General features: G+C 41.3%; 1 long non-coding RNA gene across 1 annotated transcript; it reads right to left on the reverse strand.

Moving 5' to 3' along the window:
* Window positions 1-14,138: 14,138 nt before the first annotated feature.
* Window positions 14,139-107,723, reverse strand: LOC121465556. Its single transcript, XR_005976667.1, has 3 exons — window positions 107,636-107,723; window positions 17,309-17,430; window positions 14,139-14,264 (listed from the first exon to the last, which is right to left on the reverse strand). It is a non-coding gene; the product is annotated as an uncharacterized LOC121465556 (long non-coding RNA).
* Between the last annotated feature and the right edge of the window lie 36,456 nt (window positions 107,724-144,179).

Here is a 144,179-nt window from a genome sequence, read left to right on the forward strand (position 1 = left end):
GTCTAACTACTTGGTTGGCAGCTGTCACTCAAGCTCTAAGGAGACAGGAAGCACTGTGACAGAGAGCAGTCTCTGAGCACTGATGTGATGAGTCTGTCTCAGGAAAGCACCCAGATCCCTCCCTTTCTTGTTTGACATTTTTCATTGACTGTCACCATGACCATAATCACCAATATTTATTTGTGCTACTGTATTTCTGCTCGTCAATGTATAGGATGGAATTTATATTTCATTTATTTATGTGCAGTTGTCTACTATTCCTAGCAATAAAAAATTTATACAATGAAAACTTGGGAAAACAAAACTGAGGAAACGAGGGAAAACGGCAACAGGGGGGGAATATGAGATGAGTTCTGAGAAGGGGGCTGACCAACCTTGGACTGAGAAGGAGGTTACACTTGAAGAAGAAAAGGTTTGGGGAAGGCTCAACTCGGCAGGCAAAGGAGTGGAGTCGAGTCCTTCCCTATTCTAGCTGGGCAGTTCAGTCAACTCACACTTGGGGTTTGCAAGAACATCTTGCAGTGGTCAAAATACAACATTTCCAAATCACAGAACGTGTCTTAAGGACTGAATGGATTTGCAATTAAAAATTAAAGCAAGGGGCTGGAGAGATGTTTTGGGATTAAGAGCATATATTGCTCCTGCCAAAGACACATTAGGCTCCCAGCATTCATGCTGGGCAGCTCAGGGTCTGACACCCTCTTTTGGCCCCTGGTATTATATGTATGCGTGTGTGCATACTAACGCAGAGACACGCATAATTTAAAAATAAAGCTTTGAAAAATTTTCCCAAGGAAACACAAGCACTTGCTGCGTGGTGTGTTTGGTTTCTAGTCAATTAAAATTACTGTCTTTTATACATGAAGTGAAATTGAAGTTGCCATGAGTCCTATAAAAACAATGTCTTTAATGACTGGTTCCTGCCCATGTTTTTGTTTGCCTTATGATTTGAAAATGAATGCTGTTTTCCTTTCTCCTTTTCGCATTTAGCATGGAACCCCCTTTCCATCCCTTGGCTTGGTTTGCAGCACCAAAGGGCTCATTACTACAATGGTAGAAAGCAATAAGCAAAGGGAGTTTGTGAGACAAGCCGTGCCCAAGCACAACCTCATCTGACCATCATGACCACAGTGAATTGCTGGGTGGTACCGGAAAGCTCATTGGCACCTTTGCACAGGGCAATGGAATCTAGTAATTTGGGTGGATTGAAAGTGGGCAAGGAAATGCCATTAAACTGCCATCAAGGCATGTGTATGCGTGTGGTTTTTTTGTGTTGTGAGGAACTGAGATATAGGAGGTAGGAAACGAGAAAAGAACAAGGAGAAAAAGAATAAGGAGGGGAAATAAAAACAACCCTAGCCTGAGCTGACATCATGTTTATGACTCTGGAAGCCTTTCTCCTGCCACACATCACAATATCGTCAGCAGCTCTCTTGCAGAAGTCCACTGAGCTGGACGACTGAATCCAGTTATCTTTATTAACCCTATTTCGTTGTCAAAAGACTCCAAGTCTAGATAGTGAAATTCAAATTTTGCAACATATTCACTTCGCAAACAACCAAAGGAACAGAATAACGGGCAAAAGAGGACACCTATGAGGGTTCCTAGAAGAGAGGTGTGAGAGGAAAAGGCAATGGGTCTTTTCATCCTGTGATTTTTGTTGCGGATACGTGCCCATATGGCTTTTGAGTCAGAGCTTGGGGTTAGTTAGAGCAAGCGGTTGACCAGTTTCATTACATTGAACAGCTCCATGGTGAAGAGGTTGCTGACAGTGTGCCCCACTCCATCTTAGCCCTCTCCTGGCTGTAAAACCAGGGTAGGTAAAGCACTTCATAGCCAGGTCTTGGGGCAACTGGACTTTTAGCTACCTCTCCTACTTCATTCTCTACCTCCAAAAGCTGAAGTTTGGTGTCCAGTACACTAACAATTATGGAGTAGGGTATCCCAGAAAAGTCTTAATGCCATGTGTAGTGTGGGATTGGGAATATTTTATTTAGGAAAGACTATTTACAAAGCATAGTGATTGGTTTCTCTCTAGCTTTTGCTGACAAACTACTCACAGTTACCAAACTCCTTTATGACTCAGACACAGACACTCAAGAACCAGGCAGGTGGAGTGTCAACCATTCTATCTGTAGACTCTGGCTCTCCTCACAAGGGGCACAGATACCTCTTCTCTGTAAGGAATCTATTGTCATGGTGCATGAAGCTCAACCCCACGGTCATCCTTCCGTCTGTCTCCTATCCCTCTGATAAGGCAAAGAGAGGGCACCGTTCCCTCCCTCTCTGGCCTCAGCTATGAAAGCATCAGCTAGCTCCTTGGCATTCTTCTTGCTTCTGTGTCCACTGCTGCACTTCTGCATTCCAGGACAGTGACTCCACTGCATCTGCAATAACACTCGGCTCTTCTCTCAATTACTTCTCTTGTATTGGAAAAAAGGGAAAAAGCTTAACTTAATCCGGGTTTAGTCTACAAAAAAAATATTTTAGGTCTGCAAATAAATGATTTAGATGTGTGTTGGGAGAGATTCTACTCTCTGGTTACAAGGTAAGGAGAGTGCCATATGGCTGAGAATGTGCACAGCCATGGGAGGAAGAAAATACTCTCAAAAGATGGGGCCACAGAAGAGGAGACTGTGGGGGTTAGTTATTAGGCCTCGAGCCCGGACTCTGTAGGAATGCGGGAGAGTCTCAAGTGAATGTGTATTGTTGATGTGAGCATGGCCATGCCAAAGACCCTAATGCCTCAGTCCTCTGGAAATGGCAAAGTCTCCCCCAGGTTAGGTTCAGAAAAACAACAAACTATTCCCTCCTGATCTTCATGTGAATGTGGATAGTGTGTGCAGATGTACAAGTAGTTTTCTGCCCCCAACTATTAACAGGCTGAAGACTGGTCCCCCACAGAGACCGCTTCTAAGTTAGCTAAACCTAGGTACTTGTTTCAACAGTATACTGTAAACCCACATTCTTCTTCAATGTATGGAACAACCCCATCTCTTTGTTAATCTGTACATATAAACATATGTTTCAAGGGTGCTGTGGCTTCTCCGTCAGAAAGCCTAATCCACCGAATCCCAGCTTTTCTGTGTGTTGATGTGCTTGACTTTTCTTCATGCCTCACTATCCCGGTTAGGTGGCAACGATGCAGGATGTGGCAGAGTTGATATCTATTATGCTATGGTATTAAGTAGGATTCCCAGATAAAGGACGCCCTTCATGTGTTATCCTGCAAGCCATGGTCCCGAGATGCAGTGGGATAGTCTATTCTAACGAATCCATTCATATTTGTAAATGGTGAATGGCTATCCCTTTCTCTCTCTTTTCATGATGCTCTTCTGCTTCTTGTCATAGCCATTCCTCTTAGACTGACCCTATTGCCTCATGGGTTACCGGAAGAGTCGTAAGTCAATGTTAGTGATGGCATTACCAAACAAGCAGCGTTGATTGTGGATTTCTTTCTTCAGCTCACCTTAAGCCCAGATTCTCAGTGGGGACTGCTTTCAGAGCAACCATTGCCATTTCTCATTTTCTGACCTTCCTTAGTATCGCAACTTCTTTAAAAAATATTTCTACTAGAAATATATTCATTATGTATAATAATGGGTTTTATCAAGACATGTTCCCCCAGCAACCATTAATTGATGGGACATTTTGAATCCCTCCTTTTCTATAGAAGGATGCTGATAGGTTCAGTGTGGCACCAGTCTTCTGTGAGTGAACATTAGTCGTGAGTTCAAGACTGTAACACCCATGCCGTGTCTTACAGACAGCATTCCACACCATTCTACGCTATCCTCTGGCTCTTAGTACTCGCTCTGCCTCTCATCTTCTGCGATGCCCTCTGACTTTTGGAGAGGGTGATATTACCTTCCCTGTATGGCTGAGCACTCAACAGTCACCTAGGCCCAGCACTTTAGCAGTGATGGACCTCTGCAACATAACTCCCCACTACACGCTGCTCAGGCAAAAGTCGGCAGCAAGCATCCCAGGCTCTTTTGTGGCAAGTGTTTGGCTCAGTTAGGAGTATTTTAAGTTTACATTTTACATTTTCAAGTGTATAGAAGTCTCTCATAAAAAAAATGCCCTCATTTCAGTCTATTTGCAATCTGTCGTTATTCTCATTTTAAAATGAGAAAAATATTCTGTCCCAGTGAGGAATCTCTGCAGTGAGGATGATTATATTAGTTTGCCTGGTTAGACCGTAGGATTCTTTCTCAAAAATGTTCTACCTTGAGGCACTACTGTTATGGTCGGCCCATTCAAATGTGTAATGGTGAATGCAGAATGCCTCTTAGAGCTGGCAGCTTCTAACATCATGGTGAGCTGTGCACTGGGTTTTCAGTGACAAACCTATAGGACCTACAGGTCCAGGAATAGTAGTGATACCTTAGACATCAACCATTTTTAACTCTTTCCACCTGGAGAATTGAAAACCCCAGCTTTAGCATTTTATCTTCCAACACATTGGATTGGCCTGGAGGGCCTTTTCATTCACTTGTGAGTTTATTTTAAAGTCATATCATAGTTATTTAATTATTGTTTATTTATTTCTGTGTGCATGCCTATGGAGGTAAGAGGGCAACCTGTGGGAGTCAGTTTTCTCTCTCTACAGTGTGGCTGCCGGAGATCAACCTCAGGTCATCAGGCTTGGCAGCAGGTGACTTTACTTGCTTAATCATGCTGCCTGTCCCTGGTGAACCTTGGAAAAATTTGGGCTGCCTCAGTCCCAACTAGGAACAATGAACTGCACATGAGACTTGGGAACAGAATTTCCCAGCCAGAAGTGACAACAACTAGTAAAAAAAAAATGTCAACAATGCCACAGAGATAATGTTGTGGGATATTAGAGGTTATCAAAGGAGATATATCAAATATCGAGTTGGGAAAAGTGTTGTCAATGGCATATTGGGGAAAATATCGATGGCTCCTCTTCTATATTTTGACACTTAGTATGTAACTTATCTTGACCTAATGTGCTATTGGATTATTTAAAAAGTGTTCTGTATTATTGAGTGTATATGGTCTGTCCTGTGGCCCTAACATTTGCCACTTTGAAACTGTTCTTAGAGCTGCTCCTACTTCTTGTTATACGGTTTTTATGAGTCCACATATATGTACTTAGGGGAGTTATAAAGAGGATCATACACACTTATTGGATAAAGGGATTATATGTGAAAATAAAATGTTTAACCACTATAGTCATGTTTTCTAAAAAATCGCACCTTTGTTATTTTATTCTCTTCAGATTATGCAAGAGAAGTCCTCTATTCTTTTTTCAGAGAAAGACATGGAGTTGTAGTTAAGGCAGCAAGCACAGGGGCACGCAGTGAGCCACTCCAGATCCCAAATTAGCGGCAGAAATTTCTAATTGTTCATTTAATGTTCTGTGAAAAAAATCAAGCATGGTAACAAAAGAGTCTTCCCATTTTTCCAATCCACAAGAGTATTTTTAGATGTTATTACACTATTTCACGGTTATTTATTGTAGCGGGTGCTTATTTTCCTCCGAAATGCCCTAAATCATGCCCCTAATCTCTTTGCTATAATTTTTCCATGGAAAGAAAAGAGTATTTGAGTTGATGCACTTTCAGTATGTTGGGTGTTACATCTCCTGTTTCAGGTGCCTGGGGATGTGGCAGCCAGGCCAGGGATTTGTTCTTTCCTGGGGCAGATTATGGCAGTTTAGAATCACCAAATTCCTTGCTGACAACTCCAAGAAACTCAAATTCTTTCCTTTAGTTTTTCTTTTCCTGTGCAAATAATATCTACTTGGTTTTCGGATCCTATTCTAAGTGGTCATTTCTCAAGTTTCCCCCAAGCTAGAACCCTCTTCAAATTCCAATCTTAACTCTGATTCTCCAATCTCTCAGCCGTTTTCCCTAACTGACCCTCATTCTCTCTGGAAAGAGGTCATGTTTATGGAAATGAAGGAAAAGGCCTAACTGGATGTTAGCCCACAGCAACAGCCATTGGTAGTAGCAAGCCATTGGTGATGGCACCTGGCATCACAGGGGAAAGATGGTGACCCCTTCCTATGCTGGGAGTGAGTAAAGAAAGGAAGGCAAGAATGTGAGTCCTGGGTCTCCTCATTGCATAGGACAAGGAAAACCTAGGTATAGGGGAAGAGTTAAGTTCTGGGCCATTCCTCAGACTCACAGTCTGGTCTTATGTATACGAAACCAAAGCAAGGAAACAAAAACCAATGTAGAATATCATTTCTAGCAGAGGTAGGGAAATGACCATAGGATCTGCTATCCTCAGACTAGTATAGCAAGTAACCATCAGAAATAGAAAACAGTTGTAAGTATAGGCTTTGAGTGCTACTAATCCTAGCCACGATTAACTCCAGGGATCTTCACCAGCCTCATGTTGGCCAATCAGAGATCCTGCCTGGTCAATAGAAACAAGTCACTAGCCAAGTGGTTGCTTATATAAGTCATTTAGAATTCTACATGATAGAAAGAAGTTGGAAACAGTTCAAACAAAGGCATTGTCGTGAAATTAAACACAAATTATTTCATGTGAATCAAAGGTGGTTAAACAGCAAGCGTGAATAGTGTAAGGATGGATACATGGAGACAGAAGCTAAGTCAGAAGAACGCACGTAGAGAGCTGTAAAGTTTCCTGGGAGACGCTTCCGGGTCTCACGTGATGGATCTGGATGAGCCTTCTGAAAGCGGAAGGCTGTCAGGCAGACAGTTTCCCTTTCAAATACTAGGAATCCATAGTTATCAGGAAACGAAGCTAGACTAGATGCAGGAGTAGCCGAGGCAAGGTACGAAAGTGCAGGAAAGAGAAGCCTCTCTAGTGCTCTAGATGCCATTTGATGGAGGACTGTCACCCTTGTCTATGGCATGCCTGCCTCTCAAAGGACGAGAGTGTGTCTTATTCATCTTTATGTCCTATGCAGAATGCAGGTTCTGTAGCTGAGTGTAAGGAAGGGTAAAGAGCCATCTGTGAAGGTGCCCACTAGCCGCACTTATCCTCTCGTCTTCCTTCCCCAATCAGAGAGTGCAGATGGTACATGAGCGTCTCCTCCCTAGTATTGAACCAAATGATGCTCGCCTTTGGTTTTTGGGGAAAAAAAAAGACTGCAGCGAACAGTTAAACTGACTTAAATTTAGCAGCACTGGGCAAGAATAGCAATGTTCTAATCCTGTCTCCTCCTACGGAATGTGAGTTGTGGTCAGGCTAATATGTTTTCACCTCCTGTGATTTAGATCAAATTTCACAGGCTAGACAGGGCGTAGGGAGCCAGGCAGCAACAGCAGCCACTCTCCCTGGTAAACAGTGTCACACCTTCCTTGGCTGGTTCAGGGCACCATGTGTGCCCTGGCGTTAGGACACAGCACCAGGGCCTCGTTGGTTCCCCTGCCTTGTTTCTCTGCCCAGTGTTCATGTGGAGTTTGGCAAGGCAACACTGCAGGTGTGACAGCTACACACATGAGTGCCTCCAGGAGGCTGCTCCCGAAAAACACGCCCAGGAGTGGGTTTGACTCAGAGTTTTTAGACTTCACTTTCAATAAAAAAACAAGGTCACTGGCTCTGAAGTGTCCACTGGAGGAAGCTGAACTGGACTAGGAGGGTATTGGGACTTTGGGTAGTTCTATCTCTGCAGAGTAGACCGGAGATTTTAGACGAACAACATGCCTATATGCAGAAAGGAGAAGAAAGAGCTGGTTTCCTTTAGGGGGCACTGTGGAGACAGTGCTGAACTAGATGCTCAGTTTCCCACATAAGCTCAACATTTTTGCATAGAAACGGTAGCTCTGTTTCACACACATATCATGGAATCAAAATCCAATCAGGAGTAAAGGGACTTTTTTTTTTAAGCTTCAGAGGAATAAACTATTTTTTTTTACTCCTTCCTAGGGCTTTCCTACAGTTTCTACTGCTATTTTCTATTTGCACAGGAATACTATCCATTTAAAGCTATGACTAGACAATCAACCACTTTCTAGAAACAGGAATCAGGACATATAACATGAATAATAAAAACCCAGAGTCAGATATTGGGGTTCAACCAGTCAGATATTCTGGTCCCAAAAACCAGAAAAGCATAGCAGCCAAGCCACGAGAGCAGTCTTATCTCTATCAAGGCTGGGCGATCACAGACTAAGCAGCCAGAGTCTCCCTCTCTTCCCATTTTATATTCCCTCTAGTGCTGGGATTAAAGGTGTGAGCCACCATCACCTGGATTTGTTTCTGCATTGATCTTGTGTAGTCTAGGGTGGCCTTGAACTCACAGAGATCCATCTGCCTCTGTCTCGCAAATCCTGGTATTAAAGGCGTGTGACACCACTGCCTGACCTCTTGTGGCTTAGCTTTGCCATTCTGATATTCAGGCAAGTTTTATTTATTAAAAATAAATAAACTTTTACTATAAGGGCAGATACATAATGTCCTAGTTGGGGTATCTATTGTGATAAGTGATTAAAAACATGATTAAAAGCAGCTCGGGGGAAAAAAGATTTATTTCATCTCATACCCTAGTCTATCCTGAGGGAAAGTCAGTGCAAGAAGCTGGGACAGGAAGGAATGAGGAGGCAGAAACTGAAGCAGAAGCCATCAAATAATGTTGCTTACTGGCTTGTCCTCCATGGCTTGCTCAGTTTGCTTTCTTATACACCCTAGGACCACCCGCTCCAAGGTGGCATCATCAGCGGTGGACTAGATATGTTCTCATCAATCATCAATCAAGAAAACATTGTACGACACAATCTGATGAGGGCATTTTATCAGTCAAGTTCCCTCTTCGCGGATGACTCAAGTGGGCCAGTAATAACAGCAAAACCAAAAATACCTGATCAAGGCGCCTAGCAAAGAGGATTCCAAGAAAAGACGAGGATACGCGTGAGAAATTTAAGGAGGAAACAAATTGAACAGACACCTGTCAATTTTGGGACTATAAGCCACATCGAACAAGGGCATGCAATCAATTGAGAGTTCTCTTCATTTCGTGTGGGAGCATCTTATTCCATGCTGGGTACAATGGCCATTGTTTAACTATGTAAAGATGTGTCGCATTTGTTTGTGTTGCAGAATAATTGTTTAGCTATGTAAACAATTGTTTAAATATTATAAATAGTATGTAAAGGTGTGCTGCATTTGTTTAACTATGCAAAGATGTGTTGCTGTTTTACCTTGTCTACCTAAGGCAGCTGATTAGTCTTATAAAAAGCTGAATGGCCAATAGCTAGACAGAGAAGGGATAGTCAGGGCTGGGAGGCAGAGAGAAAAGGGGAGCCAGCAAGCAGGCAGCGGGCCCCTTGGAGGCCAGCCAGACACACGGAAGCAGGAAAGCAAGATGGGCGGTATATAGGTGAGGTAAATGGGCCTCAGGGCAGCACGAAGATGAATGGAAATGGGTTCATTTACATTTTTTTAAGCTATCCAGAAACAAGTCTAAGCCAGGCATTCATAACTGGTAAGAAGTCTCCTTGTCATGATTTGGGGGCTGGAGGTCGAGGAAAACCTGCTACAACTTCCCTTTAAACCTCTGGAGTTAGATCCTTTCATCTTCCTAGCTTCTGTTTTAGGAATGTTTTATTTGTCTTTGCCCTAGATCTATGCTGTAGTTGGATAAGAAGGGATGGAGAAGGAGGATAAAACTGAGGGCATATGAAGACATTCATGAAAGTCTTGAAACAACTATTGTCACTACAATTTTCATTAAGTTGTTTATATTTTAAAGGAGATATGTTCACAAAGATTTTGTGCATGGTTTCTTGGAGTACACTCTTTTTTTGGTTTTGCTTTTATGGCAGTGTTTCTCTGTAGCTTTGGAGTCTATCCTGGAACTAGCTCTTGTAGACCAGCCTGGCTTCAAACTCACAGAGATCTGCCTGCCTCTGTCTCCCCAGTGCTGGAATTAAAGGTCTGTGCCACCACCACTTGGCTGGATTATACCCTTACTAGCTTGGAATGTAGGTTTACCTGTAAGTACAGACATGTTCTGGAGACTGTGGATCAAGTGATGTCACTCATAGTTCTCTGAGAACAGGTGGTAGCTGCTGACAAGAAAGACAGCGTCAATCCGTTTTCTCTCTCTATAGACTGATGGTCAGCAGGTGCACACAGAAAAGCTGGCCTGTGCACAGTGGACAGTCACGGGGAGGACAAATCTGAGAGGCTGGTTCTAGTCATCAGTGTTGGCCCTGATCTTCAGCAGGAAAAGAGTGGGAAATCAGAGGCTGCAGCCTACATTCAAGCTCACAAGCAACATTTCCAGTTTCATGGCTCGAATAAAGGACTTGAGTCTTCTCTCTCGTCGTTGACAAAGGATCTCTCTCTCTCTCTCTCTCTCTCTCTCTCTCTCTCTCATTATCTCTCTCCCCCCTCTCACACACACACCAGTAGCTGGAGCTGCACCACCATCTCCTGCCTCACCTCACAGAGAGTGGCACTCAGGTGACCAGTATGGCTTCACACACAGAGCTGCGTTACGGAAGAGACGTCCTGAGCTGAGGAACGTGGGGTATCTTTTACCATGGACAGTAAACCTGTTTCCTATTTACTGGAGTAAGACAGTAGGTAGTTAGGATATAGTCCTCGTTGAGAATTCTGTCATTGTCTCCTCTTGAAAAAATGTTCAGAAACCTGGCAGAACCTGGTAGAACAACATGTCCTTCACTGCTCCCAGCTGTCTTCAGGCTGTGCAGTCAGAAAAGCATGAAATTGCTGCTGGTGTTTGCTAAGATCCCCTGCCTTCATCTTCTTTTAATCTCCCTCCTTTCTTATGAGTTCCCATAGATCTAACTGTAAGTCAGCTGCTAAGTAATACCATGGTCATTTCACCTGCCACAATCTTCTCACATCAACACCTTGACAAGATGTATGTCTGTTTAGTGTAACTTCTACAAAAACCATAAAGCTGTTAAGAGAGAATCAAAGGCAATACTAAATAGGGGCATGCTAGACAGCAGGAGAGAGGACAAGAGGGTAAGTGAGGATAGCAGAAGCTACTGGGCCTCACCTCAGCCGCAGTGTGCAGGGACTTGCTTTAAAGACATAGTAGTGTGCACACTCAGAGCTACAACCCATCTGTGAGAGAAGAAGAAGCCCTCTGCTCATGGTGACTGCAGTATGGGCTCTCCTGGTCCATCCCAAAGTCCAAGGGCTCAGCAGTGTCTGACACGTAGGAAATGTACTGTAACTACACCGTTGACCAGGGAAGTAATCCTCTAAGGGAAGTCCCCACAGAGAGGGTGGATAGCTCACGTATGTCAGTCACAATCTTGGTTGTCAAGAAGGCTGGGTCTGGGATCTCCGAAAAGACAAACTGCTGGAAGCAGCTGTGGCAGATTTTTAGCTCGGGTGACTTGAAATGGGAGAACCCACCACAAATATGGATAACACCTTCCAGTGGCTGCCCAGATAAAAGGGGGTTCAAGAAAAAAACCTCGCTTTTCACCTGCTTGCCTTCAGATCTCAAGCCAAGCTCATCTGCCTGCTGCTGCTGCTATTGCCCTCCTCTAAGGACATCAGAATCTAGCTTCCTCAATACAGACCGAAGAAATGTGACTCCCCAGGAATCACCAGGCGTTCAGTACCAGAATGGGACTGTTGAGGTACCTGACCTTCTACCCTGAGAAGCTACCAGGTTCTCAGTCTCTCTCCTATGAAGACCAGCCATTCTTGACTACTGAGACCCAGACTCAGACTGTATCATGTAAACCCATCTAATAAATCTCCCCTTAATCTATATTTATTGCTTCTCTAGAGAATTCTGAATAAATCTACTCAAGCAATTCACAAACTATTGTGACCATTGATTTTCAATCACCATTTCTTTGAACCATCATGGAAAGGAAAAATTCAGTCTAAACGTGATTTCCTTATAGAGAAGTTTTTCACTTTCCAATGGGCTTCCCAACCAACAGCCAGGAGTCTTTTTTTCTCCTTGGTGCATAGATCGTGTGCTTGTTGCCCTTGGGGGAGGAGAGGAGATGAAGGAGTTGGGAGGGTGGTTTGTCCTCTCTCTAGACACAGCTGTTTCCTCCATTACTGGCTGTTGGCAGTCTCTGCACATCACTCTTCAGGGGAAGCACTAGCAGCTGGAATGTGCAGTCCATACTTAGTCTAAGAAAATAAACTTCATTCAAGGACAGATGTGCTGTGACTCTGGTCCCTCACTGCCCAGGCGACATCTCCATGGGCTGTGTTTGCCTCTGTGTTTAAAGCTGTGGGAGAATGTACCCATCCTTGTGAATATCTTTGGCATTTTTCTTCCTCTTCTCTGCAGGAGTAGATCTAACCAGTTGACGAAATCTACCTGAGAGTTCAGCTATATTGAATGGAGTTGTTTAGACAACACACGTAAAATTATGACAATTCATATAAAAACGATATTGTGGATAGCGGTTCAAACAAGTAAGACTAGAATAAACCAAACAGACCACATGGTACTGAATTCAAACTGAAGGGTTTTGTATGAGTTTATAATTTCATATACACATTTTTTTCTAACGATGTCTTTTAAGTGAGGAGCAAAAAGCATGATTCTACCTAATACCCATATTTTCATTTTGGAATATCATCATTCTTCCCTACAAGAAAACAGTGATCCTTAGAGAAGCGCTTCTTTCTAGCCTTGTGGCATGGAAACTACGTTGTGAGCTCAAAGACTGTGTGTGTCCAAGAGAAGGACTCAGACTCTCAGATGGAAAAGATGGGGCCATTGTAAGCATCTGTGAGAGATTCTACCACTCTTAAATGGAGAGAGAGAGAGAGAGAGAGAGAGAGAGAGAGAGAGAGAGAGAGAGAGAGAGGGCAGAAAGGGGAGAGAGAGGATAGAGGAGGGAAGAGAAAGTGAGTAGATGTGAGTAGATGGGGTGAGGGAAAACAGAGAGGAGAGAAGGGGGAGAAAGAAGAGGGGAAAGGGAGAGCAGAGAGGGGGAGAGGGAGACAGAAATAGGAGAGGAGAGAGAGGTGAGAGAGATGAGTATATTGTGCCTATAGTCAGCAACTTTTGGGTTTTTTTAAATTGTTTTTAAAATATCTATCATTATGTCCCTTAAACTAGTTAGAATATTTGAATGTATTCACCACAAGAAATCACATGCACACACAAAATATGCAATATGATCCATATGCTGATTACCATGAGCTGATTACAACTCAGTGCACACCCGAGTCAAAACATAACAATGTACCCCATTAACATGGGCAAGAATTCTGTGCACACTGTAAATATGAATATAGATAAAGAGAAAAAGTTAATGGTTGGGAAGTCTAGCAAAATAGTACAAGGGAATTTGGGTCATTGTTTTTGCAGTATTTCCATAAGGCTGAAGAGATTTTGCAATAAATGATCAAACGCACTTACAGACAGTGGGAATAGAAAGGGGCGGGGAGAAACAAGACTGGCAGAACCTCCACCCCTGAAGTGGGGTGGAGATGCCTGAGAGCTTAGTATATGTTCACTACTGTTATAGATTCGTGGATTATGTTCACAATACAAAGTGAAGATAGGAGAGTGAGGCTGTGTAATTTGTGTATCGAATTTCCTGTATCCAACCTCACGGTGCCATCAAATCTAAGCCTTTTGTGCGAGATCCATGGAAGGGTCTCTCACAGAACATGGCAGGGACTGCGGGTCTTACTCATGGCCGGCCACGCCATCACCCCAGCAGAAGATAATCTTTTATGGTTTCGTTCTTCCCACAGACAAGCAGCTTTCATTTGCTTCCTACGGCAAGAGGAGCAACTCTGAGCTTCAGTTATAAGCTTTCAAGGTTCTCTGCTTTTTAATTAGGTCCTGACCACTTTCTGAAACCTCATTTTTCAAATTCCTGACTTGAATATTGCTTATTAGACACTGTTTTCCTTGTCCTGGTCAGCCCAACAGCTCTTGGGTATTCCCCCTTCCATATTTAGCAGGTCTGAAGATATACCCACTGCCTTCTTTCCCAAACCTTTCCTTCCTTCCTTCCTTCCTTCCTTCCTTCCTTCCTTCCTTTCTAACTTTCTTTCTCTCTCTCTCTCTCTCTCTCTCTCTCTCTCTCTCTCTCTTTCTGTCTCTCTTTTTTTTCTTTTTCAATGTTTAGTCTCTTTTTGATGACTGATTAGGTTGAAGGTCTGGGTTTTTTTCCACGTGATGGACCGTGGGTCTTCCTCCTCAGGACTGCCTGGTTCTCCAAAGAATTCCATCCTGTGAAGGTGTGTGTGTGGATGGTGGGGGAAGCAGGCAGGTTGCAGGCTGGTTTATTTCTTCATCACAGGATCTTTTCAGGATCTAACCAACATCCTTCTCTATAGTGAGTCTGCAGGGAAATTTCACATCATCAGAACAACCCATCTTCGCTTATTCCCTTCATCCTTATTGTATATATGCCTAGTCCGACATATTCTGTCATTGATTAGAACCACCCCTGTTATTATCAAATTTCCAAAGAATAACTCCTACTCCACCTTTATCTTAAATTCTTTGATAACAACAATCTGAAAGATTCTTAGGTTTATTAATAACAATCATCTATTACAGCGATTTTCATATTTTTCATAGTGGATGTTTACACAAATAAATCTTTATAATTGTACAAATATTTGCCAACTTATGTACATAAACAAGATAATTTATTCTAGTCACATTGCTCTAATGTATAACCTGAAGAATTTGAAAATAATTGGGTAAAAGGTTAAAAAAAGTTTTCCTAATTAAGAACTCACTCCTTTATCTCCTTACACATTTTTGGCATGTCTAATGCTGTCCAGATGTCTGAACACCCATAATCCTTCAGGATGGCAATTGTTTGTTCTTCTGTGCTAATTCCAAGCATCTTTATAGTTCAAAAAAATATTGGGTGCCCTTCTAATGCCATAGAAACTGTAGCTTAGCCTCTGCCTTCCAAACTATGGAGCATTTTGCAAGTAAGGTTACCCAGACTATCCACTTCAGTCCCTTTGCCCTTCTAAACCATCGCCATGACATGGTCATCTGTAAACAGCTTCTTAGAAGTCTTGTGAATTCTGACAATCATTAGTTTGGGATCCTTGAGTAACAGTTATCCTTGCACTAGAAAACTAGCCTTTCTTGGTCCATACAGCCTGTGATACTATGGCATCTTGAAATACCACTCAGGTAATAGCCAACACCTGTTAGCATCTCCTAGACCATAGGGGTTTCAACTTTGAAGTTCTTCATCTGATCAGCTTCTGAAACAAACCATGGAAGAAAATATTCTGGGCATCCCAACCATGCCCACTTGCCAGACAGAACAAGTTAGAACTCTGAAGACAATGAGCCAAGACTGGGGTTTGGTATGGCAGTCATTGGCAAATTAAAAAGAAAGAAAGGAAGCAAGGAAGGAAGGAAGGAAGGAAGGAAGGAAGGCAGGAAGGAAGAGAGGAAGAGAGAGAGAGACATTAGAAAGATTCTATCATAAAAACAATCTTTTCTAAGGTTCCAAAGAGAAAAACAATTATGACACTCCCAACATATTTCTGTGGTTGGAAAGGAGAAAGGAGAAAAACGGCTTTTAGAAATGATCAAAATACATTGTGTAGCCAGACATATTACCAGTGCCTTTAAATAGAAAGAGGGATGCGCCAACCTGGGTACAGGGCTAGCATTTCGTCTCAAAACCGGTTTCAGTTCCGTGGTCACAACATCACTCCAGAAAAAGATCTGGTCTGACATTAAATAAATATTGCACATTTCATGGTTTCAGATCCGGGCCCCGAGAAACATAGGATTAAGCCATGTCAGAAGTCCTGTGAGGTGGGATCTGGGTGCACACCAGGCCATAGCTCACGGTGCCTGCCTTTGAAAGATGTCATTTAGGACCGAGCCTCCTAAGGTTTTTCTGCTCCACTCCATCCTCTCTATTTGCCCTGAATAACCTTTATATGACTTTGTGTGAACGGGCGTATAAAATAGGTATACAAATCAAACAATGACAAGCAATAAATCATAAATAAATATATTCTGAAACATTTTGTATTATACACATAATTAGACATTTATTAAAGATTAAAGAAAATTGTCAGTAGGTTTGTTTATTATTTTTGTAAAGAATTAAATCTTGATTGAGATACTAGGGCATAGAACATCTTCAACACTTTTCATAGTTAATTGATATCATTGATATTATAGGCAATGCTGCAAACACTGCACAAATATGCAGTACAAAATAGCATATAATAACATATATATGTTTAGGACCACTAATGGAAAGTTGCTTGCTCCTGGTCAGAGGAATAGACTGTGTCTTTCACCTTTGACAGAGGGTGGAGATCTGAGATCCTAAGCCACCCAACATGCTACATACTATCATCTCCTCCTTCTAAGGGTTAAACTGTTGTGTTAGGAGCAGCGGGGCTGCATCCCGCCACCCAGCTAGCTTTACCTGAAATAATTACACAGAAACTGTATTCTTTTAAACACTGCCTGGCCCATTAGTTCCAGCCTCTTATTGGCTAGCTCTTACATATTGATCTAACCCATCTCTAATAATCTGTGTAGCCCACGAGGTAGCTTACCAGGGAAGATCTTAACCTGCGTCTATCTGGAGTAGGAGAATCATGGCAGCTCCTGACTCAGCTTTCTTTCTCCCAGCATTCTGTTCTGTTTACTCCACCCACCTAAGGGTTGGCCTATCAAATGGGCCTAGGCAGTTTCTTTATTAATTAACCAATGAAAGCAACATATCAGAAAGAAATAACTCCCACATCATTAAACCCAGCTGGGCCCACCAAGTGCTGACAGGGAGTCCATCTCCTGATTTACCCAAAGATGTGCTAAGGAGAGGGGAGCGCTAATGCACTGTGGATGAGAGGATGGCTTCTCCTGCCCGGAAGTCCCGCCCTCCATGCAGCCCTTTGCCGGGCTTCCATTGTGGAATATTGCAGAGCATACCTGCCTTCCAGAGTTTTAATTGGAGAAGCACAATCTTTTCTATTTCTTTCTTTTGGATATCGGCCAAATGCCTAAGCATGCTTTCCCTGGCTATCAGGGATCTCTTCCTTTTTCTCTGAAGGTCCTCTCCCTACCACCAAACAGCGGCTTACTGGCTTGCCTGTTCTCTTGAAGGCAGGACTTTCTCTCTCCCTCCGGCAGATGACAGGTTTTACAGCTCACCTGCCCTGTTGTTGTTTTTTTCTCAAAAACTAATAAAGGTATTCTTAAGTTTCCTCCTCAATTTGTTTTGAAATTTATTTATCAATAAGATGGTGACCACCAAAGGAGAACTCTGAATTTCCCAGGTAACACACTTTCCATTAGATACTGTCTCAAACAAACAGCCAAGCAAATGGACAAACAAGAAGACAGTCATTTTCTTTGCACGACCACGTTTGGTTTCCTTACCTGTCTGGAGGAAAATGGCTTCTATAAACTGCCCTCCATCTCTCCTTTTTCTCTCAGAGCTGGAAAGCCCTTGGATGATGTGCAGCAGCATCTTCTCAGACTGCCACAAGCCAGGCCAGGAGCTAAGGAAGAAAATGCTTTCTTCAGACTGAGTTTTCCCAAGGACCCAGAAATGATGGGGAGTCTGATAACTTACACCCAGGTAGTAAAAGTTCTCCTTTTACTTATGCCGTTCAATGGTCAGAAAGGGCAATTGTGCCAACACAGCTGCTACTGGGTATCTACCAGCTGTGGGCTGTTTCTGTCTTCTGCTTTTGTATCCTTAGCTGCAGGGCACAGATACAACCAGCCCCATCCTTTATCCTGATTTAATACTGCCCTGATCAGCCTGTTGTGTTCCTTATTCAGAGTTCAAAGATGCTGCTAAAATCTGCTTATTTCCATAAACTACAAGGCATATTCCAGGCTAAGTGAGGAGAACAGATAGCCATAAACACTGCTCATTATAAAAAGTCTATGTTTTCTGTGGTTAATGATGAATTGCAAGACCTGACTCTTCCGTGGGGGCTTAGGAAATTCCTTCACTCTTATTCTTAGTCATGAAAACACCCTAGGCTAGTCTGGAAGTGTGTTGCTTTTGTCTGACACTCTTCTGTATTAGGGTAAAAACCAGTACTGCTACTCTAAGGTCCAGTTTGCTTTTGCTTTTAGTTCATAGAAATGACTGCAGGGTCTCTTGAGAAAACTGCCGAGATCTTGGAAATCACAGGGAAGGCTGTTTTCCCAGGATATCAAAACTGAAAATGATAACTCAGTTTATTACGTGTGGCATTCCCAGCTGTAGATTAGGATGATAACAAGCAATACTACCCAGTGGAAATCAGTCAAGGTTTGGATTGCCGGTTGAGTGCTACCCGTGTTCTATGCACTAACAATCGGCCTTCATTGTTTTCTTTAGTTAAATTATTCTGTAATATTAAGAGACAAGGAATATAAATTGGTAACGTTTCCCAATTTCTCTCTGAAAGTACTCTGTGGAGGGTAAGGAAATTGGGGGTGTGTAGGTATGTGGTTGGGTATGGGAGGGTGGGTGGTATGTGTTGTGTATGTATGTGGTGTGTGGTATATTATGTGTGGGTGATGTGGTGTGTGTGTGTCTATGTGTGTACCTATGGAAGCAAGTGATTGGTATTAGGTATCTTTATCATAGGAAGATCATCCACTATCAGAGTTCTCACTATAAGAACATGGAAACCTCAGATCCAGCTAGTTAAACAGGAAGCTCCAAGGATGCCCCTGTCTCATCCTCCCCAGTTCTAGGGTTACAGATGTGCACTGACATGTCTAGCTTTTGATGTGGGTGCTAGGGATTCATGTTCAGGTTCTCATGTTTGAACAGTAAGTACTTTCCCACTGAGCCACCTCCCCAGCTCGGATACTCTAACTCTTGCATGTGACAACATACAGATAGAGATTTGCCCGCCATATTTTTCCTCTGTTCCTTGACAACACAGAGTTAACAGACTGCAGAGCTGGGAAGCCCAAGCAGACTAGTTTCTTCTTTCAAGTCTAAGGTTCTCTCCACATAAGAAGCTGACCACCACTGGTATCCAGACTTCAAACATACCAAAAGAGTGATGCATATGTAAATGTACGAAACACTTCCCAAACCTCTGCTACCTCTTTTGTCTCCTAATCCCAAAATGTTTGGTTGGTTGAATTGCCAAATTCCAGCTACACAGTGGCAGGATGTAAGCTGTTTATACTGTCTCAGATCCAAGTCTAAGGCACTAATCTCCTATATATCACTGAGGTTAGTGACGGGTGGGGAGGCTGTTAGGAAACCGAGGTCCTGGTTTGATGTTGCTATTTTCATGTAATAAAAATGGTTTCATTTCTAGCTCCCTGAGATCATAGGCATTGGGATCAGTCAGCAGGGAATGAAAGAGGAGAGGAGGAGCAAAATCTACAGGCTAGAACGTTCTGTCTGAGTTCAGTACATTGTATGGGAGCTGAGAATCATTTCTAGCTATAGAGGGAGTGTCTGTTTGTCTGTATGTATGTGTGGTTTTTTCCCTAGAGCTATCCTGGCTCACACACTCAAAGTCTTAGTGTTGCCTATCCCTTCCCAAACCAATGGACAAGCATTTGAATGACAGCCACCATCTTTCCATAGTTCTCACATCCACGATGGAACTCGAATCAGAGAGAGTTAGTTAAGAGTCTTAGACCACTTATTAAGCATCCTTAAAATTCAATTGCTTCTATTCTAGAAGGGCGAAAGGAAGAAGTTGCCTAAGTGTGGTGAGCCTTCCTAAGAAGCAGAGGAATTCTGGCAGTCTTAGGACCAGCCTTGGAACAAAGGAGGCATTCAGAGGCTACCCCCCCCCCACTCTCCACTTTTCTTTCTGTCCCAGAGTGTTTTGCATAGTAATCAAAACCTTACACAGCAGGAGCAAAGTTCTGATGGTGGGCTCCAGACAAAACTTGTGTTACTTAGTGTGGGAAGGCCTCAATACTCCTAGAGTCATTGCACAGGGGAAACCGGGCAAGACTAAGTGTTAGCACATAGCCAGAAAGTCTGCCCTAACCTCACCAGTGGGTTGGTGTAGGCTGTCCTGAGACCATGGCAGGCACTGAGAAGATGGAGAGGAACCAATCTCTCCTCAGATCCCAGTGAGGAAAGGATCCCATAAGCCCCAGTGCCAAACAGTGAAGAAGAATTGACTCTTTGATGTCCTGCCCCATCTACTTGCATGTCTAGAGAGTCCTTCAAAGGATGCAGGACCTTTTCCTTCCAGGCAGAGCTGGTGTCAAGGCCTGCTTGCTTCTCTCTGCCTTTCACTTTGAGAAGCAGAGGAAACAAGGAAGCTTATCTCTTTCCGTTACCCTTCACTGTAGTAACTAACTCTATTGGTAGACTTGCGAAGTCCGTTTGCAGTCTGGAGTGATTCCTGAGTGGTGAGCATCCGAATGCACCATGGGCGTGGTTTTCTAACATGTGACACTAAGACTCTTTCCTTAGAGGTAGCCTCAGGCTAAGACTACAATCCAAGGAAGGTCTAGAAACATTTTCAAAATGTATATTAATGGGCTTTTCATAGCAATGACTTTGTAGATTGACTTTAACCAGTATGGTCACAAACTCTTATGTTCTTCATAGTGACTTCCAAAACATAGAATACTCACACACTCACACATGAACGCATGCGCGCGCGCGCGCGCGCACACACACACACACACACACACACACACACACCACACATATCCATGAGACTAGTGAGAATTACCTTCAGGAAGAAAAGTGACTCTCAAATCAAAGTCAGCCATTTACATGGATATTTGTTAGATATCATTAAATTGATTTGTTTTTTTAAATTTTTTATATATTTTGCTATGACGCCCTTTCTGACCTGGGATTTGCAATGTAGCCCAGGATGACCTTGATATCAAAGTCATCCTCCTGTCTCAGCCTCTTTAGTACTGAGATTACAGGCCTGTGCCACCAGACATAGCTCTCTAGGTATTTACTAACAAACACGAAGAAAAAGTTTATCGTTGTTGTGGGGACTTGCCCCCTGACTACCCTAGATGTATCCAAAGGGAAGCTCCGGCCCTTGAGCCAGGCAGCTGCTGTCTTAGTCTGTTTATAGTACTATTTCATAACACTTATAGTCATTTATAAAAGAATAGCAATGGTTTTTCTCACAAGTCTGGAGGCTTGGATTGGAAGACCACAGTCAGAACTGGTATTGGGAGGATTCTCTCTGCATTATTACAAAGCTGGACCCAGAGCAGCAAGCATGGGAGAGAGTTTCCATTCCTATCAGCCATTTAATAATGGCATGGACCAATGAGGAGGGTGTAACCCTCAGGAAATACACTGAGGCCCCTGCTTCCCAATGGTTCTGCACTGATGGTTAAGTTTTTAGCTGCATGAATTCTGGGTGATGCATCAAATCCAGAGTGTTCCACACCTGACTTCCCAACTTCATCTAACGTGCAAAATACATTATTCTGACCCCCCCTCCAAATCTCATATGATGCTGGCACAAACTTTAAAAACACAAGTCCAAAGTCTCATCTGAATATTGCCCTAGTAAGACTCCCATAACAATTTATTCTGATGAGAATTTCCCCCTAGCTAAGACCCTGGGAATGAAGAACAAGACATCAACTTCCAGGCTGCAGGGGAGGCAAGTCATCAACGGTCTTAGCTGGATGTGGACCTGTGTGCTCCACGACTGACGGATCAGGCAAGATGTCACTGATGTGACAGAAGTATGAGTGTTGGGGGTGGGGCTAAATAACCATTTTCTGATCAGATCCAAGCTCCACATCACAGGAGAAAATCCCTGTCACTCTCAACTGGGTCAAAAGCCCATAACTAGAAAGGGTAGAAAGGGGGATAGTCCCTGGTGGGGAAGCTACTGATGATGTTTTGCTGAATGGTTGTGATGTGCCTGCCAAAATGCCTACTGAATATTCATGTTGATGTCCACAGATTAGCAGTTGCTGTTATCTGTGACCAGAGACCTTTTTTTGCAATAGGTGGGAATTACTAAAGAGACCTAGAAGTCCTTAAAGTGCCAAGAATAAGCAACTGTTGAATGTGACTTCTGTGTCACCCTCTCTAAGACAAGAAAGATTCAAGGAGTAACAGATCTCAAGCAAGTCCAAAACCCTTCAGAACAAGCGATGTCTAAACTTCTGATTTGGGATTGTCCCTGCTGTTCTTTCCAGTCACACTGGAACAGGGGCTGGTCCTCTACGACCTCAGGCAATCTCGCGCCACAGCTCTGGACTCAATCCATGAAGTACCTCTCATGTTTTGGAGTCTTTTGCCTGTATCTTTCTCAAGTTGACTTGTAATGCTGGTGACCCTCTACTTTCAGGGTCTCAGTGGTAGCTCACTACCATGGCTCTCAGTTAAGTTCTAGGAAGGACTTAGTTCAAGTACAACCTTTGAAATCTCAGTGAAGTCAGCCATGCCTCCATAACCTGTATCTCAAAGTTTCACTGCCCTCTGCCTTGTGGGAGGGCAACCAGAGTTATACTTGGCCTCCTGGAGCCAGAGCTGGAGGAATGACAATCATTACAGCGAGACTGGGGGAGCAAAATCTCCAGGATGCCCTGGGCCAAGAGCCTTGAGGTCCCACAGGCTCTCTTGTCCTCCCTTCTAAAGTTTGTATTTCCTGGAGGTGCTGGGCACTCTGGTCTATTAGAGTAGGGTCAACCTGACCGACTTCTGACATGCCCTCGGGGGTCTCACTTCTTTTGTCTTGATGAAGAGCACCTGTTCTCTTTCTGCTTAGATTAACCCAACAGTGGCTTGGCCATGGTCTCAATTTTCTCTACTGAACATACCTTTTAAATCTTTACAGAGCCAGGCTGGGAGATTTTCCAGCTATCTATGCTTTCCTTCCTCTGACTTTAAGCTGCATAGATCACTTCTCTCTTTTCTCCTCTAATGCATATGATTAAGAGAAACCATGCACCCACCCATAATTTGCTTAGAAATTTCTTCAGCTAGAAATGAGCAGTCCGTTTAATTTTGGTGCAAAGCTCTTGTCCATGGGCATGATTCAAATTCCTTGGTATTTTCTAACAAATATCTTTTCCCTCCAGTTTCTAATACCTTGATCCTTAAAGAAGGATTCTATTTGTGAGGGGTATTAAAGAAATGAGGCCATAAATTTCTAGTCCTAGGAGAGAAGACATGATGCTGAGCAGAAATCTGCACTGAGCTCCTGAACTTGACCTCACACAAAAGAGATAAAAATATAAGCCAGAGAACGCTACCTCATAGCCTCTGGAATCTTTCAAGGAGGAGTTGATTGAAAATGATTCCTTTGCACTTTGCTTCTCTTAAAGCAGGATGGTGCTCAACCTAGAAGGTCCCAGATGGCAGCACAGGTGAGATCATATTCTGATCACTATGGCTGGACAGATCCTTCATATTATGGGGTGAGCAAAGGACTCTAATCTTACAGTCTGGCCTAATTTGGGGGTTATTGAGACCAAATTGTGCCTGCTATATAAATAGCTTCATGTGGTGTAAAACAGTGGTTTCTCAGGCTGTGTTTGTTCTGGTTGACTCCCTTTCACCAACAGGATTTGGCCTCATTTAGCAGAAGCAGGATGACAGTGTACTTTGATATGCATGTAAACAATACCTGTCCAACACCATTCATGAGGTTCAAGTTGATAGATGACTTATTTCTAAAAGTACAAATGGTGTTTCAATTTATCAAAGCAAAACGTTCATATTTTATAAAGATATGTCTCTCCAGGAAACTCCTCTGTCAAAGATACCACTCCTGTGCTCGGACAGACATTGGCTGGGTAAAGAAAGGTAGCTGTGAACTGTTTTCTTTGGCAATTTTCAAATGAATTCCAGAGAAGAGACGAGGAAGAGAGCATGTGAGGTGTTACAGTATCTGTTTCCTGCTGTTTGGTACTAGTTAGCACCATATCAGTTCCTGAAGGGACACCAGACGGATTGCTTCCAACTACCTTTTCAAGCCAAGCTCTGTTCTATGAGGAAGAACGAATAAAGGTAGTCACTGGGATGTTGCCATCTCCCCATAGAAAAAGTCAGGGGGGTTGTGTCCCCAGTGTGTATGTCATTCAATATATGGCCTGCGGAAGAGGATCTAATGAATACAGCCAAATTCTATGCAGAAACTGATGAGAAATTCCCAATCCCTAATCATCTTTTTTTTTTGTTTGTTTGGTTTTTTTGTTTTTGTTTTTTTGTTTTTCGAGACAGGGTTTCTCTGTGGCTTTGGAGCCTGTCCTGGAACTAGCTCTGTAGACCAGGCTGGTCTCGAACTCACAGAGATCTGCCTACCTCTGCCTCCCGAGTGCTGGTTTGGCAAACTCTTTACAGTAACATTATTAATGAAACCTAATTCAAACAAGAAGTTTTCTAGAAATTATTTCTACAGTATGATTACTAGGGTGACTTGTTCTAAATAAATATAAAAATATGGAAAATAAGGCAAATTAAAATTATTCAAAGAGAAAAAAGTTGGTGGAAAAAGCCAGATTCACAGTCAAGAAAAGCAGGCCAACAATCTAGAGACTTGAACATCGTGACCTAAGTGCCTAATTCTGAGCAAGTAAATTTCTTGGCCTGTCCTGTATGAAATGCTCTCATTGGCAGAAGTGAGTACAAAGCCAGGGACAACTTCACTGGACTAGAGGGCTAAATAATTGCCTCCCATATTCCTGAAGAGAACAATGTCATCTCCCTGGACTCCTGTGACCGCACCTTGTTAGGACTCCAGCTGTCTCAAGTGTAAAACGTTGAGTGTTAACTAGATAGTTCGCCAGGCTCCATTAAGCTCCTTCTCAGACTCTATAATCCTGGGAAGACTACTTAAAATCTTTATGTCTCAGTTCCTTCTGCTGTAAAAAGGTAGTAACCATGACCTCTTTCATAACATTATTGTAAAGATGAGTTTGCTTTTATGCGTGGAATAATGTGGCATGGTAACTGACCAATAGACCATTTTTATATTACCATTAGGTTTGTTCATTTTAGTATTTAACATTTCATATTACAACTGAACTTGGTCTTACCTTGTCACTGCTAAGTGTGGTCCTAACAACCACTGTCAAAAACTATTCATTCTTCCTCTTATGACATTTTAAAGAGTTTCCTCAGTATTTCAGGACAGAGACAGAATATGTGGTGGCACATTGGATGTTGAAGAGTTCAGTCCATGTCTCCTGTTTTTATGTCAAATGGCTTTTGGCCAAGTCCTTCCATGAGAGAAAGCTCAGAACTGGGAAAAGAGTGGGGTTCTGTTTACACCACATCCAAACAAGCGGATCCTACAACCAGCCTCATCAAACAACTGGTCAGTTCTGTGAAACAATGGTCCAGTTAGAGGACCATCCTTGGTGCAGCTGAGCTGCCTCCAGCGCCAACACAAACAACAGTCCAAGTCAGTCTGTGCACCCAACTCAGAGAGCTGAGAGTGGAGCCGTAACTCATGGGCGGTTTATGAATGATTCCGATAGTGACTGTTTCCATCCCGTAATTAAACCACTTGAGATCTGAATCTCAGATTGGTGAACACTTTCCAGATGCAAAGGGCACATGGGGGGCTTTCAAATGAAATGTCACCCTGCCGCCTGCTCTTTCCCACAGCCCACCCAGAGAGATGGTTTCTGTTTTCTTTAGATCCTCAGAGAAGGCATGAGAGCTAAACCCTTCTCTGACAGCATTTCTAGAGATGCCTTTCTTTCAGTTACTGCAGGAGAGAATAGGAGAACTGTAGACAAGTCATCCTGGATCAGGGTCTTGTACAGGGTCAGGGCAAGCACAACTTTGGGTCAGCATGCTATGTTTCACTCTTGAAGGATGCTCTACTATAGAGTGTCAATGAATAGCAGGTCTGATTGCCAACCGAACAACAGGAACTGTGATGGAACTCTGGTGAACCAAGAAGCAATACCTAGAGACTCTGGTCTAAGCCTCCACGATTTGGATTTGGGTTGGTGGGCATTGTCAGACAAGACTCTGGGAAAAAGCATGTGTGTGCAAGCTGTTAAACACGGTAAGCAGATTGTCTTTGCAACCTTGCTCCATTGTCTCTGCAGCAAATAGTTCCTGAAGCAGGCAGCTAAGTATGGCTTCACAGAGAGGCGAAGAAGGAGCCTGAACGTTGGATTGATATCAGATAATCATTTGCATTTCTCATGGCTAGTGACATTTAACCAGAGGCGTTGAATGAACTTGGATTTGGTTCTGGTTAGATGACATTCTTTAGCAGGCTTATACCAATTTATACTCTTACCAGAATTATACAAAAACCTATCATTTCACATCCTCACCAAGATTAAGGACTGCCGGATGGTTATACTTTAGTATATCTTTTAATCACAAAACAGTATCTCATTATCATGTTGTTTTATGTTTCCTCGGCAATGAGAGAGAATTTTGCATCTTTCCATTTGACACTTGGCCATGAGGAGTTTTTCTTCTGTCCTGTCATTGGAACATTTTTTTATTGTTTGCTTGAGTTTTATGGTTGTATTGATCCTAAATGTTATAGACGATACTGTGTTGATGGTCATGTTCGTAAGTAATTCAAGTATCATTTCCCAATCTGGGTTCCATAATTATCTCATTACCTAGTGTATTTGTTTTACAGAGTATTAAATATAGGATAAATAAGCAATATTTTTATGTTTTAGTTATTAAATATATGATAAACAATACATTTTATATTTATCCTTTTAGTTTATTCTTAAATTTTTAGAATATTTCCCTATACTCTACATAAATACTTTAAGATTTTTCAACTCTTATTTATAGCTTAAAACTGCCTGGAATTTATTTTTCTGTTCAGCAAAAGATAAAGTGTTTCAGTCAAGCATTGGCATAATACTGTTTAAAATTACTGAATCACTGGATTATAACAAAAAATAATTATTTACATTCCACGCATCTCTGGTTTTACTAAAGTTTAATCAATCCTGGCTATTATCAGATGGGTTCAGTTCCAAACTGTGTATTTGGCTCAAGTTGTCTTCACAGATTGGCCACAAAGTTGGGACGCTGGTTATTCAGAATAGACGGCAAAGCAAAAAGTAAAAGAAAAAAAAAACTCAACCTTGTAAGAACATTTCAAGTCACTCATCACGTGACATGTGGTGACATTCTAATGATCAAACTCAACATCAGTTAGTGGGGAGTTCCTCTGCATCTGGGAGAGGAACAGGCAGGTTCTGTTGTAACAGGTACATGCAGCAATGCAGCATGGTTGAAGAGCTGAGAGAAATAACAAAGTGCTCCATAGGCCACTTCTAGGATTACTGAAGATTCTCTAAACGGGTAAGGACGCACAAAGTAGGAACATGTTCTCTGTATCTAGCATTCAGTGTGACTAGAAAATGAAATTTAAAAGGCAGATCCAACTCTCTGATGAAGGAAAAGACCAATTACAACACACTATTGGAAAGACAATCATTGTAAAGACCGTATTAAGATTGTTGGCTATTAAATACATTGTGAAAAAAACGCCTTCCTGGAGATCTTACAATGCGCAGAGACAGCCGGTCGGCCTCCACTGCTTTCCTCAGGTTCACACCATTGACTTGGCAATTGTTTCCAATCCTTCACGTGCTTTTGTGGCCCTCAAAATCCTTCATCAATTCTATTCTCCCCCTTTAAAATATGTCTTATATTAGCTTCCCTCATGGAGCACTCATAAGATGAGAGGGCTGGCTACCAGGAGAGATAGAATATTCCTGTTACTATAATTTTAGAAGGCAATTTGGGCATGGCTTTTGTTTTATCTTCTGATTAAACTTCAGTCTAGAAAAAGAGAGCAAGTTAGTCTGAAGACATCCTTATCCCCGCATGCAGGATCTTCAGGTAGCGCTACCCCCCCTTGGCCCTGCTGTTGCAGTGCATGGAGGTCCCTCTGAAGACATCTGCACTGTGTGGATTATGACATCACTCTCCACTGAACAGTAGAACCTTGCTTTAGTGTTTGTATGATTGTGACCTGCCTGTATCGTCCGTGCCAGGCTCAATGCTGTAACACAAACTGGTCCAGTATTTTCCCTGCAGTTTTCCGTGAGTTCAGGATGGCTTTAGCACTTGACTTGCAGTGTTCCCCTGGCCTGTATAGGACTATTTCAGCCTCTGTCCTATGTATGGGACAACTTCCTACTATCATGGCTTGCTGTCAGAGCCGAACATGTCTGTGGCTCCAGCCTTGCTCATAGATTTGCTTTCTTTTTCCTGAATCATCTACCCTGTTTTGTTTGCTATTCTATACCCTAGTGACTATGCCTGAAATACAGAAAAATGCATTGTTACAATTCAAATTTACTGCAAAAAAATGGTCATAAATTCATAGCATTTTAAAAGTATAATAGTCTATAATTACTTAATATTCATTTTTCTTTATTAAAGGTCACACATCACCACAGTTGTCTGAGTACTGTCAAGGGGAAATTTTCCTAAAGCTGTGAAAGGGCAGCAAACAAATGGGATAAATAGAATAGCAAGTCATTGGCAATTAGAGTGAACTGATAAGTCAGTATTTGCATTTTTTCTCTAGGTCACTGAGTTCTGCTCATAGGTGCACACATTCTGGGAGACCTGATGATCTTTGGGGCTTGCCAGTTGGAACAGTAACACAATCTAATGTTTACTGTTCCTTCTTGACCGCATGCCTTTGAGAGAACTGGAACCCTTCCCACTGGATATCACACCTCTTCATCATACACACACACACGGATGGAACAGGTGAACTTGTTCCACGTCTTTTCTAAGAATTTGCTTGGGATGTTTCATATCCCCCAGTAAAGCGTTTATCAAGGTAACGACGCTGTCAGACAAGGCCCTTCTTGGAACATCTCTCTTTTCCCTTTGCTAAGAAAGGTGAGATGTCTTTCCTTCAAATCACTTTAGATAAGAGTGCAAACAATAGGGAAAATAACGCCCTGAGTTTTGTGTGTATCTCAGCCTTTGGCTGTCCAGACTCCTCACTCCACAGATGCCATCCTCTCACTCATTCCTGTCCTTTCACTTTCCTTTTGTTCCAGACTCGGGCCACTTCCTTGTTTACTGACTGCAGAGGATCGTGATTTTCATTCCCATGACCTATTGCAAAATCCGTGTCAGCCGTCTGCCCACTCATCCTCTTGCTCTTGTTGTCACATATTACCTCAATATAAACTACAACTTTAAATAATGTCCAAAAGCAAAGTGCTCTATGCAAGTGACTAAAATAAGCCGCTACCAGAGAGAAAAGCAGTTGATTGCAGCAATGCTTCTAAACATGATGCTGTGGGAGCAGACGGAATCATCAACTGAACATGATTGCATTACTGCCTATGTTACAGCCTTGATTAGCAAAGCTTGAGAGACTCTGTTGTCTCTCTTGTTCCCATTCTGGTAAAATCACAATCTCAGTTCCATCACTGATACCCTCTGCTGTGTCAAGCAGCATTCTTAACCTCTTACTTCTTTTTAGGACTTATTGTAGGCATGCATTCACTAACAAAGTGCTCAACAATGCAGTTAGTTGTCTGTATTTTTATCTATCTTTGTGTGTGTGTGTGTGTGTGTGTGTGTGTGTGTGTGTGTGTGTGTATCTATGTCTTTAAGACTTGGGAGGGCGAGCAAGTTATACGTTTCACATTCCCCTTTGCCAAGGAAATAAGAATGGTTAATGTAGCTTTCTGAAAGTTGTGTAAGGAGTAGCAGGAATGCAGCTTTGTGCTTTTTGTGCTAGTGTGTGCTTTTTGGTGGTAGAGATGCAATTGAGTAACTTGTTCCATAAGTAGCCCCTCGTTCACACTCTTGTTATAACCCCAATAAACCTGTTGGCTCGCCAAGATTTATCTGGGTGGAATCTGTTTCTTGGTCTGTCATCTGCACCCTATATGTGGTGAACAGATATTTGTTCATCACTCTCCAGACAGAGAGAAGATGAGAGGTTGCACGAATCCTATGATGGGCAATGAGACCTATAACTGAGACTAGTATGTCTGACGGTAGAGCGTACCCAGGGCCATTCTCACACAGCTACCTTTCCCCATGTAGTGTAAGGTGGTGTGCCTTCTCCATGTGGAGATGGTGATGAGACATACAATTAAGGCTGAGATTTCTGAGAATGGTGGAGCCTTGTGGGAAATCGCAGAGAAGGCATCCTTCAGCACATGACAGGAAATAGGGTAATGTGCCTACTTGATGAATGGTTCCACTTCCTGGGTATGGACATGTTCCCCAAAGGGCTGATGGCAAGTGAACTTATCACAACCTCTGAAAGTAGCATTCATAGGAAAAGCAGACTTTGGTATCAAACTGTAGCCTTACCCTGAGAGCTAAGACTTGCAATTGAAGCTGAGTTGAATTCTTAACAAAAAATTGGCTGCACACAGTATGGGAAAAGACATGCGTATTCTATTAATCTTTGATTTTACGAGGAAAATGGAAAAGGGGAGAATGAAATGGAAGAGTTGGCTTTCCATTTCCTAGAGCTGGCAGGATGCTAGGGAAAGACGGTGAAAGTCGGAACCCAGCTAGAGAGCCTTTGCTGGGATCCAAAGCATGAGACCCCATGGGAAACTTTGCACAATGAAGAGGGAGAGAATGAGGTAAACGTGATAAAAGATAGCCCTGGGTCTTTAATACAGAGGAAGGAAAAAATCCATGATTGAGCATGCCGGCAAAGACCTTCATAGCGCAATATAGGAAATTATGATGACCAAGGAGCCCTCTGCATCACAAGTACTTCAGCGTGGAAAGAATTTTAAATGAGGAACAAAGTAGCTTCCTTCAGCCTTGCTCATGAGCTTGTGTGACACCAGGACAGGAGGGAACCAGCTAAGTGCCAACTGTCTTCCAGCAGCCCATGTGGTGGCCCCTGGCACTGTGATACCGGCCAGAAGAGAAGTTTCCTCGCTGCTCAGTCTCTGCCCAGTCCTCCATGTCCCACAGCCAAAACACACAGTGTCTTCAGAGAGCAGAAATTGCCATGCGGTTCCGGCATGTGGTCGACAGTGGCTTCTACAGCTTTTATGGCTTGTGGGGCTTCCTGGGAAACAACTCACAGGGAAGTAGCCCACCCCAGGTCCTGACATTTTCACTCAATAGTCTATGGTTTCTTCCCTTCACTTGCAGGGTACCTTTGTTCCGGCGCCTAAACTATATTTTCCGTGCTTCAGCTGCTTGTCTAAATCTGATAAAATTAAAATAATAAAAAAAAACACTTATTTTGTTTATTGTTTTATTTATTTATTTATTTTTTGATTTTTCGGGACAGGGTTTCTCTGTAGCTTTTGGTTCCTGTCCTGGCACTAGCTCTTTCTAGACCAGGCTGGCCTCAAACTCACAGAGATCCGCCTGCCTCTGCCTCCCGAGTGCTGGGATTAAAGGCGTACGCCACCACCGCCCGGCTTGTTTATTGTTTTAAAACTTGAAAATGCTGTCATTTAAATTTAAATATTTAAATGCAAATTTTCCAGAACATCTCTTCCAGTATTTGGGGGCTTCTGAATCATAATTAGGAGTTACAGTATCTAAACCTAGATTTCATTTAAAAGGAAGCTCTTTGTGTGCCAAATATGAAGAATACTAAAAGGGAACAACTCTATAACATGGGCTTAGGAACGCTGACCCTAAGCAGCATGGGCCACTAAAGAACACACTGTCAACAAGAGGAGCCGTCCAGAGACAATCGCAATAACCCTTACCCTAAGCCCCGACTTTATCTAGGTATATATCTTAAACTTATTGTTAAATGGCACTTTGTGCTGTAAATACCATTTTAGCTGTACTCAGTTCTTTTCAGAATATTGATTGAAATGAAGTGCTCAGGGACTTTGTCATGTAATGCAAGCACGTACCCCACACATGAGGCATCCATCCTGTAGTGTTTTCTTTCATTGCTTGAGAGTTTGATACATGCATGTAGTGTGTTTGGGTCAGATCAATCCCCATCCCCTCTTCCCAAAGTCTTCCCCATTCTTCCCACAACTTTTCTCCTTCAACTTCATGTGTTCTCTGTTTGAAATCACTTAGTTCACTGTGTTCTAGTATGTGCCTGGGTGTAAGGCCATCTACTAGATGGAGTGTGGGTGGCCTGTCAGGGGCCACATCCCTGAAGAAAACTATCTTTCCCTCCTCCAAAAGGCGTCAGTTGCCAAGCGCTATCAATTGCCACTAGCTCATTGGTTAAGGATGGGAAGCATCTATTTGCATACGAATGTACCTGTCACAGATAAAAACCCAACAGTGGATGTTACTGGACATTTGTTTCAACATCAGCACGCACATCTTACTTGTAAGGAACCAACGGCCTCAGGCCTTTTTTTTACCCCTCAGCCCTCATGGGCCCTGATCAGACAGGACCCACCTTTACACTTCAACTTCCCTTTGGAATTGTCTGTCTGGATGTAGTCACTGCCTAGAGTGAGATGTTGGTCCCTCTGTTCCCAACCATCACTGATACTACACAACAGATCTTGCTTCAGTGGAAAAGAACAGTCACATCTAGTTGTGTCATGGCTCCTTGAGAGTTGTCCCTCTGGTACAGAAATCCTCCGTGGTGACCAGGGTAACAGGGAGTTTTACATCATGGTGTTCTCCTAGTGCATTTTTGGTTAATGATAGCCTAAAAGCAACTCTCTTCCCTGTGTGGGAGACATCTTATGTAGCATGCATGTATGCTGGGCTTCTGAGGCTGCCACACTGAACATCTCCAAACCCTGCTGCACATAGTAGGAGCACTTCTAATGGTGGGTCCGGGTGTGAGGAAAAGGGAATATGCTTGTCAAACCATGAGGCCAAGTTCTACACTATGCTGTAAAGTATGCCACGTCTGTTCATACAGGAAAATCTCTGCCTTTGCAAAGCCATGTGATTATACTCCTTTGGAACTGACATGAGTCCCTCTGGATAGCTTATTTGGTTGCATGTTTGTTCAGCAGTGGTTTCTGATTGGATTTATGGCAAACATAAATTGGATTTGTGACATCAGTGCAATTTTTTCCTTAAGAAAAGAGGATAGGAGCATAAGCAACACTATTGATGGCGATGATTCTTTGCTAGATAAAATCCCTTTGGATTAAAATGTTAAGACACACTTTGTAAGAATACCATTGAGTCAACGCTACCCTTGAGGTCCTGCAGACATGAAGCATAACATGTAGTTCATGTTTGCTTACACACTTGGGTCACCTGAACTCTTAACCCATGTGTTAAAGAGAAGATGCAGAGAAAGAGTGGCTCTGTTCCTGTCATCGTTTAAGGTGAATCCTCTTTGCTGGATTTCCTGTTGGACTTTTAGTAAGTAGATACAAACTGACCAGGAAAACTATTCTGCCTTGATATTTAGCCCAAATTGCAGGACATCTGTTCATTTTCTTCCCTTGTTATGATATAACTGTTGTGTTCTATCACCCTATTTCTTTTAAAGTGTCTCAGCCCAAATCCCAATATGTGGTTACAGGACATAAGCAACTTGAAAGTCTTCATTTTATGCTTGCTTAGACTTATCGATCTGCCTGTATGGTAAGACATGTCTGTTTAAGGCTTGACAGTCCATCTTTGAAGGCTTGACAATCCATCTTTGGAGGAATCCAGCACTGTATACATTCAACTCATTTTTTTACCATTGAAAACTAACTTCTGAGTTGTGACTTAATCAGTGGGAGACAGGGAGCTGTAACAACAGGGAAGCAAGTCACGAAGTGATTATCTTTTAATGGTCAATCTGGGTACAAGTCCCAGAAGAAATCACTTAAGAATATGAAAATGTAAGATATATCAAGGATTGATAGGAGCCACCAAGAGCCAGGGAAAGGCAAAGCAATGAAATCCCCACCCCCTCCCACCCAAGCTTGAAAACTGAATCTCAGAGCTTGAAATTTTGGACTTTTAACCTCTAGGATTTTTTTTTTAAATGATCTCTAATGTTTTGAGTTTGTAACAGTTTGAGCCCTAGACAGACAGCATCATGCAGCTGGAGTCAGCCTTCTCTGTATTTGTGGACATTGTTCTCATCCAACATCTTAAAAATTGCACAGCTAGCGCTTCACTACATTGCATCCACCACACTACCAGTTTCACCCCACTGTCTACACCTCTCTCCTGCCGCCCTTTAACTTTCCATCCGCCATGCCCTTTCTATCACCCCCAGATAGCATGTGATGTCATGATTTTCTTTTTAATAACCATGACATCATTCCAGGCAAACTCATCTCTGTACATTTACTTTTAACTTTGCTTTTAGACATAAACAACTTATGTCTAGCCCCTCTGTATATATGGGACAGTTGTGTAGCTTGATCTGCTTGTGGAACTTCTAACAGTGGGAGCAGGGACTAACTTTTAACTCTTTTACTGTCTTTTGAGACCATATGTCTCATACCGAATCGCCTTGCCCGGCCTTAATACAGGGGAGGTACTTAGTCTTTCTGCAAATTGATCTGCCATATTTTGTTGAAGTCCATGGAAGGCCTGCTCTTTTCTGAACAGGAATGGAGGAAGAGTAGATTGAAGGGGGAGATGGTTGCTATGGGTGAGGGAATGGAAGGAAAGGAGGGAGGAGAACCTGCAGTCAAGATGTAAAATAGATAAATTTAAGATAAAAGATATCAAAAAGTGAATGCTCAAAACAGACCTGTTTTCTGAACCCCCTTCCTCTATTTTCTTGTCTTCCCCCACTTCCTCTAGTTCTTATCATTCATCATCTATTCATTTTCACCCACCCTTTTTTGATCAAATTACAAAAACCAGAAAAAAAGTCATCCAAGGAGCCATGAAGCCAACATTTACCAAGCTCCATTTACCAATTTAATTTTCAATTAATGATTTTGTCAGCATTTTCTCAACAATATCCCATTTAATTGGGATGGAAATCGAGAAGGGAGGAGACTTGAGTTGAGCTTAGGAAACATAGGGGTATGACATCTAACTAAAATAAACTGAGTGAGAAATTCGGCATTAAAATCCCCTAAGCTAATGTGTTTAACCAGCAACTGACAGGCCATTTCTTCACCTGATTCTGATGGCTTTAAAGAAGTGACCAACCAGTATGGCCCTACTAAAGTCTCTCAGTCCATCAAAGAAAGCATTGTCCCCAAAATGGTTCTGGATATAAATGACATCTGATAAAAAAGGAAACAGAAAAAAAAAAATCTCAGTGACTCGGACAATGTTCGAAAGGGCCAAAATTTTAGCTCACAGCTTCAAATAACGCATGTAGGTTCATGGGACACTCAAGGTACACCATAGCATATTAAATTGCTTTCTCTATGAAAGTCAATTAATATCAGATGGGAAAGGTGCTTGGCGGTCTCCTTTTGTGATTTAACTCAGGTCTCTAACTAGCAATACTACAGATTCAAACATCCAATTTCATACTTTTTCTTATTTTTCTTATTTATTTTTTTAAAGATTTATTTATTTATACAACTTTCTGCCTCCATGTATACCCATACGCCAGACGAGAGCACCATACTTTAGTCTAGCCAATACAGAACCCTTCTGCCTCATCAAAGCTACAGAAAGGTTCTGAGATTTATGACATAAACAAAGACAATATAAATAACATAATTTGTATTTTATACATGATAGAATCAAATGACTGTATGCTGAATTACTAACAGATATTGGTAGGCATTTAAATTATTTTTCTTAAGGTACATATTTTATAAAGACTATCATAAATGGACCAAAGATTACAAGATAGAAAATAATTTTCAAGGTTCCTGAGAAATGAAACAAAAATTATAGCTTTTTTTCATTCCCCATAAGTCTCTTTTTTTTCCTGAAAAAAATATCTCAGTCTTCTCTTTCTTTAGGATAGTACTCAAATTATTTATATAAAAGGGCTAAGTCAGTATTTCTCATTCTTGTCATTAATATTAGGATCTATGAAAACTAGTCTAGATTATTAGCCAATTTAGTAATTCAACTTAATTCTTGATTTTCTAGTAAGAACCATACTGTAGTTTTGGTCTCAGATTTCTTCCAAATCTTCCCATGTTTCAGACTTGATCGCATTGTTGGTGTTACAGGAATATGGCGAAAAACTTTAGAAGATTAACCAAGCTGGAGGAAGTGGAGTGTGTTGGAGCCTTGGTCCCTTCCTAGCTTTCACGAGAGGAGCTGTTTCCTCCACCACTATTGCTATGATGTTCTACCTCATCATTCATCACAAACATTAGGCAATGGGGCCAAGCAACCATGCACTGGGATGCTCCAAACCACAAACTGAACCAATCTTCTCTCCTTTTAACTTGATTCAGGTGTTTCGTCACAGCAATAAGAGTGCTGACCAGCACAATCCAGTCGCTTCAAAGGGAATAAATAACCGACAGACTGAGTAGGATAGGGTTTTTGAAGAAATATTTGATATGTTCCAAAGGCAGCAGCAGGGAGGGGAACTGACTTCAGTCATTCAAATAGTGTTTCTGCTCAACAATGTTTGCCACTAGTTGAGCACTCTGATGGAAGTAATGTTCAAAGCTTCTGCTTCAGTGGGTGATCGCTCTTGTGGGTTGCGGATGTCCCTCACCAACATCTCAGTGTCGTGTCTCAATTCCCTCAAGAGACTTTCAGGGGTCTCCTTCTTGAAATGCTTCATCTGGTGTGCAGTCAGCACGCTGCTCATCCTTCTATAATCCCGATTGACACCCCACACTTTGATATGATCTAAAATGCCCAACTGTCCAGCATCTACTCATCCTTGAGTAATCCTGATTGGCACCCCACACATTGATATGATCCAAGATGCCCAACTGTCCCTCCATTGTCTATTCATCCCATTCACACACAATGAGAATGAAATTTGTACCTCTGGTGACTGCACTCTTTAATCATGTCCTAGAGAGGAGGTTCTGGCATTTTTCACTCTTATGTAAGTATCAAAGGTATGAGAAAAATTGAAACAGAACCATATTAAGATGTTGTTTGTTTGTTTCATACTAGCCTCTTTTGTTTTCATATAGGAAATTCTGTGTTCACTTAGTCACGTGAGATCACTTAGCCTAAGTTGTTGCCAGTACCTTGAATTCTGACATGCTTCGGCCTATGGGAAGGGAGGTTGTAGAAGAGAGGTTATATGAGTGTGAGCTCCAATCATAATTACTCAGACTACAGAAACTTGCCATTCGTCATCAGCATCAAAAGCCAGTACAAACCACATGGAGCAAACGAAACAAAACAAAACAACAAAACAAACAAACAAACAAACAAAAAACAGGATCTCTCAGATTTCCCAGAAGGGAGAAGCAAGAAAATTAATCTTGTGAACTAAGTAATTATCAATATATAAAAGCCTTTAGTTTTTGTTTATTTTTCTTCTCTGTAAACACAAAGGACATTTAATGAATTTTTGTCAAGCTGATTCATAGGAGCCCTAGCACAGAGACCAATAAGCATCTCCTATAGCAACAGTACCTCGTTGCTTTAGAACATCATAAAAGCCATGTACACACTGGACAAACACAAATATTGCTAAAGATGGAACAAAGAATCCATATACATTGATGTTGCCATCATTTTTCTTTTCAGCATAAATGAACACGTAACGTTTTCATAAATTTGAAATTTGGGGAGATTGGGGCAATGCACCAAGTGACGCTTTCTCTTTGGAGAGCCCTATAGTATGAAACAAAATAAGCCTGGGGAAGAGAAACTGAGGAAGACTGAAAAGCAAGAATAGAGTATACTGTAGGGGATACCCCTTTAATTGGCTTTAATTTAAGTTGGGGGTGACAGAGAGATGGCTCAGTTATTGAAATCTCATACTTCTCTTCCCTGAGTTGGATTCCCAGGACCTTTGTCAGGTGTCTCACACCTGCCTGTATCTAGACCTCCAGGCCAATCCAATGCCTCGGGCCTCTTCAGGATACCTCTATATACATGCAAATACCTATACACATACACACACACACACACACACACACACACACACTTTAAACATAATGAAAATAAATATTTTAAAAAGGATATGCTCTTAAAATTTTTTTTTTGCTCAAAAAATGATCATAACACACACTCAAGGAACAGAATGAGATTTGGAAATTTTATCCATAGAGAGGAATTTGACTCACTTGCAAAGAAAGATTCCAGTGAGGGACAATTTTATGTTTTGCCAGGAAAGGAAGCAAATACGTGGAACTCTGCCTGAGACCAGGAGGTAGATAAATGGGTGCAGACTTATCCCTATAATATATTGATATAATGTTTTCTGGGAGTTTATCTTTTTTTCCTCTAACATGGTAAGGCCAAGGTTTAACTAATACAGACAAAGACAGATAATCCCCCCTGTTGTGAGGCAGATGTGCCCGCAAAGGCATTTAGATGTATATATACATAAAAATTGCCTGTAAGAGCCCACCAATGACTATGCCGTGCTTGGGGAGTAGACTCCAGAAACAATACTTGGGAATAAACACCCACAACAGGCAGATGAAATCCAGCACCTGCTAGGTGAGCAGAAGGGGTCATAGAACAGGTCTAACATCTCAGAAGGAACTGATGACTAGTTTGGTCCTGTGACCTGGGAGGCTTGGCTAGTCCTCTTCTTTCTTTTTCACAAGTGGAAAGGCATGACTCTTTCGATAACTTTAGTTTTTTCCACATGTCTCTCCTCTGAAGAAAGAGCCAAGAGCTTAATGAGTTTGGCCAATGGCCTCTTAGAATGCAATAGTATTTAAGAGCCTTTTAAAAGGTGGCAGAGAATTCAAGGCTATCAAAGCCTAGACCCTAAGTGCCACAGTGGAAAACAGAGGCTGTGAAGTGGGCATGCCAGTTAAGAAGCCAGTTACAAGCCGGGCGGTGGTGGCGCACGCCTTTAATCCCAGCACTTGGGAGGCAGAGGCAGGCGGATCTCTGTGAGTTCGAGACCAGCCTGGTCTACAAGAGCTAGTTCCAGGACAGGCTCCAAAACCACAGAGAAACCCTGACTCGAAAAAACCAAAAAAAAAAAAAAAAAAAAAAAGAATCCAGTTACAAGTCAATTCTCCAATTCTCCAAGGGTTTGCGGAGCAAAGGAAGCAAGAATTTTGTCTGGTTTCTCTGAGACAGAATTACAAATTTGCACAGATTGTTAAGGCCTCTCAGGATTTTCATAGAGAACGTAACTTCTTGTCTTCCCAGGGGACCCCTCTAACAGTGCTAAAAAAATGAACCCTAAGGAGGCCTCTCCGACATCAAATGGGCAGAATGAAAACACACTTTGATGAGGTAAGTGTATGAGGATCAGAAACATCTCCCCCAACCAAAAAAACATTTCCTTCCGAATCTGTGAAGGCTAAAAGTTAAATGCAAATCACACTTTGCCAAAACCAAGCTATCTGGAGCAAGCCTTTGACGCTAGGACGAGATTGTGGAGCGTCCCACTAAGCATTCAACCTGTGTGCCTTCTCTGGATTGCTTCGCAAATAGTTCCCAGCATCCAAGCTGTGGACCCCACTTCTTCAATAACTCAAGTTTGGAAAAGGGCAGTCTAAACACCCTGCTTCTAGCAAAAGAATGATGAAGATAAGTTTTAATTCCTAAAAGGGGAGAGCACAAGCTCATACATCTTTCTACGGTAGTGGATACTGCACACAGATTCCTTCAAAACTTTTGATTTCAAGTGGGGGAGATGTTAACAGGGGTGAAGAAGTCATTCCATTGTCAGAAGCAAATGGTGGCAACTGAGCTTGCTGAAAGCAGCCATGTTCAGAAGGTAGCAAATGCTGCAGCTCAGAAACTCAAGCCAAGCAATCATTTGGCAAGATAGCTTGTATCCGTTCTGTGTGCTCGTATCAAAATGAAAGAGCCTTGGCGGTTCGTTTCCCATACTGAGAGTCCATCCCAAAGAAATGAAGACGAAGCCAACACTTTAGTGGGTAACATCAAGAATCCCATTCTCCAGGAAGGCATCTAGTTATTAATATAATAATATAAAAACTTTATTAATCAGTCTTTGAACAACAGCCTTATGGGGGCAGTAATCAATTTCCACCTACTATGGAGTTCTTTCCGTAAGTACATTCCTTGAGAAGATCTGAAATTCCATTTGATCGTCTCAATGTGCTTATAGACTCAAGGCTTTGAAATATTTTTCGAGTTAAAATATCCCTTATCAAATCAGGGACATTCTCCTTAGTCCGTCCTAGGAAAGGAAGATGCTGGAGATGAAGCCACATTTATAAGGTAAGGTCTCTCAGCTTCTGCATCATGGCATTTGCTGTGGGGCCGTCCCAGGCACTGCAGGGTCCCCCAGCCTCTGGACCATGACATTTGCTGTGGGGCCATCCCAGGCACTGCAGGGTCCCCCAGCCTCTGCATCATGACAGCTACTGTGGAACTGTCCCCTGCTCTGGAGTTAGCTTCATCTCTGGACTCTGTACACTAGAAGCTAGGCTTCTCTCTTAGTTCTAAGAAGAAAAACCACCTCTAAGACAGGCCAGGAGAGAAACAGTGCTCATGTCAAGGGTTGGAAGGTAAGGTTGGGGAAAAGGCAGAGGACAACCTGTGAGGTAGGGAGCAATTGGAACCATAACCTACTGCAGTTCACCCATGGAGTAGACGCGCTTTCCAGAGAGTATGTTATTAACCCACATGACCTGCTTCTTATATTCTCTGCACCTGTAATTAAAAAAAAAGTCCTTTGAGGCAGAGAAGTTGCTTTGTGTTTCTGCCAGCCATGGTTTCATGGAGAAATAGGATGACTAGGATATACTACACAGATACAGGGCAACGGATTATCTTCTGCATCCTTGTAACTGGCTGGCAAAGTAAGACTGGAATCTATGAGGCTAGCTATAAAAAAAGCCAGGCTGGGATTCTGGGGCCAGAGTTGCAGCTGCAGCCCAGACCCATACTTCTCGGAGGAACCTGGGCTCTGCTGGTAAGGCTCCCAGCTGGATTGGGCTGTCACACTTGCTTGAATGCTGTCACACTCCTGTGAATTATTACAGGTGTTAATCACAGCCAGAAATGCCTACGCAGTCACAACTGGTTTGGTCGGATAGTATATTAATTAACCTGTTGAGGCTGCTGCAACAGAACACCATAGACTGTATGGCTCATAGACACTGTGAATGTAATTTTCTAGATTCTTGATCCTGGGAAGTTCAAGATAAAGGCACCAACAGATTAGGTGTCTGGTGAGAATCAGCTTCCTAGGATGTCTGCAACACAATCTTATATGGTAGAAGGGCTGGGAATCTTCTTAGGATCTCTTTTATGGCTGCTGGTCATGAGCTGAGCCTCAATGACCACTCCCTCTCAAGTGCCCCGCCTCCTAAGATCATCACCTTAAAGATTTTAACACGAAGGAATGAAGAGGGTCTTTTATAGGGGCGTTTTAGATTAGTCATTTTGGCACGTTGAACTGTCAGCTACAGTTCTGGAAACTATTTCTCAGGCTCTGGTGTTTGTCTAGCACAGTTTTATAGTCCTGTCATCTTGGTCTTACCTTGGGTGCTGATCAACTCATGAATCTTTCTCCAGGCACCTACTGCGTGATGATCTCGCCATAGATAGGCAGAAAAGTGAACCCTGTCATGAGCCTGTTCATGACATCTTTCAAGAGATACGAGTGGGGAGTTTCCACCAATGATAAATGAATAACTGATAATAATAAAATAAAACATGACTAACATTAGTTGCCATTAGGGAAATGCAAGAGAAAGTCACGACTATTCATTGTCTCCTAGCAACTATCAGCTATAGGGAAGACGGATGCTCTGTCCTCAGTGGTGTGGCCATTGATGAGGTTCCTGTGTTTAAATGGATAGCTCATGCAGGCAGCCATGGTTAAACTCAGTGGGTCACAAACCAAAACCAAAGCCCAAACAGAAAGACATTATAGTTAGCGGGGGGTGGAACTTGTTAGGAGCAGGTGCATATTGATTGAGGTGGAAGAATGAGTATAAACAAACTGTATTATGCTAATTAATAAGATCACACTAACTCAAGTACTGTATCCAGGAGTATGACTATAGAAGAAAAGACACAAGCAAGTGATCGTGGGGATGTGGAGAACTGATAACTTCTATTTGCTGCTAGTTGAAATATAAAATGGCGCTACTGCTTTGGAATACAGCCAAGGTCTCCAAAAGATGGAACACTAAAAGACCTTATTATTGTCTAGCAATTCCACTCTGAGATGTATAGCCAAGTAAAGTGAGAGCACTCAGCTGGGAGATCTTGTACAGATGAGTTGTCTTCAATATCCAAAAGGTAGGAACAGCCAAAGCATCTATCATTCCTAAATATATTAGAAAAATGCGGAAAGTTTATACAATGGAATTGTGCAGCCATCAAACTTGTGAAGTACTGCTCCAGTCTACAGCAATAAATACACCTTAAATGCATCACACATGCTAGTCAAAAGAGCAAGTCAGACAAGGCAAGTTGCTGGATAATCCCATTTCATCAATAACCAGATAGGCAACTCCAAAAGAGCACAAAGCGAATTATGCTTTCCAGGGACTGAAAGGGTTCTAAAAAATGGGGTGAGCCTACTAGAAAGGATCGAGTTTTTGAGGTGATGAAAATGTTCAAAAATTGGTTGTGGTGATGGTGGATTGGCTCCCCAAACGTACTTAAAGACAAGTGAGTCAAATGTACAATGCATGAATTGAACTTCCAAAAAGCTGTTGTCAATTTTAAAAGAGTATTTTGGGAAATCTGGAAGCAGGAGACTCAAAAGGACTGTTGATGTAGGGACTGTCAACCCTATGATTAACCCGCGCCATCGACTGACTTAGCCCCCACGTGTGGGAAGCAGCATCAAAGGAAGCGATGAGGTAAGAGGCTTTCTGTAGCTGATGTTCACCAGCCCCACCAGGGATGCCAGGAGGAATAAAACCCCATGAGAGGAGACAGACCTATTCCAGGACCTCCCTTCCGTGGCCCTTTCGCTGGCGTCGGTTGTGTAGTCTGCCACCTAAGGCGAGCGGATGTGAGCAGATTCATCCAAGAAAACACTCAAACGCTTGCCTAGACAGTGTGAGCTCAGAAACTGCTCTTTTACCTCAGCGGCTTAAGAATTTTGATTCATTTGGTAACAGTTTATCTTTGATGACGGACCAGTGAATGACTCAGTTTTGTGGCGTTTAGCACCTCCATGCTGGGAACTTACTCAAACGCATTTTACTTATTCCAGAGACAGCTCTGGACTTCGGCCCAAGCTTCCTCCTTCCTTCTGGATCCCATAATAGGGCATTTCTTGTATGTTGCTCCCTCAGGAGAGACAAGGGGAGGTTGTCACGTTACCGGTATGTAAAGCTCCGGGCCTTTGAGGTTTTCTCTGTCTTTTCTCATCTGAAGCACAGATATTAACTGTCGGCTTTTAGTAGGGTTTTCAAGAATGGAAAACGGGCAGATGAAAATTAATGATCTGATTTGTATTCAAACTTGACTTTAGTAAAACCCCAAGTGAGAGCAATAGGCATTTTTAAACAGGGGTTCGCCAGGCACCGGGCAGGCACTGCTTAGCGTCTAATCATCAGTGGAGGTCCAGGACCTCACCGGGGCTTGTCTCACATCCAGAACATTATGGGTACACTCATTTTTGGCAGCAGTTAAATTGTTATTGTTCAGATTGGCTGTATTCATTTATTCACCTCTAGGCCACTGATCTTCACAAAGAATCTCTGACTTCCCCCATGCGTGGATTCTATGCCTTTTACCAGGTCCCTCACACGTATGTCTTCTCCTGAGTTTGACTCGTGATCTCCCACTTCATCCGATTAAGACCTGAGCCAAGCACCAACAGAGCCCTGCACTACCTTGAGCCCTGGATTCTGGACACGTTCAAATAACAGCGACAAAGCACTTGGCAGAGGCCGGAGTGCAGCCGTGGGATCGCTGTTTGCTCTCAGCACCCTCCCAGACATCTATACGCAATGCCTCGTAGGCACTGCAGCCTAAATCATCTAAAACCCAATTCCAACTAATCAGTCCTTGATCAAAAGGTAGCAGAACCCTTTATGCTTGTTCTGTAGGCTAAACCAGAGTCAGCTCATCTCCTATTCAAATTTCTGGTGACAAACAAACCAAGGGGGGCTTGAACATAGAAGTCACCTATTCTAGTTACTCATTCATAAAGAGAAATTACTACCAATCCCCCCTCCGTGTGTGTGTGTGTGTGTGTGTGTGTGTGTGTTTCAAGGCACGGCTAGCTGCGAGGCCTCCAGAGAAGTTGCAGTATTGCCTTTGCCCCTTCTTGAGCCTATGGAGCCATGGCTCCTCTCCATTCCTGTCTTTCTGTACTGACTGCCCCTTCTGTTTACTCTTAACTTCTGCTCATCTTTGGCTTGCCCTCCATCACAGTCCTAAGTATCCCAGCAAATGCCTTGCAATCTATCTACCGTAGTTCAAAACTACCATTGATTACCTAATGTTTTCCTGTTTTAATATGACATAATAAATGGAGAATATGCATGACTATACACAGCCATACTATAGGCATGTGTGGCTTGTGTGATACACAATATTTCAAGTTCTTAAAAAACAAAAGTGAAATAAAGGAAACAAACTTGTAATAAACAAGCAGAGAGAATCTTGAATTTAGCAGGAACCGGTTAAGACTGCTGGTCTTGTGGATCAAACAGCTTCTGATGCCTGAGCTGCCAGCTCTGGTGTTCACTGGGGTCAATCAGAGTTTCTTGTATCTTGAGGCTGAGCAGTCAGACTGTACTACAGCCTCTACCCTAGGAGATTCCAAAATTGTAAGGACCAACTTACCAAATGTCAGAAAGAGTCACAAAGAGGTGGCCATCTTTATTTTTAACCTAAACAGATTCCTCAGTAGGTGTGTTACAATATGATGACCTTGTCCACTATGATGGTTATTTAAAACTATGGCATTATGACCAGACTACTCCATGGGAAATCTTGCCCGTAATGAGTCTTATCCCTTAGGTCATTTGTTTAGCCTACTGTCCGTAAAGGCTGAGCCAGTGTGGAAAATAGATGTCTGAATGAGCTATGCCAGATTGATCTAAGTTTCTGGAGAACATTGAACTCTCTTTGAATTGTGAAGTCGAGTAACACTGATGGCATTTTCTAAGTATAGACTCCGCCTTAGAAGACCCAAGGGTGTCAAAGTGGGAAAATTTCAATAAAATTGTCTCTCTGCTGCTATTTCATGAGCGACTCTCACTTTACTTTAGGAAAATTGCTCCTCCAGACTGCCAAAAGCTGTTGGCAGATGGAGGTTCTCTTAACCAGATGGTTGGTCTGCAGTTAAAGCTTGACCATGGCTGAACCTGTGTACCGTGGCTTCTTGTGGAGGACAGGCAGATGACTAACAAGTGTGGAACACTTCCAGGGATGGATCAAGAATGAGAAACCATTGCATGTACTTTCATACAGGATTCTCAAAGACAATAAGGGTCTCTAAGCTAAGGATTATTAACAAACTCTACAGAAAGAAAAAGAGTGGTAAATGACTTGAATATCTGTTGGTTGTGCGATAGGGAAAGTCTCTGTGCAGGTGACAGGAGAGATAAGTGCTGGTGTTCGGAACCTGAGTTCACCACAGTATGGAGTAAACCTGTGTCTACACGCACATGCTGGTAGACCTAGCTAATGGTTTAAGGTACATAGGTACATTGGAAGAGCAAGAAGAATTAAGCATCTTTTCATTTATGTACATACATGGAGATGTTAGTTGCAAATACATTTTTTGTTTTGTTTTGTTTTGTTTGTTTTACTATTTCCTTATATTCAGAATAAAGGCACACATATAAACAGTCCTCTGCAATTATCAAAAGGATTGTATAACCATTATGGACATATTTTGACACTTCAAGTTCACAAGTTTCATCTTTCTAGGTTTTTTTTTCCTCTTGATTTTGATATTTTTCTCTGGGAAGCCATGTTCCTAGGGCCATTATAAAGATTCCTGTTCAGTTGCATATTATAAATGCTCAGATGTATATTATAAGTCATAATATTTTTACATAAGCAGAGAGCATCTGAACAGATGGACATTTGTTACTTAATCAACTGGCAGTTGTTATGTATTTTTTTATAAATATTTATTTATATGTTATTTTACACAACTCTTTTTTTTATTATTATTATTTTTAATTTATTTATTTATTAAGGATTTCTGCCTCGTCCCCACAACCGCTTCCCATTTCCCTCCCCCTCCCCCGATCAAGTCCCCCCCCCTCATCTGCTCGAAGAGCAATCAGGGTTCCCTGACCTGTGGGAAGCCCAAGGACTGCCCACCTCTATCCAGGTCTCCTAAGGTGAGCATTCAAACTGCCTAGGCTCCCACAAAGCCAGTACGTGCAGTAGGATCAAAAACCCACTGCAATTGTTCTTGAATTCTCAGTATTCCTCATTGTCCGCTATGTTCAGCTAGTCCGGATTTATCCCATGCTTTTTCAGACCTAGGCCAGCTGGCCTTGGTGAGATCCCAATAGAACATCCCCATTGTCTTAGTGTGTGGGTGCACCCCTCGTGGTCCTGAGTTCCTTGCTCGTGCTCTGTCTCCTTCTGCTCCTGATTTGGACCTTTAGATTTCTGTCCGGTGCTCCCGTGTGGGTCTCTGTCTCTGTCTCCTTTCATCGCCTGATGAAGGTTAATATTCCTGAGGATGCCTATGTGTTTGTCTTTGGATTCACCTTATTTAGCTTCTCTAGGAACATGAATTATAGGCTCAATGTCCTTTATTTATGGCTAGAAACCAAATATGAGTGAGTACATCCCATGTTCCTCTTTTTGGGTCTGGCTTACCTCACTCAGGATAGTGTTTTCTATTTCCATCCATTTGTATGCAAAATTCAAGAAGTCCTTGTTTTTTACTGCTGAGTAATATTCTAATATGTATATATTCCATACTTTCTTCATCCATTCTTCCATTGAAGGGCATCTAGGTTGTTTCCAGGTTCTGGCTATTACAAACAATGCTGCCATGAACATAGTTGAGCATATACTTTTGTTGTATGATAGGGCCTCTCTTGGGTATATTCCCAAGAGTGGTATTGCTGGATCCAGGGGTAGGTTGATCCCGAATTTCCTGAGAAACCGAAACACTGCTTTCCAGAGTGGTTGCACAAGTTTGCATTCCCACCAGCAATGGGTGATAGTGTACACCTTTCTCCACAACCTCTCCAGCAAAGGCTATCATTGGTGTTTTTTATTTTAGCCATTCTGACAGGTGTAAGGTGGTATCTTAAAGTTGTCTTGATTTGCATTTCCCTGATCGCTAAGGAAGTTGAGCATGACCTTAAGTGTCTTTTGGCCATTTGAAGTTCTTCTGTTGAGAATTCTCTGTTCAGATCAGTGCCCCATTTTATAATTGGGATGATTAGCCTTTTACGGTCTAGTTTCTTGAGTTCTTTATATATTTTGGAGATCAAACCTTTGTCAGTTGCAGGGTTGGTGAAGATCTTCTCCCAGTCAGTGGGTTGTCTTTTTGTCTTAGTGACAGTGTCCTTTGCTTTACAGAAGCTTCTCAGCCTCAGGAAGTCCCATTTATTCAATGATGCCCTTAGTGTCTGTGCTGCTGGGGTTATACATAGGAAGTGGTCTCCTGTGCCCATGTGCTGTAGAGTACTTCCCACTTTCTCTTCTATCGGGTTCAGTGTGTTCGGACTGATATTGAGGTCTTTAATCCATTTGGATTTGAGTTTTGTGCATGGTGATAGATATGGATCTATTTTCATTCTTCTACAGATTGACATCCAGTTTTGCCAGCACCATTTGTTGAAGATGCTCTCTTTTTTCCATTGTATACTTTTAGCTCCTTTATCGAAGATCAGGTGTTCATAGGTTTGTGGGTTAATGTCAGGGTCTTCTATTCGATTCCATTGGTCGACTTCTCTGTTTTTATGCCAATACCAAGCTGTTTTCAATACTGTAGCTCTGTAATAGAGTTTGAAGTCAGGGATGGTAATGCCTCCAGACAAACCTTTATTGTATAAGATTGTTTTGGCTATCCTGGGTTTTTTGTTTTTCCATATAAAGTTGATTATTGTCTTCTCCAGATCTGTGAAGAATTTTGATGGGATTTTGATGGGGATTGCATTGAATCTATAGATTGCTTTTGGTAGAATTGCCATTTTTACTATGTTGGTCCTCCCAATCCAAGAGCAAGGGAGGTCTTTCCATTTTCTGGTGTCTTCTTCAATTTCTTTCTTCAAAGACTTATAGTTCTTGTCAAGTAGATCTTTCACTTCCTTGGTCAGGGTTACCCCAAGGTATTTTATGCTATTTGTGGCTATCGTGAAAGGTGATGCTTCTCTGATTTCCCTCTCTGCTTCCTTATCCTTGGTGTATAGGAAGGCAACTGATTTTTTGGAGTTGATCTTGTATCCTGCCACGTTACTAAAGCTGTTTATCAGCTGTAGGAGTTCTTTGGTAGAATTTTTGGGGTCGCTTATGTACACTATCATATCATCTGCAAATAACGAAAGCTTAACTTCTTCCTTTCCAATACGAATCCCCTTGATCTCCTTATGTTGTCTTATTGCTATTGCTAGAATTTCAAGCACTATATTGAAGAGGTATGGCGAGAGTGGACATCTTTGTCGTGTTCCTGATTTTAGTGGGATGGCTTTGAGTTTTTCTCCGTTTAATTTAATGTTAGCTGTTGGCTTGCTGTAAATAGCTTTTATTATATTTAGGTAGGACCCTTGTATCCCTATTCTCTCCAAGACCTTTATCATAAAGGGGTGTTGAATTTTGTCGAATGCTTTTTCCGCATCTAGTGAAATGATCATATGGTTTTTTTCTTTCAGTTTATTTATATGGAGGATTACATTGATAGATTTGCGTATGTTGAACCAGCCCTGCATCTCTGGGATGAAGCCTACTTGATCATAATGGATAATTTTTCTTATGTGTTCTTGGATTCGGTTTGCCAGTATTTTATTGAAGATTTTTGCGTCGATGTTCATGAGTGAGATCGGTCTGTAATTCTCTTTCTTGGTTGGGTCTTTTTGTGGTTTTGGTATCAGGGTAACTGTAGCTTCATAAAAGGAATTTGGCAATGACTCTTCTGATTCTATATTGTGAAATACCTTAAGGAGTATAGGTATTAATTCTTCTTGGAAGTTCTGGTAGAATTCTGCATTGAAACCATCTGGTCCTGGGCTTTTTTTCGAAGGGAGATTTTTGATAACCATTTCTAATTTTTCGCGAGAAACCGGTCTATTTAGATCATTCACCTGGTCTTGGTTTAGCTTTGGTATATGATACTTATTTAAAAAAATGTCCATTTCTTTTGTATTTTCCAGTTTTGTGGCATACAGGCTTTTGTAGTAAGATCTAATGATTCTCTGAATTTCCTCTGTGTCTGTGGTTATGTCCCCCTTTTCATTTCTGATCTTATTTATTTGCTTTACACAACTCTTATTTGGCTGTTTTTTTCTGAATGGCCATTCTGAGAAGAGTAAACATCTTTGGGTGTTGCAAAGATTCTGGTAGAGAATTATGTTATAACTGGTTTCAAAACAAACCACTTAAAAAATCATCAATCCTGCTTATAGACATGTTTGTATATAATATATAATAACTTATAAGCTTTGCTGAAGAACAATAGCACCATATTTTGCATGGACACCTGAAGATGGTGAAAAATGAACGTTAAAACTGTATACCTACAAAAACTGAATGAACAAAATATCAATTCATGGAAAAGCAGATTGGGCACAGTAGCATCCTAGCGTTATGCAGTTGGGCAAGGGAAAGTTTCAGAATGAATTGTGAGTTTCCTTGTGGACCAGCTAATTCATAACTGAGTCATCCACCTGCCATTGGTCAATCAATAACAGTGACCTTTCCAATCATTGAGTTTCTGCTCTCCCACGTATCCTTAGTAGGGTTGGTGTGTGTGAGAGAGGGAAGTATTGAGGAAAGAACATCTAGCACTTCTTCTGGAACAGCTTAGAACTGAGATGGGAAACCGAAAGGGAATATTCTTTTAAATATAGAATATAGCAATCTGCTATATTCTGTATTAACACAATTTAATGCTATTTCTTATGGCTAAATATAATGCTTATTTTTTTTTGTAAACTACAACATTGAAATACTAAGGTTTTTAGGCAAGAGAGATGGCTCTATGGTTAAAAACATATGTTTCTCTTGCAAAGGACTTTCAGTCCTCAGCACCCATGATCATCTGGAACTCCAGTTCTGAAGGGTCCACGGCCCTCTTCTGACTTCTTTGGCACCAGGCGCACATGTGGTGCACAGGTATACATGCAGGCAAAATTATCATAAATATAAACTAAATAAATCATTTTTAGAATGAGTTTTTAAAAATACTATTACTTAAGATGCTGGTTGTCCCTTAGAGCAAAAATAATTGATGATAAATCCAGTATTATAAACAAACAGGATGATGAGTTTGGTCAAAGTCAGTGACAACAGGGGAGGAGGGATAAACGGTGTCTACACTGAAAAGAGTTGTTGTTGGGGGGAAGAAGAAATGGTGTCTACACTGTAAGAGTTGTTGTTGGGGGGGGAATGATATTTACACTAAGAAGAATTGTTGGCTACAGAAACTCAAATCTTAGCTGTTGAGAATTCTGCATTCTTTATTCCACACTACATCACAAAGACATGGAATTGAGACAGCACTCTGATAAAAAAAAAAAAGTGCCATGTAAATCCTTAAGTCTTGAGGATCCTGTATGGGGTTAGAAGGCTGCTGAAGAAAACTGTGCCTTTCCTCTTCTAGTTGCCTCAAATAAACAAAGCAGTGATAAAAGGAAGCCTGTGTGACTTTTTGTGGAAGAAATGTAAAATTAGGTGCTGTTTTTTGAAACAAAAAAAAAATGTTTTACAAGATGTTATGGAGGCAATGAATCAAGATTATCAATAGAGAAGAATGAATGCATCTTCTCTAAAATTTAAAAAAATCCTAGTATCTCTTCAGGTAGGAGTCTAATATCAACATTTCCAAGATTCAAAAAGCTAAGAAAAGTTTTGTCTATCTTGAATGATGGATGCCAAGATTTCTGCGGCGTGTTCAGGTCTATTTGCTTAATACACATTACATGGACAACCTTAAGACCCTTTCAGAGCCTCCTCCAGTGGATCTACTCCCATAGCCACAGGGCACCCTAAGGAATTCCAGATGCAGGTAAGCTCTCTGTCTATCAACACCTTACCTAGGACAGTCCAGATCCAGGGATACTTAAATAGCAGTAACAGTAATAACATCGTCATAATGCATTTTCATGTATAAAATGTGTCAAGCGTTCATGATGTGCTAGGCAGGATGCCAGCTGATTTACACATATAATTACATAAACTTCACTTCAAATTTAAAAGTTGGTGTTTTCATGGGAGCCATTTTACATATGGAGAGAATGTGGATTAGATAGAACTAAGATATGGTTGAACCAGGAAGTGGGTGGTTCCTAAGATCAGGGGCAAGGCCATCTGCGCCCATAGCACACACACAGCAGCATGCCTGACAGCTTCCAGGGCATTTAAACGGGTCGTATACTAAAAACGTGACTGAAGAACAGATCACAGCCTATCAGGAATATCTGCTCCAGGCTTTCTTGTCTTGTGTGTTACTTTCTACTTCATGAAGATAGTTATGAATTTGCCCTGATTATGGAAAAAGCATCCCCAGGGAAGAGCTAAGAAAGCCAATGTCAAGCGGATTTCCTACTCTTTGTATCCCTTGCTTTCTAACTATCATTTCTAACAACGGGTTGGCATATAGTTCAGGTGCATCACCAGCCAAGGGTCATGCGTTTATTCATCTTCATCGGAGAATACCTTTCTGAGAGTGTGTTCACCAACAGCAGCATAGAAATAGGACAGTTCTTTATAGACATAGTGGATTGAAAGTATTGGAGACAAGACTCTAGTCTGGGTCTTTTTATATATACCATCTGTTGACTCTTGGAATTCATAGTTCCTCTTTTAGTAGAAATAAATAGCTAACTTAAATGCATTGTTCATATTATGAATGAAGTAGTAGCCCTAAGAAGATCCCAAACCCAAGTTAAATATTGGGCATCACCTTTCATGTTCCCTTAAAGATATGAATCTGGGCATTTTTCTAACAGGACAAGTGCTTTTAATGAACCGTTTCATGACGACTTCTGCAGAATTGCAAATTTGTAAGTTATTTTAGAAGAGATCTGTTGATGTTGTCACTATAACCTTGAATTTATTAAACTGTGTGTGATTTCATAGATAAGTGATAGCTGAGTTGCAGAAATGAGCAGGAACTGAGTTTTTTCCACTCATTGCTTGTAAGGAGTTATTGGATATAATTTACACTCTCCTCTCTCTCTCTCTCTCTCTCTCTCTCTCTTTCTCTCTCTCTCTCTCTCTGTGTGTGTGTGTGTGTGTGTGTGTGTGTGTGTGTGTGTGTTTAGGTAGTTCCCAAAGAAATTTGACATCTCATGTATGTGAATTTTGGCAGGTAGAAAATAATTGATAACTTAGAAATCAGAAAAACCCTGCTACTGGTATTTAAAATATGATTTTTAATTTATTCATCTACTTTATATCTATATAAATATATAATTAGTAATTTACATATATAGTATACATTTGTTTTTATAAGCGTTTTTAAGATAGTGAGGAGAATGTTGGATCCTACCAGGTTAGATAAAAAAGTAAAAGACACAGGAAAATTGTGAGCCAGAACCTGTGTGGAAAGCTGGGATTCGCTTGAAGGATACGGGATATAAAGGAGAAATGACAGATCAGATGAGAGTCAGTGCTCACTCGCAGGCTCGACATTGCGCTCTGCAGTGATTCAGGGGAAGGTGAGTCTTCTTCCCCTGCTCAAGGTGGGCTCTGTGCTCTTTTTCCTTATTTATGTCTTCAGAACCAGCAATCCTCCAGCAAAAGAGAAAACATTTTCCTTGCTGTTAATTCATTTAGAAAGTCCTCCTCGGCATAGCTCACACACCTCAATATAATGGCTTTAGAAACTTAAAGGCTGAAACCGCCATCTAGGTATTAATCTGGGAATGATTATTTCAAGTGACAAGAAATGGTTTCAATTGCTTGGAGAAGCTAATGAGACACATGAACCCATTCTGCTAATAGCCCCAGAGGAAACTGTTTACCTGGGCACCCTGAGGAGCCAGAAAAGGATAGATTTACAACTCAGAGAATGAAGTGCTGTGTGAATAAACGGAAATGGGGGGGGGGGGGGAGAAGTAGAGAACATAGCACGGAGCCTTTCACAGTGAATATTCAAACTTAAGAATCAAATTATGATTCTTAGACCTGGATGGAGGTGGGCGGTCCTTGGACTTCCCACAGGTCAGGGAACCCTGATTGCTCTTCGATCTGATGAGGGAGGGGGACTTGATCGGGGGAGGAGGAGGGAAATGGGAGGCGGTGGCAGGGAGGAGGCAGAAATCCTTAATAAATAAATAAATTTAAAAAAAATCAAATTATGGGTCATTTGTTCAGCTTTTGTTCATGACCTTAGAGACAGGTCAACCCGAATTTACATAACAGGACACTCATGGCTCTCTCCGGGACAGATTTCCTTTTATTCTCCCCCTCTGCTGCCCTGAAGGTGTTAGATAGATGCCGTTTCCAAACACACACACACACACACACACACACACACACACACACACACGTCCACTGCCTACTTTGATAGTGGGAAGCAGAAAGTGAGAAATCTCTCTGGGCTCTTGTTCATTTAAACTAGCAGGTCCACTAAAGGCAAGAGAAGGTTTTTTTTTTGCTCTGTCAGCACCCCACCACATCTCTGTGGTTGAGGAGTAAAGCAAAAAGGAAATCACACTGATTCACAAACAGTCAAAGCTTGAGGTAGACCAGAAGTCTTACCGCTTTCACTTCCTATTAAAGCTGAAAATGATTATTTGCTAACGAGGGATCCAGGGCCCAGTTGGTTCACACCGAGGTGGTATGAGGTAGGTTCACATCAGTCTTCTTTTCCTTGAAGGCCTCCAGACCCTGGGTACTCTAAAAACATCTCTGTGAAAGTCCATTCAAGGAGTGCTTTAGAAGAACTTTATTCTCAAGAAGAAAAGAAAAAATATTATCTTTCATCAAAATATCGACAAGAAAACTAGCAAAAACACTGACTATGAAGAGATGCCAATAAACCTAAAAGCCATGCAAATTGCAGGGTTTGGTTTAGGCTTCAGAGGGATGCAGGGGTTTGTGCCCGGGACCTGGGCAGCAGTGTAGGAAACTGAGTAAGTGTGAGACTTGAAACTCACTTCTTGTTTCAACTGCTCACAAGTCCTGATGATGGGTGCTCCATATTCCTACTCAATATTTTCTTTTTTACCATGGGGGGGTGGGGTGGGGAAGAAGAGTTGTCGGGAGGATTCAATGTAAAATTGTAATTTATCTCTCTCAGCAAATGTCTCAGCTCTGAGTTGCATCACAGCTCAGATGAGCCTGAAACAGATGTTGCTGGGTTGGAAGAAACCCAAAGATGCTCATTTGGATCACTTCCAGTGATGCTACAATGCCTGCCAGAAGCCCAGCCTGTCCTTCCAACACTGTACCTAACGTTTCCGAACTCCAGATCCTTCAGAAGAGGAATGGGAAAGGGCGCAATACTGAGGTCAGTACTGAGGTCACTTCCATTTAACAACAGAGCATACTGAATTTGACTAGATTGGCTGTGAGTTACGTGGCCTTCTATACTGCAGCAGGCTCCTGCTTTATGTACCAAGCATCTCGTGTTCCAGTTCATCCAGCCCTTCTAGTCAGCAGTCAGAGGGCTCACACGGGTCACCCTAGTGTGACAGTGCCTATCTAGCGCCGTGATTAGGTAAGGGAAACATGGTAGTGACACACGGGTCCAAAGTCAAACCCAGCTGAGTCTGCTGATGTCAATTGCTTGGCTTAACGTCTCTAGGACGTTCATCTGTGAGCTGAAAATAGCAATGACACATGTTGGATGGGGTTGTGTTAAGGACTAACGAGAGTAATAAATTGCAGGTGTTTGGAATTTTGCCTGGCACATGGTGATTAGTCAAGGGATTTTGATGGTTATTAACATTATACAGATCAAGGACTCTGATTGGAATTGCTGGGAAGTGAGAAGACATACAGAAACGATGGGATGGACTTTTTTGTTTTCTAAAATTGACTTTGATGGTGTCAGTTAAGAGAATGAAACAACAAACAAAAAACCAAAAAACCCCAACCCCACAGGTTAGTTATATATGACCTAACAATGCAGCTGTATCATATAATAAGAACAGGAAAATTCTTCAATTGTCAAACTTTTTAAGATTGCCCAAGATGAGAAACAAAAAAGAAAAAATTCCCAGATATTTCTATGTTCTTAAATATTGCTTTGGTTAAATTGGAACTCAATGGTATAAGACAATGAATGTGACTTATAAAAAATGTGACTTAAAGCAAAAATGAAGAATTTAGGAAAAAGTAAAGAAGTAAGTCAAGGGCTGAAGAGACAGCTCAGTGGTTGGTTAGAACACAGTTTCTTCTTTAGAGGACCCAGGTTCACATTCCAAACACCTGCATGGCAACTCACAACTGTCTGGAACTCCAGTTCCAGGAGATCCAAAACCCTCTTCTGGCCTCAACAGGCACAAATGTAGTGCACAGATATACATGCAGGCAAAATACCCATACACATAAAAAATAAAAATGTAATAACTTCAAAAAGAAGTAAACTAGCACCCAAAGCAGCTTAATTGCATTATAGTAATCTATAGATTGTTTATCATAGGGGGTGTGGCATTATATTTTGGTGCCTGATAAATTGTGTTATTTGGGGATATCAGTGGATGTCAAAGTAGTATTAATTACCAGGTTAAGAAAGGTCAATAGAACTTACCTGGAAAACACATAGAAATGATTATACCAAACTAATCACCATGCTAAACTCATGGTGTTTTCATGATGATTCTGGACTAATGGGCTCATTGCTCAAAAATCACAAAGCTGTCTGTGATCTTAGAAGAAACTGTGTAGTTGACAGCACCAGATAACCAGCAATGGCAGGCTTGGCAGTCACCAATATCAAAATAACGGAGATGCCCCACTCTTAGTTCCTCTGTAAGAGTCAAGAAGCCTCATCAAGCAACGCCCTCAGCAACATCCAGAGTCAAGGCAGCCTACACAGCAAATGCCATAGGTTGCTGAAGAGCCTGTGGGACATCCCTGAATAGACTGCTGGTATTTTAGACAACGCACCATGATGTTCACTGCAGACTTTCCTATTCTATGGGTCCTAAGAAATCCCTGTTAGGATATGTGTTCTTCAAAGTCTGGAAAAACCACGCCAGGAAGATTTTAGACAATCTTCATCACAAGATAGAAGCTGGTAAACAAGTAATCTGAAAAATACTTCTTTGAGTCTCTGCTTTTCTTCTTTTAATACACATGGAAAGAACATATTGCTGTGTTTAATAAAGTCGGTTAACAGATGTTCCAAGCAGTAACCATGGAATAGCTTGACAGCTAATGATAACAAAACGTTACACCATGTTATTCTCCTCTATCAAAAGGAATGGTCCAAAAGAGTGCCATACAATCTTCCCGGCTCTCATTTCCTCCAAGGTAGCCATCCAGCAATGGTGAGTCACTACCCATCCCCATCAGTTCTTGGCATTGGCAGTGGCAGGCAGATGCAGTATATTTTTCCCCAGATGAAGAGGCCTGGGAAGACTAAATTTTACCAGAGCTATTTATCCAAATCCTGACATCACTTCACAGGACTGGCAAGTATCTGCCCAACTATCACCATTCACTTTCATGAGCATCTAACCTGGAGGTTCTCAACCTGCGGTCATGACCCCTTTGCGGGGGTTAAAGGACCCCTTCACAGGGTAGCCTAACATGATCAGAAAACACAGGTATTTACATTATGCTTCATAACAGTCACAAAGATACAGTTGTGAAGTAACAACAAATATAATTTTATGGTTGGGAGTCGCCATAACACAAGGAATTGTATTAAAGGGTCACAGCATTAGGAAGGTTAAGGACCACTGATCTAATCTTCAGTGAAAATGCTCAGAAAGATATGCATGAAGAATACTCACTAGGTACATGTGCTCTTATTAATATAAGGTGCTGCCTCTCTTCCATATGGGATGGTATGCCAGCAATAAACCAAGGAAAACTTGGGTATTGTATTTCACAGTAAAATAACATACAAACTCTAGCTTCTTAGGTCACATATTGTACCTTCTGATATAGAGACATTCCACAGATTGCATAGACTCAGCCTTCATTTTAGGAAGGAACTCAGGTTCTAGGATATAACCCATGAATTATATAAAGAAGAATCAGTGCATGAGATGGAAATCATAATAGATCTGGGCTATTGTGGAATTCCTGAAAGCATAGGGCATGGAGGGGCAGAAATTAAGAAGCCAGGCAAAGGAATCATTGGTCAATGCTGACCTCTCTAGCTCCCTGATCTAGTTCTCAATATATTAGATAGTTGATCATAAAATGAAATAAAATATAAAGATATATAAAATTATGAAATAGAAAAATGTGCCCCCAGAGCTTCTGGTACAATCTGCAAAGATCAGCACTTTGCTTCCGCCATGCCAATGAACTGCACAGGAAATATAGGCTAAAAGACAGAGTTTTATAGCCTTGTAACATGATAGGAAGACTAATTATGTATTTTGGTTTTCCTGCCTGATGTGTGGAAAATTTGCAAATATGCAGGATTATTGATCATTTTCAAATTTCGAATGTGAACTTTCTCTGAAATCACTTTCATAGACCATTTCCCCAGCGCTTATTCCTTTGGACATTAGACCCAGCATACAATGAATGTTCATCTGTGGGGCTTTACATATTTCCCAGAACCTAACTCATTTCCAGGCAACATAATACAACTTTCCATAGGGTGTTAACAAAGTAATTGATCCTGGTAAACCTGAAGCCTTTCCCAACAAATTTTACCCTAGAATTAAGCTGGGAACATATTAAAATAGCTTAAGATAAGCATGTTTGTATTCTGGGCTAATTCTGCCTCCCCCCAGTTCCAGAGGCAGCAGATACAATGGTATACCATTGGAATCAGCACAGCCAGCAAAGACATTGTCGATACACGCTTACTAAAACCATGAATTACTGGTATTTGGGGGATTATAGCTCATTAATTAAGCAAGGAGGTAAAATTCAGAGTCTTATAGTTGCTAAAGTAAGAGAACGGAAATGGAATACCCTTTATAGAGGAATGCCTTAATGCTAAAAACAGAAACGTTTGTATTCTTGCCCGTCAATTTTAAAAATTGGTTTGGCAGGATATGGATGACGTGAAAGGTTGGTTGGCATAAGTGGTGCAATGCCATGTGGGCAATGAAGGCTCTATATCATAAGAACTTATGAAGACAGGCAGCTAAACGCTGCTGCCCCCACTGACAGCATCTCCGCATGAGGAGATAGAACATTAGGTAGGTAGATCAGCAGGTAAGTCACATCCAGTATACTCATCTTAAACTAATCACTGGGGACTGGCATAAATAGCTTCCCTTCTCCTCATGGTACAGTACATGCATTGTTCTCTAGATGAAATAAAGATGGGATGGTTATTGAAAACACATGAGTCTTTCACAATGTGGTTAGTGCCACATGTGGTTTCAATAACCAACTAGTATTTGTTTAACATATAGTGACTTTATTATTAAATGTGGTATGATTATTCAATTTGAATGTCAAATACTGAAACCAACCTGGTTAAAGCTAATACCTACTTACTGTTAGATGTTCAGCAAATGCTCTTTAATGTGGAGTTATTATTTAATTATTTTAATCTTGGAAGTTTTCTTATAATTTACCTTATTACTCTCCACAATTTCTGTGTGCTCACAACACCGCCCTTGTTTCAGTCTTTGCCTTCTTACTTATCTATACCTGAGTAACAAGAGGGTAATCAATTAGATGTATCAATACTTTTCTAATTCTTGTCTTAGTTTTTTTTTTTCCCAGTATAGTTCTACCTTTATTCTGGGAGGATTACATGGTTCTTGGATATCAGTGACATATTATTTCCAAAACTTAAAAAAAAAGCAAAAAACAAAAAAAGCCCACTTTATGTGCTTGTTTTTAAGATTCTGTAGGACCAATAAAGATAACTATTTCCCCCCTTATCTAAATGCTCTAAAACTGAAGCGCCCCAAGGAAAGGATCCGTAGCACAATAGTTCTTTGCCAGCTGCAAACCAGGACATGAATTTCCCTCTGCAGCTCTGATGGTAAAGGTCTGCTAGATCTTCATGACATCTGTAGAGAGAACAGAACTAAACCCAACTGTATTGCAGAGAAAGTGTGACCGCTAAACTCTGAAAACTCAAGAGGAAGCTTGAGAGACCAAATGCCTGTTGTGTTCAACTCAAGATTCTACAGAACTAGACAGCGTCTCAGGTCCACGAGAGAACCTTTCACAGTAGATCCTTCAGGTTGTATTTCCTTTATTCTTGGAGAAGCAGAGCCTATTTCCTGAATTTCCTCCATGACCCTTGGAGAAAGTGCTAGGCCCTCTGGGAAGGGTATGATCAAGTACCTCCATGCCTACCTTACTTCTAATTCTGTCACCTGATTTCATAAGCATCAACCTGTCATCTACTTAAACTTACCCATCTTACTTCACAGGCCATTCAAAGGAACAAAACTTGGGATGTGTGGAGAAATAAGTTGTGGAGTAATGTGAATAGTCGAGAAAGGGAAGGATATTCATCAGTCAGAATAACACCTTATTCTTTTCTTGTTACTGTTTAATTTTGAGATTGTATTTTAATTACAATATTTTTCCCTCTAAATCCTCTTATGCATCCAACCCTGCTGTTCTTCAAATCCATAGCTACTTTTTCTTCAACTGTTATCAGTTAATTTTTATAAAGGACACGCAGTGTCCTAAATAGTGTTCCTTGTTGCTTTCCTGAGCATCACCACATTTAAGCCCTTAGGGACCCTGAGGATGAAGCCTGACAGATGGCTTAGATAATCCCTCACAGTCTCTTTACCAGAAAATGGGCGAGGCAGGACATAAATCAGGACATAAATACAAGTAGCCTGGCTCCAGTGTCAAGCCTACATTCAAAGAATGGGCTGTGGAGTTTGATGAATGAGTTCAAGTAGTTGACAGGTTGATTCTTGTGAGGGTCAGACCCTGATCACCTTTTATCCTGTGAGCTCCAGGTGAAGCTTTGTTCCAACAGGAAGATTTTTCTGATAGAGCAGTATGAGAATTGAATAGATGCCTGAGGGCCAGTGGGAAATATCAATTCTGGAGTTAGGAATGTTGAAAGGGCTGACAGTTACTTTTCAAACCAAGCCACATGTCTACAGCATGGGCAATGTTCTAGGAACAACCAGCAGGGATGGTGGAAAAGCCCTACCACTTATTCTGGCAAATTTAGGAGAAAATTCTCAGAAGACAGTAAGAAAATATACTGTTTATTGCATAATTTAAATCTCTTTCTGCCTCATTTTTGTGGGGAGAATGTTTATACTTTTTTTTTTTTTGCCAACTGCCAACCTATGTTATGACTGTTAAAGACTTCATTCAAATGCAAAACACCAGGCTCACAGGTCTCACCAATTAGGAGGTATATTGTCTTTACACTGGTTGCCAATGTAATTTTGTTTCTAATATGCTATGAAAGCAGGGGGCAGTTAAATAAAGCCCAGACCTACTGACTGCTTGTCAAGGAAGTAGCGCATGCTGAGAGCAAAGGCTCCTTTCCATGTGCTATGTTTATACACATCTTCTCCTGGGCTTCAGCCACAGTTTCTAACTGTGGCAAATAAAAAAGAATTTCCTTGGCTGGCTGGAATCTAATCATCGGGTGTGGGACAGTGATTCTCTATTCATGGTGATCTGTATTATTATCCCCAGCATCTTCTCCAACATGAGAAGGAATTACTCAAGGTGTGTCTATTCGACCACCGATAAGAAACATTATATTTGTTGTTGTACTACAGAGGAAAGAAGAATGTTTTTCCTACCATCAAGATTAACTCATAGCAAGTTATTCACACTGCACGTGACTGCTCTCATTTTTTTCCCTGCCTCATCTCAACTATCTCCTCTGATAGCTAAGGCCAGAAGTTCTTGACATTCAACTAGAGTGTTCACTCTTTTAAGAACCAAATTCACATACACTTTCCTTCTGATGAGAACTTAAATTGCAGACTATAAGCATAATTAACTGGCTCAAGGAAAAGCACAGCTTTAAGACAGAGCATTGCTCACCAGCCCCCTGTACTCATCATTTGTACCACCAATTAAAGGAAGATAACCTCGCAGAAAGACAGGAGAAGAAAAGAAAAAAAAACTCTGACATAGATTTTCTTTCTAGAGATCTCATTTGGTTCTACTATTTTGGTCACACAAATTTTGATTCCTTAGAAAATTTGGGGGATACAAAAGCTAAGAACAGAAATCTGAGAATGCTTGTTTTTTAATGAATAATTAAAATATGGGTAGATTATATTTGAGAGAAGATATTTAAATGGGATAAGGATAATTGTTTTCACATTACTCTAGAGTGATTTGCAAGAAAGAGGAAGACAGAGTATTTGAGAGGGATAAAGGGATAACAGGAAGGATAATGATGGAAAGGAGAGGGCAATAGAGGAGCAAATATGAACAAAGTGTAATAATGTTTCCATTATGAAATTGTCATAATTAAATTCATTATTTTATATGTTACCTGAAAGTAAAAAATAATAATTTAAAAATTTAAGTCATTTGCTATTATCATGGAGGATGCAATTAATCCAACCAGTAGAATCTACAGATAAGTTGAAGATATAGTTTGGTCGGGTATAAAAATTTTAAAAGAGCATTATAACAATTTGTGATCCAAAGAATCTCTCAACTACTTAAGAAGAAAGAATGTTTTATGTTACCCTGCAGGAACAGTTTTCAAAGGGTATAATTTCACATTCAGTATTTTAAAGATAAAATGTTCATGATAGATAAAGATTTGCCTAAATAATGATGAGAGCTCTTCCCCTTGCCAGTCTTTGAACGTATTTCTGTAGGAATATTCAATGAGAATTTAATATTATAATCCAGAGAGGCTATGTATGAGTCATGAGCAACCAGCAGCTAAGAATACTAGCACTGAATATCAATTGAAAGAGAATCCCATAACTGTTTTCTGTAACCTGAGGTGGACAGTATTCTTTGGAGGTCCTAGAGCTTCCAAATCATAGTAAATGAATCATTGCAATGTACTAATAGCGTGTTACATGCCAAATATTGTGTTAAAAGGGGGACACACAATTTGGGAGTTTTAACTTAAATGGTCCTTCAATCTTTATACTCACTACCTACCTATACTAGCAAAGAAGACACTTGGTTTCATGTTAACCCCCATTACTTACTGATTGGACTTAAAATCACTGTGGAAATAAGCTTTCTGGGTCTTTCCAGATAGGTTAAACTCAGAAGAGAATACCTACCCTTAATATGAGTAGTGCCTTCTGATGTGGAATGTCCTTCTGTATATGTGTTGCTTTTTTATTGGTTGGTGAATAAAGCTGTTTGGGTCAATGGCTTAGCAGAGCAAAGCCAGGAGGGAAATCTAAAGAGAGAGAGAGAGAGAGAGAGAGAGAGAGAGAGAGAGAGAGGAGCCAGGAAGACACCATGTAGCTGCCAAAGGAGATGGACGCCACAGACCTTTACCTGAAAAGCCACAGCCTTATGGCGATACACAGATGAACAGAAATGGAGAAATGGGTTAATTTAAGATATAAGTTAAACAGGATAATGCCTAGGCTATTGGCCAAGCAGTGTTGTAATAGTTTCTGTGTGATTATTCAGGTCTGAGCGGCCAGGAATGAACGAGCAGTCTCTGCTTACAGCCTTCATCAGGAATGGGAGTCTGAGGCTGAAAAATAGAAAGACGCTTAGCACCAGCATTCTCCTCTCTCACTGATGTGGACAGCATGTATCTACCAGCACACACCCACTGTTGATCTATGTTCCCTGCAATGATGGACTATGTTCCTTCTTCACCTGAGCCAAAATGAACCCTTCCCTCCTTAAGCTGCTCATGTCAGGCATTTTGCCTCAGCAACGAGAAAAGTAGGCCTTTGTTTTGTCTTATTTACCATGTCCATTGCCTTCCAGAAGCTTTTCAGTTTCAGAAAGTCTCGTTCGTTCTCAGTGTCAGTGCTGCTGGTGTCATATTTAGAAAGTGGTCTCCTGTGCCAAGACATTCAAGGCTACTTCTCACTTTCTCTTCTATTAGATTCAATGTAAGTGGATTTATGTTGAGGTCCTTGATCCATTTGGGCTTGAGTTTGTGCATAGCGATGGATATGGATCTATTTGCAATCTTCTACATGGTGACATCCAGTTATACCAGCGCCATTTGTTAAAGATGCTTTCCTTTTTCCATTGTATCATTTCACCCAGTGGGAAGAGTGGGTGTGGATGGGTTGGTGGGGCGGTGAGGGGGGACAGGAGGAAGAGTGAGGAGGGAGAACTGTGATTGGAATATAAAATAAAATTTAAAAACCAAATTAATTAATACAGTGTGTCAGTGGAGAGGAGAGATTTGATATTCTAGAATGAAATGATAAGATTTGCTAATGAACTGTCTGAAGGTTGAACTGACAGTCCCTGAGTGTATCAAGGAGGTGCTGGTGAATAAAGGTAGGTCCTTACTGAGAAAACTAAAATGGGGAAAGACTGGAGCCTGAGCTACGTGAGGAAGAGAAATCATGCAACATTAGATGTGTTTGCTTTAAGATGCAGAGGTAGACACGGCGAGGCTGCAAGAGGGACTCAATGAGAAACCCAAAAAGTAAGGATTTCAGAGAGAATATTTAAAACCAAACTTAGAGATGGAATCATCTAGGAAAATACTGAAAGAATTGAGTCCCAGGACACCCTGTGTTTTTGCAGAGCAATGAAAAGCAGACAGCTAAGAAACCTAGAAAGAAGGGTGAGGGGATAAAAGAGAGTGAGGGAGCTGCTTCCTTAGAAGCCAGAGCTGGAGGGGCTTTCAAAGGGATCTAAAGGACCACTGTCCATGTTTGAAACAACAGTTCATCATGTTGTTTCAAAAGCAAAGAAAATTTGGATGACTGTGTACCATGAGGATCGGTGTGACTCACTAGGAGCAGAAGCCAGACAGGGCTGAAATGAACAGGACTTAATTTTCTTTCAGTATGCGAACTTGTCTAATGCCCCTGGGCTCGGGTTGGATCAAATTCCTAGCCACAGCATCTAAAGCCAAAGTGCAAGTCCTGCTCCTTCATCGCGGAGCATGAGGGAAGCGACAGAGTGGAACCCAAGAGAAAGCACAAAGCTGAGGGTGGTTTTCAGTGAGCTGACCACTGCTTGCTGCTGAATACACTTGACTGCTTGAATGTAAAGAATTCTAGCAGAAAATTCATTATTCTATCTAAGAAGAGAACATCCAGGAACCGGGGGGGGGGGGGGAATTGTCTCTTTCCCCACTGTCAAAGTCAAAGCAACTTCAAAGACAACATCTCTGGCATCTTCTGTAAGCGACTGAGCTATTTGGTCCATGTGCACAGAAACAGTGTCTCTCTGCCATGCACAGTCACATGTGGGGGTGTCTCAACACGCAGTAGAGCAGGGCAACCATGAGAACCTCTCTGGTTTTGCATCTCTGGAAACAGCATGGCGATCACTCTTGCCAGACCCAGGAGTTTATATAGACAAAGACAAGGAAGCAGGAGTCCATGAGCTATGCCCACTAAGCTCTGAATCCATGGCAACATCTGTGGACTGAATGTGGTCTCTCATCTGTCAACTCTGCCCTCTGCGAACAGTCGTTGTGAGTAATTGCTCTTTCACTAAGGCACATGTGTTCAGGCAAACAGAACCAGACAAGGGCTATGGATCATTCATGCCTGCCTTGAGCCCCTGGACCAGAGGTACTGTCTTGGGAATTATTCTCTTGTCTCTAGAACCTCAGAGAACATGGAGACGTCTCTCCCCATCCCTGCTACGGAAATTGTACTCCTTGATACTCTTTTGAGGAAGTGCTTTATCACACCCCTAAATAAGGGATTTTCTGCTACAGGGGCCAGGATGGGGAGAACGGCAGTTAAAAACACAGAGAAATTTCTCTGAACAGGGCTCTTTAAAAGCTGATCACCCATGGTTTGCCACGGCCCGCCTTCCAATTATATAAGAATCAACAGGAAATTCAACTTAGCATGTCTGGATCTGGATGAGCCACGACCTGACTCTTCCTGAATGAATCAGCTCAACAATTTCTTCTTGTCATAAATCATATTGAAATTTTGTTTTGTTGTTGGCTCCTTTGGAGAACAGGTTCTCATATAGGCTGGTGGGAAGTGTACTAGGTAGCTGAAGATGGCCGTGAATTCTGATCCTCCTCCTGTCTTTATCTCCCAAACACTTCAAAGATCTCTTTATGATATCTAATGCATATGCTTAAATTTCATATAGCACCTGCCTGGCAATGGAAAAGTAGAGACAAATAGAAAATGGGCCTGAACATTTAAGTAATTTCCCCAGAATCACAGAGAATTTTCATATATGTATATATTATACTTCATATATGTATGTATATACTTCATACATGTATATATTATACTTTGATCATATTTACCCCCTCTATTGCTATTTTTAAGCCCATCTGTTTTTCACTTTTTCTTTCCCCTTATACCCTTCTTGATTTCATGCCCCCTTTCTCCCCTAGATTCCACATCACAGAAACAGCATATGATATGTTTCTCATTATTTTGAATAAAGTAAAATGATATTGTTTTTCACGCAATGATCAGACGTTCCATTCATTTTTGTGAAAACAACATAATCCCATTCTTCTTTATAGCTGAGTAAAAATTTCACAGCTCAGTTTCCATAACAAACAGGACTTGCAAGAAAGAGAGCATAAAGTCTTACAAGAAATAAAGCATAAGACTGGAAACAAGAAAGATATCTAATAGAAGATACACCCTTCTTAGTTGGCAGTGAACCAGACGACAACAATAGAAACAGGCAATACATATTTATTTATTTATTGCTTACTATCAATAAGATCTACTAACTGATTCAATTCTCATCTTAGTCATCAGATGAAGGATGAAGCCCCAAAGGCTTAGGTAACCTGCTCAGCATCACACAGCTCTTGCACAGCAAGTACAGTGTGACTCCAGACACTCTGAAGAGGGTACACGTGTGGTCGGAGTGAAACAGAGGTTTATCAGGTTTCAGGTCGTCCTTGTATAGTCAGTCAACAAGTGACGACAGGTCCTAAGGAAGTGAGCTGAGTTTAATGAACTACAAAGAAGTTGGGATGAGAAATACTGAGGTCATTGCAGAAACTAAAATGCAAGAAGAAGTCGTAATAAGCACAACTCTGTCTCTGACCCTGGACAAGCCTCAGGTTAAATCCAAGAAGAAATCCACGGACACAGACTAGCTTCGTGGTACTATCAGGAGATGGAAAGAAGCTAAAGATTGGAAATGGTTCCACAAATTCAACCTGAGGAGTACATCTGTGGTCAGTGACTCTGTGAGCTCAGGCATGAACCATCTGGTGACTTGTTTAGGCCCTTGAAATACATACTCTTTTTAACAGATGGATATTTATTTCAGAATCATCAGTCAAGTGGCTGCCTACTGTGGCCACAACTTTCTCAAGAACTCTTGTCATGCAGAGACAAACCACAGGAATGACTGGTCAACACCCTCAGAGCTCAAACTCTGAGGTCTACCAGTAGCTGGGTGACCCTAAGCATGCCCGTCTGGCTACTTCTGCAAATCCCCTGATTCTAATACAACCTCAAAGTATCCAAGAACAGGGCCTACATCCATCCATCCATCCATCCAACCATCCATCCATCCATCCATCCATCCACATTTTGAGGACATTCTGCTTCCCCACATGACCCTCTTCTATTATAAATGCTTGGCTTTGGTCATTTTCTCTTCTTTTTCTTCTCCTCCCACTCACTTGACTTCCTTTTCTTTCTTGGGAACACTCTTCTGAAAGAGAGACAACATCTTCTCCAGTCAGCAGAGTGGAACTGGCCAATGGGATAAAAGGTTTTGTAATCTACCAAATTTTCAGCTGATATTTTAACATCTTAGTTAATTCAAATGGTTAGTCACCAGTGCCCCCAGGGCAACCTGCCATATTGTAATACAATTAGCCTCCAAACATCTCAGTTCCTGGAAGGGCCCTTTCTTTTTTTTTTTTTTTTTTATTATTTTTTTTATTTTTTTATTTTTTTTTCTTTTTTTTTTTAATTTATTTATTTATTAAGGATTTCTGCCTCGTCCCCACAACCGCTTCCCATTTCCCTCCCCCTCCCCCGATCAAGTCCCCCCCCCCCCTCATCTGCTCGAAGAGCAATCAGGGTTCCCTGACCTGTGGGAAGCCCAAGGACTGCCCACCTCTATCCAGGTCTCCTAAGGTGAGCATTCAAACTGCCTAGGCTCCCACAAAGCCAGTACGTGCAGTAGGATCAAAAACCCACTGCAATTGTTCTTGAATTCTCAGTATTCCTCATTGTCCGCTATGTTCAGCTAGTCCGGATTTATCCCCTGTTTTTTCAGACCTAGGCCAGCTGGCCTTGGTGAGATCCCAATAGAACATCCCCATTGTCTTAGTGTGTGGGTGCACCCCTCGTGGTCCTGAGTTCCTTGCTCGTGCTCCGTCTCCTTCTGCTCCTGATTTGGACCTTGAGATTTCTGTCCGGTGCTCCCGTGTGGGTCTCTGTCTCTGTCTCCTTTCATCGCCTGATGAAGGTTAATATTCCTGAGGATGCCTATGTGTTTGTCTTTGGATTCACCTTATTTAGCTTCTCTAGGAACATGAATTATAGGCTCAATGTCCTTTATTTATGGCTAGAAACCAAATATGAGTGAGTACATCCCATGTTCCTCTTTTTGGGTCTGGCTTACCTCACTCAGGATAGTGTTTTCTATTTCCATCCATTTGTATGCAAAATTCAAGAAGTCCTTGTTTTTTACTGCTGAGTAATACTCTAATATGTATATATTCCATACTTTCTTCATCCATTCTTCCGTTGAAGGGCATCTAGGTTGTTTCCAGGTTCTGGCTATTACAAACAATGCTGCCATGAACATAGTTGAGCATATACTTTTGTTGTATGATAGGGCCTCTCTTGGGTATATTCCCAAGAGTGGTATTGCTGGATCCAGGGGTAGGTTGATCCCGAATTTCCTGAGAAACCGAAACACTGCTTTCCAGAGTGGTTGCACAAGTTTGCATTCCCACCAGCAATGGGTGAGTGTACCCCTTTCTCCACAACCTCTCCAGCAAAGGCTATCATTGGTGTTTTTTATTTTAGCCATTCTGACAGGTGTAAGGTGGTATCTTAAAGTTGTCTTGATTTGCATTTCCCTGATTGCTAAGGAAGTTGAGCATGACCTTAAGTGTCTTTTGGCCATTTGAAGTTCTTCTGTTGAGAATTCTCTGTTCAGATCAGTGCCCCATTTTATAATTGGGTTGATTAGCCTTTTACGGTCTAGTTTCTTGAGTTCTTTATATATTTTGGAGATCAAACCTTTGTCAGTTGCAGGGTTGGTGAAGATCTTCTCCCAGTCAGTGGGTTGTCTTTTTGTCTTAGTGACAGCGTCCTTTGCTTTACAGAAGCTTCTCAGCCTCAGGAAGTCCCATTTATTCAATGATGCCCTTAGTGTCTGTGCTGCTGGGGTTATACATAGGAAGTGGTCTCCTGTGCCCATGTGCTGTAGAGTACTTCCCACTTTCTCTTCTATCAGGTTCAGTGTGTTCGGACTGATATTGAGGTCTTTAATCCATTTGGATTTGAGTTTTGTGCATGGTGATAGATATGGATCTATTTTCATTCTTCTACAGATTGACATCCAGTTTTGCCAGCACCATTTGTTGAAGATGCTCTCTTTTTTCCATTGTATACTTTTAGCTCCTTTATCGAAGATCAGGTGTTCATAGGTTTGTGGGTTAATGTCAGGGTCTTCTATTCGATTCCATTGGTCGACTTCTCTGTTTTTATGCCAATACCAAGCTGTTTTCAATACTGTAGCTCTGTAATAGAGTTTGAAGTCAGGGATGGTAATGCCTCCAGACAAACCTTTATTGTATAAGATTGTTTTGGCTATCCTGGGTTTTTTGTTTTTCCATATAAAGTTGATTATTGTCTTCTCCAGATCTGTGAAGAATTTTGATGGGATTTTGATGGGGATTGCATTGAATCTATAGATTGCTTTTGGTAGAATTGCCATTTTTACTATGTTGGTCCTCCCAATCCAAGAGCAAGGGAGGTCTTTCCATTTTCTGGTGTCTTCTTCAATTTCTTTCTTCAAAGACTTATAGTTCTTGTCAAGTAGATCTTTCACTTCCTTGGTCAGGGTTACCCCAAGGTATTTTATGCTATTTGTGGCTATCGTGAAAGGTGAAGCTTCTCTGATTTCCCTCTCTGCTTCCTTATCCTTGGTGTATAGGAAGGCAACTGATTTTTTGGAGTTGATCTTGTATCCTGCCACGTTACTAAAGCTGTTTATCAGCTGTAGGAGTTCTTTGGTAGAATTTTTGGGGTCGCTTATGTACACTATCATATCATCTGCAAATAACGAAAGCTTAACTTCTTCCTTTCCAATACGAATCCCCTTGATCTCCTTATGTTGTCTTATTGCTATTGCTAGAATTTCAAGCACTATATTGAAGAGGTATGGCGAGAGTGGACATCCTTGTCGTGTTCCTGATTTTAGTGGGATGGCTTTGAGTTTTTCTCCGTTTAATTTAATGTTAGCTGTTGGCTTGCTGTAAATAGCTTTTATTATATTTAGGTAGGACCCTTGTATCCCTATTCTCTCCAAGACCTTTATCATAAAGGGGTGTTGAATTTTGTCGAATGCTTTTTCAGCATCTAGTGAAATGATCATATGGTTTTTTTCTTTCAGTTTATTTATATGGAGGATTACATTGATAGATTTGCGTATGTTGAACCAGCCCTGCATCTCTGGGATGAAGCCTACTTGATCATAATGGATAATTTTTCTTATGTGTTCTTGGATTCGGTTTGCCAGTATTTTATTGAAGATTTTTGCGTCGATGTTCATGAGTGAGATCGGTCTGTAATTCTCTTTCTTGGTTGGGTCTTTTTGTGGTTTTGGTATCAGGGTAACTGTAGCTTCATAAAAGGAATTTGGCAATGACTCTTCTGATTCTATATTGTGAAATACCTTAAGGAGTATAGGTATTAATTCTTCTTGGAAGTTCTGGTAGAATTCTGCATTGAAACCATCTGGTCCTGGGCTTTTTTTCGAAGGGAGATTTTTGATAACCATTTCTAATTCTTCGCGAGAAACCGGTCTATTTAGATCATTCACCTGGTCTTGGTTTAGCTTTGGTATATGATACTTATTTAAAAAAATGTCCATTTCTTTTGTATTTTCCAGTTTTGTGGCATACAGGCTTTTGTAGTAAGATCTAATGATTCTCTGAATTTCCTCTGTGTCTGTGGTTATGTCCCCCTTTTCATTTCTGATCTTATTTATTTGCGTGTTCTCTCTCTGTCGTTTAATTAGTTTGGATAGGGGTTTGTCGATCTTGTTGATTTTCTCCAAGAACCAGCTTTTTGTTTCATTGATTCTTTGGACTGTTTTCTGTGTTTCTATTTTGTTGATTTCATCCCTCAGTTTTATTATTTCCAGTCTTCTACTTCTCCTGGGCGCGTCTGCTTCTTTTTTTTCTAGAGCTTTCAGGTGTGTTTTTAAGTCCCCAATGTATGCATTCTCCATTTTCTTTAAGTGGGCACTTAGTGCTATGAACTTTCCTCTTAGCACTGCTTTCATTGTGTCCCATAGGTTTGAGTATGTTGTCCCTTTATTTTCATTAAATTCAAGGAAGACTTTAATTTCTTTCTTGATTTCTTCCTTGACCCAGGTGTGGTTCAGTAGTTGACTGTTCAGTTTCCATGAGTTTGTCGGTTTTTTGGGGACAGCGTGGTTGTTGCCTTCTAACTTTAATCCGTGATGATCTGATAAGACACAGGTGGACACTGATATTTTTTTGTATCTGTGGAGGTTTCCTTTGTTTCCGAGTATGTGGTCAATTTTTGAGAAGGTTCCATGAGCAGCAGAGAAGAAGGTATATTCTTTCCTATTTGGGTGGAATGTTCTATAGATGTCTGTTAAGTCCATTTGCTTCATTACCTCCAATAATTCTCTTAATTCTCTATTAGGTTTCTGTCTGATTGACCTGTCCCTTGGAGAGAGAGGTGTGTTGAAGTCTCCTACTACTAGTGTGTGTGGTTTGATGTCTGCCTTGAGTTCTAGTAATATTTCTTTTACATAAGTAGGTGCTTTTATATTGGGGGCGTATATATTCAGGATTGAGACGTCCTCCTGATGAATTGTTCCTGTTATGAGTATAAAGTGACCGTCTCGGTCTCTTCTGATTGATTTTAGTTTGAAGTCAGTTTTGTTAGAAATTAGTATGGCCACACCTGCTTTTTTCTTAGGACCATTTGCTTGAAACACCTTTTCCCAACCCTTTACTCTGAGTAGGTGCCTGTCTTTGTGGTTGAGATGTGTTTCTTGCAAACAGCAGAATGTTGGATCCTGTTTTCGTATCCAATGTTTTAGCCTGTGCCTTTTTATAGGTGAATTGAGCCCATTAATATTAAGTGATATTAATGACCAGTGGTTGTTTACTCCGGTTATTCTTATTGCTTTTGGTAGTAGAGATTGTGTGTCTCCTTTCTTTGAGATGTGCTCGTGAAGGGTCATTAGGTGCCTGGGTTATTGTAGGCAGTGTTGGCAGTGTTGGATTCCTTGGGTTGCGATTTTCCTTCTATTACTTTCTGTAGGGCTGGATTTGTGGCTACGTATTGTTTAAATTTGTTCTTATCCTGGAATGTCTTGTTTTCTCCGTTGATAGTGAACGATAGCTTGGCTGGGTATAGTAGTTTGGGTTTGCATCCATGGTCTCTTAGCTTCTGCAGAACCTCTATCCAGGACCTTCTGGCTTTCATAGTTTCCATCGAGAAGTCAGGTGTAAGTCTGATCGGTTTACCTTTATAAGTTACTTGCCCTTTTTCTTTTGCAGCTCTTAATATTCTTTCTTTAACCTGTATATTTTGTGTTTTGATTATTATATGGCGAGGAGATGTTTTTCTTTGATCCAGTCTGTTTGGTGTTCTGTATGCTTCTTGAATATTTAAATGAATATCTTTCTTTAAGTTGGGAAAGTTTTCTTCCATAATTTTGTTGAAAATATTTTCTGAGCCTTTGAGCTGTGACTCTTCTCCTTCTTCTATTCCTATTATTCTTAGGTTTGGTTTTTTTATTGTGTCCCATAGTTCCTGAATGTTTTGTGTTGAGAATTTGTTGGCTTTGCTGTTTTCTTTGATCTGTACGTTTATTTTCTCTATGGTGTCCTCAGCATCTGAGAGTCTTTCTTCTAGCTCTTGTATTCTATTGATTATGCTTGTTTCTGTAGACTCTGCTCATTGGCCTAGATTTTCCATATCCAGCTGGTCCTCAGTTTGTATTTTCTTCTTTGCCTTCATTTCAGTTTTCAATTCTTGAACTGTTTCCATTACCTGTTTGATGGTTTTTTTTCTTGGTTTCCCAGGGTATCATGTACGTATTTACTCATTTCTTCATACTTTTTGTTATACTTCTCATCCATTTCTATAAGGGCATTTTTTACATGTTGTTTAAGGGACTCTATTATATAAAGTCGATTTTTTCCACTTCTTCTGTGTTAGGTTGTTCAAATACTTCTGTTGTAAGATCATTGGGTTCTGATGTTTTCATGTTGTTTTTCGGATTATTGGGTGAGTTCTTGCCTTGGCGCCTGCCCATCTCCTCCTATTGATCCTATCCAATGGATCCTTTAGAAACCGGATCAGGTTTCCCTGCTGGCCAAGGGCTCCGCTTACAAAATGCCCTCACTCCCTTTCGTGGTTCCTGCTGCAGGCCAAGAACCCTCTCACCCCTCCGAAGGATCTTCAGGACAGGACCAGGCTCCCCTTGTGCCAGTGACCTGGCCAACCAAAGGCCTACCTCTTTGATTCAATTGTAGTAGGGCGATCTGCTCTCCTTATTGCACGCCTGTCCCAGCCGCTTGGGTCTGGCCGCCGCTGCGCCGCGTCTGGCGCCGCCACCGCTGCGCCTCTGTGCCGAAGGGCCCTTTCTTTATTCTCCTTTCATGCCAACAGCTCTTCATTTCCAAAGACAAGGCATGAAATCTAACTCCCAAATCCCACAAAATGGGAGAAAATTTGGTACCACCCACTCACACATTCCCAGTGAAGGTTTCACAGACATGGTTTCTTGACAATTGCTCTGGGACTGGACTTTTGAATCAATTATAACTGTGATTAGTGCCAACAACATTTGTTCTTTCCATATCATGTTCTTAGTAATTAGAAAGCATTTCTCTGGATCACAGAATGCTTCAAGCTTGCCGAAAGTGGGCTCCATTGATGACTTCTCAGTGCTGTGAATGATTCTACTGGGGCTCCCATCATAAAAATAACCACTTCACTGACTAGAGTCAGTTTTCTCCTTACTTAGCCTGCCATTTGCCCAGTATTCACTTAAATAAGTTTGCCTTTGAAAACTATCTTTCATACTGTTTATAGTTGAATCCAGCTTACCCAGAACAAAGCTTTTATAGCCATTTTCCCAGCAAACATTGGACAGAGTGGTACAGGATGAGCTCATTGCTACTCAGCAGATGTTGTGATGGACTATTAAGGCAGAGCAAGTTCCCCTAGACAGGCAGTGGTTATTCAGGACCAGAAAGTGAGCCTCTGTCTATTCCAGACACTAAGGCTGAACCTGTGATGTCTATCAATGCACACATGTAGCCAGGATGGGAATCCCATAGGATTAATGCATAAACTACACAGACCATTGGTGTAGGAGGTTCTTCTGTCTATGTGTTGCATTCATTGGTTGAATAAAGAAACTGCCTTAGCCTTTTGATAGGGCAGCATTTAGATAGGAAGAGTAGACAGAACTAGATGCTGGGAAGAAGGGCAGAGAGAAAGCCACCATTAAGCTGTCAGGTCAAACATGCTGAATCTTTTCCAGTAAGCCAGAACCTTGTGGTGACTTACAGATTATTAGCAATGGGTTGAATCAAGATGTGAGAGTTAGCTAATAAGAGGCTAGAGCTTATGGGTCAAGCAGTAATTTAATTAATACAATTTCTGTGTGATTATTTCAGGAGTAAGATAGCTGGGCGGGATGGAACAAAGGGGCCCCATGCTCCTACAACAGACCATCATGTGCCTCCTTCCGGTACACATTCCCAGCCTTAATCCCTGTACACATTCCCAAATTAATCCTGAAATTCTATGCTAAGTATTCTCTATCCCTTTGCATTAAGTACTTTCATAATTTACTAGAGAGTGTTCAGGACTGACATATTCTTAAGGTTATTAAGAATAGTAATGTTGGCCAGGAGGTGGTGGCCTTTAACCCCAGCACTTGGGAGGCAGAGGCAGGGAGATCTTTGTGAGTTTGAGGCCAGCCTGATCTACAAGAGCTAGTTCCAGAACAGGCTCCAAAGCTACAGAGAAACCCTGTCTCGAAAAACAAACAAACAAAGAGTAGTAATGCTAACCTAAAAGGATGTTCAAAGGTCTGTGACTAGAACTCCAGGAAGACACAACAGGGCCAGGACTGCGATTCTGAAATGTGAAGACGCCCTGTGTAGTCAGTTTCTTAATGAACCAAAACCACGAGAAAGTTCAAGAGTTACTTGAAAAAGGGGTTGGCAAGATAGCTAGATTTTTTTTTTTATGGGCCTGTGGATAAATCTAAGGCCTGATACCTGATACATTAGTATTTCACAATGGAACTACATCCATAGCCCTAACAATTAGTCCTGAAAGCAACATGTACACACACACATACACACACACACACACACACACACACACACACACACACCAGTACTTTGAGAATTTTGTACAATGTGTTTTGATCATATTCATCCCCAATAGATTTTCCCAGATCTATCCCTCTTCAGTACCCACCCAATATTCTGTTCTTTCCTTAACCATCAAGATCAATTTGTGTTGTTCAAATATTCTTGGATGTGTGGTCTTCCACTGGAGTGTGGCCAATGTACCAGGAACTAAATTTTGAATGAAAACTGTCTCTTCTTCTCCTAGAAGCTAACAATTGCAGATAGCTCCAAGACTCGGGATGGGATTTCATACCCAGCTCTCATCTGCTTGCTGGCATTTGGTCTGGCTTGAGCTTGAATGAGTCGTGTATATACTGGTATAGCCACTCTATTGTTCTTTAATGGCAAAGAAGGGGCATCTCATTATCCTTGTCCACTAAGAAATGCTTTTCCCTGAAGTGATTTCTGTTAGGCTCTGACAAAACTCTTTCTAGGCTATAAATCTAAAGTTCTTTTGGGAAAATAGCAAATAAGGGGTAGAGGTTAAGTTATTCTAAGAATGTATGCAAATAATAGTCAAGAATTTCTGAAACTGTGAATTCGATTTCATTAACATATAATAATCTAATCAAGTATTTATCTAATTTGCAATGAACTAAGAAATTTATACCAAATATTATGAAAGCAGTTACTTAAGTTTCCTGGTATTCATAAGAGCAGCTTTACATGTGTGAGGGCTATTCTTGGTTGTCAACTTGACTATATCCGGAATGAACTATCATCCAGAAATGGAGGACACACTTGTGACCCGGATCTTGAGGCAAGCAGACAACAAACCTTTAATCCAGACCTTGAGGCTGGATGGCTCACGTTTAATCTGGGCCACCCCTGTTGCTGGAAGCCTGCATAAGGACAAGAGAAGAAGGAAGGGTTTGTTTTTCACCTGTTTGTCCTTGCCCTGCCAGCGTACCCATTCCAGCTGAGACTCCCAGCTTTGTGGGAGTGAGCAGCTACTACATTCTTGGACTTCTCAATGGCTAGCCATTGTTGAACTGTAGCCTGTAAATCATCCCAATAAATTCATATATTTAGAAAGACAGAGAGACAAGTGGAGACAGACAAATAGACAGAGAGACACAGAGACAGATTCATTTCAAGCTCTGTGACTCTAGAGAACCCTGACTAACACATGTTTTAACTCATTTGATGTTCATGCCACAGAAACGATTACCTCTGATCAGGAAAGGAAGGAACTAGAGTACAGAGAAAATAATGTATTAATGATCACAGGAAACACTTTTTTGTTTATTTAATTGCAGTGTGTAGACGTGCTTATGCCGGTGTGGAAAGTAGAGGGCAGCTTGATGCAGCTGGTTCTCCTCTTCAGGGTTCCCGGAATCAAACTCAGGCTGTCAGGCTTAGCAGCAAACACCTCTAACTGCTGAGCCCTCTTGGCACTGCACAGAGAAGAACCTGAACCATCTAAGTCTGACTCTAGCGCTGAGGCTTTAAGTAGCTACAAAAGTAATATCATTAAAAAAAAAAAAAGATGAAGGAAAGAATTTATTTAAAAATATAATTAACAAAAGTAGGAGACAAATTTAGATTTTCAATGAAGATTTATTTTTTATTTCCTAAAGTCGAATACGTTTTCTTTCCTTAGTTCACTGGAAGCCATCAAAGAGTTCTCTCCAGTGGAATTTTCTAAACTGTAGTGACAATACAGATTAACAGTGGATCTAAACTCACTTCACCAGAGCAGGCAGCAGCCAGAAAAGGGATTAGCCTGCTGAACCACTGTGAAGGAGAGCCACCACCACCTTACCCAGCCCTGGCTCTTAGATGAAGCCTAAGTCTCTTTTTTAGATTTTCTGTTCCTTCAGCCCTATACCTCAACCTGTGAACTCAGATTTTTTCTTTTTTTTTCTTTTTTATTAATTTTATTGAGCTAAATACTTTTCTCTGCTTCTCTCCCTTCCTCTCCCCTCCACTTCATCCCTCTCCCAAGGTTCCCATGCTCCCAATTTACTCAGGAGATCTTATCCTTTTCTACTTCCCATGTAGATTAGATCCACAGATGTCTCTCTTAGGGTCCTCCTTGTTGTCTAGGTTCTCTGGGATTGTGAATTGTAGGCTAGTTTTCTTTGCGCTATGTCTAAAACCACTTATGAGTGAGTACATATGATGTTTGTCTTTCTGGGTCTGGATTACCTCACTCAATATGATGCTTTCTAGATCCATCCACTTGCCTGCAAATTTCAAGATGTCGTTATTTTTTTCTGCTGTGTAGTACTCCATTGTGTAAATGTGAAATCAGAATTTGAAAGCTGGTTGCTCTGATTCTGCAGATTTTGCCTTTCCCATGCCCTTAGGTTCCCTCAAGAACCCTAACCTAACCTGCATGCCTTTAGGGCCTTGTTATCAGAACAGGTTCTTAAGTCCATCTCTTTGAATGTGGTGCTTTAGGGAAGATGTTCTTGATGATAAGCCAAATCTCACACTGTCTTTAACTGAGAACTAAGATTCTCTGTTATTCATTTGTCTGTTTGTTTTTAACTTGGGTAAGGTGTGCAGTTTCTTTAGCAGTGGGGTGTTATCTTCTACTTCTGGTGGGCAACCAAGAGGATTGACAAGTCTGGATTGTTGAGGAACTTCTGGAGTCTTCCTGACCCATACCCGAGCAGGCATCCCACATCTAGGACTGGGAACTTGTTGAGTAGCCAATGGCTTTCTAGAGGCAGCTAGCCATCCCCACAGGGGCCCTTGGATTGTCCTTGGCGTTTTTGCTTTCTTTACTGGGTAATAGATTTTCATATGGCTTACTCAAACATTCTTCATTTTCCTTCATCCTTCCCTGTTCCCACCTACCTGCCCAATCATCAACCCTCCTACCTGCTTACCCCCTCCAACCCACCCTCCTGCCTGCTTAACCCCTCCACCCCACCCTCCTCTCTGCTTAACCCCTTCATTCCCACTCTACTGCCTGCTTAACCCTTCCACCCCACCCTCCTCTCTGCTTAACCCCTTCATTCCCACTCTACTGCCTGCTTAACCCTTCCACCCACCCTCCTCTCTGCTTAACCCCTTCATTCCCACTCTACTGCCTGCTTAACCCTTCCACCCCACCCTCCTCTCTGCTTAACCCCTTCATTCCCACTCTACTGCCTGCTTAACCCTTCCACCCCACCCTCCTCTCTGCTTAACCCCTTCATTCCCACTCTACTGCCTGCTTAACCCCTCCACCCCACCCTCCTCTCTGCTTAACCCCTTCGTTCCCACTCTTCTGCCTGCTTAACCCTTCCACCCCCAGTATTCCCCTCTCTTCTTTCATTTTATCCTCGCTCTACTATTCCTCTCCTTTAAGGGAAGCTTCTCCCAATGCTCCCTCCCTAGCTGCCTGGTTTCCACATGTACTCCATGTTAAATAAACAAAGCTAAAAGCTTGATTTAGGATCTGCATATGAGACAGAATATACAGCATTTGTCTTTCTGGGCCTTGGCTGAATTACTTAATACAATTCTTTACAGTTTCATCCATTTACTTAAAAATCTAATTTTTCTTTACAGATGAATAAGATTCTATTATACATATGGACCACATTTTTACTATCTATTCATCAGATAAAGACCATTCAGGCTGCTTCTGGTTCTTAGCTATGATGAATAGGGCAGCAATTGACCGATGTGAGGGCAGGGTCTCTCACAGGGGCATAGCAGAGTCACATGGCAGTTTCAGTTCCTTTTCCTTCTTAGAAGCATCCAGACTGTTTTCCAAGAGGACACAATAGTTTACACTCCTGGCAGTGTATAAAGTTTTTCTCTCCCCCCCTTCCATGACAGCATTTATTGTCATTTGTATTCTCTGTATCGCCATTTGGACGGGGGTGACACGGAAACTTAAAGCAGATTTTTAACCTGCATTTCCCTGATGGCTAAAAAAGGTTAAACCTTGTTGTTTTCTTGGTGTTTAGTTTTTTGGTTCTTTGTATATTCTCGACACTAATCCTCTGCTGATCGTATACTGGAGTAGTTTTCTAGTATTCCCTGGGCTGCCTATTTACTTGATTGACAGTTTCCTTTGCTTTACAAGAAAATGTCATGAGATTCAATTTACATATTCTATTCTTGAGGGCTTTTAATTTAATCTTTCCTTTGGGTGATCCAGTTCCTCTATCTTGTCTTGAAGCTGATATTCTGTCTTCTTCATGATCCATCTTGTCAATATTTCTGCTGAACTTCTATCAGATTTGTGAGTTTTTCAGTTCCTGCTTTATTTCAGTTGAGGAATTTTTAAAAAATTCTATCGGGTTATTGAATCTAATTCTCATACCATGTATGTATAGATGTATGTATGCATGCATGTACATCTTCTTTTGCAATGTAGATAACCCACTCCTTAGTTCTGAGAGGTCATTTTGAGCTAAGTGAGCATGTTTAGATTTCTAGTGAGGAGAATTCAACATGATGCAACATCAGATTAGAAAATCTATTGCCCACTCGGGAGGCAGAGGTAGGCGGATCTCTGTGAGTTCGAGACCAGCCTGGTCTACAGAGCTAGTTCCAGGACAGGCTCCAAAGCCACAGAGAAACCCTGTCTGGAAAAACCAAAAAAAAAAAAAAAGAAAAAAAAAAAAGAAAATCTATTGCCCGGCATCAGAGGCTCTATAGTAAACACAGAGAGCCCACCAGAGCCACTCAACGTCACACAAGCAGATACTCTGTCCTGATGAAACTATGGACTTGGGAAGGGACCAATCTCATTCCAGTGTGGAGAAGAAGCAAATATGTTCTATCGGTCATCATTATATGATATGGAATTGGTGGTCATCTCCCTGTGTTGGCAGTAAACTGACAAACAGTGAAAGGACATAGTGACCGGAGCAATGAAAACCTAAGTTGCCCTAACACAGAAGCTACTGGAGCAAACAGGAAAACTAGCCTAGTGGAAAGAAATCAAAACGAATGTTAAATAGGGCAAGTTCCAGTAGTAGCCATAAAGCTAGCCTTTGCCCCAAAGAAAAAAGATTCTGCCAAGTGTCCTGGAAGAGCAGTTCTACAAGAGCTGAAGGAGGGAGGAAGCAGGGGCAGATAGGATGAGGAGTAACCTAGAGACTGCCAAGGGATACTTTTGTGTCAATCATTCACAAATGCTGTTGGTTGATGGCTCCAACTGAGTCCCTTCTCAGGAACTGACTTATAACAAAGGGAACTATCTCAGTCAGGGAGCTGTAATCGTCACTGATTGCTTGTCGAGGGGACTTAAAGACCTTGAGCCCCGCTTTGCCTCCAGTTCAGAGATTCCTTCAACTCAGAGTATTGCTCCCACAGGTGGTGGCTAAGACGCCCCCCCCCCTCCTTTTGTCTTTCCTGTATGATCATTGCAATCAATGCTTACAGCCATCCTTCCTTCATTCTTTTTCCATAAACTCTTTATTCCACTCAGTGGCAAGTCTTACTCTCAGTTTAGGGCAGGTAACATCCTCCTCACCTCTCTTTAAGTAAGAGGTCCTTACAAGGCTTCCACCCCATGGTCAATCTTTGCCCTTCTCCTTTGTCTCTCTACTTCTTGACCTCCCTACTGGCCTGCCCTTGTGAAGCAATCACCTAGCTTAGACCCTCGGACTTGCTCTTTCCTCTGCACAGAGAGCTCTTCCCCCAGTATGCCCACACTCTTCAATTTCTCTTCGTTCAGTTATTTGAGCTACTGCCACTTTCTCAGAGGTTCTGTTGTGTCCCCTTTTACAAAGATGTTTTCTGTTCTTCCTTGTTCAATTTTCTCCATTACCTTTACCACACTTTAGTGGTCTGTTATTGATTATTAGAACAAGGGCTATGGAAGTAATTCGGATAGAGTGTATGCCTTGTATGAATGGTGCCCTGGGTTGAATCTCTGGCATATGTACGCAAAAGATACAATCATATTAGTAGGCATTCAATAGGTAGTGGTTGAATAAATATGTGAAATAATGGGTAAATAAAGAATACATCATGATTACAGAGAGCTAAGTATTTAGTTTTTTTCAAGCAGATGAGTGAGACAAATTGAAAACACTTTGGTAATGACCTCCTTCCAGACTTGGACTGAAACACACGATTGAGTGACCTGTGGTAGCTGAATTTCTTGATGACTTCCATAGGGTGACAAACACCCAAAATGATCAGGCAAGGACAGGACAGAAATGTTGTGAAGGAAGGGATTTAACGTAGATGTGGTGCCTAAAGAATTTTTGGAAGAGCTGGGGAGCAGGGGCTACTTTGCCCTAAAGTAACCTCACTGTGACTACAGTTCTGAGACCAACAAAGCCCAGCTGACTTTACTCCCTTTGTTGCTGCTGTCATAACCCCTACAGCTGTGTTGCCAGGCTTTGGAGGCAAAGACTGGTCCTAAAAGATGCTCTTCATCTCTTTACTTGGCATATGAACTTCAGTGTAGCTGTGGAAGTCCTCCCTTGGTGTCTTAGTTTCACCAGTAGAATGCCAGTATTAGTCTGAGTTCTCAACAAGGTAGGTAAACTCATGAATGAGGAGATGAATTTGCCAACAAGATGCAAATGCAAACAGCCAAAAAGCAAAAAGATTTTCCACCAGCACTCCCTATCACTCAGTCATCACCAGAAAGTGTACATTTACGGTGGGCCTTTTCACTTCAATTAACCTAGTCAAGAAAATCCCCCATAAGCGTGCCCAGAGGCTTGCCTCTTAGCTCGTTCTAGAGCCAGTTAACTTGAACACTGAGATTAACCATGACAGTGTTTGTTTCACTGGTTCAAGCAAATCACATCCGGGCCTACTTGGGCAATCATAATTCTTAAATTTTCATAGGCAAGCAGGTAAAATAATGGATAAAAATGCATGTTGAATAAATATTATCCATCCAATGAGTAAACAATGAAGAATTTAAAATGGGGGCTATTCCTTTGCTCTGCCAGAATCTAGTTCCATGTGGATATGGCTTTGGAGGGAGTTCTATTAAATAATAGGAGTTCTATTAAAACTTAGTAACATTCATTACTAAGTGCCCAAGGCACTTAACCTTTGCCATCTCTTCTGATTTATCTCAATACCTTCATAAAGCCAGTACCAAAGTCATTCCTGTTTCCTAAAGAAGGAAGTAAGTGCCTAGAAGATGTCAGGGGAGTGTAGAGCTCCGAGAGACACTAAAAAGGAAGGGTTTGTGCAGATTCAAGGCTGTCGTGAGGTAGTGTCGCTTATTCCCTGGTACGCTACCCCCTCGACCGACACAGCAGACACTGCTCCATCTGGGCATTCTCCTCTCATGTTCTCATTCTCACTTTCAATCGCACCACCAAAGTATGGCTTCTCCTTACAATCCTGGCATACCTACGCATCACTCTACACAAGACCCAGGGCTAACACTCACGCATATCACATCTCATCGTGCTAAAGAGGTTACTTCATGTCCCAAAATAACTGCAGAGGAAGGCCTGAGCAAGCCTCTGAGAAATGGTGTGGCTCTTTCAGATGGTGGGAGTGAGGTGGTGGGGAAATACCAATATCCCTAGTAGGAAAACTTAAAAGACATTTCAAAAGTCTCTTAGTCATGCATCAAGAAGTCTTGAGAAAGACCAGTCACTCTGGCTATTTTTGTTGCTGAGAAAATGTAAACACTTCTGTATTTGTTTTGTGGTTTCCTAGGTTATCTTTCCCAGAGGGCACTCAGGATTATGTGTGAGGGAGGAAGAAAGGGGAGCACAGATGAGACAGAGGGACAAGGACAGTCTCTTTCTGCTGAGAACTCCATGTCACATGAGAAATCAACATGGAGATGGTGGAATTGCTGTAGCAAAGGTCACCTACTGTGAGTTCTTTCATGCAGCTCTACTCCAGACTTTAAACCCCACCAAGGAGTCAGTTCTGACTCTGTAGAAGACATGAACAATGCCCCAGGTGGGTAATTCATCTCCTCTCACAGTGGCAGTGGGTAACAAAGTTAGACTCCTCCCTCTAAAACCTAGATTAAAATTGATTAATGGTGTAGTCCTATCCTATCTAGAGTTGAGGTTTCTTTTGTTGAACACTGTATTTCCTGTTATTAAATTAGTCTTCAATTTAAAAGTAGTCTTGGATAAATTATCCTTATAGTCTTGACCCTTACTGAGACTAGAATTGGATATCAACACTGAAGTTGGATCAGAATTAGAGTTCTAATTTCCTGGAGGAAGAACACTTCTACCAGGAGACAGATGCAGCCGAAGTTTAAATGTTAAGGAATGACTGGCAGTCAACTGAGCAGCGGGTAAGTAAAGGAATGAGCTTTGTATTGTGACAAATGAACTTCAAGAGGGGAGGTACCCTCTACTGAGCATCTCTTACCACTCCCCTACCTATGTTGGAAGTGTTTGGACAAGCACAGCAGATGGTCATGGTCCCGGAGTCTTAACAATTCATTGATGCAGGCAAACAATGCAGCATGGTAGATAACTAATGTAGTTAGGAAGAGTGACTCCATACAAGAAAGGACCATAGGAAAGAACAAGTGACCCAGGTCTATCCTCAGCCTAGAAATGATGCCTTAGTATAGAATTTAAGTGGTGCCTTTGAAAAACAAGTGACTATCATCAAAATTCTTCTTTATCCCTGAAGTTTTGTCACAGAGGTTAAGAGGTGCTATTGCATGAGAATTTCTAGAGATGGTTACAGATGTCCTTCATTGTCTGTTTCAAGTTCTAGATACAGTCTCTGCACTTTCAGGTCATCTCAAGCCCTTCCCCCTAAGTTAAGTCCTCACTTAACCCACATAGTAGATCCAGAGACCTTTTTTAAAGAACTTGAAGAATATTTTTGGTTGTGAGCCTAGCCTTTAACGGCTGAGCCATCTCTCCAGCCCATGAACTTGAAGAATCTCTTCTTGACTGTTAAGTCACAACGAAGTGACAATGTGAAGCCAGACTTTCCCACAGATACTTTTCCCATGTGTATCTCAAAAGAAGAAAAAAGTTTACATTTTTTTTAAAACAAATAAATGAATGAACGAATAAATGATGACCCGTTTTCTCATCCCTAGCTAAGCATTCCATGTTTCCAAACAAGCAACGAACTCATGGTGTAAAATGATGATGAGGAACATTTGATGAAGCAACGCTGGGGAGAAAAGCCAACACAGGGCAGAGGGCCATGAGTACAGAGGGAGGGCAGAAGGAGAAGGGGGAAGCTAAGTGAAAGGTCACTGAGTATAGCTGTGGTTTGGGTTTTGCAGGTAATGGGTTCATTCAGTGTTTTAAGTGGATCATGGTATGTTCTTGCTTTCTCTGCAGCCAGTTTTTCATGTTTATACCCATCATGCTCTTCACTCATGATACTCCGTTACCTCCAGGTTCTTCCCAAGACCCTAACTATGACCTTCCCCAACCTTCATTCTTCCTTCTTTCTCTCTCCTTTCCTTATGAAAAATACCTTTTTCATAATCTCCCTCTCACTTCCCTGTTAATAACTCAAATCCTTATCAGCTGCTTTCATCTTTCACTCTCTTTCCTCAGACTATGCTAGGAATCCTCTAGGAACGTGTGATGACTTCGTGATGTGTAAACTCGGGGCTTAACTAGGCTGAACCACATTCCTCAGACTTTTCTATTCAAGGAGCTTTCTGATTAGCACAGCTTGTCACTCTCTTTAGGGAACTGAGGAAAAGTGGAATCACACACACACACACATACACACACACACGCCTTCTCTCAGTTGCTCAATGAACAACAGGCTGCATTACTCAGCAAAGGGATTTTTTTCACACATATTTGAAGGCCCAAATCAGTTGACTGGTTTCACCCAGACAGAGAGTACCTGGTAGTGTTTTGCCTTGTCGATGGGAAGCCATTTATAGGGAATCAGAGATGCCAAGCAGATAGCTGAAGTTCCTCTTGAGTATGAAACTTCTCTGCCTCTGTGGGCTTTACAATTCACCTGGAACCTCTGGACTTCTGCCTGCACACCATGTGATCTTCCCAGATGCCTATTTTGTGGATCCGTGCTTACATAGCCAGTCTCCATAACTGAAGGAGCTAATTTCAAGTAAGCCCACATATATGTACTATTCTCGTACATATCTAACATGTATATGTGGGATTCCATAAATGCTCATGTGCATTGAATTCATAGGTCACTAGGTAGAGGAGGAAGGTGATAGGTAACCTGATAGATATTCAAACAATTGCTGCTCTCTTGTTTCGACTCTAATACAGAATGCTCCACAAACATATTCAACTTAACTAACCAGAATAAAACTCGCTGACTTCTTCTTTATTCTGTACCCAAGCCAACTCCTTTTCTTTTCCATCAGACTCTTGATAACTCATGTTTGAAATCTGGGAAACAGATAGGCATTTCTTCCCTTTCTTCTTGAGCGTTCCTTCATACAGTTTTCTTTTGGAGTCTCTTGTCTTGCATTCAGATTCAGATTCTCCTCACTTCACACTGAGAAATTTTCTTCTTCCTGAGATATGTTTTTACTGTCTTCATTTACACACTCCTTCAACAATGTTGACCTAAAAACCTCTCTTCAAAATTGTCATATCACTTTCCAAGTTAAAAACAGGCTTGTTTGTAATGACATTTAAGGTTCTCCAAAGCACTGCCTTAGAACCAGCAAAATGATAATCAACATACCATAAACACATATGTAAATGTGTGTGACCTTTATAAATCATCTCTGTTCACTCACTGGGATGATCCCAAGAGATGAATATGATTAATATTCCCACTGGGCGGATGATAGAACTAGGCAGAGAAAGTTTAATTAGCTTCATCGCTCATAAAGCTAGTGAGTCAAAATCTAGGATTTGAATCCAGGCCTTCTGTGCTGCCGCTGCCACCACTCCTGATTGGATTGGATTCTCATAGCTCTCAAATGCACATTCTGCATTTTCTGACTTGCTTACATTATTTCACATTTGAAAAAACAAATGCTTTCAACTCGTTGAGTCTTGGGTCCAATTCAAGTTCTAGCTCTCCAAAAAAGCATTTACTGTACCACACATATTTTTCTGTTTTCCCAATTCCTAGTCCATTTCCTGTTATTTAACTGATGAATTTACTAGCATAGCTCTCCGCTCAGACTGTAGAGGACCATGTTCGCGTTTCTTTTATAATTATGAAATTTCCTAGAAATATGTAGAAGTGTTGGTGTAAATTTGAAGGCACAAACACACGGTTATCTCTGACAGGTCTGGGCCAGAGTACATGCTGGTACATGCTGAATAACTTGCTTTTCACACATTCAAATACAGTGTAGAGAATAAAAACTTACAATAGAAAACAACAGCAAAACCCTTTTATTTGAGGAAGAAAAGAGCAATTCTTGGTCCTCTTCCAGACAAATTCAGGACAGAATCATTCTAACACATTGACATTACTCTAGAGCTTGGCATAGTGACCAGAGCTGTAAACACTAGCAATTAAATATGGGTCTTTACTACCTTGTATATTTTTTCCATTGTATTGCTCACTAAAATACCACTGGCTTCTTAAACCTCTTCATTGAAATACCATTTGCCTTAACAACTAATTTTTAGTGTCCATCACAATCTTCCCTAAATGTTTGTCAAGTAAATTAAAGAGGAGAGAAAATGAGCTACTTAATTATACTTCAATGGAAGCTAAACTGGGATCAGCTTATAAGGTCAAGATGTTGGGTTCCCCCCCCCCCATTATGCTTACAGTGTCTTAAGTACAGATAATTCTCCTCAGTGGGAAATATTCCTTTGATTGAGATACCTAGAGATTCCTGTGAGGAGATGGGTTTGTGCCTTGGCTATGGCGGTAGACAAGCAAGTCCACATGGGTGACAGAATTGCACAGGGCTATAAACACACACAAAGGAGTACAAGCAAGCCAAGGAAATCAGAACAGTTGCACATAAGTCATGAAGTTGTATCCACGTCACTCTTTTAGTAGTTTTGTGCAAGTAAATCTAGCTGGATGTCACTCCTGTAGGAAACTATACAAAGCTATTACTAGGGAAATCTTTCTATATTTCTTACTACTGCTTGTATGTGCCTACAGTTTCTCTAAAAAATTAAAAGTAGAATAAAAACTAATTTCTTTACCAATGCCTTCACAGTGTCTTGAGGTTAGTACAATTGCTGATGAGAGGATTAATCCATCCAGTATTAATGCTGCAGAATATCCTTTATTATACAACTTGAAAATTGCCCCAAGCTCAGGACAACAGGGTGGGGGGCGGAATAAAAGAAAAGGTCCTTGGTTTGAGCTTGTATGAAGCTACTGTCTACTCTGCATCTGCCTTGATTGCATGAGACACCGTGAGGAAAGCTGGATGAGACACTCAGGTCTGTTTTCACAATCATTCTTTTGGTAGTGTTTTATGGACACTGCTGGAGTCCCTTTACCTTTTGTCAATTAACCCGAAACAGTTCTGGTTCAGATATTACATTCCAGAAGAGTGCTTGATGAGGTATGGTACTGGCTCCTTTCCCTGGGTGGTATCAATAATTACAAATAACAATACCCTGATCATAGCAGTTACTGTACCAATGAGTTTCCATATCCTTCCAAATTGGGAGGTTTGTGCAGAAAGATCCCAATCAAAGCATTTGCTATTCAAATTCAAGTGACTCCACTTCCTGTCTGTTGTCTCCATCAGCACAGAAATGTTGACTTGGCATCCTGCCTTGGGAACAGCCAGCGTAGGATAAACTCCAGGATGGGGCCAGACTGACATGACCACCACTCTGTTCTCTCAACAGTGATAAAGCAAATGCTTTGGGAATGCCAGTTCTACTGTGAGTCACCAAGTGCAGACAGGGTGATAGTGGAATTCACATCAGAAAAAATGTGCCCTCTGAGACACAGGAAAGGGTCACCCCAGAACACTGGTTCTTTTCCACAGAGGAGGAAAGCAAGCAAGACATCCACCCCTTTTCTCTGGTCTACTGAGTCTCTATCCTCCACATACAGAGACCCTTTCCCCTGACTCTGAGTTGGCTTGAAGTGGCACTGGACCCTGTACACAGCATTTGCTGGGACTCCTGAAAGATATTCCTTCTTTTCCTGTGGAGGCCCATATATGGCTATGGCATCCAGCCTTAAAGAACTGTGGTTAAGGGCTTCCTGGAATGGTCAGAGGTCTGGTTATTCGTGAATGAAGCCTTCATCATCTCCTGGGGGCACTGCTCTTTTCTATATATAGGTTGTTTAACTTGGGAACAACATACAGAGCATTGAGTTCTCCTGAACTGACCTCTAACATAGGAAACTTGGAAAGGAGAAACTTATTATGATTCGACTACACACACACACACACACACACACACACACACACACACACAAATATACATGCACTTTAGGTCTCTTGTGCTCTCCTCTTGCTTGCTTCGTTTCTAACCTTTCCATTCATTTTTTCCACATTGATTAAACAGCACATTCTACCAACCCCTATATTTCTCCCCCTTCTATATCACTCACACATGTAGTATGATATATGTAAATGTTAATGCTTTAGATGCATCAGTCAACTACAATGTTATTTAAATGGATTTTATATCTTTTCTTTTTCTATGTTTCTACTATGTGTCTTCATTTCCCATATCCTTGGCTTATGTTTTTATTCCCCCAGGCTTCTTTTAAAAATGTCCTCAATACTTTTGATCATATTTCCTTTCATGTATCTTCTCATCCAATGCCTCATCTCTCCCCCATGTGAATGTGTGTGTGTGTGTGTGCGTGTGTGTGTGTGGGTGTGTGTGTGCGTGTGTGTGTGTGTGTGTGTGTGTACTTACACTTTTAAGTCCTTTAGGGGCTGAATTTCTGATCCTACAGTTCAAAAGATGAAAAATGACAGAGCCATATATCACTGGACTTCCTGGATTCTGATATGTAGGTAACACTGGAGAGAACTGTGTGTCTTCTTGGGGGAACCAGTGTGCTTAATATGTGGGGAGAATGGACTGTGTAATTGACATCTTTGTATCTGCCTATATAGACCTCTTCTATAGTAGGGGGCTGCTCGTTCATTTCTTGGCTGCCCAGACGAGAAATGATCACACAAAAACTTTATTAATTACAACACTCCTTGGCTTATTAGCTCAGGCTTCTTATTAACTAACTCTTACATCTTAAACTAACCCATTTCTACTTTTTTTTTATTTTACCACAAGGCTAGTGATTTACTGGTAAGGTTTTAGGGCATCTGTCTCCTTCACCAGCTGAATGGTGTCTCCCTGACTCTGTCTTCTCTCTCCAAGCATTCATTTTAGTTTTCCCACCTATCTCTACTCTGTCCTGCCATAGGCCAAAGCAGCTTCTTTATTAACCAATGATAATAAAACACATTCATAGCATACAGAGGGGAATCCCACATCACTCTTCCTTAAGATCCCACAGGAAGAAAGGCATGATTAAATTTAAACTAACGGGATTGACAAAAATGAGCACCATGACCTTGGAGATTGCAGAGGGAGACATCCAAGTTAGAAAAAGCCAAGGCCCAAGTCTCTATGGTCTAAGAAAGAGTCCCCTACCCATGGAAAGTTTCCTCATAGTAGAGCCAGGTGCTTTCTTCCGGAGCCATCTGCCATGTTTTTTGAGGCGGTCTCTCACTGGCCTGGAACTTGATGAGTATACAAGGTTGAGGACCCAGTGAGCCCCAAGGATCTGCCTGTCTCTCCCTTCACAGAGTTAGGGTTACAAGTTCATTCCATTCTAAGAATTGAACTCAGGCCTTCATGTTTGCAAAGCAAGACCTTTATGGATAGAGATATCTTTCCAGCATTCCCCACAGTACCTTTTAACACATGTACACATTTTGTAACTATATAATGTAAGTTTGGTTAATCTCTATTTCTCCAAGACTTTATCTCCCCTCTATCTCTCTATCTCTACCTCTGTGCATGTGTGTGTTCACATGTGTGTAAAGTTACATACTTATGCACCTGTGCAGAGGCCAGAAGTCCATGCTGGATTTAATACTGGGATTATAGGTATATCATCTTGCTTTTTCTGTGGGTAACAGGAATCTGAACATGGGTCCTCATATGTGCAGGATAAGCATTTTACCCACTGATCATATCTCCAGGCCTTCATCTTGTTTTTTTACATTAAAGCTTTCAAAATCCCCATCTAATGCATTGTTTATCTGTGCAAAAATACTAAGAATTAATTTAATTAATGAAGATATATAAATTAGCTTCTAAAATTCTTCTGAGTTGTTTAAACATATAACAAATTCTTGTTATCTATAGTTACTCTACTATACAATAGAACTTCCTTCCCCTATTTAATAAAAACAATCATAAGAAGATATTTTACCTCTGTCTTATTAACTCTTTGTAACCTCATGTGTATTTAACCTTCTAATACATTTTAATCAAAAATAGATACACTTCAAGTGCCTGATGGACACACAGGAGGAAGACTACAGGATTTCATGGCACCAGTATAGACTTCTGCTCTTTCTGGGGCCACTGGGACATTTTTACAGGTTATGGTTGCCTAAGGTTTAGACATTTTTTCCAGCGAAATCCCTTACTCTGCAGAGACTGATCATTAGTCACAAACTATTTATGAACCAAAAAGAAATAAAAGTTGTTCTAAGGACTTTAAGTTTCTTCTAAAAAAAAATCCTCATGCTCTTGGGCACAAGAATATAACAGCAAAGGTCAGTGAAAGAGTTAGCCCAGCTCCTCTGTCTTCACCATTACAGCTCAGGCTGCCTACTGCTTCTTGTTCAACTGGAGATGAACTGCTCATCATCAGCCTACTAGGGGTACGCTTTCCACTCTACTTTCTTCAAGGAAGTTGTAATGCTAGCAAAGTGTAATTGGATATTTCAGAAACCCCATCGAACTGCCATCAGATAGACAGTTCCTCTGTGCCTCAGTTTCCTTCACTCTAAGTGGAAACGTGGAACTGGTAATGCTGTTGAGAAGCGGCATCAGGCAGACAATGATGGGACATACGCAGTGCCTGGTAGACATCATAGACATATCCACATTGTGGTGGCTTGAATGACGATGGTTCCCATAGGCTCATATATTCAATGTGTGATTCAAAGTTGGTGGAACAGTTTGGGATGAAGTAAGAGGTGTGGCCTTGTTGGAGGAGGCGTGTCACTGGGGTGGGTGTCGAGATATCAAAATCCTATGCCATTTCCAGTTAGCTCCCTCAGCCTCAGGCTTATGGGTCAAAAGTAGGCTCTCATCTATGGCTCCAACACCATGACTGTCTACTTGCCACTGTGATGGTCATGGACTCGAAACCTCTGAAACCCTGAGCTTGAATTAAATGCTTTCTTATATAAGTTGCCCTGGTCATGGTGCTTTGTCACAGCAATAGAAAAGTAGCTGAGACACAAGTAAAAGTGAAAAAAGATGGGAGAGGTGAGTGGTTTGTGTTTTCCATTTGTAGGCCATTTTCTGGGGAAAATGGGAAAAGTATTATTTCTTATAGCCAAACTTTGTTTTAAAATATGTTTGCTTTGAAAAATCTTTGTAAATTTTTTTATGAGTAGGTAAAGAATCTTGGCCAAGCTTCAGGCAGAATTATTTGTATACCTGGATGTGTCTTTAATTCTATTAGGAATGTGAACTTTTCTTAGGATGCCACAGGCAGTAATGTCATGGGCATGATTTAGGAAATGGCTTTTTTATTAACTCTGGTATCCTTTTTGTCTTTAGCAATTTTCAGTATATTCTCCTGGAACTCTTTTTTTTAAATTAAAATATAATTATAGAATCTCCCCCTTCCTTTTCTTCTTTCCAACCCTCATAGACACACCCTCTCAACTTTACAGCCTCCCTTTTCTTTAATTTCTATTGCTGTGCACACACCTGCACTCACAGAAACACATGAATATACAAATACAATCTGTTCACTCCATTTTCCCTTATGCATGTATATATGACTTCAAGGCTGACCACCTGGTATTGGATAACCAATTAGAGGAGTCTTCCAGGGAAGACTATTTCTCTCTCTCAGCTTTTCTTAGTTGTCTGCAGTTCTTTGTCTAGGGGTAGGCCCTCAGGAGAGTTTTCCCATATTAGAATGTCTGTTGGTGGTGTAGTTGTTGAGGTCTTACTTTGGTAGCCATATGAATGAGACTTCATGGGTATAGCGTCTCTGAAATTTCTAGCACACATATTCTCACAGCTGATTTCCTGCTCCTCTGCCTCTCACAATCTCTTAGGCCCCACTTATACAATGTTCCTAAGCTTGAGATGTAGGAGCTGGGTTGCAGATGTGTCCTTTGGAACTGAGCACCACACAACCAGCTGTTCTCTGCATTTTGACCAGTTGTTTTCTGTAATGGCTTCTGTATTTGTAGACGGAAGTCTCTTTAATGAAGGATGAGAGCCACACTGATCTGTAGCTATAAGGATAAGTACTTATAATGTAGTAAGAAATTGCACCAACTTAGAAAAATAGTAGTAGGTTTGCCTGTAATATCAGTAACCTCACTAGCCCCTCGTAGTTGGTTAGGTTTCCAGTACCAGATATGATTTACCTACTGTTCATCAGGCCTTAAGTACAACTAGACAGCTGTTGGTTAACCCCAAGACATAAGTACCACTATAGCACCTTTAAGGCTATCTTGTCCCTTGGAACTCTTTAATGTGAGAACTGCTAGGCTCTAGATGAGAAAGTTTTAACAGTTTTATTTCACAGAACTGACATATTTGGAGAATCAGTGGAGGATAAATTTATAGATAATTGAAACTGACAATCTTAAGATAATAATTAAATAAAAATACTTTGTCAAGAAAATCAAGGAACTTCAAGGTGAAACCTTTATTTTCCTTCCATAACATCACAAATAACTCTTATAACTTATATTAGTTTGTTTAGAGTGTTGGTTACAAGTTGTTGAGGATAATGTTCAGGGGAAAAGCTAACCAAAGGAGATTTGATTCAGAGTTCTTGTTTAAAAGAAGTGGGGGGAGAGTGCTGTGGGACAATGGCTTGTACCTTGTCACTTGTATTTTAAATAAATGCTGATTGGCAAGTAGCCAGCCAGGAAGTGAAGGCAGGACAAGGAGAAGCTTATTCTTAAGATTACCAGTTTTAGTGACCAATGTCACTTAAAACATTGGGGGAACTGTGACCCTCTAGATCAAGTAGGAACAAGAGTTGCCCAATGTCTAAAACTGATAATATAACCAATCTGCTCAATATATTGACCATCATGGTTACAATGACCTAAAAAGATAAAAAGGAACATAAAATATGATATCAATCAATTTGACTGTAGATTCACAGAAGAACTATCCACCTTCACAGACTAGGTAAGCACTAGTTGGTAAATGTAAGCATATAACATGTAGCATTTATAACTTGCATGCAGGACAAGTCTTCACAGACCTCGAAAAAACAACATTCAACTTCATATGTAAAAACAAAAATCCGAATAGCTAAAATACAGTAAAGGAGCTTTCAGAGACATCACCATACCTGACATAAAGCTCTACTATAGAGCTATAGTAATGAAGAAAAAAAAACCCAGCTTGGCATAAAAACAGATGCATGGACCAATGGAACTGAATCAAAGAATCTGACGTTAATCCATACATCTATGAATACCTGATTTTTTACAGAGAAGCCAAAATGGTACAATGGGAAAAGGAAAGCATCTTTAACAAATGGTGCTGGCATAATTGGATGTCAACATATAGAAGAGTGCAAAGAGAGCCATACCCATTACCATGTACAAAACTCATGATGAACTGGATCAAGGACCTCAACATAAATTCAGTTACACTGAGCCTCATAGACGAGAAAATGGGAAGCAGCCTTGAGCACATTGATGCAGGAAACCACTTCCCAAATATAACCTTAGTAGCACAGACACTAAGAGCACCAATCAATAAATGAGACCTTCTGAAACTGAAGATAAAGGATGCTGTAAGTAAAACAAAATGACAGCCTACAGTATGGGAAAAGATATTCACCAACCCCACTTCTGACAGAGGGCTCATCTCCAAAACATATGAAGAACTCAAGAAACTAGAAATCAAAATACAAAATAAATCAATTAAGAAACAGGGTACAGTGTTAAACAGAATTCTCAGCAGACAAAGGGCCAAAAGATATTTAAAGAATTGCTCAACATCCTTAATCAACAGGGAAAAGCAAATCAAAATGACTCAGAGAAACCATCTTACACCTGTCAGAATGGCTAAGACCAAAATTTCCGAGGACAGCATATGCTGGAGAGGATGTGGGCAATGGGAGCACTTCATGGTCGGTGGGAGTGTGAACTTGTACAGCTACTCTTGAAATCAGTATGGTGGCTTCTTGGAAAATTGGGAAGCAATCTACCTTAAGTTTATCTTTAAAAAATAGCCTACTATTGTCCCAATAACATAAATTTCCATGCATTAAAGAAAGATAGCTTATAGAAAATAATGATTTAGTGTGTCAACATGTTGCATGAGGACTTGTTTTTTGTGGCAGCCACACTAGTTAACCACAGAGGCTGGACGGTGGTGGTGTATACCTCTAATCCCAACACTAGCGAGGAATATAAGGTGGGAAGAGGCAGGAACTCTCAGTCTGAAGATTTCAAAGAGGAAAGGGCTCTCTAGAGGCATGGATGCTGGGATTAAAGGTGTGTGCCACCACTGCCTGACCCGTATGGCTGACTAGTCTGGCTGCTTTGCACTAACCTTCAGGCAAGCTTTGTTTATTAAAACACAAATAATATACCACTATAAAGAATAATTTGTAAAATAAAAATCTAAACTAAGAAGTGCAAGATACTCTTTTGATATCAAAGAATGCATGAAATTTGTTCATGTTCAATATATGTTGCACAGTTTCATTTACCATGCACATATGTGTGCACATACAGACACAGTTCCTTAGCTTAGAAGCAATCCTCATGAGCGAGTGTTTCTAAGGTTCTGACCCTAAGAATTCCCTGCCAGATCTACACAGGCACCCTCCAGGGTGACAAGTCTGCACTTTGTTCACTGAGTGAGGGGACCATAATACAACAACTCCTCCCATTTCCCTGCAGAGTCATCCCACCAGACTCTTTTCTGTGCCCAAGAGGATTCGAGTCACTGTGGGCAAAGCATCTCAGATCCTGAAACTCACATTACCAAAAGCTGAGTTTTTCAATATCCTTAAGAGATGGTAGCACAGCAACAATTCTTGATTGGAATATAATAAATATTATATATATTTAAGTCAGACTTATCCTTAGTCTGGTGATGCAAGAGCCTAGAGAAGATGAAACCACAGTCAATTTGTGTCCAGGGTTATCTAATATTCATGGCATGAACTTAATATCTGGCTCCCTCTCATAGGGTGAGCTCTTTCTGTTGAGCCTTCTTGTCAGGAGATACCTGCGGAGTTCCCATCACTGGACTCTCATCAGCCTTCTTTCTAAGAAGACTACAGGCAGCCTCAAACTTGGACCTCCTTGACAACAAAGAAGTTCATCTTCTTTCCATAGTCCATGTATAATGGACACACAGACAGGTCATTGCAGTATGTTATGCTGAGTGAGACACATTTTAATAAATTTAGATATCCCAATCCAATAACCTCCTAGAGAATATATGGTGTCTGGTTTGAAGCTTAAAGCATGAATAGATTATATTCTTGTTCTGATTTCAGGGACACCCAAACTTCCCTGTAGATAAAGGAAAAAACTATAGAATTATAAGAAGTTAAAATAGAGTTCCAGAGACACAGGACCCCAGTTTTGGGAAATGAAAGGCACAGAACGGCCTAGGACATTCTCACAAGCTACTCTAGGGTAGCAAACTGTATCAGCTGCAGTGCTGGCAGGGCTGCCCTAAGCCCTCAGTTAAACAATTGACTAACTTGGAGCACAGGGGACCAGTGAATGCTCAGTTGAGAATGATGCTTGCAAGATGCTTAAAGCTTGGTGAGGGGGGGGGGAGCTCAGAGTGAGAGGCATAGAAGGGCCACAGCAAATAGTTATCTTTAAATAAATCTCATCATCTATTTTCTATAGAGCATACAGTTTTGTTTCTAGTCCTGATATTCCTCCAAGATTTGATTTAATCGTTGATTCAATAGTTTGCAATGAACTTGTAACCTTGGGTGTCTTACTTGAGAAACTCAATAATCTATAGCTTTCTAAGTTAAAAGAACTATGTGGCCTCAATGAGACAATTGCTTCTGCTTTTCTGGAGCTTATATTATTCAAAATTTATTTTGAAATTTGGACAACTGAAAAAAATACCCAGGCACATTGAGATGTAGGTAATTTAATTTTTACCAAATAACTATCAACTACTTTCTCATTTTCTCATGGACAGTTCTTAGGCAAATCCATCAAATATGTCACCATCTGGATGGGCTCAACTGAGATTTGTTTCCATCTACATAACTGAGAAGATGGGTGGACTGAGGTGTGGTGTGTAGGCTCGGGCAGAAGACTGGACATCATCTCTGAAGTTCTGCAGAGACTCCTCAGAAGCAAAGCTCGAAGCACTCAGAGCTGGCCATGAAGGGTCTCTTACCCTGTGTATGTCCCCAAACTGCTCTTTATTCAATTTCCAATAGAATCCTGGCTATCATTTTTGTCATCTTAAAAATCACACAGATGATGCATGCTTATGGGCACACACAATTACACTCACCCCCAGGACTGGTAGAATGAGCAGAGCCTTGTCTTTCTTTTTTTTTTAATTTATCAGATTTTTAAAAAAAATATCAATCCAAGTTCCTACTTCCTCCCCTCCTCCCATTCCTGCAACACACCCTCCCACCCCACCCCCATCCAATCCTCAGAAAGCCTTGTCTTTCTAAAAGGCACAGTGTTAAAAGCAAATCTGTAAGTGCTTTGGAAACCATATGAGAATTCTTTGAATAATAGGATTCAGAAAAAAAATGGAATATGGCCAAAATAATCAAAATAAGAATCTCAGAGAGATATTTGCATGTTCATGTTCATTGCACAATAGCCAAAATATGCAAATAATTGGCATGCCTGCAATGACTTGGCATAAAATGTTGCTCTACAGGCTCAGGTTTGAATGTTTGGTCCCCAGTGGGTAGTCCTATTCGGAGACGTTCTAGAAACTTTAGGAGGTGGAATACAACTGGTAGAAGTAGGTGGACCTTGGCGTATCTTGTCTCTGGCCCCTTCCAGTTATTTTTCCCTTCTTCCTGTTTTCAATGAGGTACACAGATCCTCTACCACATATTCTTGCTTCCATGATGGCCAAGCTTAGAGTGAAAATCGAAAGAAGTATAGCTTAGAATCATATACAGTGCCAAGAATTCTCCACATGATGTTTCATGGTTTTGCTTCTGATGAATTGTATGATTTCAGAGACCATGTCAAGTGCTACTGTTCATGCTTTACATAAGTTGTTTTCCTCAGATAATGTAATGCCCATTCATACAAGAACGATGGTCTAATATACACTCATTTATTAATAAACATTAGATTAGTATTCAGTCCTTACAAAAATGAAAGTCTGTCATTGGTGACAACATGAGGGGCATTGTATTTAGTGTGATAAACACGTGTTTAGTGTGCAGGAACACAAGTACTACACAATTTCACTATTTGAGAAATATAAAAATAATTGATTAAAAGTAAAATGGATACCATCATTTTCCATGGGCGCCATGTTGGAAGCATAGGAAGATGTTGGTCCATGGTTACAAATTCTCCAGTCATGAGATGAGTAAGTTCTAAGGATCTGATGCTCATCTTGGTAAACCGACCTGATGATTTCATGCTGCACTTTCGCATTGGCTAAGGAGAGAGATCTCAACTTTTCTCACAGCAGAAGGAGCAATTGTGCAAAGTTATAAAGTATTAATTTGGTTTGGGTAATCATTTTGCAATGTATACAAATATAAAATGATCACTTAGTGTACTTTAAATGTATATGGCATACTCTTGCCAGATATACATCAATAAAGTTGAACAAGAATAAGAGGGATGGCGAAGAGATAGAGAACAATAAGGAGGAGCAGAAGATGAGAGAAAAAACAGCAGAGAAGACAAGAGAAGAACAGCCCCAGAAGCAGCTCAGAGGGGAATCACTGTGCAAGCCAGCTTGACCTCTGGGCACATTTCCCCTGCCTGCATGAATGTACCAGAAGGGCAAGGGAGGGATTCCACAAGAACTGAGGCTTTACTTTAGGTTTTGCAAGACTGCTACTTTAGGTATTGTGATGCCACAGGAAATACAGCCTGAAGTGAACAGTCCTTCTGTTATTTCCTGTCAGCTGTCACCCAGCTTGGAAAGGATATTAGAAATGGTTTAAACTGACCAAGAGTTAGGAAATGTATAAATATATGGAAAGCATTTTCTCCCACTTTCCTTCTGTGTCACAGTCCCTTGTGCTACGTGAACTGACATCCTCATGGTCCCCGGGTACCAGCTTGTGGATCTGTTTTGGAGGTCATCACTCCATGTCCTAGCTTGATTCTTGATGCTGTGATAAAATCCTGGGACCAAAAGCAACTTAGGGGAAGAAGGAGTTTATATGGCCAATGAATGTAGATAATGGCCCATAAGCGAGAGAAGTCAAGGCAGGAACTCAGGGCACGAACCTGAAGGTAGATCCACTTGTTATTCCACAGAGCATTACCTCTGACAGAGGAACTCATTTCACAACCAAGGGGAGGCAGAAGCCATGAGGAAATGCTAACTGGCTCTTAGTTAGTGAGCATTCTTCTTCAGCCCAGGGTCTGTTACCACCTATGGTGAACTGGGCCTTTTTACATCAATTAACCACCAAGACAATCTCTCACAGACATTCAGAAGGCCAGTCTGATCTAGACACACTCTCAGTTGAGACTCCTTTCTCAAGCTGTCAAGATGACAGATAAAGCTAACTAGGGAAGTCATGGATTTGTTTCTTTGTTTTTTTTTTTTTTGAGGCGTTATTTTGATAGATATGACTTTAACTCTTTTTGTTTCCTTCATGACTGTAATGTGAGGTTTTTGTCATCTCACAGCTGGCGTACCCTCCCTCCCTCCCTCATTCCTCCCTCTCTCTCTTTCTCTCTTTCTCTCTCTCTAATCCAGTTACACATGTGAACTTCAGATTCTCCCACCCCTTCTTTCTATCTCTTTGTCCCTAACCTCATCATTAGAGAAGATGCTCTCCTATAATTCCAGGGGAAGAGTTGTTAATGTTTACAAAGATAAAGTTAATATTCTAAAGACTATCAAAAGCTGTAATACTGACATCCTCTTTAAACCAACTAGCAAAGTTATCAAAATTAACCAATTTAATGGTGAAATAAAGGACCTCAAGTGACCAAAGGATAAAGAGGAATAGTGGGACAAAGTGAAATGACATTGTGAGTCAGGCACACCCAAGACTGAAATGTTCTTTTTCTCAATTTTTCTCCAGGTCCAAGCCCACTACCAATAAAACTCCGGTATACTGGAATTTCTTTTCTCATTATTATTTTCAGTTGCTTTCCTTTATGGCACATGCTAGGATTATTATTTCAAAATCTCTGGACATAAAGGCTGATAAATATTTTGTTTAAATCATCAAATGTATTAACATTAGAGTAGATGGAGCAATGTATACATGTCTTGAACTTAGAACTGACTGATGCTGCTCCCTCTCCTAGAGTCTTCACTAGTCTGTATCCCAAGTGTAATAATTGCAGAAGAGCCTTCAAATGACCTGGGTCTTCCTGTATCAATTAGCCATTAAGATAACCCCCAACAGACATTCTGGCAGGCCAGCCTAATCTGAGGCAATTGTGACCATAGCTGACTCTGGTTATCATAGGTATGATAATGGAGTAAGTCTTGGCCACCATGGCCACTGGGATTTGGGATTTTGCTGGTTTAGAGTAAATGTGGACTCTTTCAGACAGTTAATGAAATCTGAAGGGTTTGTTTTTTTGGTATGGGTACAAATGGAGAGAAATAATTTAAAGTGGAAGGGTTGGATCTCATCAGTGACAATAGATATTTTTCTCAAGCTTTTGTTAGAAACATTGCATTAGATAAAATGAATGCTATTTGTAACGCTAACATTATAATGTACACAAAAGTATAAAGTGCTTTCAAAATTATAAATCACTTTGCAAATATTAGCTAAAAATTTTGTTATCTACAGTTGCATCCAAAGTGACATCTTTTCTTATTTTTGAGCTATAATATATACTTGACTTCCATAAAGAGACATTTAATCACATATTGATGACTTACACTATTAGAGACAGCTTTCCTGAGTTATGTATTAAAATATACAAAGAGGACCAAACTGCTCTAAGGAACACATTGGAAGTGCTCATATGTTCAAAGCTCACACTCAGCTTGGAATGTGATGTTTTCTAATGTCTATACTTACACAGCTGAGACATATAATTTAAATGCTTCTCGGTTATTATCTTGTTGTTTATATTACAGGAGTGATAGTATGCCATTAATACAGAATGGAGAGAACAAAATAGGATCACTGCCTCATTTGGAGCAAGACAAGGCCATCATGGCCAATGCTCGCTGCCCATCCCTTCACTCCTTTGGGCACTAGGATGGGCAAAAGCACACAAATGTTCTAATTACTGTATCCATGCCAAACCTGTTACAATGTGAATAGGTTTAATAATTCTTTTATCATCTTGGAATGTACTATTATTAAGACTTCCCGGTCTGCATGCCTGCAAAATTGACAAATCAAGAGTCCATTTTTTCAAGTGGAAAATCTCAATCGTAAAGATTCTATTTTTAATGCCCTTAAAAAGGACTCACAACTAGTCCAGATTTATCCTATGCTGAACATAGCGGACAATGAAGAATACTGAGAATTCAAGAACAATCACAGTGGGTTTTTGATCCTACTGAATGTACTGGCTTTGTGGGAGCCTAGGCAGTTTGGATGCTCACCTTACGAGACCTGGATAGAGGTGGGCAGTCCTTGGGCTTCCCACAGGTCAGGGAACCCTGATTGCTCTTAGAGCAGATGAGGGAGGGGGACTTGATCGGAGGAGGGGGAGGGAAATGGGAAGCGGTTGCGGGGAGGAGGCAGAAATCCTTAATAAATAAATAAATTTAAAAAAAAAGAAAAACAAAAAAAAAACAAAAAACAAAGGACTCACAAGCAGACCATATAAAGCTGTCAGTGAACCACTTAGTCGTGAAGGCTCACCCTCTATTCCATCCTTTATCCTGGTCATGGCTTCCTTCCTCTTCTGTGATCCTTGCTGAGGAATTTTATTTTGCACTGTTCCATGGCATGATGTGCAGTGAGGTTAACACCCCAAATAACCATCCACATGGATACAATGAATACAATTTAAAAATAACTCTAGTCCAGAAGTCCTGTCTACAATGAGGATATAGAAGAAGTTTGCATACATACTTCATCCTTTACCTGGATTGGGCTCAGGATTCCTCGGAAAAATTTGTTTAGCTCTACTATCCTTCATTGCTCAGAGAATTTGAAAGCCTCTTTGGAGTCCAGCAAAGTATTTTGCCATTGTTTATGAAAAGCAGCAATTCTTGTTTCAATAGATGAGCCTTCATTCTTAGAGAAAGATGTAGCAACGATTTAGTATTTGAACTCATAATTCTTTTAAAGCCTTATAAAAGTAGCCTTCCTCTAGGAAAACGATCTGTAACTCAGCTTATCTAAGATGAGGAATTTGGACAATGAAAATCTCTGCGATAAGAAAAGGAAGATTCCAAAGAGAATCGGGGTTGGGCAACTGTTGTGTGGTTGTCAGGGATGCTGGATCACCCAAGCTGTGCAAAGTCAGATTGCTTTCCCGTCAGAGTAGCTGGGAAAGGCTGTGGAGATGGTCCTGCCCACACAGTAAAACACTGTCCCGTGGCCAGACTGTCCAGGTCAGGAGTCAAGAACTTAGCTGTATGGTCTTTAACTGTGTGAAGTAGACAATGCTGGTGCTAAAGATCGCTGGCATGAGATTCAGTTGCTTTTCAAAGACATAAATTGGACATGACTCCCTCATCTGGATAGCATACTCTGTACTCTGTCATTCTATGAGGTTTAGCTTTTCAACATCATTTCATGGAGAATTCTCCTTAAGCTCTTTCGTGGAGACAGTAACTATGGGAGGATGCTCTGTCCACTCTTTCAAGGAATGTGTGTTTTTAGAACTGAACTATTGGACCCTTATCAGCACTAGGGAGGATTTATGAGTTGTTGTTATTGCCTCTTCCCTCTCACACACATGTGATCACATGAGAAGTGAAGTAAGTTCTTCTCAGGGTGGGACAAGAGGCTCCTAAGGACTTGTTTCCTTATGACTTGGTCTTCTGTTTGTTTTTTGCAGTTCCAGAGTCAGCTCACAGGACTCTAGGGACCTTGAGATCGAAGCACAAGGTTTTGATGTCCTAGGAATCAAGTCAAATACAAGTGAGTAATCTCAGCTCTGAACAGCTCAGAGGGCACAGGTCGGGCCTGGAAGTTATTACATGGAAAAAAACCAGACCCAAAAATGAAGAAGAAAGTATTGGAAACTTGTAAAATGTCAAAAAATAAAAACAACACACATACATGCACACCAAGTCATTCCTTCCGTCCACGTTGCCTTTCCCCCACATAGTCTCTTTTTTGCGTTCTGACTCTGAGGGTCTTTCTCTTCCCATGGCCTGACTTGTCTGCTGCAGCAACCACAGGGACACTTGAGTCTTTACCTGTAATCCATCAGGATTACAAACCCTACTGATGCTTTGATCTATATTTACTAGATTCCAAGTCAGTGAATTAGGCCCACTGATTCTATTCAAAACATCAATGAAGTGATGGGCACTGTCAGCTGATAGCTATCAAACGCAGCCATCTGTCAGCTCTCTGTATGTACAAATAACCATCCAGAGAGGGGCTTTTTCAGTGGGAACAGACAAGAGATGTTGGTTAAGCTGTGTGAAGAAAGTCAGTAAAAGCTGAATAAGAATAAAGAGATGTTTCCCTATTAGCACATTCAGGGGAAAAGGGAAATTCCCCCAAATAAGAAAAAACAATTGGGACAAAGCCAGTCAAGTTCAGAGACAACCCTGTAAAGACTGGCTGATCTGAGCTCATGTTGGAGCTGAGACTAAAAGAGAGTGCCAAGTTCTCCTCAAAGGGCAGTTAGTGCCTAAGCCCCAGCACTGGGTTATTAGGTCAAAGCTGTAGCCTTCTTAGGTGGGCTTTACTCCCTAAGTCTCACTGATGGCCAGTGAAGCAATAACTTCTGAATCCAACTGGCCAAAGCCAGTCATGCTATCAGACTTCTGGGTATTTTATGATGGGGAAAGACTAGATGCTAGATTAGTAGTCATTCTCTCATCCTTTTATATGTGACATCGAAGCAGAATTCACAAGACTATAAAGAATGCTTGGAGGCATTTATGGAGTGCAGAGCAATTTATATGAAGTGTAGTGATCAAATCGGGCTAGTTTGCTTTTCTGGCTCCGCATACATGAATAATTTATATACACTAGGGACTTGCAGTCTCTTCTTTATCTGCTGCATCAGAACACAGAATGTTGTGGACCACAGTTGCTCTGCCAGGCTATAGACCACCAGAGCTAATCCCTCTGATTTGTTTTTGTTTTCCTTAACAAACCTCTCTCTGTTCTTTCTCTCCAACAGTCTTCCTGGTCTCTAGTGACCACTCTTCCTTGCTCTTCTTCTAAGAGGCAGTGTTTGTTTGTTTTGCTTCTTTGTTTCCTCACGTTGGTTAAATCATGTGTGCTTCACTTGGGGTTACTCGCTGTGATGAAATACCATGCATGACCAAAAACAATTTGGGGAGAAAAAGATTCTTTTTGCTTACACTACTATATCACTATTCACCATTGAAAGAAGTCAGGGCAGGAACTCAGACAGGGCAGGAACCTGGAGGCAGGAACGGAATCAAAGGCCATGGAAGAGTGATGCTTCCTGGCTTGTTCTCATGACTTGCTCACCTTCTTTCTTATAGAACCCAGGACCACCAGCCATAGATGCCACCGCCCACAATGGACTGTGTGTTCCCACATAAATCACCAAAAAACCACTAGTTAATAAAATGCCCTAAAGGCTTGCCTATAGCCCAATCGTAAGGAAGCATTTTTTTTTTTCCGAGACAGGGTTTCTCTGCAGCTTTGGAGCCTGTCCTGGAACTAGCTCTTGTAGACCAGACTGGCCTCGAACTCACAGAGAGACACATGCCTCTGCCTCCTGAATGCTGGGTTTAAAGGCGTGCACCGTGAGGTGCCCCCCCTCAGATGACTTTGACATGCATCAGGTTGACATAACCAGCACAGTGTGGTATTTCTCCTTCTGTGCCTAGCTTTTACAACTTAACGAAATCTCTTCCAATGCTGTCCACTTAGGTACACTGCAACCGGCTTTTTGTTTGTTGTTTGTTTAAATGACCACACCACACTAGATTAGATAATCTGCAGGTTCAATGCAATACATATCATAATGTCAATGTCATTCTCCACAAACATAAAAGTACCATAAACTTCATACGAAATAACAAAATATTCAAAATCACTAAAGCAGTCCTGAGTGAAAGATACCAAGTTGGAGGCATTCTGGCAATTAAACCGTAATGTGAAATATTCCTCTTTGGAATCTTAGTGTAGCTGAAATTCGATGATTCTGCTCTAAGATAGCCAAAGACAATTACCACAGCAGAAAGACATCTCGTGAGTGAAATTATCATATTCTTTTCTCAATGTTTATAAAAGTAATAAGTTTTAAGGCATGCCAAGTAAAATCATAGCTGAACACCAAATATAAGTAATCAAAATTCAAATTAAAGTACATTTCTCTGAATCACTCTATTGTAAATGGATAAAGTTGTGACTCGTGTCTTAGGTAGGTTTCTATTGCTATTATAAACACCATGGCTAAAAGCAACTTAGAGAGGGAAGAGTTTATCTCATCCTACAGCTCATAATCCATCATTCAGGGACGACAAGGCAGAAACCTGGAAGTAAAAACTGAAGCAAAGACCATAGAGGAGTGCTGCTTACTGGCTTGCTCCCCAGGGCTTGCTCAGCCTGCTTTCCTAAAGAACCCAGGACCACCAGCCCATGGTTGACAGCTCCTGGAATGATCTGGGTCCTACCACAGCAATCATCAATAAAGAAAATGTGTCAAAGCCTTGCCCATAGGCCAATAGCATGGGGGCATAGTCTCAACTGAAGCTCCATCTTTCCCAATAAATCTAACATGTATCAAGTCAACAAAAACAAAATATCATCACAACCCACTTGCTGGTATTATATCATAATGAGAAAATACCCAGTCCATACACATAATCAGTGAAGTACTAGCTGGTAGCAGCTAGCAGGAGGTAAAGTATGTGTGTGTGTATGTGTGTGTGCTGATCTTACATTGAAAGCTTGAAATTAGTGAGAACACAGGCTATATCATGATCTCCAGGTAGGTTTAAAATACTCTAAATCAAAAATGCACTTAATATGCCTAGCTGTTAAGTACTGTAGGTAGTCTAACCTACCTTCAAGGGGTTCAGGACACTTACATTTACCTTCAGTTGTGTAAACCATCACACACAAAGCCTATTTTACAATAAACTTTCAACTACATCTTGTACTTTAGTGAATGCTGTACTGAAAACAAAAACCAGAGGTTACATAGGCACCGTTTCATACCATTATACTTCAGGATTTGGTATATTTATTTATAGCAAGGAAATTATACTACTTCACAAATCAGGTTGTTCCAACTTTTCACCCTCTTGACTCCAACCACTTGTTAAACTTTATCTTAATTTGGACAAGGGATTTTTATTTCAGGAATATTAAGTTGAATTTTTAGATATGAATCACATTTACCCATAATAAGCTATTTTATCACTGTGTAGGTTCAATAAGAAACTGTGTGCTGTCAACAATATTCCAGTTCAGAATAGGCATGGAGCTAAGCTACATTCTCTAGTGATGCCTGGGCATATTCGTTTACTGGCAAGTGGCTGCCCCTTTAGATAGCTCAGCCAGGAAGACAAGGCTATGCTTAAACTCAATTTTTCATGGATCTGAGAACTCTAAGATCTCAGGCTCGTTGAAAGCTGACATTGATCAGAACTACTCTTTAGATACCTGGCACCTCAGGCAGGCTACCGCAGGCAAAATGCTTATTCCGTCCATGGGAAGCTGCCCCATGCTTACAGAGCAATCAAGAGAGTTCCTGAACGGTCTCCTTTGTGGAACCCAGTTCCTCAGTGTAGCTAACCCCTCCAAAATTGTTAGTGGAAGTTTTTTTCTCTACTGAGAGGGTAAGTGGACATCATTACATATGATAGCTCTCAAGAAGCAAAAGAGAAGAGTTCAGAGCTCTTTGGCAGTGACAGAAGAAATGCATTCCTCTAATCACCTGTGTTGTATTATAAGTTGGCACGAGAGAGACGTGTTTCTGTTCCCTCACAATAATAACAAAGAATCTTCTTTGACATAAAGAACAAGATAATCTAGGTATTTGGTGTTATTAAGATAGCCTCATTTTCCCCAAACAACAAACCCTCTCCATAAACATATACATCACAAATTCACATGTGAAATTGAAACATAAAAATGATTTGAATGTGAATGATAACATCTGTTCTTATATGTGTGAAAGCTTAATTTCCAAAGGGGAAATAAAAAGAAAAGCATGCAAACAAAATGTCTAAGTTTCTGGAGCACAGCCATGAAATATTATTGAGATTAGATATGGGTGAAGCCGTGGTCATGCTGGTGATGAGAAACTGCCTGTCTAACCAGATGTGATCATAACATCTCCATGGTGACAACCAGGCAGACACCCAGTGCTATTTTCCTGTTCACAGTTACAGAATGAGGATCTCAATGGCATACTGATTTTAACTTTGTGTGTATATGTGCTTAGGTGTGGACTTTCTGTATATAAGTTCATCTTACAGGCCAGAACTCGGCTATCAAAGATTCTATAAGAAAAGAAAATTACAGACCGTGATGATGCAGTAGGCCTCAACAAAATACTAACATACTCAATTTGATACTACAGGGGAAAAAATCAGCTGCCAGACTAAGTGGTGTTTATCCCTGGTGGGAAAGGTTTATTCAACAAAGGCCGGGTAGGTAAAAGCATCTAAACTCACTGGATGAAGAGGAAAACTCACAGGAGCAACCTCACACACAGAGAACTATTACATGAACTCTGACATCCTTTCATGATGAGAATCTCTTCCTATGACTTGTTTCATGCAGAGCAATAAGTGGAGAAGGACAACAGACTCGATCACAACCAGGAAACAGAGAGGGTGAAGGAGGAGCCATGATCAAAGCATATGTTACTGCTAACACATTCGTGGGGACTTGACTTCTACAATAGGTTTGTGTCTTCCATTCGCTCCCAATAAGAGTCTTCTAATGTGAATCCACTGGCTATTAATCTATTTATTGATTTAGAACCCCCAGGTACCAATTCATGTATCAGATGAGAGTCCTCAAGAACAAATTTCTTAGCAGTGATTGGATCCACCAACACATGAGCTAGTGGGTGGAGGTGGAGTAGATCATATCCAAATCACGATAACTGGCTACTTAACACTTGTATATTCAGTTTAGTAATGAAAGCCCGAAGTTGAGCAAGTAAGCAAGAAAAAAGAAAGAAAGCCATCAAAACAGGAGAGAGTGAAGTTGCCCTACTAGCGGATGACCTGAGTATAATCACTCGTAGAAATTTCTAATCTTCAGCAAAACTTGGTATAACTATAAACATGCTTGATAAAGATTCAGAATCATGTAAATACCCATGAAAGAAATTGGTGATGATACAAATAAGTGGAAGGGTTAGCCCATGTCCATGGATTTGAAAAACAAAGCTGTTCAAAGGTCCATGCCACTCAGGATGATCTCCAGATATTCTGCAATCCGGACGGTAGTTTGAGAGCTGCTTACTCAAGGGTTCAGATCACCATGTACTTACAATTGCAGCTTTAAAGCCCACCCAAGAGATTTTCTAGTCATGGAATCCTAAGGAAGTACTTGTTTCTTCACTTTCTTTTCTTTCCCAGTACAATGGGAAGGCAGGTTGACCTACTATATATACCCAGAGGGACACCAGCACGCTTTTAGTAGTTACCTTTATGTTGATGTCCCCATGACTGTGGGAGGAAGCTTTCAAAGATGTCTTCTAAACAAGCCAAGATTTTTCTCCTGCAGGTTAACAGACTGTAAAAGAAAAAAGAAAAAAAAAGAGGTTGTCCTACAAATTTATTCATGTTATCCAATGACCTATTGACCTCTCTGGTTTTGCATTCATTGAGTTTTTGGTGTCTGAGTATTTCATACATGTTGCTACCCCACTAATTTAAACAAATAAATAAATATGTGTGTGTAATATATGCTATATGTATTGTACATGTTAATATATTCATCACACTTATTTCCAGAGACAGGGCCAGGCAAAGTATTTGGTAAGTTTGCTATATACAGACATCATTAACTGAATTCTAACTTTTTAAGTCTGCACTTTCCATCTACTTAACATAAATTTTGCTTCCAGTGAGGTTCTTTTCACAGAAATTTGTTTTTCCCTTATTCCTTCCAGCCCCACCACCCACACTTTCAAATATTTATGATTCTCTATGTTGAGTTCCCCTTGGCCTTCACATGTGAATGAAGTTCATTCTTGGTGGAGCATTTGTTCCAGGTTTCTGCACAGACATGTGGCAGTGGCTCTAGTCCAGACGAAAATCGTTCCTCTTATCAATCATGATATGTCTTAAAATGAGCATTTTTAGTCTCCAGGGGACCTTCTCTTGCTGTCACAGTGGCAACTGCTTCCTGGAAATACGCACTGATTTGAAAGCCTTTGTTAGTCACATCACCATATACGTCCATATTTCCTACAAAGGAGAATCGAGGAGGGCCCTGCTTTAGCCTCTTGTGCCCCATTCCCACCGTGGGAGCCGAGGCACCTGTTTCCTCCAGGTGTGCCCCACTGTAGAATTGTACTTTGCCAGTTTTTTCCCCCTAACATTCACAGCGAGATGTATTCTCCATATCCTTCCACCTCTCTGTCTCTTATTACAACTTCTAGGTCCCCTTTCTTTTTGTTTTGCAGTTCTGAGACTTGTTCTCATCAAAATAGGGTAGTCACACCTGGGTTTTGTTTCCCTATCGCATTTATGGGATTTTAGGAGCAGAGGATTCTATCCATTGCTGTCCTGATAGTTTAAGGCCCCTGGATTTATCATACTGTGCCGTGGGAAGGCATAACTAATTCTTCTCATCCAAATTCCCTCCTGATCAGTATAAATTAAGGAGAAGGTGTCATTTAAAACTCTAAATCATTCCACACTCTCTGGCTGCATTACTTCAGATCGATCACACAAGGACAGACATATTTATAGGGCTATTTTTACTTTCACTACTATCGTGACATCAATTATGGAAGTATGTCTACACAAATAGAAAAAAAAACAACGTTGTAATTTTATTTTTTTAAAGATCTTGAAAGCAGGTGGTCAACAATATCAGCAATCATCTTCTGGCAGTGAGAGGACAACAGAGAAAGAATTACAAATTTCAGACCCTCAGGAATCCTCAGAAGACTACAACAAACCAAAGCGTAGATTCATGGCATTTACTTCTTGAATGTTTATTCCGGTTGCATGGCCATTCTTGACACGTGACTGACACATTGTGGGTCATTCTGTCACCTCCACTGCTGCAGATCCTGCCTCCTTTGCCCATGTTGCCAGCTATTAATTATTTGCAGTAGCTCGATTTTCCGCTAATCATTTCAAAATCGCCTTGGCAAAAATTGGAAGCAAGTAATGAGAAACAGAGACAGACATTCCTCAAACTACACAGCAATGCATTTGGAAGTTAGTTTGGGTTATGGAAGATAAAAGCCTCAAGGAAAAAATAGCCCTTCTATTGTGGAAAATATCCTTGAAATGTTGGTGACACCGAGTTCTTCGTCAAGAAAATTAATCATGGTCCTAATGGAGTGAAGACACAAGGGAATTTTCAATGAAATGTTTTCTTTCTTCTTCCCTGATGCAATATTCGAAATGGGAGCACAGGGCATGTTTTTAAGCAAAGCGCTTGTCAGCGCATGTGATTCTCTTCACTAAATCACCTGGAATCAAATAAATAAAAGGCCAGAGACACAAAGTTAAAAGACATGAATTTAATGCCTATTTTCCACTGAACCGGGATTCGTGTGTGTGAAGGATTAAATAACGTCTTTGAAATGTTTTTCAACCTTCATTCGAAGAACTCTAATGAGAATGAAAGGCAGCTTAGGAACAATTAAAATATGATCATACTTTATGATATAATTACTTCGTCACCAGCCACTTAAAATGCCCAAACTCATTGAGGAATCAAAACAAGGAATCAAGAGTTCTTTTGTTCCATACTCGGGGTTCCTTTCAAACAACCATTCTTATTTCCAGAAAAAAGACTGGTAAGAATTTTGGTTAAAGTCACAGGGACTCCAGGTTGAAATTTGGAACAAAGCCACTTTTTTCCTCTGCCCAGGGTCTACCTCTTTCTCACAGTACCTGTCTATTTTCCTTGAGCCCTCTGCTGCTCTTTAACATGGAAGCATGGGGAAATTATTCTGGTTTCCACCAATGGAAAATGCACCCTCTGGCTATGTGATGGGTATCAGTCAAGCAGAGGCTAAAGGGTGAACTCAGCAATGATTTCAACTCATGATAAAATGGCCTGATGGTTCGCCTTATGAATCTGCACTGAAATCGAGTGTATGAACATTGTACATTCTAGGTTCCCTATAGTCTTTGGGGCAGGTAGATCTGTTAGTCTCTAAGAGACTGAGTTCCAGAATTAGATATTCTGGTTCAGGGATTTGCTGTAAGTATAAAAATCATTCAGCAAGATTGAAACTAGCCTTGGGCACAGAGGAAGCACAACAAAGAAAGCTTCAGGGCACATTTTTAAGAAGTTGAGCAAAATCCCCACTAGTCATTTAACTGATGCCTAATATATAAAACTCATGAGGGTGCTGCTCCAGAATGTCGTGTAAAAATAGCATAAATAGATTTCTATTCTCTCCTAGGAATGTTTCCATGGCTGTCTCTGATGTTCATCAATGCATGGCAGAAAGTTTCGTTGTAGGAAATGAGGTAACATCCAATGTGACCGTGCTTAGCCACCAAGTCGCATAATTCTTCAAATGTGATCATAATCACCAAGTCCCATAATTTAAATTAAAAAAAAATCTCTTAGTCTTTCAGGTCAGTTTTCTTTTCTTTATGCCAGGAATACATCTCTCTTAGGAAAACAGGAGGAAAATAGGAGTTGCTCACCCCAAGGCTGATATCCTGCACATAACTGTTTCTCCCTTACATTTCTCTCTTGTACCATGTCCCTCTGTTTTCCTCTTTCTCATTAACTGCACTAATTCATTCACAGATGTTTAGTAAATACTAAAAGACATCCCAGGTGCTTGGGATTCACCAGTGGTTAAAACAAATACCTTTAGCTTTCAGAAGGTTGTGCATTGGGCTGTGTGGTATCTGGTAGTGCTGATTCACTTCAGAGAGTTCTATGCTGTTGGTTGCTTTTTACTCTTTTGACTCTTTGCTCTTTGAGGGGCTCACCACCCAGAGCCCAGATAAACACACCGAGGCTTATTCTTTTCTATAAATGCCTGGCCTTAGCTTGGCTTGTTTCTAGCCAGCTTTTCTTAACTTAAATTAACCCATCTACCTTGTACCTTTGAGTTTTTGTCTTATTCTATTTCTTTTATACCTTTTCTTTCCTTCTTACTTCGTGGCTTACTTCCATGCAGCTGGGTAGCTAGCCCCTTCTTTTCTCGCTCTTCATTCTCTTATTCTTCGATCCTCTCCTATTTATTGTCTCTTCCTGACAGTCCCACCTCTTCTTTCTCCTGCCTTGCTATTGGCTATTCAGCTCTTTATTAGATCAATCAGGTGTTTTAGCCCGGCAATGTAATACAAGTTCACAGAGTTAAACAAATGCAACATAAAAGAATGCAACTCATCTTTGTATCATTAAGCAAATGCTCCATAGCAGAAGCAAATGTAACACATCTTAAAATAGCATTCTACAACACTCCTAGAAACACTGATTCTGCTTACCTGGTTACATGCTGCATTGAATTCCCATAGAACCTGTATTTTCTTCTCTGCTTAGAGGTGAATGGTATACATGACAGAAGAGGACAGCTAGTCATCTGCACTCTTGAACATAGGGAACTTAGTTCCAAGGGAAAACAGCATAAACAAACCCAAGCCTAGTTTAGCCTACATGCGCTTTCTGTTTCTAGATCCAAGGTAAAGTCAAGGGATATTACAATGACCTCGACTGACATTAAGATGAAAAGATAGGATGCCAAGATAAATGGATCCATGGATACAATGTTATTCTATGGCCCAGAGTGTGCCTAAATAAGCTCAATGGGTCTCAGTTTCCTCAATATTTAAGTGACTTTACTACTCTATATTTAGTGAATTGTATCATTTCATTCATTCAGGTGTTTATTGAGCACTTACTCTGTACTGAGCACTATTCTAAAAGTTGAAGACAGCACACTGAAAAAAAAGAAAACAGCTGTAGTCTTGTGGAGCTTTCTTGAAAAAATATAATGCTCTTGTAGAACTCAATAGGATCCCTTGTAGCAAAGACCGAAACAAAAGTGACTTCCAAGTTTTGTCAAAGTAGCGTGAATTAGTGTGACCTTGCTGTATGCCTCCAGGGGGCTCTCTTTTGATTTCTGTGGAGACCAGTTTCAATTAGTAATGCTCTATATAAAACCCTCCAGTGTCTCTCATGGAAGATGTCATATGGGTGCTCGTAGGGAAAAGAAAGGACCAATGAGTTAGCGGTGGTTCCTGTAGCTCACTGATGCTCAGTGATGCTAATAATCTGAAAGAAGAACAAGACAGCGAGGAAGGCTTTATTGGGGGAGGGTATTAGGGTGGGATGAAAGTCATCCTAGAAGAGCAAGCAAGAGGCAGTCCTGCACCTGGGCTACCCCAATCATCATCTCCCCCAGGCCCTTTGCTTGCTGTCTGACTTCTCCAGGGTCTTGAGGTTTGGCCCTACTTTCCAAGCAGCAGAAGCCATAGTCTGTAAGATTGCCTGTGAAAGTACATATTTACATCTCTGCAACATCAGCCAAGCCATTGAAAAGAATTGACAATCCCTGTGTGATTTCTCACAGCGTCACCCTTTTGACCACTGGGTCTTATCAGTGTGGAAAGAGTCTGCACAGTTCATTGTTCACACTGCCCACTCAGTCGCCACCAAAGTATGCGTGCACATTGTCACATGTGCCACAGAACGTGTATGAGAGCCAGAGAACAAAATCAGATTCTGACCTCGCCTTCTACCTTGAATGAGACGACATCAGTTCGTTGCTTTCTGCTGTGTATGTCAGGCCAGCTTGCCCACAAGCTTCCGGAGACTGTCCAGCGTCCACCTCCAATACCTCCAATCTCCCCACAAGGACACTGTGATTGCAGACATTTGTGCTAAGCGTTTGACTTTTCCATAGATTTTCAGGATGCGAACTCGAGTGTTCATGCTGACACAGCAGGAAAGTTTTGTCCCCGGAGCCATCTCCTCAGCCCACAATCAGAATTGTTCTAGAATCCTCTCTAGTTTCAAAGTCCCTGCTCATGAATTGTCATTTCCTTTTACTAGTGAAAGCTCTCGCTGAGCGTCATGTTGAGGGCCCTTTTGCAAACAGAGGTGTAGAAAAAGGTGTTGCAACTTTTCTCTAGATTCAAAGGATTTTCGTAGGGATTTATATATACTGCAAGTAATCAATGATTTGTCACTATGTTATTGTCAATTCTCTGAGTTAAAAACTGCTTTTTTTGGACTCTTTAAGAGTGAGCAGACAGTAGATAAATATGTTCCCTTCCCCTTTTAACTTTAGAATTCTATGTATCTTGTTATTCGGAGAATATTAATGTATATTCATTTATGCACTGAGTATATGGTCATAAATTTATTGTTCAAAGTCCAAAAGGCAATTTTTTGCAACAGAGGGCTGTTTCCCCAATGCCTGGGGTCTAACTAGTCCTGCTTCCTAGTGGCAGAAGGGAGATTGTTTCACCCCTAATTCTAAACCAGAGCATGCCTGGCAGGACTATGAGCAGAATACTTATCTTTCTGTACCATGGTCTTCTTGCTTGGAGGACAGGGATAGTCAAAATTCCCGTCATGCAGTTCTTAGGAAGACTGAAGCAAACCAAGGCATGCAAAATATGTAGACGTGTGTCTCTCGCAAAACAAGTACCAACAAACTTTTGTTGTTACTGGCTTCGTGTGCCCTCCCAGATACTGTTTGCATACTCAAGGTACAGCCACACATTTCTTTCTAGTTTCCATATTTTAAAATAAAGTAGCACTCTGCCAGTGTGATGGCTGTGGAGAGAAAGATCCCTGCAGACTGGTCAATCTCCATCCTCACGGCCCACTTCTCCTGTATCACAATCTTAAACTTACATAAAATTATGTCTGAATATATTTTCCCTTGGCCTTTCTCATGAAATCCTTTTCTTGAAAAGAAAACTAATGTTGATTTTCTGTCTCTTTTCTCTCATTTCCCATTACTGTAATAGAGACTGGAGGGTAACACCAGTCTGGGGTCAGAATGTGCTCAAGGGGCATCACTGAGACCAGGCCATGATGCTTGAGTGACAATACAGGTTCTTGTCTTTTGAAACTGGAGTGAATTCTGGTCCAGACTGGGTGGTAGAGAGCTGGCAGCAAGGTGGATTCGCAATGGCGAGCGTGCTGATTTCACCTACTTTTAATGCGCATTGAGAATGGATGCTTGCTAATGGGAAATGTCGTCATTTCCTTGCCTAGTGACACTCTTGCTTTTGGTACCACCATTTGCAAAACAAGACAAAACAGCTGGACATACATAAGATTGAGTTGCCAGCCAAGACTGTAAGGGAAGAGTCCATCTTAATTCTGACTGCATCTTTATACGGAGGACAATTGATGCTAAAATGGGTCAAGGAAGTGCCGCAGGCAAAGGAAGGTTCTAGACACTGGCTGTGAATCAGATGTCCTCCATGCTGCTTCCTGTAAGTGGAAAGACCTCTGAGCAAGGTGGCAGAGGGAACACAGATTGCAACTGCCAGCAGAGAGCACCACAAGCATGAGAATGGCAGGACACACTGCCACCTTCAGGAGCAGGATGATGATGGAACTAGCAAGGTGCCTTGGTTCCCTCACGCCCAGTCTTCATCTTAGGAAAGATAATAGAGGGAAAGTTCAAAACTGCTTTTTGTCTCAGTGCTGAAGCGATGGGACATAGATTCCTCAGAGATGGTGAACAGGAGTAATTGGATATGCGGCTTTAGACCACATTTCGGAGGGACTATGACTGTGCTATCCACATTCCCGTGTCGGGGACCTAGAAGCAATAGATGACCATCCTCAGCCTCTGACGCCCATCTTCTCAGTTCTCCGGGGAGCCTCTGTCATCCCCAACGCTGCTTCATTAAGGTTCTGCAGCTCTGCACGTCACCATCTGGAAGTCCCCTAGGAAGGACACAGTCACCTTCAGGAACTGCTGCTTTGCTGGCTCTGGGCACAGAGCTTTCTTGGCGTGGAATGCGGACACTGTGTTGCTTCCCTGGCAGCTGCGACGGCACTAAACAAACGGGCTCTCCGAATCTTGGGGAATCGAAACTACACAGTTTCACTCTGCCCCATTGTGTTGTCAGTTGGCTCTTAGCATTCCCTTGTCCCCACAAAAACCTCAACATGAATCCTTTGCACAGACGGTATACAATGGGAGCTTTCATGACTGTGTTGGCACCTGTAACCCTGGGTGAACAGTGTCATGGGGCAGGACAAGGCTTTCGGGGTGGGGGAGGTGGAGAGGGGAGGCTGAGAACCCCACCCCAGGCAGCAGGTGAGCAGAGGCAGATAGCCAGGGTAAAGGCAGGCTGTTAATTGAAGGACTGTCTTTGCTGCTGCCTGGGTGCTCTAAGTCTCAACTGCAATCTCATTGTTTGAAACACAGAAGGCAATTCATACCCAGCATTTAACCTTAATATACTCACCGACTCAAAGGGGAAAACAGACCACAAACAAATGTATGGCAGGTTCTCAGTAACCAGCCACAGAATTTATTATTATTATTATTATTATTGTTATTATTATTGTTATTATTATTATCATTAGAAGAAGAAGGAAGAAGAAGAAGAAGAAGAAGAGAAGAAGAAGAAGAAGAAGAAGAAGAAGAAGAAGAAGAAGAAGAAGAAGAAGAAAGAAAGAAGGAGAAGAAGTCAGGCTCTGAGGTCTTCCCTCTGTCCTTATCTCTACCTAGACAAAGAATCAGTACCAAAAGTAGCACTGATTACATGCCGTTTTTTTCTCTGTCTTTCATTTGTGGCACAAGAGCTAAAATAGCATATGCCACTTGTAAAGATTAAAGAATAAGCTATATCTGAACTAACTAGAGTCATGCCTGGCTCACATTAGGCCCTCAGCGGATGTTAGCTACTGTCATCACCATCAGAAAGATCATCCATCAGCATCATAATGGATTTCTCCTCAATAGGAAGGACATGGAGTTGAGTTCATAAAATGATAGGTATCGAGGAGGCTAAGCAGTATGCACAGCAATGCACGTGCTGCAGGGACAGTCTGACTGGCTCTCTGGCCCTGCAACTGCTGCCACTATTAATGTAATCAGCATTAGTATCTCAGGGTGACAATGCCACTTGTTTCTAATATGGGTTCAATCAATTGCCAAATCTTGGATGAGGCCACTTGTTTCATTCCCGGTTGCTCAACCCCAAAATAATCATATAGAAACCATATTATTTAAATCACTGCTCGGCCCATTAGCTCTGGCTTCTTATTTGCTAACTCTTACACCTTAATTTAACCCATCTCCATTAATCTGTGGCAGTGGCTTACCAGCAAAGCTCCAGCAGAGCTACATGGCTTTTCTCTGACTCTACCCTCCTCCCAGCATTCAGTTTAGTTTCCCCACATATCTCTGCTATTCCCTGCTCTGCTATAAGCTCAAAGCAGTTTCTTTATTCATTAACCAATAAAAGCAACACATAGACAGAAGGACCTCCCGCACCAGCCAAAGACAAATTTATCTGAGAATTCCATATGGAGTTGTGCCTATGTTTTTCTGTTCTCTGTCACCTGTCAAAGTTCATACAAATGTGTATTGCTCCATCACAGGGCAATACTACCCAAAAGCTTTAAACCTAACAAATCTTATATAAAATGGTAGTACTATAAAAGAAAGAGATTAGATACTTTCTCTTGCTGTAACCCTATAGTGGTATTTTGTTTGTATTTTACAAAATAAAGCTTGCCTGAATATCAGAATGCAGAGCTAAGTCACTAGAGGCCAGGGAGTGGTGGTACACACCTTTAATCCCAGGAATGGGGAGACAGAGGCAGATGGATCTCTGTTAGTTCAAGGCCACCCTGGGCTACTTGAGATTGAATCTGTCTAAAAGGGAAACAGAGCTCACACAAAGGTGATCCCAGCACTTGGGAACACACGCCTTTAATCCCAGCACTAGGGAGGTGGAGACAGAAGTGATATGGCTGCACTGAGAGAGGAATACAAGACAAGATGAGGTAGGAGCTCAGTGCAGTCTGAGGTTTGGTGGGTGGAGTCTGAGGAGGCAGTCTGAGGACAGGACCCTCCCTCCTCTGAGCATTGGTAGAGGTGAAAGGTCTCTCTAGTGGTTGGCTGTACTGCTTCTCTGATCTTCAGCATTAACCTCTTTATCTGACTCTGGGTTTTTATTATTAAGACCAACTAGAATTCATGCTACAGTAACCCAATACCTGACCAAAAAACTATAAAAGAAAGAATTATTTGGGGCCTATGATTTGAGAGTTCAGTTTGTTGTAGGGAGGAAGGCGCAGTGACAGGAGGGTGAGGCTTCTTGCCTGCTTCTCCATGGACCAGGATGAAGAGAGAGATGACAGAAAGCAGAGCTAGCTCGGGGACTCAAGGCCCACCTACCATGATCCACTTCCTCCATAGAGACTCAATTTCCCAAATTTTCACAGAAAAGAGCCACCCTGAGAACGTGTTTAAGCATTTGACCCTCAACTCAGTCAGAAGTATGATTCTACAACTAGAGCAGCCATTACTTGTGCCAAAGGGAGTCAAGAGTGCTATCTCTGAAGCCTCATCTTTGTTCTGGAGCTGACTGGTTCAGTATACAGACCTTTCTAGATTGAGTTGCTTGAACTAGAATCCCAGGTTTCATCCTTGGTCCCTGCCTCTCTCTCCACTGCCTACACAGTCTCGATTCCACATCCTTCACCTTCCTAGTACAAGCAGTCAACATTATGCCAGATGACTATTAAACCATTTGCATGGCTGGTCTCTCTGTTGTAAACAGAGTCTGTGATTTGTAAATAGAGTCTGTGCATTCATTTGCCTGTCGCCCAGACCCAAATAATCACACAGAAACTATATTAATTGCAACACTTCTTGGCCAATGGCTTAGGCATATTCTTAGCTAGCTATTATATCTTAAATTAACTCATTTATATCAACCTATGTATCACCATGAGGCTATGGTAAGGTTCTGGCATCTTTTTCCTTCAGCAGCTACATTGTGTCTCTTTGATTCTACCTACTCTCTCTCTATATATATCTCTGTTTGGATTTCCTGCCTGGCTATATTCTGCCCTGCCATGGGCCAAAGCAGCTTCTTTATTAACCAATGGTAATAAAACATTCACAGCATACAGAGGGGAATCTCACATCACCTGTATTGACTCTGGACTATCTCTAATCCATTTTACAGGAATCACTAGGTCTGAGAATCCATCATTTTTCCAGTTCTTAAAGTTCTATAAATCTCTTAGGTTAAAAGCTAATATGCTCACGTTTCTTTCTGTCTGCAGGTTTTGCACACTCTAAGTTCAAGAACATTGTGCCGCCCTGACTCACTGCACTCCAGCCCCATCCTCTAGATGTCCCTTCCTTCCTGTATTGAACACTCCCCCATTCTGATTATCCCTGTCATGATTTGATGCTACTTCCTTATGGGAACCTGTCCCTATATTCCCACACTCGCAGCATTTGGGTTCCGATTCCTTACGTAAGACTGTGCCACTTCCACTTACAGGATACTCAAACATGTGAAATCAGAGACCCTTCTGACCTTTGCAGAACATTCTAAGTGCTTCTCTGTCACCGTGATGAAATACCCTTACCAAAAACAACCGTGGGGAGGAGAGGACATCTTTAGTGTTACTTTGAGGTCACAAATTCTTCATTTAAAGTAGTTGGGGTAGGAATTCAAGCAGGAACTTGAAGTCAGAAACCTCAGAGGAGAACTGCTTACTGGATTGCTTAAGGACTTATGCTTAGCTAACTTTCTTATGCAACCCAGGACTACCTGTCTAGGGAAGTGTGCCCCCCCCACCGTGGGCGGGTGCTCCTAAATCAATTAATAGTCAAGACAGTCCCTACAGATATGTCCAGCAGTGCTCCGATCGAGAGAGTGTTTAATAGAGGAACTCCATGCTGTGTCAAGTTGGCAGTTCAAGTTAGCTGGAACATTGAATATCCCCCATTTGTTGAGTTGAGTAAACATGGATAAGACAAATTGTCTTTTGTTCTTTGTGAGTGGATGGGAGAGCGTGTTGGGTAGGGACAAAAGGAGAGGAATAAAACTACTTCACAAATAGAAACCTGGAACTCAAGGCTCAACACATGCTAGAGAATGTTGTGTTTGAGGAAATGACATGAGTCGTGTGTATAGGAGATGCATGGAAGGAGTCAGTGAAGCTTTATAAAAGAGTGGGGAGGCTTGAGAGCCTGCGGTGAAGAAACTGCAGCTCACGTGCCCCATGCCCCAGTTAGGGTTACTACTGCTATGGAAAAGGCAAGACCTAAAACAACCTGGGGAGGAAAGGGTCTAATTCACTTTAGCTCCATATAACAATTCCTCTCTGATGTACTGGCAATGAGCTCGGGAAGCTTTGAAGTTTTATGATTTAACTGATTCAACCTAAAAAGCAATGTTTAAAAACACATGTTATCACCACAAGGCTGAAATACTTTATAAAAATAAAACTTCATTGAGAGACAGAGAGAGAGAGAGAGAGAGAGAGAGAGAGAGAGAGGAAGAAGAAGAAGAGAAGGAGGAGACTGAGGAGAGAGGAGAGAAGAGAAGGGGAGGGAGGGGAGGGGAAGGGAGAAGAGAAGAGAAGAGAAGAGAAGAGAAGAGAAGAGAAGAGAGGGGAGGGGAGGGGAGGGGGGAGGGGAGGGGAGGAGAGGAGAGGAGAGGAGAGGGGAGGGGAGAGGAGAAGAGAAGAGAGGAGAAGGGAGGGGAGGGGAGGGGAAGGGAGCGGAGGGGAGGGGAGAGGAGAAGAGAAGAGAGGAGAGGAGGGGAGAGGAGAGGAGAGGAGAAGGGAGGGGAGGGGAGGGGAGGGGAGAGGAGAGGAGAGGGGAGAGGAGAAGAGAAGAGAGGAGAGGAGGGGAGAGGAGAGGAGAGGAGAGAAAAGGTAGGGACTAGAGAGCTGCTCTGCTCTGTGGGTCACAGGCAGCCTCTTTCTAAGCAGAGATCAGTCATAATCTGAACTGTGGGGTGAAGGGAAGAGGAAAACTTCATCCTGGAACATCCAATACCTTCACAGCCATTTCTGCTCCATAGGAAAGGCTTTTCATTTGTTACAGAATTAAAGGAAATTAAGATTTCAATATGTCCAAAATGTTTACATGTGTTTTTCAAGCACAGTTCTAATTATCAGAATTTTTAAATGCCCTGTTTACAATTATCCCCCAAAGACTGCTATTCACATTCTAGCGAGCAATATCACATTACCAGATAGAAAAAAAAGTTTGCATATAATCTAATTTGCAATAGAGTACCTTTAGTTTCAGCTCAATGCACATACTTTTTCAGTGATAATAGCTGTTGCAGAATTGAGTTTGCCCAGTTCTTAAAATAGCTCAAATGTTTTGGTCTCAGGGTTCCTTCATACACTAAAAGATTATTGAGGAATTTAAATAGCTTTTGCTTGTGTGAGTTATGTCTGTAGATAACATAAAAGTAACAAAAAGTTAAGTTTAAAACATGCCTATTGAGTACTTTAAAAGAAGAAAAGGCACATTATACACTAACCTCAGTAATATATTTTTATGGAAATAGCTGCAGTTTCTAAAACAGAAAATACGCAATTAGAAAACATCTGGATTCTCACGCCTGTTCCAGGATTTAAGCTACTGCGGTAGGTTGTTTAGCTGAAACACATGAAGAGACATTTACGGTTAGAAACCGAGGAGTGCCTTAATAACTTTTCAGAGCCATGTCACTATTTCACACCTTGACGAGCACAGCCTCTTGGATATTAATTGCAATACGGAAAATAAAACTGCACCAGAAAACCTTCCACACACCACTGATAAAATTCATGGCTATCTCTTGTCTTTTGCCTGTAGCTTTTACCATAAGGAAAGCTGCAACATCATACTTCCCTCGTCAGGAAAAGACCCATTCACTAAGCTCGGCAAGTCTTCTAATTTTTTAAAAAATATATGAATACATGGAAAGGAAGTGTATGTACATGAATGAAGAGCCTGCAGAGGCCAGAAGAGGGCATCGGATCTGGGATCTGCTGGAGCTGGAGTTGCAGAAATTGGGAAGAACCACCTTTGGGAGCTGGGAACTCCAGCCCTCCGCAAGAGCAGTCAGTATGTGCTCTAACTGCTGGGCCGTCTCTCCAGCACACAGTTTCCAAGTTTTGACAACTATATAAAGAAAGTCAAGTTCATTAAGATTACACTAACATGGTCAGAAAGCAACTTAAAATACCGAGAAGGTGTTAAGTTCTGGGTGACAGATATTAAAATTAAAATTTTCAAATTTGCTTGAAATTTTAGATTCTACTATTGAGTTGTTTTCCTGGAAGTGACAGACATTGTTAATTATCAGAAAAAATGTCAAGCATTCAAATCTAAATAACTATAATTAGTCATTCTTTCAGTAGAAGTGAGTGGTGATTCATTTTTAAAACATCTAATGTGGTTTGGAACTCAGGTGAAACCATACATTTTTGAAATGTATGATCCTTAAATATAAAGAAGAGATGTTTTAAATTTGATTTATCATCTTGCTATACAGAACAGTAAGAAAGAAGGCTTACTCAAATTTTAATAAAAATCATTGGTTCTTCCTGTTTTATCAGGATATCCTTGCATGGTTTCAGGATGAGTTTTACTATGAGACAGTGGTAGTGAAGAAAATAGTATTTAATGGCATAATTTGGTGCCACTGCCTCGATTACGCTCAGCATATACCTTGGCTATAGAATAGTTGGCAAAGAGATGAAAAGGCAAATCATATGTGTTGTGAAAAGACCTTGCTTGGAACACAAGAACAACTCAGAAGGATGTTGGGTCCCCTCAGGGTCTGACCATCACAGGACTGCTGATTTATTTAAAACAGAATAACAGCATTCAACTCACATAGCCTAATCTAACTCATCATTCTATGGTTTACAAAGGGATCCATCTTTACTTGTTTCCATTCATTCAAGAGCAGGCTGCTGCCACTGGACGTAATGATCACAAGTCATTTTTTTAAAGCACGTTGATTACTCCATGTGGTCTGTTGCATCACTGAAAAGACAGAGGTCATGTATAGCACACATTTGATCATTGTCACTCGAATGACTCTCTTAGCAACAAAGGACAGTTGATGATAATGGAGAGACAATCTCGAACGCAGGTTTTCAGAAGACTAATCCTGAGCAGATGTTTATGAAGGTGAGATGGTTCTTCATTCATTCATTTAAAAAGCAACTCTTCAGGCAAGATGCGTTTTTATCAGTGTGCTGACTTCACGGTATCTGCTGCTTCTAGTAGAAAAGAGATGTCTGTAAGGCTTCACCTTTATCTGGCTGACAGACAAAGAAGTCAGATCTAGGCTTTTCAAAGGAACTGCCCAGCCCATGCTGAAAGCTATAGTGAAAAGTCTACTGATTCATCCCAGGTATTTTTGAACTTGCCAACAAGCAGAGGCAGGAGTAAAGCATGCCGAAGGCCATTTGAGGATGGCTCTGCCCACAGGGGAGGTATACACCATGCAGGCTCTTGTTCCTCCAATTCATGTTGGAACAAGGCCTTGACTTCCAGTTTCCCAGAGATGTGTTTCCCAGAGTTATGACCACTGTATGAGGATAGAAAGGGCTATCTGATTCACCTGTCATTATGGAGAAAGCATGGACGGAAACAAGGTTTGCTATGTCACTGGCACAAAGTCATAATGCCATCCTTTGGTCCTGTATTCTAACAACCAACTACAGGGTCCTGACACAGGATGGGCAATTGCTACTCCTTAGTTAATTTCACAAAGGTTTTGCTTGTTTGGGTTGGAGATGTGGAGATGTGAATTCATGTTAGGACCCTGCATCCTATACTCATTTCTCAGTGTAGCTGTAACCTTCTGAGCTACCTACTGTAATAGACGAGTTCCAAAAAGATGAATCATTCAGTCAAAGCATTTCTGTCTGTTCCAAAGCGCCCTTATGAGGACAGATTGTAGATTATCAAGCCTACAGAAAAGCCCCTCCCATTGGTCAGGCATAGACTACGTGGTCAGACCTTGTCTATGTCTGTGCTGCACACTCTTCACCTTCCTGTGTGTGCTACAGGATTCACATACATGGAAGTGGCTGCCAAGTCCTGGATCCCATGGGCCTGTTGTAGTCCCACATCCGCACAGGAACCAGGAAATAGATTTAATGGGCATCATCAGAGTCTCAAGATGTTAGCAACTGTTGGCAGAGACTGCTCTTTTGTTTCCCTGCCACCCAGACCCAAAATAGTCACAGAGACTTTATTAATTAAAACACTGCTTGGCCAATCACTAGGTGTATTGCTAGCTAGCTCTTGTATCTTAAATTAACCTACTTCTATCATTTTATATTTTACCATGAGGCTCATGGTTTACTGGTAAAGTTCCCGGGTGTCTGTCTCCTCCAGCAGCTACATGGCTTCTCTTTGACTCTGCCTACTGTCTCCCAGAATTCAGTTTAGTTTTCCCACCTAGCTCTATTCTGCCCTGTCGTAGGCCAAAGCCATTTTATTGATTAAGCAATAAAAGCAACACATATACAGGAGGACCTCCCATACCAAACAACCATCTCTTTCTCCATCAGAGCTGTCTCTATTCATTTCCAAAATGAAAAGATCTCTTGCATCTTCTCCCACCCCACACATTTCACCAGTCTCTATGTGCCATCATATGTCATAACAATTTGTTGCAATTACATCAATGATAAACATATTGATCAGTCTCTGTATTTATTGGATGTCTCAGTTTTCTTATTTCAGTAGTTTAATCAAGTTGTGAGTCCTGTTGTCTGGAGAGGTCATGGTGACTGGAGAGGTCAGTGGAGCCAGTTTGCCTTCCAAGCTATAGAGTCTTGCCAAGCTGAGGTTGCTCAGCCTTCAGAGCCCAGGTTCTTACTTTAGGCAAGTCTGGCCATCTCTCTTGTCTGGCTTCTCCTTAGCTGATCACTCCCTGGCCAAGCTTGTTGGGTGGGCCTTTTTTGGCTTCAAAGAAACACTAAATCCAGGTCCACTGAGACAGCTTGTCTTAAGGAGAGGAATTATGACTTTGATTTCCATTTTTCAACCATGAAAGCTGACTGTTACAGATGAAAGGGACTCTTGAGATTTTTCGCTAAGAAACAAACAGACATGAAAGGTTTTGTGAGTCCTTGGAATACACATTCTCTCTAGCTAGAAGGACGAGAAGGAAATATAGCAAAAGAGGACTGGGAGGGAAGGAGCTTTCTGGACAAGGTGGTTACCACACCTTTTCTAGATGTAAGGGAAAACAATAATAAAATAATAAAGAATCTAATCTGCTTCTGCTGAACTTATTTCCACAACTCCAACACAAATATTATAGTGGAAAAAAATAAGCCTTGCTGGACTGCCTCTATTCTCACTCAATTTGTTACAGTTTTTGTTAGCAATAAAAGTAAACTCATTTTTTCACAGTTTATTTTTATTTTACATGTAAAAATGTAGCTAATAAACACTTGTATTTTTTTCCAAGTAGTTCTATATACCAACACATTGATCTTTACTTGAGCAGATAATTGGGAAACATTATTAATATATATGAATGAAGGTACACTGGGCATCTCTTTATGGGGTAGCTCTAATATAAACTCTTCTGCCTAAATCCAAACTCTCTGGGCCACAGGAAGCTTATCTACACACAAAATTAACATTTATTTTGGATATTTTTTTTTTTTACCAAAGTTGCCACTTCTGCCTCCCATGACCCACTTCTTACTTTATTGAACATGAGTATGGCATTTATTTGGCATTTCTAATAGATATAAACATTATATATCAGCCAGTATAAACATCCCGGCAGAACTGAGACATCTGTGCTATGGAAACAATGGCACCCACCGATCTGGAATTTTTCTGGAAGTCTCATGCTGTGTGAGAGGGAAGGATGCATTTCTTGCCAGGCAGCGGAAGATTTCACATGGTTCTGACACTTGTCAGGGCACCTCGCTGGAGCTACTACAGCCTAGGCAAGGCTGGGTCAGTGAGAGTGGACCCATACCTTTGGCTACTACAGCCTAGGCAAGGCCGGGTCAGTGAGAGTGGACCCATACCTTTGGCTACTACAGCCTAGGCAAGGCCGGGTCAGTGAGAGTAGACCCATACCTTTGGCCACTACAGCCTAGGCAAGGCCGGGTCAGTGAGAGTGGACCCATACCTTTGGCCACTACAGCCTAGGCAAGGCCGGGTCAGTGAGAGTGGACCCATACCTTTGGCCACTACAGCCTAGGCAAGGCCGGGTCAGTGAGAGTGGACCCATACCTTTGGCCACTACAGCCTAGGCAAGGCCGGGTCAGTGAGAGTGGACCCATACCTTTGGCTACTACAGCCTAGGCAAGGCCGGGTCAGTGAGAGTGGACCCATACCTTTGGCCGGCACTGCTGCTTAAATTATGCACATCTCTTGTTTTACATGTGAACCCAAACTTCATATCGAACCCTAAAAATGGGTAGGGATGGTTGTCATTGGACCTCTGTGTCCTCTTCGCAATGCGACCACACTGAATAAATCACCTTCCTCTGTTTTCACTATTGCTTCTAGATGACTGATTGCCCCAGCTAGTTTAATTGTTAATTTGACACAGTCTAGAATCGCCTGGGAAGAGAGTCTCCATGAACGAGTATATGGATCGGGTTGGCCTCTGGGAATGCTTAGGGAAAGAGGCTGTTTTCTGTGAACAGATGTGGAAGGACCCTACTCACTGGGGATGGCACCATTTGGGGTCCTAAACTGAAGAGAAAGGAGAAAGGTACCTGAACATGCACCCATTAATCCACTGCTTCACACTCTAGACTATGGGTGCCATGTGACCAGTTTGCTGATGCTCTCACTGCTATGACATGCCCGCCATGATGGACTGTAACCTGTAACTGTGAACAGATAAACCCTACTTCTTGAAGCTGCTTTGGTTAGTATTTTGTTACAGCAATGGGAAAAGAAACAAAGATGCTTATCCTACCTTGCAAGGCTTGCCAAGACTAAGCGGCAACCCTAACAACTCCAGTAATACCGGGATTTGACTTCCTAGAAGAGATGGATGCCAATTTTCAGAACAACAACCCTGACCCAGAAAGTCTCTGGTAGAACACCACAGGCCCACCACTTTCTCTAGAATTCTTGGAGTTTTAGAATGTGGTCTGAAGGAACAGAGAGGATACAAGGTATATACTTCAAAGTGTCTTGAAGATGATCTAGAATAAAACAACCCATTTCACCCAAGGAACAAAAATCTTAGACTCTCCTTAGGACTTTAATGCTGACTTGGAGAAATTACCAAAGGTATTCCAGGCCCCTGTGGTCTTGTAACCCTCCAGATAAGATGATTCCAAGGGAACCATATGTCTTTGGGGGAAAGAGAAGAGACAACTCAGTGGCACAGGACCTGGCAGTTGGGAGTGGTTGTATAAAATGCCATCGGACCTCCAAATACTATATATACCAAAATGGAGCACAGTGCTTGTCATTACTTAGGCCAGTAGATAACACAAATCAAAATAAGACAATGCCAGAATCATATCAGGCCAAAAGGATCAAGCAAGTAAATGAAATGAAATATATCCGAAACAGGTAAGCCAGGCAGTGCTCTAAGAAAATAAAACTACAGGGAAAATGGTTCGTAAGTGCTATATATGATTTATTTTATGTTGTTCCCTATTTACTGAAGCTTTTGGGATCTGCTATTCAGTCTGAAGATGACTACTTACCTCCATTTTTAGTTACTTAGAACAGAGCCCTGAAATGAGTAAACTCCATCTAGCTTGTTATAAATACAAAACAGCTGCCTTACTTTTCCTCAATAAACCTGATTTTCATTAAGTAAAACAATTCTGAGAGTGCATTTTTTAACAAATTTTGCTGATTGACCTCAACATTCTGTTTATAATATATAACCATGCAGGGGAAAAATAGCATAAAGGCTGGGTAATTTCCTTAATTCACAAATTCTTTGTTATTTCCCACGGAGTGAATGCCTCACATCTGGAAAAGCTCATGCAGTTAAAGTACTATGGCCAAGGAAAGTCTGCCTTAAAGAATTTTAAATATATGCGCGCTCTCTCTCTCTCTCTCTCTCTCTCTCTCTCTGTGTGTGTGTGTGTGTGTGTGTGTGTGTGTGTGTGTGTGTAAAGAGGGCAGGACTCAGTGTGACACTTCCTAAGTTTCAATAGAACACTTGAGCCTACTGAACCCTCTGCCACAAAGTAGAACTGTACCAAAACAATTCCAGAAAGTTCAGTGTCAGAAAAGCTTAAGCAAGAAGTTCTATACTGCCATTCATCTCTGGTCCTTGAGGGTTTTCCAGCTATGAAGGCTTTCTTTGTTCAGAACCTCTGTCCTTCCTGGTAAGCCCCGCCCCAGCCCTGCCCAACTCCCCCCCCCCCACACACACACACACTCTGAGCACAACCTTGGCAGCCCCAACAGGTGCCGGCTGCTTCTCAAATCTCTACAACTACACAGTCTTCACTGGTAAATGAATGCATCCTGCCTCTTTGCAAGTAGGTCAGAATTAAGGGGTCACAATAACTAAGTGGAAGAATTGGAAGTAACAGGAAGCCATAGCATGAAGCCAGATCACTCCTGGCAAGACTGGGATTGCTCTGCATGGGAGAAACATTTCTGCTTTGCACCTGACTCCAGCCTTGCAAGAGATCAGTAGAAACTCTGGCAGAGGGCAGAACTGCTGTCTACTCTGCCTCAGGCTTGGAATGTGTGGCAGGGCTTGCCATTTATCCCATCACGTTAATCCTGGTCTTAGGTTATGGATATCACAGCACCGTGCTTGTTTCTAATTAATAACCACTACAATCTGTAAGTAGCTTGTGGGGGAGGGTGCATGTGGCTGTGCCTGCAGGAGTCTGCTGAAACAAAGGGGCAGCCTCAGGTGTCATTCCACAGGTGACATCATCTTTATTTTGTTAAGACAGGCCTCTCATTGGTCTGTAGTTCAGCAAGAAGGCTAGACTGGCCGGCAAGCACTTCTACTGACTAGGCTACCTCCCAAGTACTGTAATTAGTTTTATTGTTTAGCTGCTCAATCTTTATGCTGAAATAGTCCAAAAAGATGAGAGCTATATATGTGTAGTCATCTTTATATATGTATCGAATAGTACTGAGTGATTATAAATAAATATTATATATACAACCTCTATCATCTATCCGTATGTATATTCTATAAATCCATCTATCTTTCCATATAGCTAACTGTACCTGCACAATCATCTTTACAAATGTATCAGATAGTATTTAGTGATGAGATATATATATATAAAAATCTATTTATCACCTCTCCATCTTTAAATATCTATCATCTATTCATCTATGTATCTATTAATCTATCTAACTATACTTGAATAGTCATGACTATAGATGTATCATATAGTATTTACTGACAACGCATCTATCTATCTGTCACCTACCTATCAATCTATCTATAACCTAGCTAGTTAGCTCTATCATCTACCAATTTATCTATCTACCTACCTGTCATCTATCTATGCATCTAGCTATCCATCTTGATATCTATCTAGAATGGAAGAGTAAATGTAGAAACAAATACTGTCCTCAGTACTTATCTCTCCTCAGCCTCATTGTTTTGGAAGTCTTCATCCCCTGCCCAACAAACCATCTATAGCAGGAACCCCCTGTTGAAGTACGGAGCGGCGGGCTGTGTCCCGCCACCCAGCTAGCTTTACCCGAAATAATTACACGGAAACTGTATTCTTTTAAACACTGCCTGACCCATTAGTTTCAGTTTCTTATTGGCTAGCTTTTACATATTGATCTAACCCATTTCTATTAATCTGTGTAGCCCACGAGCTGGCTTACCAGGAATGATCTTAACCTGCGGCTGTCTGGAGTGGGAGAATCATGGCGACTCCCTGACTCAGCTTCTTTCTCCCAGCATTCCATTCTGTTTACTCCGCCTACCTAAGGGTTGGCCTATCAAATGGGTCTAGGCAGTTTCTTTATTAATAAGAAATTACTCCCACATCATTTCCCCTTTTTCTGTTTAAACAAAAAAGAAAAGCTTTAACTTTAACATAGTAAAATTACATATAGCAAAACAGTTATCAAGCAAGAATTACAGTTACAATATTTACATCTACTTTATCTTTTATCATAACTAAGGAAAACTATAACTATCTATTCATTCTTCAACTCCATCAAAGACTCCAGAAGGATATAATACTACCTAAGTAAACAAGAAATTAGAAAACTCTAGAAATGACAGAGACATCTTGCTGCCTGGACAGTCACCCAAAGTTCTTTTGTATGGTTGGGGCATCCATCTTCAGCCTTCAGGCCCATAGTATCCAGCAGACATTTCCATGAAGCAGGAAATTTCAAAGACAGTTCAGTCACTATCTGCTGTGTCCTGCAGAATGTCTCGCAGACTCTTTCATGAGTCATGAACCCCAAAAGACCATCTCTCCTTTAGGCAAGTTCAGCAGTCCTCTCTCTGCGGGTTCTCTGTGTCCATTTTATGCAACAGTCCAGGCAAGAGCAGTTTCTTGCCCAAATGGCTATCCAACTCCATAAGGAACTTCTTCGATGCCCATCTTCCTCTCGAAGTAGATTGGTGCCACCAGGAGCAGATATGTCTCATTGTCATGAAAAGTCCTAAGTTATTAAAACATTAAATGCCATATTCTGCAGTCTTTTAAAGATATGAAGAATGTCTATCTAACTGAAATGTATCTCTATATATCTAGAAAATCTAACTAACATGACTACAAGATTGACTATTATTGATGATTAACCATTAACCTATATTTCTTAATTATACATTACATTTTTAAATGAACTACACAATCACAATACCTTAATCAAGATCAGAAATACATATACATATAACAAAATTGACTGTAAAATCCACACCAATGCAAATTACTCATACCTATATCATTTCCCCCTTTAAATGTAAAAGAACATTTACAAACAATATTTTGGGAACATGGGCGCAGTTTTTTCTCTCCAAACTGCTTCCTGCTGAATGGGGGCGCTGTTAATCAGATCATTTAGGGTGTAACCTGTGTGCCAGGTTTATCTCAGTTGCCAGTTGAGTGAAGTAATTTTTTGAGGGTGTTCACAGGAACTTTTCGGGAGGTCGTGGTCTATCATACCATATCGGGATAGATGCAATCCACAGGGTCTGGTCCTCTGTGAAAACAAAAGAAGACCCTCTCCAAAGCATCATATCCTTAGATCCAAATTTTGAAATCGTAATACCCTTATATCCATTCTGGTTTAGCTTGGCAGCCCATGTAATGAAATGTCTCTCTGTACTTAGCTCCTTCATAGTCAAAAATTTTAAAGAAAACACAATGTACATAATCCAGACTCTCTGTGAATTTTCCATTTTTACGTGGCTTATTTTTCTTTATTTAATCTCTTAACTATCTGTATTCTGTCTCTTTAAAGACTTTACCCTTTTTTTTAAGACATTTGCTTTATTCTCTATATTCTTATTCTTCTCTCTCTCAAGCCTATGTACATTCATCCAACGCTGTGATCCACTGAGGTCTGTTATGTCTGAATCTGTTTTATTGTGAATCTGTAATATTTTTACTATCCAGGAGCATTTCTTAAAATGTTAAGCACTTCTTAAAAACTTAAGTTGCACCATGTACAGGTAATACGGTACCACCTGTGTCCTGCCCAGTCTAAACCTTAACTGTGCTGTTATTATGGTAATTACGGTAGTTCCTGCCAACCAGCACAGTTCAGCAAGGAGCAGCCTCTCCTGCCTCAGATCCATTTGGTGCCCCTGAGCTGTGCACAGTTCCAGGCACACAGCAAGTCCTCATTGGAGCCGCACTCAGTAGTTTAATTTTGAGACTGAGCATGCAGCACAGAAACTCTTTTTATCCAAGTTACAACCAAATCTGACACGCAGAGCACTGCGCAGTCTGAAAACACGTCTCTTTCACCATGCTCTTCCGCCTGCCTAAGCCTGATTCTGCCATCTGCCCAGGTGCAGGCGGGGAGCGCTGAGAGCACTCTCCTTCCGATCCCAAGCGGGAACACAAACATCCAGTCCCATAAAATCCATTGAAATGCTTTAAAGCCAGAGTTTGCACTGGCGGCACAGTCCCAAGAAGCCGCACTTTAAAATGACGCAGCTTTTTTTTCTGTTGCTGTTGCCAAATCAGGAAATCTCTCTACAGCACGCCACCAACAAACAGCAAAAATCTGTGTTAAACTCTCTTTCCCTTATTTTTAAGCCTTCTCAGGGTTTTTAAGTGGGTTTAGTTGTTCACACGTCTGGGCGCCATTCTGTTGAAGTACGGAGCGGCGGGCTGTGTCCCGCCACCCAGCTAGCTTTACCCGAAATAATTACACGGAAACTGTATTCTTTTAAACACTGCCTGACCCATTAGTTTCAGTTTCTTATTGGCTAGCTTTTACATATTGATCTAACCCATTTCTATTAATCTGTGTAGCCCACGAGCTGGCTTACCAGGAATGATCTTAACCTGCGGCTGTCTGGAGTGGGAGAATCATGGCGACTCCCTGACTCAGCTTCTTTCTCCCAGCATTCCATTCTGTTTACTCCGCCTACCTAAGGGTTGGCCTATCAAATGGGTCTAGGCAGTTTCTTTATTAATAAGAAATTACTCCCACATCAACCCCCAAATCACATGCCTGCATTGCCCTAACCAGTTGAGAATTTTGCGCACAGTCTTTTGCTCAGTTGCCCTCTGTTTGTACCCACCCAGAAGCAGTTACAGTTTGCTTGTGGACTTAATTTTGAGCCTCTATGGACTTCAGTTTCCATTTATAAATCCAGAGCACAAACATTATATTTATTTGAGACATTATAACAAAAGAATTTTCCTTCGAGGATGAGTTTTTTGTTTCTCAGGCATCATGGGATAATTGGTCAATCTTGTTCTCCCAATCCTTTCTTTTCTTTTTGTACAAAATAACGGGAAAAGAAGTCTGCTATGGAAGAGAAATAAAGGATTCTGAAGACATTAGATTACTTTTTTAGATTGGAGGTGAGCTGAAAGCCACTTTGTGGGCTCCTTTCTAAGTAAATGGCATAGAAAAGGAAAGGTAGAGTTAACATAAAATTCACAGTTCAGAAAAGCAAGCTGGAGCCTTGGTGTGGTAAAGAAAGTTCCCAATATGTCATTATTAGAAAGATACACAGTGATGGACTGGAGAGATAGGTGAGCAGTTAAGAGCACATGCTGCCTTTGCAAACGCCACAGCTATTAATCATAATTCCAAACTGGTGTGGCATTGTTTGCGACTTACGCCTTCAGCTTTTGGTTCAGTGAGAGATCCTGTGTCAAGGCAATGATCAGAAAGAGCAACAGGCTCCACTTGTCTCCACTGCCCTCACTTCAGCGATGGACTGCAGGCTTGTGCAGTCAGCACTGGCTTTTGCAGGTTGGTGCTGGGGACTGAGCCATTCCCTGTCCCTTAATAACATAATGCTTATTGTTTTGTTTCGTTTCTATGGTAGTAGAAGGTTTCAACCCAGATCTGCCAACTCCGTGTTCACTTTACTAAGTAGCTACAGGTCACAAAATCAAGGAGGTGTCCATGTGGTGGTAGCTTCAGAGAAGCTCCTGAGATCCTACACTCGGGTCTCATGGCAGTGCCTCCTGTCCCAAACCATCTCCTAGCCTAGTGTGCTGTTTTCCTCAGTGCAACGTAGGTACATCGTCATCCAGGAAGAAGCTGTGTCATGCAGTGGCCATTGACATGTTACCATGTTAGGAAGACACCAGCAAGTAAGTTTTAGGGGGTTTGTGAAGTTTTAACTCCTTACATGAGCTTGTTAAGGTCAACAAAAGAGGCACTATCTTATGGGGCTGCAGAAACCCCATCGAAGGTCATGAAGAGACACTTGGGGATTAAGAGAGTCTCTGATCTTACAGAGGACTGGGGTTTGGTTCTCAGAACCTACAGTGTTGTTCATGACCATCAATAACTCCAACCCCAAGGGATCCAACACCATTTTCTGGCCTCTGGGAACACCAGGCATACATATGGTACATGCACACATACATACATGCAAGCAAAACACAAATGCACATAAAATTAATAATTATAAACAAATACAAAAGTCATGAAGGAACTGGTGGAGCCACAATGATGCTGTGAAAGGCAAGGTGTTATGGCAATCAAGACAGAGCTATTCGGCTCTTACCAAAGATCACTGTCATAAAAGCATGTTCCAGATTAAAAAGGGAAGGGAGGGAGATTCCTGATGTGGGATTTCCCTCATCGTACTTTGATTGCCATTAAATAAAGAAACTACTTTGGACCTATAGCAGGGCAGAACTTAGGTAGGTGAGGAAACTAAACTGAATGCTGGGAGAAAGAAGGGCAGAGTCATGAATCTGCTTCCAGAGACAGATGTGCTGAAGCTTTGCTGGTAGGCCACGACCTGTGGTGATATACAGATTAATATAAAATGGGTTAAATAAATATAAGAGTTAGCCAATAAGAAGCTAAAACTGATGGGCCAAGCAGTGATTTAAATAATACAGTTTCAGTGTGATTATTTTGGGGCTAAGCAGCCGGGAACTAACTAGAAGCCTCCTTGAAATAGATTCCCAAGACATTAGCTGGCTGCTTGAGTGATCTTACCAGCTATTCCTGGGGGTAGTGAAAGTTCTCCCTTTCCCTGCATGCTGTGAGCCTATTAACAGACTCCAATTATTCTACAAAACTGTGAAAAAGGCTATAAACAAGTTGATTGCCCAGCTATTACTTGTTTGAAGGTGAGAAAGGCACATACTGACAGAGATCCAAGAGGACTCTTGTGGAAAGAATTTGTAAAGTATGGACACTGACCCGGGGTTCTCCTTGTGTTTGCAGGCAACACCTTCCTAGGTGTAATTGTATTCCCAGCATTGTGTCTTAATCTGCTTTCTGTTGCTGGGATCTATACCACCAAAACCAAAAGCAACCTGGGGTAGAGAAGGCTTTGGTTCATCTTACAGCTTACAGTCTGTCACGAAGAGAAATTTGGGCAGGAACTCAATGCAGAAACAAGAGACAGAGGCCATGAAGGAATGCTGCTTACTTCCTTGTTCTACATGGCTCTCTCAGGTTGCGTTCACCTGCCCTGGGGTGGAGTAAACTGGGCCCTTCCACATCAATCACCAGCAAGAAAATGCCTCACAGACTTACCTACAGGTCCATCTGATAGAGGCAACTCCTCAGGGGAAGTCCCTGCTTTTCAAAAGATAGCTTGTGTCAAGACGATACAACAAAACAAAACTACTCACCAAAGCAAGTTGCCAGGCTGAGTAACCAGACCTGCAAATCTTAGACAGGATGAGCATGCAGATTCTAACTCAGGTCAATGGTGCCTGCCTGGGACTGTCACAGCCTGTCATCCTGAGCGGTCTGGCTTCCAGACTCCCCAGACTGCTTGACACATGGGCTTCACTTAACTGTGCACCTGCCTGGCTTCTGCAATTGTCATGCTTTGGCTGCCACCGGGGGCCAGGGCTAAGAAGAGTTCTTGCTTCTCCAATGCCCTGTTCCCACAGTCCCTGCCATTTGCATGGGCAGCCTCTTGATTTCCATGTCTTGTCCTAAGAACACATTCTCAGAAGTTAAACAAGCATGGAACAGTAGTCTAGAACATGGTTTGCTCATGCAACCACTTAACTCATTTAGCAATAAATGCTTATTAGACGCTTAGCCTGAATGGAAAGGCATTCAGGAAAAAAAATGTGTACACAAGATGATGTATTTGACTTATACACATATTTATTTTTTTTTAATTTTAAAACTTATTTATTTATTTATTATGTATACAATATTCTTTCTGCGTGTATGCCTGAAGGCCAGAAGAGGGCACCAGACCTCATTACAGATGGTTGTGAGCCACCATGTGGTTGCTGGGAATTGAACTCAGGACCTTTGGAAGAGCAGGCAACGCTCTTAACCGCTGAGCCATCTCTCCAGCCCTTATACACATATTTATAGGAATCTGATTTAAGTCTTCATGTTTGATTCTCACCATCTCCAACTCTCATCTATAATAAATCTGGTAATTCTTACCAGTTGGCCATCTGGAGAATGCTCTTGATCCGCACTAGTTTCACAGTCCTAACCACTAAAGACTGAGTGTCTCATGTATTTATTATCTGAGGTGTATAGTTCTGTCTACAGAAGTGTTTATAAAGTATAGCACAATATGCAAAAGTGGTTTGTTAGTGGTATTAACAACTGTGTGCCTAGTACCAGTTATTACGCAAATACTTCACGCTATTTATAAAAAGTAGAGATCTGCTAAGGGAGTCCTGTACCTATCTTTAATTCTCAACTTGATTCAGCAGCCTTGAATTATCTGAAAGGAACGCCTCCTATTAAGGAATTGCCGCAATCAAATTACCTTGTGGGCACGTCTGTGAGGGACTGCCTTAATTACTAATTAGTGTAGGAGTACCCAGCTCACTGTGGGCAGCACCATTCCTCAGGCAGGTGGTATTAGGTTATATAAAAATGTTGGCTAAGCATGACCCTGAAAGTGAGCCAGAGAGCAAGCCAGAAAGTAGCATCCCTCTATGGTTTCTACTTCAAACTCCTATTGGAATTTTCCCCCAACTTCCCCCATCGGTGGACCTGGAAGTGGAATGAAATCAACCCTTTCCTCTCCTGCATTGCTCTGGGTCAGCCTTTCATCACAGCAACAGAAAGTAACATAGAATACGAAGCTATCTCAATTTCGATGCTATTGGATGCTTTTTTTGTCTGTTGGTTCTGTTTTGGTGGGGTTTTGTTTGCTTGCTTGTTTTGCGGGTCAATTCTAATTTTTAAAATATCAAAACAAGTGTGTGACTAGTGTTCTCATGGCTGACTTCTATAAGCTTCTTTCCTAGAGGGAATGCTGTCAAGATCAGTGTAAGTTGTCTGTAGCTTTCCTCCACCCTGCAGAGTCCATCTCTATGACAAGAACTAGCCCATCTGGCTATGCTCAGCCAATACTGGGGATCCCTAAGCAGGTGTGGTGGCACACACCTGTAATGCAGGTACTCAGAAAGCCCAGAGTTAGCTGGAGGGCAATATGAACATAGTGCAACTCTTTCTTAAAAATTTTAGGAAATGAATTCCTTAATCTATATGTATTCAAAGTCATCTTTATGGCCAACAGTGGGGAAAAAAACTGCTTAATGTCCCTTTAATATAGCTTAGGCTCCGAAATGCACAGTCCATAATAACAATTTCTGGAAGGTTTCAAAGCAATCCCATGAAGTAGGTACTACTTCACTTCACAGAGGAAGAAGGAAGATTTGTGGGAGGGGTTAATTTATCCTAGGCTGCCATAAGCAAAGGGCTAGAATTCCAAAGCTGGATGGTCTCTTGGTTAAAGAGATGGAGACAATCATGGTTTCTCCGCCTTTTCCATTGTGAAGAACAGTACTTTTCCATTGTGAAGAAGAGTACTTTTGAAGCCGACTCAACCAAATGAGCATGAACTTTGCAGACAAAACTGTCAGATAAGGATCCTTACTGCCGTTTTTGAAACTTTCTCACTAAGCTTGACCACTTCCCTCTCAAGACTCCTGAATCCCACACTGAAATCAAATCCCCTCGGCCCATTTCACATAACACTTGTCCAGCTTCCCTCTGAGGACCTCAAAGGACCTTATGTCCAAGTCGTATTTTGGTCACTGAGACTTGATTATTAGGCATTTATATCCTCCACTGATTTATGCAAATAACACATCAATCCTCAACATCTAACTATAAAATAGGACTTTTATAAAATCCAACAAAAATTTAGTTGTACCTCCTGTATCAACTAAAGACAAGAGAATTTTGTTTCTGAGAAGATGAGTGCTGACCAATGGGAAGCCAAAATATTTTTAACATTATTTTATTCCCATCAAAATTACCTTTTACTAATTTCAAATACAGGCATTGATTCACAAAAAACCATGATGGGAAACATCCCTGTGGGTATCCTAACAAGAACTTCATCTCAAAGCACAGATCATAAAAGAATTTAGTCAGAGAATATGGAACCACGATTCTATTCTACAAAGTTGTTATTGTGCGGCCCCTGACATGCTTGAAATCACAGCCTTGCTAGGGTGACAGACGCAACACAGACATTTTGATTTCTAATCATACAATTTTCCTAGCAATATTCAAGTTTTTCCAAACATCTGCTTCTCTTTATCTCTTTATTTTTCTCAGATTCCTGCTGGGCTCACTGGATGACCTTGACATTACAGCCGAACCCTAAATCAAAACATTTTACATACTACATTTTTTTTCCAAAGATGATCCAGAGTTCTTATTATCCAAGCCATAACAGATTCCATTTCCGGGACTTTGTATCTCTTCTTTTTTAACACATCATAAATAACTGGAATTTTATGCTGACAAGAAAAGTTATATTATATATTTTTTAAAATTTTATTTGCATTTCTGGGGATTGAACTCATAGCCTTGTGCCATACTAGGCAAGCACTGAGCCCCATCCCAGCTCATCTAGAGTACATTTTTTGAGGAAGTATTATTAAGAAATTGCATAAGACTTCTGATTCTTTCTATAGCTCAGTTGATTCATCTCTCTTTCAACTACACAGATAGGCAAAATGGGACCACACTGAATTTCAAATGCAAACAAGCAGAATCTGATCTTCAGTGACCCAAAGGGAAATGTCAAGTCTGAATGCAGCTTGACATCTCTGAAAATCATGAGATCTAATTATACGAGTAGAAGGGAACAACACATAGGGGTCTCACAAAGGTACACTACAGAAGGGGCACACATAGTTTCTAAGGGAAAAATCTCACACTATTGGTCTCTCAGACTATTGCCCCCAAAGAAGCTCAATGATTTATCTGAGGTCGCATGCACGGATTTCTGCCGAAGTGAACTTTCCTGTTTGCATGGGCACTGTCTGAGAACTTAGACTGACTCACCCACGTCTAAGCCCTAGAGGGACACTCTTACACAATTTTCCACAGGTATTCTGGCAGCTTGAAGGGCATTTGAATCAGGGCTCATCTCGGGTTCTTTCTGAGGAGAGAATACAAGTGTTTCAGCAGGACATAAGGTGCGTGCGTGCGCGCATACACACACACACACACACACACACACACACACACAGCAAAATGACAGCCTTTTGGTGACTAGAAACTCCACAACTGAACATCAGGTAGCATTTACTCAATAACTTTAAGGCCATTCTGTCTCTAAGGAGTGTCTTCCTTACCTGACTTAACTCTATGAATAATTAGCCCAAAGGCCTTGGCCAAAACTTTAAGTCAGGTTCAATTTCTTCATAACTGGGTGAGAGTTATCCTGCTCTTCTTATCTCCTAGGGCTATTGTGTAAGCTAACTGAACCAGCACATGGGAAAAAACTGCTAAAATTGTTGTTGAAATATAAATTACACAGAGAAAATAGCTTAATCATAGATGTGATGTCAGACATCTGTCCACAAAATAAACGTATAAACCCAACTAGAATACAGCTGAAGAAATCAGACACCACCCCAGACCTCTTCTCATACTCTCTATGGATAAACACCATTCAGTGTTTTAACAACATAAACAGGTTCCACATTATATGGAAGTGTCAAGTGTTTTAAACTCTTCTGTGAATGTTTTTTTTTTAATTTTACTCAGAATAATGTTTATGAATTTCCTCCACATTGCTGGGCACTTTGGGATTTTCATTCTCATTGTCCTACTAATTAAACTGCAATTGATCACACTGGATGAATAGATAACGTTTTCTTTACTGTTCAACTGTTGAGAGACCTTTGGGTACTTTCCAATTTGATCTATTCGCAGTTACTCACTTCTGCTGAGTATATACTGGAAACCAAATTGCTGACTCTGCAGGTATCTGCACATTCAGCAATATACTCCCCAATGCTCTTCCAAAATGGTGGCTACAACTTGCTTACCTAGCAAGAACCTCTGATGAATACCCACATTTGATATATTTCACTATTACTTTGCTATTTTAGCTTAGTTGGGTAAAATTGCCCTTAATAAACTTCTTGTCATGAGTGTGGAAGAGCAAATCGTTCTCACCCCAGAGATCACCACTGTCACATGCAATAGCATTCGAGTTCCATGTAAGTGATGACTGTTGACATTTTCCTCTCTGGCTATAGTATACAAGGCTTCTGGAGCTATGAAAATTAAATGAAGTTCTTTTGGATATATCCATATTTATCCTAATACATAGAAAGAGAGAACTCCAATTTTGCCTAAATCTATGTGCAAATAAAATGTGTATGTCTTAATCAAGGTAATTAATCCTGTAATCCCAACACTTAGAATGCTGAGGCAGGAGGATTATGAGTTTCAAACCACCTGGGTACACACACACACACACACACACAGAGAGAGAGAGAGAGAGAGAGAGAGAGAGAGAGAGAGAGAGAGAGGGAGGGAGATTCTCAAATGGCAGGGTGTCCTGGCAGTGGCTATTAAGGAATATAATTTAAATAAATAACCAATCCGATGTTTCAAAGTTAAGACTTTGGCCTAGAAAGCTTCTGTAATATGTGTTCTTTCAGCCCAGGTAGAGGGTAGCGAGCCCTCAGTCTAATCTCCCACCTTACAGGTGAGGATGCTGAAGCCATGAGAAGGAAAGGCCACACTGGGTTACTAGAGTTGTTGAGTGTGGGTACAAAAACTGGAACTCTAGAAACTTCCTGGAACTCCTTCACATCTCCCATTCCTCAGAATAAAGAGTCGAGGAAGGAGATGCTGTTGTAGATGGAATGACCACATAGGAGACCTACAGTGGATGGAACAGAAGAGAGAAAGACTGAGAGGACAAAGAGAGTAATGAGAGCAGCCACCAGCAGAGTGTCCCGAGAGGCCCTCGGGAAAGCAGCCTCTTCAGTCAACTCCCACCCAGCTGCTGAGTGAGCATAGGTCCGTTATACAGGAAGGTCATGTGAGAATAGCATCTCCAGTCACACAGTACCTCTGAAAACCTCCCCTGAAGTCTCTTCCTTCCTTCCATGGGGTTACTGCTACTCCAGTCCTCGCTCAGTATATCCCTACACATCCTTTAGACCATCGCAACCTCTGACTGGAGTGTGTTTCAATAAGCACATTGTTCTTCTCTCATGCTTGGCACGTGGCTGGTTGTCAGTAGATGGGAATAAATAGCTATGCTATCCGGGGCTGTCCTCACAGGAGAATACAGATGAAAATCATTACCCTACTCAACTCATTTAGCTTCTTGTACTTTTGGTTGGTGTAGGGGAGAACAGGGAAAGGGCTGTTGACACTGTTTTGAAGTGATTTTAAAACTTTCCCTGATTATGAATTTTAACACACCTGGAATTGAGAGTCACTAAGGTGAGGTAACTGTTACCCACTCTGCCTGAGAAAGTTTATTTATTAAAAGAAGTGAATCTTAGACCTCAGTGGTACACACCCTTAACCCCAGCGCTCTGGAGGTAGAGGCATGCAAATCTCTGCGAGTTCCAGGATAGCCTGGGCTATATAGTGAGTACCAGAATAGCCAGGGCTATAAAAAGAGACTCTGTCTCAAAATAAACAAGCAAAATAAGCAAAAATAAATAAATAAACATGAAGGAAGGAAAAGGAAAAGAAATAAAGAATTGTAATTTATAAAAATCAAAGAGCTATTTAAGCATTTTTATTTTTAAACTAATTTGAGAATTGTACAACAGTTGCAAAAAAAACTATATTTAAAAACATAGTGGAAATGAGTGAGGTCAAGCCTTTATCATTTCAAAGCCTAGAGATACTTTGCTTCTGGTTTCTATTACCACTTCCTACCACAATGATCCCTCGCCAGTAAAAACGAATAAAGGGAGTGGTGGAGCTAAGACAAATAACTCACTTTGTGCTGCGGTCAGAAGACCAGAGAGAAGAGACAGCATTGGGCTGTGGCGCAAAACAGAAAAGCAGGGGATTAGATGAGCTCAGGGCTGTGGTTTTACACAGGAGAAAAGGACTGCTGGAATGTAAATGGTGAATTCCTGCCCTGTGGTACAAGCTGCATTTCTGCAATGACTAACCCCAAAAATGTAGCAAGGTATGATGTTATCAAATATATACTCTTCCTAAATGAAGCCGGGCAGAAACCCTCTGTAATCATTTATGTCCCCTTCCTCAGTTTTGTTCTAAATGCTTATTTTGAAAGCTTGACTTTAATCCCAACACATTTCATAATTCTAAGGAGCATTTGGAATACAAATACAAATTTCAAGTTTGCTGTGTGCATCTTGTCTATGAGAAATCACTGCTGAGCACAGGAAGCGGTGCCTGGCTGAACTGCGCCATGTAAGAACACATGAAATTCTCACATGCCTATACCTGAAACTATGCCAGCTGTCACGGTTCTCAGGGGGTCATAAGTGACACCAGCCCACATTCATTCTCATCACCTAAAAATCATCTCATTCCACTATTTCCATAATAATTTATTGACAACGTCCTCCCCACAATCTATAGATTTCTTAACCACTTGCTATGAGCAAAACTGTCCCACCATTTTCATGAGTTTTCCATCTCGCCATGTGTCACTGCCAGCTTCTGAGTGTTAACCCCTGATGATATTTTCCGTGTGTTGCATTATGGTAGGATTGGCTAGTTAGCATACCCATCATTGCGCAGACCAATGATATGGTTAACATATTAAGACCCAATATACTTCCAATTTTCTATATTTGGGTTAAGTTGCATCCAAAGTCTACTTTTGTAAAGCAAATCGAGTAGTTCTATGTAGCATATATAAAGATTCTTCCTATGGAAGGAGAAAACAATCTGAGATGGCCAACCCATGAATGGGAACAAAGTGTCCATCTTCCTGCGATCCTGTCTAGAGTTAAGTAGGATGGAACCATCTTTGCTAGCAATTTATAAGCTATCATTATACGCCTGCAAACTGTAGCTGTAGGCATGCTGGATTGAGGAATTGCCCTGTAGTTTTCAACAATTTCTAAACTAAGCAACACCAAACAGGCCCACTATCTTGCAGAAGACACTGAGGCAGGAAGAACTTAGCCATGGCTGCAGCGCTTCTTCTACCTACAAACTCAAGGCGTTCCTGCTCTGCTTACACAGTCTTTTTCTTTTTTTTAAATTGCTTTTATTGAGCTATATATTCTTCTCTGCTCCCTTCCTCCCTCTTACCCTTCTACCCTCTCCCATGATCCCCATGCTCCCAATTTACTCAGGAGATCTTGTCTTTTTCTACTTCCCATGTAGATTAGATCCATGTATGTCTCTTTTCGAGTTCTCTGTGTTGTCTAGGTTCTCTGGGATTGTGAATTGTAGGCCACACAGTCATTTTCAATAAGATTTAGCTCACTCATACCAACTGAAACAAGCAAGCAAGTACACCTAATGTCCTCAATGCTTTCTGTTGCTGCAGTGAAACACTGACCAGCCTGTGGAGGGAAGGGTTAATCTGACCTACAGGGAACAGTCCATTATCAAGGGAAGCTAAAGTAGGAACTCAGGGCAGGAACCCAAAGACAGGAACTGAAGCAGAGACCATGGAGGAGCACTGCTTACTGGCTGGCACCTCCTGGCATGCTCAACCTGCTTGTTTATTTTACCCAGGAACCCCTGCCCATGGGTGGCACCACCCAGAGTGTGCTGATCCCTGTCAAATCAATCAAGAAAACACCTCCCTAACACAGAAATTCCCACAGTTTAGCCTGGCTGAGCCAACCCCTCAATTGAGGTTCCTTTTGCTGGATGTCTCTAGCTTATGTCAAGTTGACAATAACTCACCAGAACTCCTAGTCCTCCTTCCTTTCTTCATTTCTAAGAGGTATTCATAGTCACGGTTGATGACCAAATAGTTTTTCTATCTTTAGTATAAAAATATAAATTCAGTAATTTCCTCTATTACCACATTTTTATTATCTATAATTAGATTTCAAGAGATAACAAATACTTCAAGACAGTTTAGCACTAATAACAAATGATTAGTATCTCTTAAACAAAATTTTAAATAGAACTTCATATGTTAGAACATCTACATCATTTTACAAAGAATGTATTCTCAAATACAGAATGCTGACTTTTTTCATCTATGAGTAGAAAGAGTCTACTTAACTTCCTAAGAGGTGAAAAGAAAGATCAGAATAATCAGGGGAGGAAGTGAGTAGACACCGTCTTTGTAACTGGGGCATTCCTCATTGTGTGTCTTCAAGAAACCACAATCCTGACAGCTTGGTCCATTTGATGGAGATGCCTATGACTCTTTCCATGTGAAGGCAGAATAAAGGACAATAAGGTCACATGAAGAAGGGATGGTCTGTTCCATTACCACCATCTTTAATTTCTGAGTTTAATTTGTGCTCCCCAGATGATTAAAATGACCATATCTATTAATAGAGATTTTATCTGAGGCCTTGGGGCACATTTTCCCCCTTGCTCAGACCTCGTCTTTAACACATCAAGAGTTCTACCTCATTCTTATCATTTGCTGCTGGGAATGGGGAGATTGTACCAGCGATCACCATTAGTGAGTCTTCAAACTCTTGTTAACCAAAGGATGAAGTTTAAATCTCTCCAGTTTCCAAGATTCCCTGCTCTGGTAAGGAACAGGCTGAAAATCTTAGCCAGCCAAGTGGATTTTATTAGCAAGCACATTCTGCCACACAGCTAAACAGTCAGCCAGAAGAAATAAAGAAATCAGCGTGACTTGGTGCGTTACTTTGAGTATTTTTGGCACATTCTAGGGTTTGAGATGAGCCATCAAGAAGGCTTCATAGGCCTTATCACATGCCTCGCTCACGTGTTTCAAAGGCACAATCAAGCAGCACACCAATCTATGGGAAATGTGCTACAATGTATAGGAGCAGAAGTGGAAACCCGGCTCTAAGCGTTGAGTGCTGAGAATACTAGTCCACTCTTCTTAAAATACGTGCAGGCTGAGGACACTAGAATGAAAATGAGCTTGAAGCCACAGAGAGTTAATCTTGCCTTAAATTGCTGGATAAAATTCTGAGAAAAATATGTGCAAAACAAAATTGAGATCATTCCTGAAAAACCAAGTTAAACTCTTTAAGGCGCTGAAAGCAAACCTACATGAATGCATTCTCTCTCT

The sequence above is a fragment of the Microtus oregoni genome, unplaced genomic scaffold (assembly GCF_018167655.1).
Source record: "Microtus oregoni isolate MIOR12 unplaced genomic scaffold, Mior012 000031F_ref0000149, whole genome shotgun sequence".
In the NCBI taxonomy this organism is placed as follows: domain Eukaryota; kingdom Metazoa; phylum Chordata; class Mammalia; order Rodentia; family Cricetidae; genus Microtus; species Microtus oregoni.